The sequence below is a fragment of the Gossypium raimondii genome, chromosome 13, assembly GCF_025698545.1.
Source record: "Gossypium raimondii isolate GPD5lz chromosome 13, ASM2569854v1, whole genome shotgun sequence".
Taxonomy (NCBI): domain Eukaryota; kingdom Viridiplantae; phylum Streptophyta; class Magnoliopsida; order Malvales; family Malvaceae; genus Gossypium; species Gossypium raimondii.
This window is the reverse complement of record NC_068577.1, coordinates 53746063-53879189: the sequence shown is the minus strand read 5'-3', so window position 1 is coordinate 53879189 and position 133127 is coordinate 53746063. Positions and strand designations below refer to the sequence as shown.

Genomic DNA, 133127 nt, shown 5'->3' with positions numbered 1-133127 from the left:
TGGCATCTTTTTACCAAAAAAAAAGACTCAGACTTTTCATACATATCTTGGAGGATTTTTAATAGCAATTTGTAACAGCCCGTTTTTAGTAAAATCAAAACAGTGGTTTCAGGACTACAAATCTGAGTCAGTAAGAAAAATTATTTTAATATTATTTCATGATTTGCATTATGATAGGAATATCATATAGGAATTTTGTTAAGAAAATTTTTACCGATTTCATGTTTAATTGAGAAAAGGACCAAATTGCATAAAATGCAAAAGTTGAATTCTAGTAGCTAAAAGGATCAAATAGCTATGGAATTCAAAATTTGATGTCCTTATATGGCAAATAGACTATTAAGAGGAGTTAGTAGATAAGTTTGATGATTCATCCATGGAAAATTAGAAAAAGAAAAGGATCAAATTAGAAAGATGAAAAATAAAGATAATAAATAATAAAATAATGGAAATATCATCATTTTATTACCATCTTTCCCAAATAAAATATGGAAACCCTAGCCATGGAGAATTGAAGAATGAGAAAACTTATTTGGCCTAATTAGATCCAGATAGACAAATACGAAATTAGATCGAGGAAAAGAGAAAGTCTCAGATTAGTAGACAACAAATCAATGAACACTTGTCAAGGAAATTTCATGTAACTAAATTATGTATATTTATATGTTTTAAGTGAATGTTGTATATGTGAATTGTGTAATTGTTATTTGTATGAAATTGGCTACATATTCGACAAAGTCCTATAAATGTCAAGTCTCGTTTGAATAAATGAAATTCGATAGATACATGATTTTCTGTATTGGTTGTGGTCCTGTATATGTTACGGACACACCATAGCTCAAAAGAGCGTCCCGTTATTAGCCCTCTCGAGCTTCCCGTTATTTGGTTCTTGCGAACTTCCCGATAATAGCTCTTCGGAACATCCCGATCGGTTGGGATCCTGCATGTGTTGTGGACACACCGCAGCTCTTATGAGCATCCCATTATATGGCTCTTCGTGAGCTTCCCGATTAAAGGCTCTTTGTGAGCTTCCCGAAATGGCTCGCTTAAACTTCCTGATATATGGCTATCCTGAGCTTCCCGTTAATGGCTCTTTGACCCATTATTGGCTCGTATGAGCTTCCTGATTATGACTCTTATGAGCTTCCCGTTATACAGCCCGGATAAGCTTCTCGTTATATGGCTCAAGAGAGTGCTTCCCGATTATATACTTTAACGAGCACTCCCGAACATGAATTGACGGATTACAGTTTATACACTTCAAGTGTACTACCTGTGTATCCATCGATATTTCTAATAAATTCAATGAGTAAAGTTTCGACATAGAATAATCTGAACTTGAGATGAATTATTATGAAAATGTACATGTTATATGGATATATGATGTGGAAAGCTTATGTATATGAAAATTGTTACATGATGATCTCATCATTGTTTCTTGATGTTCACATGAAATACATGACTAACATGTTTCTTGAAGTTATATGTGTTTAGGAAAATTGCCAAATTTCTTTAGATGAATTATACATGCTTACTTTAAATATAAATGATTGGTAAGTTAATTTCCTTCTATACAAACTTACTAAGCATTAAGTGCTTACTCTGTTTTATTTCCTCTGTTTTATAGTACTCGGAAGCTAGTAAAGGATGGAAGCTGGTCGGAGCAACATCACACTATCCTTCAGCTCACTTCGTTATAAACAACAAAATTTCTTTTGGATATAGTGGCATGTATAGGCTAAGTTTGGCCAAATGATAACATATATGTGGGTTGCTTGTGATTTGCCATTGGTATGGCTTAAGTGAACATATTTTTATTTAAATATATATGTGTGTCGTTTTATCATGTTTGATATATGTTTGGTATAAGTAAGCAAATATAAGTTTTGATCATCATGGTGAATGAGAATGCTAATATATATGTGACAAAATGACTTGTTTAAAACTTGATTTGAGTGATTGGTATTGCCTTGTGAATGTATTTATGTGTTGATATAGGTGTGAGACAAGTTGGGTGAGAAAAGTGACCTTGGAAAGGCCTATTTTCGTCCACACAGGCAGAGACACAGGTGTGTATCTCAGCTGTGTGTGACACACGGCCTGACACATGGGCGTGTGTCTTGACTGTGTGTCCCCTGCATCTTAAAATTTCAAAATAGAATGCTCAGGATTTTTCATGTGGCCTAACACATGGGTGTGTGTCTTGGCCGTGTGACCCCTGCACCTACACACGGCATATCATACGGGCGTGTGACCCAAGTCAATAACCTCCCTAACTTGGACACAGGCTGGGACACGACCGTGTGCCCTATTTCGAATGCCCACACGACCTAAGACATGGGCGTGTTTCTTGGCCATGTGACTCACACGGCCTGGCCATACGAGCGTGTGTCCCCTGCACCTTTGGAAAAATTTGAAATTTCGCGAAAAATTCTCTAAGTACCCGATTTAGTCCCGACTTGATTCTAATGCATGTTTTGAGTCTTGAGGGCTCATATAAGAGACTTTATGAATAATATCTGACAACAATGTTAAATAATATCAAATATTTGTATTTGATCTGTTTATTCTGGTAATGCTCCGTAACCCTGTTCCAGCAACGAATACGGGTTAGAGGTGTTACATAATATATTAAATTGGACCATGTTGAATTTAAATCAATTAAGGACCCTTTTGAAGACTTCTAATGTTATCAAGTTTTCTTAAATAAAGAGATCAAACTTCCAAAAAAAAAAGAAAACCACATCTCTTTATATTTGTTTCTTTTCTTTAAGTAAAGAGATCTAATTTTCTTTTCCTTAAATAAAGTAATCCAATTTCCAGAAAAAGACCACACCTAAAAGATCTTTGAATATTTGTTTCTTTACTGAAGACAAAGCTTATTATTATAACTAAGCATGAAGATAGAGAGCACGTATTTTGTTCATTGTGAGACTTATAGTAAATTCATCGCAAACAAACTATTCTTCATGTTCAATTTATGACTAAGCTTTCAAGGAAGAAAGTTTTAATGTGGAGAGTGATCTAGTTGATGTTTTGGAGTGAGGGCACAATTTATAACTAGGTGATTGATAGTATTACTTTTTGGGGAAATCCTTGTAGATGTAAGATGTTCTCCCAAACTATTCAAGCAACCTCTGTGTTCATTTCTAAATTTACTTTCCTAGTTGTTAAACTCAATTGCAACTGGATGTGCAATTAACAAACAAATTCAATGAACCCTCAAACAAACCACCAAATTTGTAATTATGGGGTTTCTAATTAATTAAGGTTTAAAAAAATTAGAGTGATCCTATGTTAGTAATCATAAAACATAGGAAGAGAGGTTTCAGTACTAAGTATAAAAAGGTATTGATGCTTGGTTATATTGTGAAAAGAGTTGTGTCTACAGCAGTTATAACAACAATAATGAAGCTTTGCCAAGTCGTGCTCAGATAACCAATCTACTAATATCAGCATAGTACAAAGAATAATGATTCACGTTCAATCCTAACACTTTTCAGTTGCCGTCTCACCTTTACACATCTAAATGTAGTTTTTATTACCTACTAAGCCATAAAGTCATTCAAAGATGACGAGACACTCACAAATGCGATTATTCTTTCAAACAAATAGTAGTAATTTACTCAATTCTCTCTATGTCTTAAACTCCATAATTTATAACAATTAAATATCCAACTTAGTAATATCAATTAGCACTCTTACCATCCTTATCTTTAATTTCAAATTCTCATCATATCTATTTATTGGAAATGGTTACCTTATCTTTAAATCCACCTTTATTTGCAACGATATATAAAGACTTCTTTTTGTCGATTGAATCTTAGCTCGATTGGCATAGGCATTATTGCTAGCACAGGAGGACGTGGATTCAAGTATGCTGAAGCGCATTATCCTCCTATTTAAGGGTTGGGAAGGGACTATGAGTAGTTCTAGGCATTGTATAAAAAATAGCAGATATAATCAGAACATATAATGAGATTGTTAAAAAAAACTATAAAGACTTTTCACGCCTTATATACTTACTCTGTAAGAGATAAATTTTTCATGAGTTTTTTACAAGCTATCCTACTTACTATTTTGTTGCATAATACATCACATATGGTAATACAAAGATTTAACGAAAAATTGACAAGTATAATCATATTGTGCCTATATGCTTTGATTGTCGTTGACACAAATCAAAACACAACTTTTTCACGATTCTAAATCCTAACAGGTATTGTAAAGATATACCTTAAAAGAAGTGAATTAGGAAAATTCTTAGCAAATGAGATTCAGATAGAGACCGTTAAAATACAAATTTTAACTCAATATGCTAACAATGTTTCTTTAAAAACGAAAGGATTAATAATGTTAATTATTTGAATTAACTAAAGACGTCGTAAAACTTTTACGAAACAAAGAAGAGCCCAAACCCGAGGGATATTTGGGCCAACATAATCCTTTTAATGTATTTGTATTGTGGGCTTTGTTTTGTTTGGAATTTTGGAAGGTGTCTCCAATTTTTTTTGATAAATGAAAGCCCATTTTATTTGTCGGCATCAACAGTATTGTTGTTGGGCTTCGAGAACTTGATTCTTTTTCGTAAATATTCGCTTCTTTTTTCTTTTCAGAATTTTGATGGTATAGATTTTAAATTAAACTCCATCATTTTCAATTTAATCCGATCCAAGCTAAAACTTAGCTTGAATTCGGAATAATATGAACTAGTAATTTCAAGGGATCATAATCCGAAATAACCCAAGCAGGTCTCGGGATCAGTGAAGAAATTAGGGGATGAGGGTTCTGGCTGCCCTAAAATGAATTTTTTTAATAAAGGTAAAATTCTACTTTGGCCCCCTCTAAAATATAAAATTTTAATTTAATTCTTTAAAAAGTATAAAGATATAGTGTATTAAAATAGTGGAATTGTATTTTTTCTATCGTAAAAATTACAATTTAACTTTGGCCCCTAAATAATTTTTCTGGTTTCGCCTCTGCTTGGGACGTGATAAAATTAAAATAAATTGAAGGAGTCAAAGCAAAGTATGTATATATATGTTCAAAATTGAAATTACTTAAATTGATTAAGATAAAAAATGAAAATTTTCTATTTATTTAAAGAGATTAAATTAAAAGAGGTCCTAAAAGGTAATTATACCATTCAATATAAAAGAAAATTTTAAAACTCAAAATTAATTCCATCCAAAAGTTAAATCAAATACATGTCGTGGAGAAAGGATTATATAAAACTGGATAGCATGTTATTTGTATCCTTTTAATAATCTAATGCTATTTCAACATTTTTATCCTGAATTTCAGCACATCATGTTGGATTGAAATTCAGGATAAAAATCCTAAAATAGCATTAGATTATTGAAAAGGAATACAAATGACATGTTATCCTAATTTTATACAATTATTTCTCGAAGAGATGTTAGCTTCGAGGAAGGAGTTATCCAAATTTAAACCCGAGCTAATTGGAAACAAATCATTTACCCTTACAATGACTAATTAGTGGGTAGATATTGAATAAACAAGAAATATGAAAATTGAAAGGGTTCACCATAGGAGAGAAATTTTTAACCAAAGTCTGCATGTAACAAATTCCCCCCAAAGGAACCCAATGCTTTCAACCTCTGCTTTTGTGTTTTATATATATATATATATATATATATATATATATATATATATATATATATTAACTTCTTGGAACATTTACAAAAATTAGGCATGCAGACGTGATTCCCTCTGCCATTTTCCTTTACTGGGAAATAGAGAGGTCCATTTTCCAGTGATTGTAGCTTGATTCCATAGCCAAATTTCAAAACGTACAAACAATCAGTTATGGGAATAACGAGCCAATTTTCCCAGTACTGGGAAACAGAGAGGCCAACACAGCTCAACTGCATTTTTCAGATGCAGATTTCCATTTCCAAGGATCAACCCAATTTTCTTTCTTTTTTTTTTTTTTACTCAAAAAAAGCTATAATGATCTCTTTTTTTTTTATTCACCAACATGAACTCTATCTATCAAGTGACAATGGTGGATTCATCCAATAAAAGTTACACTGAAATATATATGAATGATATTGTATTGCATTGCATGGCCAACATATATATATATATAGCACCAACCAAAAATCTGTTCCTCTTTGGCTACTGTGTTGCATTTACATGAACCGATCACCATTGTTTTCACCTGCATTACTTCTTTCAAAAACTGAGGTTAGAATGCTGAAATTATATTACACCAACAAGACATCCATTGTTCATCATATATATATATATATAATATATATACCTTTTACGTTTGCTTTTCGAGACGGTGGATGTCGACGGATTGCTGTTCCAGTTCCTTTTCCTCTGATTAATGAACCAATTGTTTATCTGCTTCAATTGTAAACCTGTTTCTTGAACCAATCTCGCCTTATCTTCCTCCTGAAAATTTTAAGCAAATTGATAAAAGAAATTAACCACTATTTAAGTGGAAAAACCCTATAAGTTTTGAGTCAGATTGCATTTTGCAATCTCTACTTAAAAAATAGGTAAATTAGCTCTTATAGATTAGATTAAAGAGCAAATTGATTTTTTTATTAAATTTTTATCCATTTGTGTTGTTAAAACTGATATTGGCGACATAATAATTAGACGATACATATGACATGTCAGGTGTATCTCATGCTAGAGATAAATTTTTAACAAAAGAATCAGTTTATTTTATGATGTAACGTAGAAGGATTAAAGTGTCCATTTTTAAGTAGAGGGAGCAAAATGTAATTAAACTCCTTGTATAAGGGACTTTATGATACTTTTACTAGGTAAGCGAGCTTGAACTTAGTTACTTACAGTAGGGTATGGCCACTTGGAATGTGATTGCCACCATGCTTTTAACACCGATGTTGTGTCACCTGGTAGCTTTCCAGCCCTTCTTTTCCGCAAAATTTCTTCTCTTATGTCAACAATCTTCTCCTTGTAACCCTGTAAGGAGTGTATATATATATGGTTATATATAAGTCATTAAGTTGATTCCTAAATGTTAAAAAGTTGATTAAATTACCTGTTTGAGTTCATGTTTGAGTTCATGTCTCACACGCTCCATCAAAGATTTTTCACTATCTGTTAAGATCAGAGGGCCGAATCCCATTGAATCTGGACCTTCTAAACTTCCATCAAACAAGTTGGCATCACTGTCTACTTGGTCATCGTCATCATCAGACATTGTTGCACCCGTGCCTTCACCCGGAGAAACACCTGTTTATGTGTGTGTTGAAGCAGCACGGGTTATGACATAACCATGGTTCAATTTCCCCAAATATGAGAGAAAATCAATGTCTATCATTGTACCTGTTAAGCTTTGTAATGATTGTTCAATTTCCCAGCAAGCCATAACTGCTTCCATTGCGTGAACTCGAACATGTTGTTGCAATTGTTCTTTGAAAGAACATAGCAACAGAACATAATGTGTCTGCATTAACCAAGGAACATTAGAATTGGCTACAATTGAACTGTAAACATATGATTTCATTGCTACTAATCTAGTAATAATAAATTCAGACAAGAATATACCAGAAAATTATAATAGGAAGATTTGTAGTAGTACTAGTAGTAGGCTAGTAGTATAAGTAGCATACCAAGAACTGATCGAGCTCTTTGTCGTCGGCAACCACGCCCTGGGACCCACCACTGAGGGAGGAGTACTTAGCCACCACATGCTGTGACTGAGCCAGCTGAGCGTCGATCCTCGGGAGCTGATCCACAGGCGTAGCGACCCTAAGGCACGCCACGTGTGCAGACAAGAGTTGCTCGCACAAAGGGTGAGCTAGTATGTCCGCCTTGTATCTTGCATTCTGCCAATTCACGACCCCATCCCCACCGCCCCCTCCGCTTTCCACCACAACACCTTCGCTCTTGTTGTTGTTCATAATACCGTTGTTGTTGCCGCTGCCGCCCGATTCCATGGCGACCATGGATTCCCCTCCGCCTCCTCTCGCAGCTTCCGCGGCGGCACCTACGTCGTCTATGACGTCGCTGTGGTTGCGATGAAGAAGGGAAGACGACGTACGGGAGAGCCACTGGTTCGGAGCTTGGGAACCCGTGGTGGAATCAGAAGCAGCTCTCGTAGTATGAAGGTTAAGAAAGTTAGGCTCGGAGAACTGGGAAGAGTGTGGTTGCGCCGGTTGAGGCTGCTGTGAACGGAGGAGGGCGGTGTTCAACCAATTTGGACCGTTGGTTTCCGACAGTTGACTCGCCTGCTGGTGGTGGTGCTCGGTAAGGTGATGGAGAGGAAGGTCCTGATGATGATCAGAAAGGTGATTATTATGGTGAAACGCCATGACTACCCCCTTCACCTTTATCCCTTTTTTCTTCCTGTAAAAACGTCTTCGAAAGCTATATATGATGATGATTACTGTTCCATGGTCTGATATAGAGAAGGAGATTACAACAAAGGACAGCGAAATCCAAGGACACGATTGAAAAGATTGTTTTTTTCCCCCTTTTTTTCTTACAATCCTAACTTAAAGACACGGTATTTGAATTTGTAGAGAGAGAAAGAACGTGAGAGAGCATAAACAAAGGTGAGAACTTTGAGGATATATGCTGCAAGAGAGAGAAGAGGGAGGAGAAAAGTGGTTTTCGGGTAAAGAAATCTGCTTACTATGAAAATGGTGAAGGTTTAAGGGATAGAGAGAGAGATGGAGAAGTGGGGAGGGAGGGGGGACCATTTTGCATTATTTTTATTTATGATGATATTTTCTTATTATTATTTCGCTACAATTTTCCTATGCGATGTTAGTATTTTACATATTTTGCTACTATGTGTTATTGAGATAAATTAAATCACTATTCATGATAATATTTTATCAGAAACAATCGTTCTATAGTTTTATACGCTTGGTTTCGATATTAAAATTAGGATGGGCAATTAATAAATTTATTTTCTTAATTTCGTTATTTATTTCTATTTTTAAAATATTTTCACAACCTCTTATTTTAATACATTTGAAGTCTGTTAATAAATACTTTGAACAATCTTATTATTGACTTATTCCAAAGAAGTAGAGAAGTAGTAAGGTTAATCATTAATTATCCCTTTTGTTTGACAATTAAGAACCTGTTTTTCCACTAAAAACTAAATTATTTTGTGTGTAGAATCAAGTGTTTACATGGTTGAAAACTATTACACAACTTCTTTTGTGTGTTTTAGTGACAAAGATTAATAAATTAGTCAGTTGTAATAATATATTATTTTTATAAGGAACAAGATCTGTCAAGGATTAACTTACGATTATTCTACAATAATATTTAATTAAACATATAAAATTTTAGTAAATTAAATAAAATACCATTATATTTTTTGATCAAATTAATCTTATTTTTACAATTTAATTTAATTTTATTAATTAATAATTAATAATAAAAGTTACATTTTAATGAAATAAAAGGTTTTATTATGAAAATTATTTTAAAATAGAGCATTTACCATGAATGAATAGTAAAGCTAATGATAGTAAGCTTCAACAGTATTGTTGCCCTAGCTGCAGTAGCGTTGAAAACTTTTGAAATAGTATTTTGCTTAATATATGGAAACCAACCTAAATTAATTACAAATAGTTTCTAAGCTTTAATTCATTTTTAAAAGTAAGTTTCTTTTCTTTTCTTTTTCTGCTTTTATTCTCAATTTGCAAATTTTACTTTGCATATTCTTTTTTTTTTTTGCTCTCTTTTTTGAAAATAGGTCACATATATTCTTTTGTTATAAATGTTCTTTAAATATATTTTAATTAAAGAACACTAATATATATGTTATTTTTCAAATATTTTTAATAATAAAAATTATGATTTATTTAATAAGAATGATTTTTGTAAAATAATATTAAATTTTCAATTTAATATAAACCAAACATTATAAAATAATTAAAAAAAAGATTGTGTTGAATTATAAAATGGAAAAGCAGGCTATATAAAATAATTATTTTTACTAAAAGGGAAAGAAATTTGCATAGCGTAGCATGCATGTAAAAGTGCATACAACGGCGACGTACACATATCATCGTATCTGGAAAAGAGTAGCTAGTTTTGTTGTTGCAATAAATAGTGATTTGTTCATAAATAGTATCCCTAAAACTGGGAGCGTGCACTCCACGTCGCGCTATATTGTGTGACATAAACAACAGTTTTGATTTGTACCGAAAAAGAGAAAAACAACAGTTTTGATTCACAAAACCGCAACGCAGTTTCAGTTAGGTTCGGTCTGGTGTAGCCGTGAAGGAGAAGAGAAAAGGAAAGAAGGGGAGGACGGGGGGTGGGGACCATAAACGACGTCGCTTATCTACAAGGGCACTCGCGGGACAACGACACGGGAGACACTCGTCGAGCGAAATGGAGGTTTGGACCACAAAGTGGTCCCCTCACGCCCAAAGCACGCGCCAATGTTTAGAAAGGGGAATCAAAGCCGCCCACGTGGAGCGATGAGGGACCATCGGAATTCTCAACACGACGGATCCAATATTTTAATCATTAAAACCTTCAACTGCCTTTCTTCTACGACAGACGCCGGCTAAATCAATCAAACTGTAGATGATCCCGAGGAAGCTGTGGGGCCCACTTTGGTCGAAGTTATTCAAATTTTAAAAAAAGAAAAGAAAAGAGGAGTGGGTCCATGAAAAAGAAGGTCAATGTGCGTTGATGGCAAAACAGAGTAGCTATAAGGAGGAGGTTGGTCCCCCTACCTACATACTTTCCTCTGTCTTAAACTAACAGATTGTAATTAATAAATTAGATTGTTTTTCTGGAACGACGAACAGTAATATAGTAGAAGTCGAAGGATTTTTCTTTATTATCAAGTGGAGACCCAAATTGTATCCAATTAAAATGTAAAGCATAGTAGAAGGATCAAAAATGTAATTTGACTATTATAAGATAATAATGCCCCAAAAAAGAAAGGGTAAACTATAAAAATAGTCACTTTTATGTATCTCAGATTACATTTTAATCACTTATGTTTGAAATGTTATGTTTTAGCCACTTATGTTATTGTTTTATTACGAAGTAGTCACTTTGCCACTAAGCTTTGTTACCTCCCTAACGACAACCCTACGTGGTAGTCCAAATGAGTTTTAAATGCCAACTTGGATGTTCAATTGGGTTGAGAATAGTTCTTCCAGTTCAAGGTGTAATTAATTTAAAATTTTTAATTAATTAAATTTACTTAATTAAAAACATATTCTCGTCCCAGTTGGACACCCAAGTTGAAATTTAAAATCCATTTGAACTGCCACGTAGGTTTGCCTTTAGGGAGTTAACGGAGCTTAATGGCAGAGCGACCACTTTGTAACAAAACGATAACGTAAGTGACTAAAACGTAACATTTCAAACATAAATAACTAAAATGTAATCCGAGGCAAACAAAAATGACTATTTTTATAGTTTACCTAAAAATAAAAAAGAAGCACTCATGTGCCGGATAAGAAGGTCCTAAATTATAAAAATAGATGGCCAAATTAAATAAAATTAAAATGTAAAGGTTGAATACCAAATATAATCATAGTAGGGGGATTAAAATTAGTATTTGACCATTACAAGAGAATGAATGAGAAAAAGGCCGTACACGTTTAAGGCGTAAGGAACAAAAAAGCAAGAAGAAAAAGAGACACTACACGTGTTTAGTAAAACATTAGGACACCACTTTTATATATACTAGATTTGATTTATTATTTTTTAAAATTTATAACTACAATTAAAATATAAATATAAATATATGTTCGGCTAACTATTACACCGTAAAATTACAACACAAATAGATTAAGAACTGACACAATCTGGATTAAAATTAAATAACTGAACTAAAACCTACACATGGTGAAACTCGAAGAGTTACATATGTAATTGTATATAATAAATTTCGGACTTTGATACTTAAGATCTCGGGGTGCCACATTTACCAACTCCGTCAATACTTCATTGGCATAAATAATTTTGATTTGATAATTAAAACTTAATTGACAATATTGTAAAAAGTTTTGTTAAATGAGATTATGTAACATTCTCGAAATTTTTTTGTAAACATGATAAATGGTTTTAAGGTTTGCCAACCGTGTGAAAGTCATGCAAGCAAAAAAGTGACGAAACAAGGGGGGTTGGCAGAGGCCCCTACCCGTCCTAAAATGGAAATATTTTCATTTAAACTCCTTTATAATGTATAAAATTTTAAATTGATAAAGGTAAAATTTCACTTTTACCCTTAAAAATGATTAAGTTTTAATTTAATCATTTAAAATTTATAAATATATAAATTATTAAAATGATGAAATTATATTTTTATTATCGTATGTAATATTTATCACATCAACAAATGATTTGATTTAAAAAATGTGGCATAATTCACTGCAACCAAATTCCTCTAATAGTATATTATCGATTAAATATCAATTATTAAATAAAAGGTCAAAACTAAATTCTTAATATTAAAAGTGAATTAAGTTTTAAATGTCCAAATAATAAAAAAATGAAAAAATTAAACCCATTAATATTTCAATAAAGAAAATAAAAGAGACTAATTAATAATTTGGGTAAACTATAGAATAAATTATTTAATTATTAGCGTGTTTTTGTTTTGATTATTGAATTTAAAATTTTTTGTTTTTGTTTCTTTTTTTATCACACTTCGTTAAATCATTAATAAAAATGATGGTGTGATCTTTTTTTCTAATTGGTATAATTACACAATTTTTTTTTTTTGGTGAATGAAAAAGACATTGCAATAACACTACTTAGAAAAACAACTAAGCTATCATTCCAACTCTACTGCTTAGAAGCAGTTCCAGTATTTCGGTGCTTGCTATCTAGAACCACCACAACTTTATTAGGCTCGGTATCAATCTGGGAATTTATTAAAGCCACCATAGAGTTCATCAAATCTGAAAGAGAGACCTTGGTGTTTTTAACAGTCTTAAAACGCTCACCACGATCCTTAATGGTTTTATTAAGAACTCGACATTTCTTAATAACAATGCCTTTCCCAGCTGTCCCATGCAATTTTGAGATTGAAATACCAGATTCGCAATTCACCAGGTCACCAACCTTCAAAGAATCATTATCATTAATCCCAATATGATCCCTAAAAACCACTGCTTCGTAGGATCAAGCACATCTTATCAGTTTAATCTTAATTCTGAATAATTCAACAGATTTAGCCTTTTATATTTACAAATTTCATCAAACTGTAACATGGGAAGGCAAATAATTATGTAGGATTTGCCTTCCCATGTTGCAAATTGATGAAATTTGTAGATATAAAAAGGTTACATTTATTGAATTATTTAGAGTTAGAATTAAATGGATAAAATGTGTAGGTATGGAAGACTAAATGTGAAATTATACCAATTAACATCGTCGTTTCTAACAAAAATAAAAAAAATTATAATTGAATGACCAAAAAAAATAAGATAAGAAATGAGGGACCTAATAAATTGAAAGTATGGAGGGTTGTGCTAGCCTGTTTTGATAGGTGGGTAATGACCTGTCGTCAGGCAATCGGCAGAGGCATACAAAAGGTTAAAGGGAAAATGTGGGATTGCTTACGTAAGGTTTTTAGGAAATGTTTGATCCATCTTTCTCAGCTTTCCTTCCGGTCCCCCCCATTTTATTTATTATTTCAAATAAAGAAATGGAAATCATAGAGTATGGATAATAATCCAGGCGATTAGATTGGAGGACCCAACTTGCTTTTAACTCCACCAACATATCTCAACAGTTGAGTGAATGGTTAATTAGCCAACACTTGTCCACCCTACATCTCACAAATATTATTATTTAAACTCCACATTAATTATATATATATATATATATATTATAATGGATGTTTACGGCAGGTCCCTCTATTATAGAGATCAGATCAAATTAGTCTTTAGTATTTTTTTAATAGATCAATTTAGTCATTATATTATTAAAAAGAGTCAAATAGGTCTCAATTCCAACAAACTTAACATTTTATGTTAACAAAATTAATCTTTCAAATACGTTTGTTTGGAATTGAACTACAAATAAATAATAATTTCCATGTTTTTATAAACTGTAATTTTGTTATAATTTGGTCTTATTTGTTTCTTTTAATAACACATGGATTAAACTGATACACTTAATGAGAGAGGGAGTAATTTGATTCAATCCATATAATATAGGGACTTGGTAGGTGCTTTCACCTAACATATATTCTCCAAAATTTCAATTAAACCATTTCAACCAAAGTGTTATTTAATTTTTATCAATTTTTTATAAATATACTTTGGGTAAACTACACCATTAGCCACTAAACTATGGGTAAGTTTTTGTTTTGATCAATTAACTAAAAAAAGTTACAATTTGGTCCATAAACTATTCAAAAGTTTTCGTTTAAGCCACTTACCTATTCAAAAAAATTTTAATTTAAGTCATTAGATTGTTAATTTAAAAAAAATAGTTCACCAGTGAGCTCTGGTCAGTATCCATTGAAGAGTAGAAAAACATATCTCAGATCCAAGTAGATTTGACTACCAGTGTTAGAGATTAGAGAAAAAAGCTGTTTGAATTTCGGTTTGTAGATTCGTGACGTCAAAAGTTGTTTTGTAAAAAAAAATTGAACTGTAAAAGAGCAGGGAAAAGAGAGATTTCAATTGGTGCAGATAGTGCGAATAGAGAAAGCCATATAGCACCTATTTTAACAGCCCAATGGCTTTAATGAAAATATTTGAATAGTTTAGTGACCAAATTGTAACTTTTTTTTTAGTTAAGTGACTAAAACGAAAACTTACCCATATACTTTTTATATTTTTTTTCACCCACATTATGGTATGTGACTCCTATAATATAGTGTGTGAGAATTTGACGGATCAAATTGAGTTAATTTAAATTTCAAAATTGTTATATCTTATTCCGACCAGATTTAGAGTTAAACCCATTTCAGATTCAGCTTATTATTTTAAATTCGAGTTTTCAATTCAAACTATTTTAAAGTATTAATTTTTATAATCAAATCAAATTTCATAAAAAATAAATTCAAAGAAGGAGCTAAATTTTGTAATGCAATTCAAAATTGATAGGTGTAATTTCAATTACATGAAACCCAGACCACACGTTTCGGAGGAGCCCTAAGTGTGTCCCTATTTAGTATACCATTTCCAGAACCAATAAAAGCAATACTAATACAACAATTAACTTAGGTTTAGACTAATCCTTTTTCTTTTTAATTATAAAGACTGTTACATTGCGTAGGTCCAACTTTTTCTCCTTGGTGGAGCTTCTAACGGTGAAACTTGTTCTCCTTTATGGAACCATTTATATATAAATATACATGTATGTATTTTTGCAACACACCCCATATTTTTTTATATCAACAAATATTATGCATTTTATATGCATAATCCCATTACATTTTAAACTTTAAAATATTCTATTTGAATCATTAAATAAATAGTATCATATTAGTTAATCCTTCTATTATTCTGATTGTCTGGTTGGATATTAATGCCGTGTGTATTAGTATTCTAATGTCTTTTTTTGGCATCTTTCATGTTCGTTTTATTAACTGTTTTTTTAATAATATTGTCTTCAAAATTTAAACTTGTGTTTTTTTTTTTGGGAGTGCAATGCCTTTTATTATGCTAGTTAACAACACTTAATTAGTTATGAAAATTAACCCAATACCTATTACATCACTTTAGGGTGTGTTTGGTTGAGTGGAAAAGCGAGAAGAAAATAAATTTTGAGTGCGCTCGGTAGGGAAGAGAAGTGAGAGAAAATAAAATATAAGAGATGGTCATTTTCTATCTTAATGCATAAAAAACAATCTTTCTAAATTGGAATAATTAGATGAGAGGAAATGATAGATATGTGTGTGTTAATTCAAAATTATGCATTTTTCAAACATTTTATTTTATTTCCTTTCATTTTTCAACTCTATCCAACACACTTATGGAAAGAAGATTTATATTTTCTATTTTTCTATTTTTCTATCCCTTTATTTTTCATCTTTCCAGTTTTCTTTCCACCCTATCAAGCAAAGCTTTAGGGTGTGTTTGGTTGAGTGGAAAAATGGAAAGAAAATAAATCTTAAGTGTGCTTGGTAGGTAAGAGAAGTGAGAGGAAATAAAATAGAAAATATAATCATTTTACATCCTAATGCATAAAAATCAATCATTCTAAATTGGAACGATTTATAGTGGTTTGCGATTCACTAACTTTAAATTGATAGCTTTTAGTGACAAAGAATAACATTTACAATCCTAATTTTTTACTTAAGGTAAGATAGAAACCTCTTCCCCCTCACTTTCAATGCTAAACTAAAATTAGGGATGACAATTCGAATTACTAATTTGGATATTCGATCCGAAATTTACGGATTTGAATCTTGTAGATTCGAATAATATTCGGATTCGGGTATTCAAATTACTATCCGCTGCAGATTCGTTATTCAAATAATGTATTCAAATAATGTATTCGTGTGAGGAGGGTTCGTGAGAAGAATTTCTTCTTCCTTCGAGATGATTATTTAATTATTTTTTTCTTAAATATTAAAAGTTATTTGCTAGTTGATCTTTTTATGTAAACTGGAAGCTAATGATTCTTGGAATAAATAGAGGGTGTTCCATCTCCTGGTAAGTCTGGTAACTCTGCATGTTAAGAATAAGGATACTATGAAGTATATAAATTGTAAGTTATGAATAAAAAGCCTTGCATGGGGATTATCTGTAGATGAAATGTTAGCAATCTGACTGTAAATGAGTTTTAATGGTGAATTAATGTTCTTTAAATAGTTGCTACTGCTGGTTTGAACTAGATGTCTGAGTCTGGAACTGAGTCGTTTGTTATCATGGGGGTCTCGTGCCTTGTAGTAAAGTTGTGTGTAATTCTTTTGAATGATCTGGAGTATTTCTCATCAATATAAGTAAGTATTAGGTAGAATCATGATATGATTCGATTTTTTTATCTGATTTAACAAGTTCAATGTGGGAACCCGCCGAAAGTATGAACATTAAGTGGTATTCGTCAAGTATAATGCTTGTGATAAACTGTTTTAGAATAAATGTTAAAAGTTGTCTGAAGAAAAAAAGGAGAAAGGAAGTATTGTCTGTTAAGATCTAGAGTTAACCATGCAGTTAGATGAATGATGATATGTTAGGAATGATAAGTGGCATATATGAATGTAATTATATAACTAATAAGGTGAAGGTATCTGCCAAAGACAGATATGGGGAAATCCAAATATTCAAGATGAAGAATATATCAAGAAAGGTTAAAAGGTATGTGGTGTTCAAAACTCACTAAGTTCCTCTAAACATACTAGTGTTATGTTTATGTTTCAGGTATTGTCGTTTAAAAGAGTTTGCTAGGAGGGACAACGCCAGGAACGCGCCAGAGATGTGTGTAAGGGGATACATTGCATACAGTGGATGTTTCGGAAAAACTGGCGTTTAGTAAGACTACACCATAAGAGTGTATCTTTTGTAAGCCTATGTGTTGTAATAATTTGTAACAAGTTTGATGTAATTAGTAATTTTTAAATACTTTCCTTTGTTCTTTAATATGGAGTCTTTCAATAAAATAATAAGAAAAATGTTTTAAGTAAGGTACAATTGTTAATTGTTTACAAATTTTGTTAAGTGATTTACAAGGTAACACCCGAGATCTGGACCTGGTGAATCGGGTTGGGTTGAGGGTGTTACATGACCTCTTAAGGTATCTATGCTTTAGGTACGATACTGATATTTGAGTGATGGCATTAACACGTAAGGGCTAGGTACCGATACTTTATCCCTCTAAAAAGGCTTGTAGATATTGACATGAGGGGTATCAATACATAATAATCGAATATCAATACTTAGCCTCTAAAATACTTTAAAAACATTTTAAAACTTTCAAACGATTCGAGATCAACTAAAAAATGTTTGGTATAAGCCAAGTCAGTTGAAAACATGTTTTTGAGTATTTGTAACACTTGAAAATATTTTCTAAGATATTTCTTTTATTTTCCAACAAAAATGAATAATATGAAAACTTTATCTTAAATGTTTTATATAAAAAAGTTATAAATTAAAGCTAACATAAAATTCTAATAAGATAAATGTTGTTGAAAATGTCTCTACTAAAGTAGGACAAAACTTCAGTTAAGAAATATTTAGGACTCTTTATTTGACTTGTAATGTTGGCTCGAGTTAAGATATGCATAAAAATTAATTTACGCTCAAACTTTGAACACTAGATACTTATGGATGGATATTAGCTAAAAATATCACTCATCAATTTTCCCGAATTAAATACTCAACTCATTTTTTACTCCACTCTTTTTCACTCACCATCACATCTCTCCAACCCGAAATTTCAAAAGAAACGAGCTAAAAGAAACATTCCAAGTAAAGACACAATGAAGCACTCCCTTTTGATTTTTCAATAACATCGTAAGTTTGTAGCTCCATTAAGAATGTAGATGTTGGCCACGAATTTTAAAGCTACTCCAGACTTAGGACAAGGATCGAACCCTCAACCACTAATTACGATAAGAGAGATACTTACCATCTTATCTAACTCCCGTGATTGATATTGATATAAAATAAATCTAGGAGTATTGGCGGCCTAACATATTGACAAGTTGATATTTGATTTTTCCAACATAATATTTTGGATTTTATATCTTCAAACCTTTCACCAAAAACCTAATTTTTCAAGTAATGGGACCAAATAGAACTAAGGAAAGGTTGGCTTTATTTTCACAACTTTAACGCAAGGTGGTGAAAGAATAGGCAAACAGTTCAAATCACGAACTTTTCTTATGCGAAGTTTTAGGCTATTTTACCAAAATAGTCTAAAAAATATTATATTTACAAAAATAATTCAGGTTTAAAAATAATCACCAAAATAACCTAAAAGGAACAGTAAAATTGGGTTGTGGCCTGTCAATGGCCGAAACCCACTCGTATTTTGCACCCATGATTGCCTAATAATTGTGTCAGATTTAAAAAAATTAATTTTTTGGGTTTTGGCCTGTCAATGGCCGAAACCCATGTATTTTTTTAAATTGTATAATACTGATATACGAAAAAGGAGAAAAAAAAGAAAAAGGAAAAAAAAATTTTACAAGGCAGCACCTAACAGTAATAAAAATTTTTTTACTTTTTTTTGTGTTAAAATCAGGTATCAGTATACGAAAAAAGTAAAAAAAAAAATTTTGGGTGCTGGCCTCCCAATGGCCGGCACCCAATACAATTAAAATTTTTTTCTTTTTTTTTGTGTCAGAATCAGATATTAGTATACAAAAAAAATTAAAAACTGGCCGGCACCCAGTACAATTTAAAAAAAAAATTCTTTTTTTGTGTTAGAATCGATATCAAGATATCTGAAAAAAAAAATAATTTGGTCTTGGCTTCACAATGGCCAATACCAACAAGAAATAAATTTTTTTACTTTCTTTTTTCGTGTTAAAATCATGTATCAATATATGAAAAAAGAAAAAAAAATTTGGGTGTTGGCCTGTCAATAGCCGGCACCAAGTACAATTTTTAAATTTTTTTTCTTTTTTTTCATGTCAGAATCAGATATCAGTATACGAAAAAAGTAAAAAAAAAATTTTTTTGGGTGCAGGCCTACACCACCTTGTAATGGTCAGCATTAAACTCTATATATAGTGAGTGGTTGGGTTATTATAGTGTAAATGGAATGAGAAAAATTTTGAGAGAGGCATAAAAATGATAGTGTTTTGTAGTATATCAGGAAATAAGTTTTTTTGGATCGGACAAACTCCATACAGTATCCGATCCAAAAAAACTCATTTCTTGATATACTACAAAACACTATCATTTTTATGCCTCTCAAAATTTTTCTCATTCCATTTACATTATAATAACCCAAACCACTCATTATATATAGAGTTTAATGCCATTATTATAAGGTGGTGCCGCCATTGATAAAGCAAAAAAAAAATATTTTTACTTTTTTCAGATAATCGATATCTCGATTCGATACGAAAAAAAGAATTTTTTTTAAATTGTACTTGGTGCCGGCCATTGACAGGCCAGCACCCAAAATTATTTTTTTTTTACTTTTTTCGTATACTGATACTTGATTTTAATAAGAAAAAAAGTAAATTTTTTTATTAGTGTTGGGTGCCGGCCATTGCAGGCCAGCACCAATTTTTTTTTTCCTTTTTCTTTTTTCTCCTTTTTCGTATATCAGTGTTATACAATATTAAAAAAATACATGGGTTCCGACCATTGACAGACCAAAACTCAAAAAATTAATTTTTTTTAAGTCTGACACAATTATTAGGCAATCATGGGTGTAAAATACGAGTAGGTTCTAGCTATTGATAGGCCACAACCCAATTTTACTGTTCTTTTTAGGTTATTTTGGTGATTATTTTTAAACTTGAGTTATTTTTATAAATATAATATTTTTTTAGACTACTTTGGTAAAATAGCCATGTTTGATATTGATATAAAAAAAATCTAGGAGTATTAGCAGCCTAACATATTGACAGGTTGATATTTGATTGTTCCAACATAATATTTTGGATTTTATATCTTCAAACCTAATTTTTCAAGTAATGGGAACTAAGCAAAGGTTGGCTTTCTTTTCACAACTTTAACGCAAGGTGGTGAAAGAATAGACAAACAGTTCAAATCATGAACTTTTCTTATGCGAAGTTTTACAAACATTGAATTTGTCAAAAAAGAACGAAAAAAAATCTCAAAAATCTTATTTTTTTCTTTAAAGCATAAAAAAAAGGGGTGAAAGGAAGAAAGAAAGGACATGGAACTGTCAAATTCCGTTACACGTGACAAAGGGTTATATTGCTTAACCCCACCAAACCTGATGTGATTCGCCTTATCCAATAATGATGAAGAAACGTTTATGTTTCGTGTTGGAGACTTATTTTGCACTCATTCAATAATGGGGTATCTAATTTGGGACAATTATAGAGATGGGAATTTTGGGTTCTATAAAAAATAAAGTTGGGTTCTTGTTCTTTCAAGAAAAAAAAATGCCCATTGTGAAACATTATGGAGTAAAACAGCTGTCTTGGTTATAAAAAAAATAGTTTTTTTTGTCGATTGAGTTTTATTTTGATTAGTATGAACATTATTATCAATGTAAAAAAATATGAGTTCAAGTGTGCTAAAACATATTATCCTGCTATTTTACCAAAATAATCCAAAAAAAATTTATATTTACAAAAACAACCTAGGTTTAAAAACAAATACCAAAATAACCTAAAAAGAACAGTAAAATTGGGTTGTGGTCTGTCAATGGCCGGAACCCACTCTTATTTTGCACCCATGATTGCCTAATAATTGTGTCAGACTTAAAAAAATAATTTTTTAGGTTTTGGCCAGAACCCATGTATTTTTTTAAATTGTATAATACTGATATACGAAAAAGGAGAAAAAAGAAAAAGGAAAAAAAAAATTTTGGGTGCCGACAGGCCGGCACCGAACAGTAATAATTTTTTTTACTTTTTTTCGTGTTAAAAGCAGGTATCAGTATACAAAAAAAGTAAAAAAAACAATTTTTTTTGGGTGCTGGCCTGTCAATGGCTGACACCCAGTTTTCGTGTCAGAATCATATATTAGTATACGAAAAAATTAAAAAAAATTTTGGGTGCTGGCCTGTCAATGGCTTGCACCCAACAGTAATAAATTTTTTTACTTTTTTTTTCGTGTTAAAATTAGGTATCAGTATACGAAAAAATTTTAAAATTTTTTTGGTTCTTTGGCTTTGTCAAAGGCCTACTAAGTACAATTAAATTTTTTTGTGTCGAGAATCGGATATCGAGATACAAAAAAGTAAAAAAATTTTGGGTCTTTGGCACATCAATGGTACACCACCTTGTAATAATTCGGCATTAAACTCTCTATATAGTGAGTGGTTTGGGTTATTATAGTGTAAATGGAATGAGAAAAATTTTGAGAGGCATAAAAATGATAGTGTTTTGTAGTATATCAGGAAATGAGTTTTTTTGGATCGGATAGTGTATGGAGTTTTTCCGATCCAAAAAAACTCATTTCCTGATATACTACAAAACATTATTATTTTTATGCCTCTCAAAATTTTTTTCATTCCATTTACACTATAATAACCAAACCACTCACTATATATAGAGTTTAATGCTGACCATTACAAGGTGGTGCCGGCCATTGACAGGCCAGCACCTAAAAAAAATATTTTTGTACTTTTTTCGTATACTGATATCTGATTCTGACACGGAATTTTTTTTAAATTGTACGTGGTGCCGACCATTGACAGGTCAGCATCCAAAGTTTTTTTTTTTTACTTTTTTCGTATATTGATACCTAATTTTAACATGAAAAAAAGTAAACTTTTTTTATTACTGTTGGGTGCCGGCCATTGACAGGCCAGCACCTAAAATTTTTTTTTAAAATTTTTTTGTATACTGATATCTGATTCTGACACGAAAATAAGAATTTTTTTTAAATTGTACTGGGTGCTGCATTTTTTTTAAAAATTTTTCGTATACTGATATCTAATTCTGACACGAAAAAAAAGAATTTTTTTTAAAAATTGTACTGGGTGCAGGCCATTGACAGGCCAGCACCCAAAAATTTTTTGTTTTTACTTTTTTCGTATACTGATACCTGATTTTAACACGAAAAAAAAGTATAATTTTTTTATTACTGTTGAGTGCCGGCCATTGACAGGCCTGCACTCAAAATTTTCTTTTTCCTTTTTCTTTTTTCTCCTTTTTTGTATATCTGTATTATACAATTTAAAAAAAAATACATGGGTTCCGGCCATTGAAAGGCCAAAACCCAAAAAATTAATTTTTTTAAGTCTGACACAATTATTAGGCAATCATGGGTGCAAAATACGAGTGAGTTCTGACCATTGACAGGCCACAACCCAATTTTACTGTTCTTTTTAGGTTATTTTGGTGATTGTTTTTAAACTTGAGTTATTTTTGTAAATATAATATTTTTTGGACTATTTTGGTAAAATAGCCACATTATCCTCCTATTTATGGGTTGAGGAGGGGCTATGAGTAGTAGGTTTAGGTATTGTGTCAAAAAGAGTATATATGATCAGAACCTATAATAAAATTATTCGAGTAAAAATATTATATAGGTAATTATACTGTGAGTCAGATTATATTTTGCTCCCTTTACTTAAAAAATGAATAGATTAGTCCTCCATTAAAGAGTAAACTGGTTCTTTCAGTTAAAATTTTTATCCCTTTTTATTGTTAAAAATTGGTGTGGCTGTCGAAATAACCAAATAGTTACACATAGTGTGCCACATGTATCTCATGTTGACGTACATAGATAAATTTTTAACAATAGAAATGGATGACATTTTTAACAAAAGGACCGGTTTGCTCTTTAATCTAACGTATATGTACTAATTTACTCTTTTTTTTATTTAGAACAAAATGTAATCTAATTTTAGTATAATGTTCTCAATAATATTTTTATCAAATGTTGTGTGTACAAAGATTGATGGGAGAGGGAGGAGATTGTGTTGTGGTGCATGGCTTTTTTTTTTTTTTTGCCATTGCATATTGCCCCCACACCCTCACTATGTCACCTTCAAAGTTAGGCATTGTTTCTTGATGGACCACAATGCCACTTGCAAGTTGATGTTTTGATCTATTAACATCAACGCCACCTTCTATTCCAAATTAATGGAAAAGAGGGAAAAAAAATCCCACATTTTCTTAGCTACTGAAAATCATTATGGGATCTTCTTTTAAATGGACCTATAATAAAAGTTGTAAAGGTCCTTTTTTTTTTCTCGACATATTCAACAAATACATAATGAATATTGGTATATGGAGAAAAAAAATGGAGTTTTGATCGTCAAAACATCACTTTGGGACAGCTTTTTACTGTTCAAACTATCCCATCTTCGTATGATCAACTAACTATTTAGGTGTACGATTCTTGTAATAATCTACAGATTGTTGGTAGTGAACTAGTGATTAATGAATTATATAGCTTTGGTCAAATTGTGGTTTTGGTCCCTCTATTATTCTTGAATTTTTTTATTTAGTTTTTTTATACTTTTATTTGTGTACTCGACTCTTTACTTTTATAATATCATCAATTAGTTCAAATAGTTAATATTATTAACTACTAAATATGAATATTTGTTAAACACATCGATTCCAATGCAAAAAAGGTGATATTAAGTTGAAAGTATTGTTTTAAAGAAAAAGTCCGCATCGATGTTTAAACCATTTTTTACACTAATTAGACATTTCAAAAAGTAAAAAGAGCAAATTATCAAATTAAAATACATTATGTCAAGGCCCTTGTGCCCCAATTCGAGTTTATATCTCTTCTGTTTAACGAAATTGATTGAGAAATATTTAAAAAAAATACATGGACTAAATTGTAAGTTTAAATATAATAGAGTGACCAGAATAAGAATTGGACCGAAACTTCCCCCAGTAACCGGTGACAAAATGACTTTTTCTTTCACTTATCTTAAAATCTCAGTAATTTTTTCTTAAAATATCCAAATTTCTCATCAATGCTTGCAAAGGGGTAAAGGGCAAATGGCAAAGCATGGTAATGAAGTGAGAAATGGAAGATAATTTGGGGCGGGGGGTTAGGGATAGGGATAGGGAGCAGAAACATATTGAATGAAGCAGCAACTATCCCCACAAACAAACATAAGTGACAATGATAGATGATGAAAAATAAATGAATCGAAGGACATAAACATTTTAAAGGTTACACGACCATGGCTTCCATGATGTATATATATATATTTACACGTTTCTTGTTATGTAATGTCACATCGATCATTTTCTTGCTCAAGGAAACTCACTGTTCCATGGTGGATACAAATTACTATGGGTGAAAAAGCTGATATAAATCTTTCTATTCATTGATGTTCATACATACGCTTCACCCATGTTTGGAAAGACATTGAAACTTCAAAGCTTGACCATTTAGGATAAGCTGATTGATAGCATTATTGATGATGAATTGATATAGCAGCTTATGTAGTAGTCTTCACGACATGATGGTTTCGTTTTTCTTATGTCAAGTCTTGGTCATAATTTTTGTTAGACACCCCCCCAAACAAGACAGTCAAAGCTCTCGTCATAGGTTTCTCTTTCTTCTCTTATTCTTAAACTGGTATGCATGTGATGCTTGACTGCATTTTTAGGGATGAAAATGGAGTAAATGAAAAACATGAAACTTTTAGGTCTTAAGATGCTATGCACCCATGGTTGAAGTTGGGCCAAATCCATATAAAACCAACAGTTTTGTGGCGTTTATACTCTTTTAAGGTTTAAGCACATGGGCTGACCCAAGCAGGGATGAACATACAAATACAAGGATGATGTCAAAATCAAGCACATGCAATTCAAGAGTCACCGCCAATTATCGATTCAATTTCTTTCAAATTTATTAAAATTAGGAAAAGAAAAAGCACAATAAAAATTGGACTAAATTATCAATAAATGCCGAAAATTTTCAAATTTACCAGTTTTTTTTAGAAAATTTACAGGAATAGGTGGATTTTATGAATATTTCACCATTTCCCAGTTCAATCTGGATATGACAACGATTAGTTTTCCTCTAGGAATTACTTCATCTATCTCTAGTTTCTCAAATATTAGTTGTTGTTTGCTCTACCTTCCCTAAATGCTTCCTTCTGTGGTTACCTCCTCGTCTCTTCTTTTCCTTTTTCCCTTTAGCCTTGTCATTATTCTCTTTTTTGAAAATAAAGATGGTATCTAACGACATTTTCTTTTTCTTCAGCCTCCAATCGTCGAGATGCAATGGGGTTAGATCGTCTGCTTGTGGGAGCTTTCTCACACTTTTGTTGGAGATTCTCTTCTCCTCTCCCTACCGAGGCTCGCTCTTTTAGTTTCCAACCGAGCCTTTGATGTGTTGTTTTCTCTAAGTATCATCTTCCACCTAGTGAGCCACCGGATGGAATGTGATAGAGCTTCAATGTCAATGAACCTGTTGGGTTGTGGTAGTATGGCCAACCTGTTGGAGGTGAGCATGATTGGCGGATGCTCCAAACCCGTTATGGTTTGGATGCTTTTTCCTATTAATGGGTTTAGGTTTTTGGAATTAAATTAAATTTTTTTATAGTAGCTAGAATATAACTTTTAGCTCACAATTTTATCATTTTTAAAATGTAATTTTATCATTTATTAATTTATAATTTTTTAAATTTTAGAGAAATAAATACACAAAATTTTCATTTTAGGGATCCTAGGCCTTTGCTTGCCTCTCGGCCCCTAAATCTACATACTTCAAACCATTTATTTTTTTATATGAAAGTTATCACTATCTAATTAATTATGAAATAAAACATAATTTAAAAATTAGATAATTTATGAATTTAATTTTTTTTCCATACATTAATCTCACAAAACATCCAAATCCACATGAAATAAAACAAAGGCAAACCCCAAACCTCTTTCAATTCTACACTAATCCACACCTATGAGAATATTTACCAAATTGTCCTACAAAAATATGGTCCTTTTCTCCATCCATATGCTACATAGCTTAGTCACACTATTATACTTGAAACTAAAATTACTATGTTTAGCTAATTGAGAAAATTTACCTAAGTGAAGCTATAGAACAAGTGGAGTTATCCAAGGCTTGCTCAACAATGTTAGCTTTGCTTTTTTTCTTTTTTTTTTCTTTTGTGGCATTGTATGAAATAATAATCTACTAAATACACCCACGTGATACAAACCAAATTACCCATTTAAATGTGATTCCAACACACACAAAATTGCCTAAACAAATATGTTGAAAGATTTTCCCTTTTGCTGTAAATTCTAAAGAACATCATAAGCTTTTCTATTGCCTGTTCTCTTATGGAGCGATTGGTGTATTTGCTTAAGTCATTGCCTCAAACATAACAAAACCATTCATGAGGACAAAAGGGTGGTAAAATCAACAGTCCAAAATATACTAAAATCGTTTTGTGGAACAAAAACTATTATTATAATCATGTGAATTGAATTGGGTCAGTTTGAAATTTCCAATTCCTACTAATTCAACAATCATATCACATGGCAATAAAGCTAATTGTACTTAAAAAAAATTGACCCTTGAACCCCTTATTTTCATGTCAAAATTCTAAAATCCAATTCGATTAACTCGAATCCAAATTCAATTCCATTGAATTTGAACCTGAAATAACACCAGTTTAAAGTGATCACTGAACTATTAATAAGTTTACGTTTTGATCACTCAATTTTTAAAAGTTACAAAATAGTCACTAAATTAATTGAAAGCTCTCTTTCCATTTCTCTTCTACAATTCATTTTTTTTCATGAAACGGCTTTTAACATCACAAATCCGCGAACTAAAATAAAAACAACCTTCTTTTACGATCTCTAACACTAACCATCAGATCGGCTTAAATTTAGGGTATGCTTTTCTACTCGTCGATGGATACTAATCTACCGTACTAATCATCAAATCGTCTTTTGGAGCTCACTAGCCAGACTTCTATAAATAAGAACTTAGCAACCCAGTAACTTAAATAAAGACTTTTGAATAATTCAATGACCGTTTTGTAACTTTTTGAAATTGAATAACCAAAACGTAAACTTACTAATAGTTTAATGACTAATGTTGTAATTTATCCAAATTACCTTATATCAATCTTGAAAAATCCAATGCTCAAACCTCAACGACCGGAACCCAAGATAAGCCCAACTTAAGCCTTTCATGTATGTTACTAATTTTTTCTTTTCTGTTCTTCGTGAGAACTAAATGAAATGCTCCATCTCTGCAGGAAAACTAGAATATGGCTGGAAACATTTGAAACGGTGGAAGATACGGCCCGTGCCTACGATGAAGCTGCTAGGCTTATGTGTGGATCATGGCGGCTAAAACCAACTTCCCTTACAATCCAACTGCACTTCAATCATCATCATCATCATCAAAGCTTCTTTCAGCAACTTATACAACTAAACTACACAAATGTTACATGGCTTCATTTAAAATGACCAAACAACAATAAGGGCAGGGGACACAAAACAAGGCGCCAACTCCACATGTTGACAGCAACAATGGCATTGCTGCAGGGACAGACAATGGAAAGGGAGTTGTTAGTGTAGTTGAAAAAAGACCATTGCTGCCAGTTCAAGACACGGAAGCCAATTGGGTAGTCAAGAAAGCTAAAGTTGAAACCACCCAGCAGTTTAAACCTCTTGAGAGGATCACATTGAACAAATGATTGAGGAACTGCTTCACTATAGTTCCATTGAACTATTCAATTTCAATGTTTAATACATTGGATGTCAACTGGTCTTTACATTTGTTTCCATGCTAATGGTATTGATTCGCTAATTTAACCCATTCTTAGCAACTACATGCTATTTTTTTCCAAATTTCCAAGTGTTGGAGAACCTCTGTTTAGGTCGTAGTGTCTACCAGGTGACCCATTTGATGATGCATGTATTTACCTTGATGTTTTTGTAACTTTTCAAAGGGGTAACTATCATTAACATACCTCGGTTAGAATTAGAAATGTAGTCAAAACCAATCATGGTAATCCCACCAAGTGTGCTTGCATTGGGTCAATTGAGCCATACCAAAAAACAATTCAAAAAGGCTAAATTCCTTTTTTTCAGGACCAGAAAAAGTTTTGGTGACAGACACCCTTGAAAAAGGCCAAAATATTTTCAACCAGTTATGATTCTGGTGCATGAAAAAATAAAACCCCTTCAAAATTGCTTAACAAGAAAGAAGCAAAGACTTTTGTTTGTAAGGCCTATAACTTTTGCAGACAAGACTTGATTCAAACAGCTGCTCTGGAATTAGGTTCATGGTGCAATGCATGGCAATGTCTCTGCTCTCTCACTCATGGATGATCATGTTAGGGCCAACATCCACATGGCTAAGGTCCTAGTCACACCCTTGACCCAGTAATAAGAAAAATGTTATTGGACCATCTAATGAAAAGTAGTCTTTCTGGCCTTGGATCAATTAGAGCAGCTAAGGGCTCTGAGCTTTGCCTTTAAGATTTATAGATGTTAATGTTGAGCTCAGCCTTCTCATATATTGAACATTACTTGAGTTCACACGGCATATAAGGCACCTTTTGCCCCTTTTTTTTCCCTTATTGTTCCTTCAGTTTTTGCTTTATCCATTTCCAGACGCATTTTGAGCTTGCATGCACCTTGGAAAGTATATATCTATGATAAACGACTAATAAAGCACTGAAAAAAAAACAAAAACAAAAAGTATATATATAAGCCTATTACAATATGAAAGAGTCATTGGTGATTTATCTTTTCTTAACACATGCAATAATACTCAAAAAAACAAGGCTGTGGGAATTTTTCTCATAAGCCTATTACAAACTAGTTGGATGTTGTTTATTTACCCAATTATATTTTGTAAATAGTTGCATATACTTTACATTGTACCCCTAGCCCTTGAAATTTAAAAGCTTAAACCTCTCACATCTCACAATCTCAAGCCAACAAAAATACAAAGTCCGACCAATGCCACCACCATCAGTCCACCACCGCAGGCAACAGCAACAACCACTTTGCCCTGTCGGCACTACCGCAGCAAACCTATGTTAAAACTAACATTGCTACAAGTCTCTACCACACAAGTCTCGGCCTTTTTTCCCTCACTTGGTCTCGCCCTTCCTCGGCTACGGCCACTCTCTCCACCTCACCCTTTCTCTCACTGCTTTACCTCTTCTCCTCTTTCTCTCCCGGCCTCCCTTTCCTCCTCCACTCTCCATTTTTATCTCCATATCAAATCCTTTATTTTTTGGAAGAAGTACGGATGTAAAATGTTGTAAAATATGAACATCACATTTATAATAAAGGTAATTACATGTTATTATTTACTATCATGATAGGTTAGCTCAAATTAAAAGTAGTCTAATTTGGTTAGAATTTTATTGGGCTTTAATTATTAAATAAAGTATGGGTCAAATATATAAAATTCGAATTAATGATAGGCTAATTAGGAATTAGAACTAATATGCCAAGGTTATAAATATTAGGGTTATTGTCCCCAAATTATACACAAGATATCTTTTCTAATATCCCATCATTAGGAAAGAGAGAGCAAATATTTTCTGAATTTATTGTGTGCTAATTTGGAAGATTAAATCCCCAAGACCCGGTAAAACCTCAAAGAATTCATGGATTCAAGTACGCTTTTGCATCTAGTTTTGTTCTTGATTTAATCTTGATGATTTAACATGATAGATCCTGGTTTATTAAGTTTTATTTCAGATTTATTTTACAAATCTAACAAGTGGCATCTGAGCCTCGTCATATCGAATGATTGAGAATGAATTAATTTTATATAGATTTGATGTTATTAAATCTTTTGGATTTATGAAATTTTAGGGTTATTGTTTTTATGAATTTTGGCTAAAGACGTTTTACTTTGGCTACTCACTATTGTGTTGCACATTGTGCAAGTTGAATGTGAATTAATATGGGCGATTCTTATTACTTTTCTTTTCACAAAGTTACTTTGCAAATTTGAGCAGAATTGCATGCTTAGTTGGATGATTTGCTGGATTCACATAATTTGGGTTGTTTCGAGTTTATCAATATATTTTTAAATAGAATTATTTATTTATTTTTAGTATATATAGTTGAGTTTGATACAAATTGTATATTTTGGTATAAATATATATGACTATCTTTTAATTTGATTGAAAGATGAAATTAAGGTAAATATTTTGAAACAAATAAATTCAGATTTTGACTTTTAATTAAGGATGTCTAATATTTTAAATAAATTAGTTGAAACAAAATGCCGCCAAAGTGACCTCTTTTGTGTAGATTAGTTTATTTGAAATATTAAGATGATTATATGTTTTTGTGATTTATGTGTTTATTGATTGACCCAAAGGTAAGTTAATATTTGGCAGAATTTCAATGACATCTGTGGTGATAAATGTGTGACAATTATAAGGTATTTTATGTGAGTAATAAGTTAGTCCAAAGATTAATTAATTGTTTGACATAATTTATTGTCAATGTTTGATTGCTACAACAAGAGTATCGCTTACTGTTACTATTACTGTCCAAAGACTTGATATTAATGTGGTGTTTGGTATCTTGAGATGGGATTAGCCATTATCTTGAATTTATTGTTTACTTATGAATATTGATTTAAGCTTGTTTTTATTTGTTCTATATTCAGCTAATTCATCTTTTGCTACCACAATATCAGCTAATATAAATTATATACCCATGCTTAATGAGACTAATTTTAAGTAATGGAAAATGCACTTAATTACAGTGCTTGGTTGTATGGACATAGACCTTACACTAAGGGAAGAACAACCTGCACCTCTCACTGCGGAAAGCACCCTTGATGTTAAGAGGGATTTTGAGAGGTGAGATCATTCAAATCGCATGAGTCTAATGATCACGAAACACAACATTCCAGATGTAACAACCCTAACCCGTATCTGTCGCCAGAACGGGTTACGAAGCATTACTGAAATATACAGATCAAGTAAACAAATATTTCATTTTTTATGACTTTGACAACTTTTGTGTTTACCTCATTAACTAGATGTCAATCACTATTAGAATCAGATGGAATCAGAGGTTTAGATTGGTTAAACCGAGAATTTACCACAATCATACTCAATTTAATGATCAGTGTTGATAAATAATGTCATATTGACACACTCTTTACTTTAACAAAATTTCTTTTTTACAAGAATCAAACTTAAAGAAACTTAAAATCTACATTTAACCATACTTAACAGTTAACACCCTAAACTCAATTTTGAAATCTAAGCTCGGGAGAAGCTGAGCTCTTGTTTTGAAAAGAGAACAATGCATGGCAACGATGTTTACAACACAAAAGCTAGATTCGGAGGCAAAAACAGGGAGATCTCCATTGATTGTAAGGTAAACGAGGATGCAAAGTTGTGTTTTAGAGTGGATAAAAAAAGGTTTTTGCAAATAAAGGGACTTAAATGGAAACTTAGAGGCCATGAGAGGATTGAAGTAGTTGATGGGGTATGGATACAGGTCTCGTGGGACGTATATAACTGACTGTTTAATCAAGGTTTGAACAAAGGGCAAGCAGTGTTCATGTTCAAGTTCGAAAATGAAGGCTTTGAAAATCTTAAATGGGACGTGAGTAAAGAAGTGGTGAGTCATTAAAGGAGAACAAGGGGGAGATTTGGAGGCAGAAAAGTCGGTGTAGGTTTAGCATGAAAGGGATAGAGTGGAGAAAAATGAGGAAAAGCTTGGTGAGGAGTGGTGGAAGCTCGTCGTCTTCATCAGTATCTATGTCTCCAGCTTGTTCAGGAGGTAGCTCTTTGGTAATGGGGTGGGCAAGCGTGGAGGAGAGTGAGTTAAGTAATGCTCCAACTGGCTTCTCTTCGCTTGTACATGCCTAAAGAAACTGAAGATAATCTTGTTAATTATTCTATTTCTCGTTAACCCATTTGTTCTTCAACATGGAACAATAAGAAAGGGTTAAAATATATATTATTAAATGGATAAATTTTTTTAAAAAACTAATAGTAAGAGGATTAATTTGATTCAATTCTTGTAATATAAAGACTTCTCAAATACATTCATCAATAATAAAAATTAATGACTTGATCGGTTTAACTATCAATCCAGTGCTCTAAACATAGAAAGGAGAAGAATAGATGTGATGATCACTAAACTAACTATAATTACGACAAAGACAAGCGCACCTATCGAACAATAGTATAGCTATGGTGAGTAGGGAATATCGTATCCATGAGGACTAAAAGTACTAGTAATTACCGTTTTCCTATTATTTAGCCGATAAATTGAAATGATTGTTTTTAATTTAAATTTACTAACCTAATTTAACTACGAACGCCACAGAGAATGAAATGGGAAAATAATTGAAGATAACCAATGAAAAAGACAATACTCGGGAAAGAATCCACCTAGACTTCACCTATTATTTTGAATCTGAATTAAACGATTTATTCACTTGTATCTTGATCCATAGAAATCCTTAAATTATGTTAATATCTCTTTCGAGAGTAAGAACAACTGATTCTAGATTGATTAATTCAAATCTCTTTCTAATTAAAACCCTTATTGTCACATTAACTCGATCTATGGATTCCCCTATTAGATTTGACTCTAATCCGGTAGATTTATGTTGTCCTATTTCTAGGATTGCATGGAAATTCACTCAATTATGTTAGATCTACTTTTAAACAGAGACTTTTAATCCACTGAAATAAGCACATTAAACATGAATTAATATCCTAAAAATATTAAAACACGAAATAAGCATACATAATTCAGAACAAGAATCAAGTATTTATCGCGTAAAAACATAAATTAAATAATAAGATTCATCATAGGTTTCATCCTCCCTAGGTATCTAGGGAATTTAGTTCATAATCCTGAATAGAAGCTGTACAAGCCCAAATATGCCCGATCCAAATAAATATACATCAGGGCCAACTAAACCTAAGATGGCCCAAACATTAAAATTTCAGAAACCCTAAGTAGCCTCCCTCTCTAGCTAGCCGCAGTCAAGCCTCGCTGCTCCTCTTGGCGCTCCTCACGCACGCCACACCTCCGCAAATGTCGCTCCTCAAGCACGTACCTGCAACAAGCGAAAGAGAAGAGCAAAAAATCGGGCCAACAAACAACCAAATAGATTTATTTGGATTTATTTTTATTTTCCATTTTCGGCTATAAAAGACCAATATTTTCAGTGTAAAAAAGGATACAAAAGATAGGGGCAAAATACACAGAGAAATTTCTAAAATACAAAGGTTAATCGGGGTTCTCTTTTTTGTATATTTTCTATTATTTTTATTAATTTTATTTTGTAAACAAAAAATCAAAAAGGAGAGGGAAAACTCACCTAATCGCCGGAGCCGACGTGCCGTCGCGGTGACCCCTCTCCGTCGCAATCGGATGCTGGGGTGTCGTCGGAGGCTGTGGGATGGCTTGAGTGGCGGCGGCAGCATAAAAAAGGGAGAAACCCTAGCAGAGGGTTTCTCTGCTATTTAGAATGGAAAAGAAAATGAATTTTAAAAGGAAATTTTTTATTTTATAACAAGACCAAAACGACGCCGTATGGGGGCCATGACTCGGGCGGTGACCCGACCCGGTCCCAGGATCCGCGCACTTTTTTCAAATGGGCCAATTTCCCATTTGGTCCTCTGTTTTATGAGGGGTGTTTAAATCAGTCTTTTATTTCTTTAAAATTTGGCTGTATGTTTTAGTACTGTTTCAATTTGGTCCATGTTCTTTGCATAGCGTTTGGGAAGTTTGGGTAAATTACCCTTTCGATCCTCCTACTGTTGCACGCATCTTAATTTGGTTTTTTTAATTTCCATCTTTAAATTTGGCTTCAAAAATTCGTTTATTTTCAATTTAATCCTTAATTTGTTGTTTTAGTTTTTTATTAATCATGTTATATTTATTATTATTATTATTATTATTATTATTATTATTATTATTACTATTATTACTACACATATACATTCGCATATTTAATATATATATATATATATATATTAAGCTTTCATACATGCATTCATATATTTCATTCGTTTTTTAAATTTCTTTTTATATAGTTTTTTTATTTTCTTATTTTCTCATGCTTTATATTTTTTACATCTTGACACATTTTTATTTTTTAAACATATATACATAATTTTATATTTTTATTTTATTGATTTTCACATGTACATATTTTATTTATATTTTACTTATTATTATTTTATTTTCACCATTCTCATATTTTATAATACATAGGCATTTTCTTATTCTTGCTCATATACATGTTTTTAGAGATTACTAAATTTCGTCTTTTTATATGTACCCTTATATATATGTGTTTTAGCATATGCATACACTTATCTGCTGAATTTGCTTATATGTTGTATTTGTATACGTATATATACTTTGTAAATATGTATATAATTCAGTATTAAAGTGTTTGTTTTATCGTGTATATTAACGTCTTGTCATTTCTTTAAACAAATATTTGGTTTTGACAATACATCAAAGTCATTTTCTCTTAATCCAATTTTTTTTTGAATAAAAGTAATATTCAAAGTTCGGGATTTTCAAGGAAAATTGAGCCCTAACGTATTGGGTTCTGATTTTCTTTGATGATCTTAAATAGCCGAGGATATTCTTTATTCAAAATGCATGAGAATAAAAATCATTTTTGGGAACTTAACTTGTTGTGTCCTAACGTATTGGGTGTGGCATGTTACCTTCTCAAAATGAAGATTTTCACATAAAATAAAGTGATATTCAAAGTTCGGGGATTATGAAGAATTGTACCCTAACGTATTGGGACTCGATTTAGTTACATGACTTGAGCAATTGATTATCCTTTTTCAAATTTCATCATTTGAGTTGATTTTAAAATCTTTTTAACCTTCAACACTAAGACATTAAATGATCAATTTGGTACCGATTTTGGGCGTCACGAGGGTGCTAACCCTTCCTCGTGCGTAACCGACTCGAACTCGTTTTCTCAAAATTGTGAGACCAAAATAATTTTAAGGTGACCCGATCACACCTTAATAAAGGATCGGTGGCGACTCAGCTTTTGTTTTTAAAGTCGACAACTAAAATTTTGTTTTCAAAAAATCGGTTTCGACAGCTTGGCGACTCCACTGGGGACCCTAGAGAGTCGAGCCATAAATTGGTTATTTGTTTGTCTTGTGATCGAAAAATCAAATTTTGTTTTAAAATCATGTTTTCCCCTCGCATTCATTATGATATGTTTGCATGATTGGTCCGAGTCGACTAATTTATATTTGCATTTTGCATTTAATAAGTTGGTCAATTTTTCCCCTTTAAGTGGGAGCAAGAAACTAGTCCTTCGTGAGGTTTTCACCTCCGTGCAGGGTAGTGGACCGCTTCCGGGATACATCCGTACCTATGTCTTCGTGAGATTTTCATCTCCGTGCAGCCATAGGGAAATGTATCCCCCTGAACTGAACTCGATCCACATGAGCCTATAATGGGTGAGGATCGAGGAATTTGCTGGTTCGGGTACCCTTACTCTAGAAACTGAGCCTCATATAGTGAGATTTAGGAACTTGCCCTAGGTAGAGCTATACCAAACCCTAGTGGATTCCTGAATAAATGTTCTTGCTATTTCATGTTTGTATTGGATTATATCTTTTTGGTGTGATACTGACTTGGGTTTATTTTGTTTTGATTGTATGACATCATGATTGCATTGCATTTGCATCTTAGAAAATAGATGTTGATTTGAGTTCGATTACTAGATTAGAAAACTTGTGATGGAATACGGGTTTCTTGATAAGGTGGAAGATAATACGGTGGTTCGAAGAAAACATGGCACGAAAAGCCTAATAAGAGGAGTATACGACTTTGTTGCATGACCTGAGGATCCAAATTGTCAAAGTTTATTCAAAAGTCATCAAAGGTCCCAATCTCATAAAGAAGCTAATGAACGTGAATGAGCAAGGATTTACGACCTAGATCAAACAAAAAGAAGATCAAATTCGTGAGATGTATCTTAATATCTGAAGGGTCGATGTCTTCACTTGGAGTATGAGGGTAAAGCCGTATATATATGTCCGCTTTATGTAAAGAGATTTGTTTTCCAGTAAAGTTTTCTAGTAAAAAAATTGAACATGAATCAACGTCTCTTTTCGCATTCATTTCATGCATTTGCATTTCATTACATCATATGCATTAAACACAGTTAAAGGATCCTAATTAACTAAAATCATTGCTCAGTTAACCTGGAAACCAACCAACCAACCAAACACCGTTACGGTACTCGAGCAAAGATTAAGGACATAGATCAGATATTGAAAAAACTCGAACAGTGTCAGAGGGAGATGCAAGACCGACTTCAGCTACAGCTGCAGGAGCGGTTAGATAAGATGCAACAGGATATGTTTGAGAAGATGTGAGAATCCCAAGATGATATGATGGCGGAGCTAACCAAACTGTTGATTGGAGGAGGTGATAAGGGAAAGGGTCCCATGGTTGATGGCGAAGAGGGTTACGAGAATGAATCACTCTACCCTCCAGGCTTTACTCCTCCACAAGTGCGAACTCATGCTGAATATCCGCACAAATCTACTGTCACAATCAGGCCTCAGCAGTTCCAGGCCGGTGCTTCAAACTTCTAGGCTGGATCGGGCTCTAATCCCGGAAACCACCATGCTAATTTCGCCATTCCTGACTTTGATGAGGTGGCTGAAAAAGAAAGAATAAAGGAAGAGTTACCGAAATAGTTAGAGGAAAGGTACAGGTGGCTCGAGGAGAAGTTCAAAGCGATGGAGGTCACTGAAAGCTATCGAGGGATTAATGTTAAAGAGCTGAGTTTAGTTCCGGATTTGGTACTCCCTCATAAGTTTAAGATGCCAGAATTTAAAAAGTACAATGGGACAAGTTGCCCAGAAGCATATATCACTATGTTCTGTAGGAGAATGGCTGGATACGTTAACAATGACCAGCTATTAATACACTGTTTCCAAGATAGCCTAGCAGGGGCAGCATCTAAATGGTACAATCAGCTGAGCCGTACCACAATTGGTTCATGGAAGGACTTGGCACAAGCATTCATGAAACAGTATAGTCATGTGATAGACATGGCTCCTGATAGAATTACCCTTCGAAACATGGAGAAGAAGCCGAGCGAAAGCTTTAGGTAGTACGCACAAAGATGGAGGGAAGTCGCAGTACAAGTTCAACCACTGCTCTTAGAGAAAGAGATGACGATGTTTTTTTATAAATACATTGAAAGCCCCATTCATTACACATATGTTAGGAAGTGCCACAAAAAGCTTTTTTGACATAGTCATGAATGGTGAAATGATTGAAAGCGCCATAAGAAGCGGGAAAATTGATGCAGAGGAGAGTAGCAAGAGGTCAATCTCAAGGAAAAGAGAAGATGGGGTGAACAACACGAGTTACTCTAAATCAGTTATTGTAAGTCAGCCAAGAAAGGTGGCTACTAACCAACAAGGTTTATTAAGACAAGAATCTAGAGTGAAACCAGGTACTGAGAAGCTCCAGTTCACACCAATTCTGACGTCATATAAGGATCTATATGAAAGCTTGTTTGATGCGCATGTTGTTGCTCCTCATCACTTAAAACCTCCACAACCTCCGTATCTTAAGTGGTATGATGCGAACGCGCAATGTGACTACCACGCGGGAATTACGGGGCACTCAATAGAGAATTGCATTACCTTCAAAAAGCTAGTTGAAAAATTCATCAACATGGGTATTGTCAAGTTGGGTGACTCATCAAGTGCAGAAAATCCGTTACCCAATCATGATTGAGGATGGAGGGACTGCAATGTATGAAGAAGTGGTGAGAAGCTTGCACATCGATGCCATATATGCAAACACAATTAAAAGGGTCCTTGTTAGATATTCGTCTTAGAGATGTTTTAAATAATGGGACTGCAGAGGAAACCCCTATAAGTATTTAGAGTCTGTTAGAGTAATGTTCAAAACACACTTGTTGCTTTCAGCCTAGAAGCAATAGGAATTTCTTTGTGAAATAGGCTCACGTCTTAACATTATTATTTTAATGAAATATATTATTACAATCATCTTTGAGCAAATGTTCTTTCATTCTTTACGATTTTTTCCATTCTTTCAGATTTTTTCTGCCAAATTATTCATTCATTCGTTCATATTATTCATACATTCTTTTGTATATTCTTTGGTACCCACCATGGGTCCCCAAATATCAATGACATGAGTGACGCTGCTACAGACTCAGAATCTCCTTTTGGGTGAGACATGTGTTTAGAGGGATCTCACAACTTTGAAGGTGACATGGATTGTAGCTTATCCAAACTTATTGAGGATGGTAGAGGATAGACAGATCCTACCTCACAAAGAATCATTAAAAGTTGTGTGCTTGGTGAAGATTGGAATTGATATAACTTCAAAGACAAAGCATGACATTGTTGAGTTACTTCAAGAATTCAAAGATGTCTACGCATGGTCATACCAGGATATGTCCAGTTAAGATCACATTACAATCGAACAACAAAGACTATATCAAAATTTGCAGTATGTCAAGATTAATATCATGAATGATGCAGTGAAAATTCTACCGGAGCAGTGTCTCTCTCTTTAGTTCATCACGGTTTTCTCTATTGAAGTTGAAATTCTTTCTCTCCGGGTATTGGCTGAGCAAGTTGGATGAAGCAGAACAGATCCAATCACAATATGATCAATGAACTTGATAGAAGGAAGAAGACTAAAAGCTATTCATCAGGGTCAGATGTACCAAGAAATGAATGATGCGAGCCTACAGCAAAAGGTTTGTCCCAAAGAATTCCACGATGGTAACCTAATGCTGAAGAAGATCCTCACTCTACAAAAAATATAACGGATGCCAAATTGGGAAGAACCTTATGTTATAGAGAAGGTCTTTTCCAAATGAGCTTTGATTTTGAACGAGATGGGTGATAAACCTGCAAAGTCCCATAAACTCAGATTCAGTCAGGAAATACCCCGCTTAAAGAAAGAGAGGACGAAGGTAAAAACCCGCAAAGGGCAGTTTGAGTCCCAACAAAAAAAGAAAAAGTGATGTGGAAAATGAAGAGATGAAAATGAAAAATGAAAAAGTAAAACCGGAGAGGCTAAGGTGAAAACCCGCAAAGGGCGCTTTAGACCAAAGGGGATTTGAGTTGAAAACCCGAAAAGGCTGGCTCAAATGTTGATCAAAATGGCGCTTGAAAATTTCAGAGCAGCTCAAATACTGATCAGAATGGGGGCATGCAATGGTATTGCTATACCTGAATCAACAGGAAAGGGTAGGCGACATCTTGAGGCATCGTCAAAGTACTCATAAACACATGTTAAACTCAGAATAACCTTCAGAAAGTCTGTACAGAGAGGTTCAAGCTGCGATATCTAGGGCACCTAATCCTTATACTATTTTTGTTATTCTTGGAACACTTCATTCATTTCTAAGATACGCATTCCTAAATCAATTTCTTTGTTATCCATCTTTGTTATCCTCGACAATTTATTCATCTCGAGCTATGCTCAGAACCAACTCTATTCTTATCCATGATCTTTTTGCAAGCATGTTGCATTAGAATAATGATCAATAGACTAATAAAACTTTCACAAGAGAAGTTTTACTTATTACTCTAGAAGTTTCTAAATAATACGGTTACCAGAAACATGGCTATTATTTAGAATACATCAAGCTTAAAGGTTGAATATCTAAGAGGGAGAGTCTAAATTAAGACTATCCCTTCACATTTTGTCGTTAAAAACATTGACTGAACAAAGGGACAAGAATGTCATGTTGATGACAAAGCTTAAATAAACCAGCAAGCAACGATCATCAGGCAATAGGAAGAGGTTGCCTCGGAGAAGAGAGCCTTCATTTGCGCATGAGCCTTTGGTACGACACCTTGGGAATGGTGTAAGGGACCAGAAAGATTTAAATCATGTATTCTTGAATAACGATAGGAGAGGATTGAAGGAAAGCTAGTCAAGCAAGAAGGCGTTGTAGCATGTCAGTGTTAAAGCCTTAATAAACTTCGAGAAATGACAACCTAAGCGTGATCATTCTCGAAAAAATAAAATTCTGCATTCATTCAAATGTCATTCACACATGTCTAGTTAGGAGCATTTGATTCATTTTGATCATGCCATCCAAATCATTAGGCATAATTAAGTTCATTATACAGGTCATGTTCTCTAGAAAACAGATGAGTGAAAATAGCAGATCTTGCCTTCCTGTATTGAAAGCGAAGCAGATCGAAGATGGCAGATTTTACCTCCCTGTGGTTACAGTGGAGTACATTGAAGCTAGTAATTCTACTTTCCTGGGCAACAGTGGAATAGATCGAAGATTTCAGATCTTATCTCCCTAAGCAGTAGTGGAGCAGATCGAAGATGGCGGATTTTACCTTCCTGTGGTTACAGTGGAGTACATTGAAGCCAGTAATTCTACTTTCCTAGACAACAATGGAATAGATTGAAGATTTCAGATATTATCTCCCTAAGCAATAGTGGAGCAGATCGAAGATGGCGGATTTTACCTCCCTGTGGTTACAGTGGAGTACATTGAAGCCATTAATTCTACTTCCCTGGACAACAGTGGGATAGATTGAAGATTTGAGGTCTTATCTCCCTCGGTTGCAGTGGACCAGGTTGATGGCGGATTTTACCTCCCTGAGGTTACAGTGGAGTACATTGAAGCCAGTAATTCTATCTCCATGGGCACCAGTGGAATAGATTGAAGATACCAGATCTTATCTCCCTAAGCAGTAGTGGAGCAGATCGAAGATGGCGGATTTTACCTCCCTGAGGTTACAGTGGAGTACATTGAAGCCAGTAATTCTATCTCCCTGGGCAGCAGTGGAATAGATTGAAGATTACAGATCTTATCTCCCTAAGCAGTAGTGGAGCAGATCAATGATGGCGGATTTTACCTCCCTGAGGTTACAGTGGAGTACATTGAAGCCAGTAATTCTATCTCTCTGGGCAACAGTGGAATAGATTGAAGATTACAAATCTTATCTCCCTAAGTAGTAGTGGAGCAGATCAAAGATGGTGGATTTTACCTCCCTGAGGTTACAGTGGAGTACATTGAAGCCAGTAACTCTATCTCCATGGGCAACAGTGGAATAGATTGAAGATTACAGATCTTATCTCCCTAAGCAGTAGTGGAGCAGATCGAAGATGGCGGATTTTACCTCCCTGAAGTTATAGTGGAGTACATTGAAGCCAGTAATTCTATTTCCCTAGGCAGCAGTGGAATAGATTGAAGATTACAGTTCTTATCTCCCTAGGCAGCGAAGTAGATCAAAGTTGCAGTGGGGCAGACTAAGGAAGCAAGTCTTATCCTCCTGAAGTTGCAGTGGGGCAGACTGAAGATGGCGAATCTTATCTCCCTGAAGTTGTAGTGGAGCAGGTTAAAGCCAATAATCCTATCTCCCTGAAGTTGCAGTGGAACGGATTAAAACCACAGATCTTATCTCTCTGAAGTTGCAGTGGAGCGGATTAAAACCACGGATCGCATCCAGTATTATTATTATTATTATTATTATTACTATTATTACTATTATTACTACACATATACATTCGCATATTTAATATATATATATATATTAAGCTTTCATACATGCATTCATATATTTCATTCGTTTTTAAATTTCTTTTTATATAGTTTTTTTATTTTCTTATTTTCTCATGCTTTATATTTTTTACATCTTGACACATTTTATTTTTAAACATATATACATAATTTTATATTTTTATTTTATTGATTTTCACATGTACATATTTTATTTATATTTTACTTATTATTATTTTATTTTCACCATTCTCATATTTTATAATACATAGGCATTTTCTTATTCTTGCTCATATACATGTTTTAGAGATTACTAAATTTCGTCTTTTTATATGTACCCTTATATATATGTGTTTTAGCATATGCATACACTTATCTGCGAATTTGCTTATATGTTGTATTTGTATACGTATATATACTTTGTAAATATGTATATAATTCGTATTAAAGTGTTTGTTTTATCGTGTATATTAACGTCTTGTCATTTCTTTAAACAAATATTTGGTTTTGACAATACATCAAAGTCATTTTCTCTTAATCCAATTTTTTTTTGAATAAAAGTAATATTCAAAGTTCGGGACTTTCAAGGAAAATTGAGCCCTAACGTATTGGGTTCTGATTTTCTTTGATGATCTTAAATAGCCGAGGATATTCTTTATTCAAAATGCATGAGAATAAAAATCATTTTTGGGAACTTAACTTGTTGTGTCCTAACGTATTGGGTGTGACATGTTACCTTCTCAAAATGAAGATTTTCACATAAAATAAAGTGATATTCAAAGTTCGGGGATTATGAAGAATTGTACCCTAACGTATTGGGACTCGATTTAGTTACATGACTTGAGCAATTGATTATCCTTTTTCAAATTTCATCATTTGAGTTGATTTTAAAATCTTTTTAACCTTCAACACTAAGACATTAAATGATCAATTTGGTACCGATTTTGGGCGTCACGAGGGTGCTAACCCTTCCTTGTGCGTAACCGACTCCCGAACTCATTTTCTCAAAATTCGTAGACCAAAATAATTTTTAAGGTGACCCGATCACACCTTAATAAAGGATCGGTGGCGACTCCAGTTTTGTTTTTTAAAGTCGACAACTAAAATTTTTATTTTCAAAAAAACGGTTTCGACAGCTTGGCGACTCCACTGGGGACCCTAGAGAGTCGAGCCATAAATTGGTTATTTGTTTGTCTTGTGATCGAAAAATCAAATTTTCTTTTAAAATCATGATTTCCCCTCGCATTCATTATGATATGTTTGCATGATTGGCCCGAGTCGACTAATTTATATTTGCATTTTGCATTTCATAAGTTGGTCAGTTTTTCCCCTTTAAGTGGGAGCAAGAAACTAGTCCTTCGTGAGGTTTTCACGTCCGTGCAGGGTAGTGGACCGCTTCCGGGATACATCCGTACCTATGTCTTCGTTAGATTTTCATCTCCGTGCAGCCATAGGGAAATGTATCCCCCTGAACTGAACTCGATCCACATGAGCCTATAATGGGTGAGGATCGAGGAATTTGCTGGTTCGGGTACCCTTACTCTAGAAACTGAGCCTCATATAGTGAGATTTAGGAACTTGGCCTAGGTAGAGCTATACCAAATCCTAGTGGATTCCTGAATAAATGTTCTTACTATTTCATGTTTGTATTGGATTATATCTTTTTGGTGTGATACTGACTTGGGTTTATTTTGTTTTGATTGTATGACATCATGATTGCATTGCATTTGCATCTTAGAAAATAGATGTTAATTTGAGTTCGATTACTAGATTAGAAAGCTTGTTATGGAATACGGGTTTCTTGATAAGGTGGAAGATAATACGGTGGTCCGAAGAAAACATGGCACGAAAAGCCTAATAAGAGGAGTATACGACTTTGTTGCATGACCTGAGGATCCAAATTGTCAAAGTTTATTCAAAAGTCATCAAAGGTCCCAATCTCATAAAGAGATTTGTTTTCCAGTAAAGTTTTCTAGTAAAAAAATTGAACATGAATCAACGTCTCTTTTCGTATTCATTTCATGCATTTGCATTTCATTACATCATATGCATTAAACACAGTTAAAGGATCCTAATTAACTAAAATCATTGCTCAGTTAACCTGGAAACCAACCAACCAACCAAACACCGTTACGGTACTCGAGCAAAGATTAAGGACATAGATCAGAGATTGAAAAACTCGAGCGATTATCGAGGGAGATGCAAGACCGACTTATTTCAAATGCGGAGGCGGTTAGATAAGATGCAACAGGATATGTCTGAGAAGATGTGAGAATCCCAAGATGATATGATGGCGGAGCTAACCAAACTGTTGACTGGAGGAGGTGATAAGGGAAAGGGTCCCATGGCTGATGGTGAAGAGGGTTACGAGAATGAATCACTCTACCCTCCAGGCTTTACTCCTCCACAAGTGCGAACTCATGCTGAATATCCGCACAAATCTACTGTCACAATCAGGCCTCAGCAGTTCTAGGCCGGTGCTTCAAACTTTCAGGCTGGATCAGGCTCTAATCCCGAAAACCACCATGCTAATTTTGCCATTCCTGACTTTGATGAGGTGGCTGAAAAAGAAAGAATAAAGGAAGAGTTACCGAAATAGTTAGAGGAAAGGTACAGGTGGCTCGATGAGAAGTTCAAAGCGATGGAGGTCGCTGAAAGCTATCGAGGGATTGATGTTAAAGAGCTGAGTTTAGTTTCGGATTTGGTACTCCCTCATAAGTTTAGGATGCCAGAATTTAAAAAGTACAATGGGACAAGTTGCCCAGAAGCATATATCACTATGTTCTGCAGGAGAATGGCTGGATACGTTAACAATGACCAGCTATTAATACACTGTTTCCAAGATAGCCTAGCAGGGGCAGCATCTAAATGGTACAATCAGCTGAGCCGTACCACAATTGGTTCATGGAAGGACTTGGCACAAGCATTCATGAAACAGTATAATCATGTGATAGACATGGCTCCTGATAGAATTACCCTTCGAAACATGGAGAAGAAGCCGAGCGAAAGCTTTAGGTAGTACGCACAAAGATGGAGGGAAGTCGCAGTCCAAGTTCAACCACTGCTCTTAGAGAAAGAAATGACGATGTTTTTTTATAAATACATTGAAAGCCCCGTTCATTACACATATGTTAGGAAGTGCCACAAAAAGCTTTTCTGACATAGTCATGAATGGTGAAATGATTGAAAGCGCCATAAGAAGCGGGAAAATTGATGCAGAGGAGAGTAACAAGAGGTCAATCTCAAGGAAAAGAGAAGATGGGGTGAACAACACGAGTTACTCTAAATCAGTTATTGTGAGTCAGCCAAGAAAGGTGGCTACTAACCAACAAGGTTTATTAAGACAAGAATCTAGAGTGAAACCAGGTACTGAGAAGCTCCAGTTCACACCAATTCCGACGTCATATGAGGATCTATATCAAAGCTTGTTTGATGCGCATGTTGTTGCTCCTCATCACTTAAAACCTCCACAACCTCCGTATCTTAAGTGGTATGATGCGAACGCGCAATGTGACTACCACGCGGGAATTACGGGGCACTCAATAGAGAATTGCATTACCTTCAAAAAGCTAGTTGAAAAATTCATCAACATGGGTATTGTCAAGTTGGGTGACTCATCAAGTGCAGAAAATCCGTTACCCAATCATGATTGAGGATGGAGGGACTGCAATGTATGAAGAAGTGGTGAGAAGCTTGCACATCGATGCCATATATGCAAACACAATTAAAAGGGCCCTTGTCAGATATTCGTCTTAGAGATGTTTTAAATAATGGGACTGCAGAGGAAACCCCTATAAGTATTTAGAGTCTGTTAGAGTAATGTTCAAAACACACTTATTGCTTTCAGCCTAGAAGCAATAGGAATTTCTTTGTGAAATAGGCTCACGTATTAACATTATTATTTTAATGAAATATATTATTACAATCATCCTTGAGCAAATATTCTTTCATTCTTTAAGATTTTTTCCATTCTTTTAGATGTTTTCTGCCAAATTATTCATTCATTCATTCATATTATTCATACATTCTTTTGTATATTCTTTGGTACCCACCATGGGTCCCCAAATATCAATGACATGAGTGACACTGCTACAGACTCAGAATCTCCTTTTGGGTGAGACATGTGTTTAGAGGGATCTCACAACTTTGAAGGTGACATGGATTGTAGCTTATCTCCAGACTTATTGAGGATGGTAGAGGATAGACAGATCCTACCTCACAAAGAATCATTAAAAGTTGTGAGCTTGGTGAAGATTGGAATTGATATAACTTCAAAGACAAAGCATGACATTGTTGAGTTACTTCAAGAATTCAAAGATGTCTACGCATGGTCATACCAGGATATGTCCAGGTTAAGCACTGTCATTACAATCTGAACAACAGCACTATATCAAAATTTGCAGTATGTCAAGATTAATATCATGAATGATGCAGTGAAAATTCTACCGGAGCAGTGTCTCTCTCTTTAGTTCATCACGGTTTTCTCTATTGAAGTTGAAATTCTTTCTCTCCGGGTATTGGCTGAGCAAGTTGGATGAAGCAGAACAGATCCAATCACAATATGAACAATTGAACTTGATAGAAGGAAGAATACTAAAAGCTATTCATCAGGGACAGATGTACCAAGAAATGAATAATGCGAGCCTACAGCAAAAGGTTTGTCCCAAAGAATTCCACGATGGTAACCTAATGCTGAAGAAGATCCTCACTCTACAAAAAATATAACGGATGCCAAATTGGGAAGAACCTTATGTTATAGAGAAGGTCTTTTCCAAATGAGCTTTGATTTTGAACGAGATGGGTGATAAACCTGCAAAGTCCCATAAACTCAGATTCAGTCAGGAAATACTCCGCTTAAAGAAAGAGAGGACGAAGGTAAAAACCCGCAAAGGGCAGTTTGAGTCCCAACAAAAAAAGAAAAAGTGATGTGGAAAATGAAAAGATGAAAATGAAAAATGAAAAAGTAAAACCGGAGAGGCTAAGGTGAAAACCCGCAAAGGGCGCTTTAGACCAAAGGGGATTTGAGTTGAAAACCCATAAAGGCTGGCTCAAATGTTGATCAAAATGGCGCTTGAAAATTTCAGAGCAGCTCAAATACTGATCAGAATGGGGGCATGCAATGGTATTGCTATACCTGAATCAACAGGAAAGGGTAAGCGACATCTTGAGGCATCGTCAAAGTACTCATAAACACATGTTAAACTCAGAATAACCTTCAGAAAGTCTGTACAGAGAGGTTCAAGCTGCGATATCTAGGGCACCTAATCCTTATACTATTTTTGTTATTCTTGGAACACTTCATTCATTTCCAAGATACGCATTCCTAAATCAATTTCTTTGTTATCCATCTTTGTTATCCTCGACAATTTATTCATCTCGAGCTATGCTTAGAACCAACTCTATTCTTATCCATGATCTTTTTGCAAGTATGTTGCATTAGAATAATGATCAATAGACTAATAAAACTTTCACAAGAGAAGTTTTGCTTATTACTCTAGAAGTTTCTAAATAATACGGTTACCAGAAACATGGCTATTATTTAGAATACATCAATCTTAAAGGTTGAATATCTAAGAGGGAGAATCTAAATTAAGACTATCCCTTCACATTTTATCGTTAAAAACATTGACTGAACAAAGGGACAAGAAGGTCATGTTGATGACAAAGCTTAAATAAACAGCAAGCGACGATCATCAGGCAATAGGAAGAGGTTGCCTCGGAGAAAAGAGCCTTCATTTGCGCATGAGCCTTTGGTACGACACCTTGGGAATGGTGTAAGGGACCAAAAAGATTTAAATCATGTATTCTTGAATAACGATAGGAGAGGATTGAAGGAAAGCTAGTCAAGCAAGAAGGCGTTGTAGCATGTCAGTGTTAAAGCCTTAATAAACTTCGAGAAATGACAACCTAAGCAGGATCATTCTCGAAAAAATAAAATTCTACATTCATTCAAATGTCATTCACACATGTCTAGTTAGGAGCATTTGATTCATTTTGATCATGCCATCCAAATCATTAGGCATAATTAAGTTCATTATACAGGTCATGTTCTCTAGAGAACAGATCAATGAAAATAGCAGATCTTGCCTTTCTGCATTGAAAGCGAAGCAGATCGAAGATGGCAGATTTTACCTCCCTGTGGTTACAGTGGAGTACATTGAAGCCAGTAATTCTACTTCCCTGGGCAACAGTGGAATAGATTGAAGATTTCAGATCTTATCTCCCTAAGCAGTATTGGAGCAGATTGAAGATGGCGGATTTTACCTCCCTGTGGTTACAGTGGAGTACATTGAAGCCAGTAATTCTACTTTCCTAGACAACAATGGAATAGATTGAAGATTTGGATCTTATCTCCTAAGCGATGAGTGGAGCAGATCGAAGATGGCGGATTTTACCTCCACGTGGTTACAAAGGAGTACATTGAAGCCGATAATTCTACTTCCCTCGACAACGATGGAATAGATTGAAGATTTGAGGTCTTATCTCCTCGGTTGCGATGGACCGAGTTGATGGCGGATTTTACCTCCCTGATGTTACAGTGGAGTACATTGAAGCCAATAATTCTATCTCCATGGGCACCAGTGGAATAGATTGAAGATACCAGATCTTATCTCCTAAGCGATGAGTGGAGCAGATCGAAGATGGCGGATTTTACCTCCACGAGGTTACAAGGAGTACATTGAAGCGATAATTCTATCTCCACAGGCGTGATGGAATAGATTGAAGATTACAGATCTTATCTCCTAAGCGATGAGTGGAGCGAGATCAATGATGGCGGATTTTACCTCTCTGAGGTTACAGTGGAGTACATTGAAGCCGGTAATTCTATCTCTCCGGGCAACAGTGGAATAGATTGAAGATTACAAATCTTATCTCCCTAAGTAGTAGTGGAGCAGATCAAAGATGGTGGATTTTACCTCCCTGAGGTTACAGTGGAGTACATTGAAGCCAGTAACTCTACCTCCATGGGCAACAGTGGAATAGATTGAAGATTACAGATCTTATCTCCCTAAGCAGTAGTGGAGCAGATCGAAGATGGCGGATTTTACCTCCCTGAAGTTATAGTGGAGTACATTGAAGCCAGTAATTCTATCTCCCTAGGCAGCAGTGGAATAGATTGAAGATTACAGATCTTATCTCCCTAGGCAGTGAGTAGATCAAAGTTGCAGTGGGGCAGACTAAGGAAGCAAGTCTTATCCTCCTGAAGTTGCAGTGGGGCAGACTGAAGATGGCGAATCTTATCTCCCTGAAGTTGTAGTGGAGCAGGTTAAAGCCAATAATCCTATCTCCCTGAAGTTGCAGTGGAGCGGATTAAAACCACAGATCTTATCTCTCTGAAGTTGCAGAGGGCGGATCGCATCCAGTCTTATCTCCCTGAAGTTGCAGTGAAGCAGACAGAAGAAACCAATCCTATCTCCTTGAAGTTGCAATGGAGTGGATTAGAACCACAGATCTCATCTATCGGAGGTTGCAGTAGAGTAGATCGCATCCGATTTATCTTTAAGGCGTAGCAGAACAAGTAGAAGCTATAAGTCTTATCTCCCTGAAGTTGCTGTGGAGCAGATTAAAGATACCAAATTTTGTTCTTGTAAGAAGCTACAATGTATGAATCATATCTCCCTGACATTGCAATGGAGTAGATTGAAACGCTAGTTCCTGTACCTCTGAAGATGCAGTAGGAAGGAATGAGACTACTTGAAGAAGAAAAGCACTGAAGAAGTCGAAGCTCAGTAAGACCGCGCACAAGTGGGCTTTTAGTCTTTGCTCTGTTCCCGTTACACGACAACAAACAAAGAGGGGCAGCTGTACAAGCCCAAATATGCCCGGCCCAAATAAATATACATCAGGCCCAACTAAACCTAAGATGGCCCAAACATTAAAATTTCAGAAACCCTAAGTAGCCTCCCCTCTCTAGCCGCCGCAAGCCGCAACTGCTGCCTCTTCGCGCTCCTCTACGCACACCACACCTCCGCAAATGTCGCTCCTCAAGCACGTACCTGCAACAAGCGAAAGAGAAGAGCAAAAAATCGGGCCAACAAACAACCAAATAGATTTATTTGGATTTATTTTTCTTTTCCATTTTCGGCTATAAAAGACCAATATTTTCAGTGTAAAAAAGGATACAAAAGATAGGGGCAAAATACACAGAGAAATTTCTAAAATACAAAGGTTAATCGGGTTTCTCTTTTTTGTATATTTTCTATTATTTTTATTATTTTTATTTTGTAAACAAAAAATCAAAAAGGAGAGGAAAAACTCACCTAATCGCGGGAGCCAACGTGCCGTCGCGGTGACCCCTCTCCATCGCAATTGGATGCTGGGGTGTCGTCGGAGGCTGTGGGATGTCTTGAGTGGCGGCGGCGGCATAAAAAAGGGAGAAACCCTAGCAGAGGGTTTCTCTGCTATTTAGAATGGAAAAGAAAATGAATTTTGAAAGGAAATTTTTTTATTTTACAACAAGACCAAAACGACGCCGTATGGGGGCCATGACCCGGGCAGTGACCCGACCCGGTCCCAGGATCAGCGCACTTTTTTTAAATGGGCCAATTTCCGATTTGGTCCTCTGTTTTATGAGGGGTGTTTAAATCAGTCTTTTATTTCTTTAAAATTTGGCCGTATGTTTTAGTACTGTTTCAATTTGGTCCATGTTGCTGCGCAACGTTTGGGAAGTTTGGGTAAATTACCCTTTCGATCCTCCTACTGTTGCACGCATCTTAATTTGGTTTTTTTAATTTCTATCTTTAAAATTGGCTTCAAAAATTCGTTTATTTTCAATTTAATCATTAATTTGTTGTTTTAGTTTTTTTATTAATCATGTTATATTTATTATTATTATTATTATTATTATTATTATTATTATTATTACTACATATACATTCGCATATTTAATATATATATATATATATATTAAGCTTTCATACATGCATTCATATATTTCATTCGTTTTTTAAATTTCTTTTATATAGTTTTTTTATTTTCTTATTTTCTCATGCTTTATATTTTTTACATACTTACATATTTTTATTTTTAAACATATATACATAATTTTATATTTTATTTTATTGATTTTCACATGTACATATTTTATTTATATTTTACTTATTATTATTTTATTTTCACCATTCTCATATTTTATAATACATAGGCATTTTTCTTATCCTTGCTCATATACATGTTTTTAGAGATTACTAAATTTCGTCTTTTATATGTACCTTATATATATGTGTTTTAGCATATGCATACACTTATCTGCTAATTTGCTTATATGTTGTATTTGTATACGTATATATACTTTGTAAATATGTATATAATTCGTATTAAAGTGTTTGTTTTATCGTGTATATTAACGTCTTGTCATTTCTTTAAACAAATATTTGGTTTTGACAATACATCAAAGTCATTTTCTCTTAATCCAAATTTTTTTTTTGAATAAAAGTAATATTCAAAGTTCAGGATTTTCAAGGAAAATGGAGCCCTAACGTATTGGGTTCTGATTTTCTTTGATGATCTTAAATAGCCGAGGATATTCTTTATTCAAAATGCATGAGTATAAAAATCATTTTTGGGAACTTAACTTGTTGTGTCCTTACGTATTGGGTGTGGCATGTTACCTTCTCAAAATGAAGATTTTCACATAAAATAAAGTGATATTCAAAGTTTGGGGATTATGAAGAATTGTACCCTAACGTATTGGGACTCGATTTCTTTACATGACTTGAGCAATTGATTATCCTTTTTCAAATTTCATCATTTGAGTTGATTTTAAAATCTTTTTAACCTTCGACACTAAGACATTAAATGATCAATTTGGTACCGATTTTAGGCGTCACGAGGGTGCTAACCCTTCCTCGTGCGTAACCGACTCCCGAACTCGTTTTCTCAAAATTCGTAGACCAAAATAATTTTTAAGGTGACCCGATCACACCTTAATAAAGGATCGGTGGCGACTCCAGTTTTGTTTTTTAAAGTCGACAACTAAAATTTTTGTTTTCAAAAAAACGGTTTCGACAGAAACATCTCAAAGTTAGGATAACAACAAAGCATAAAGAAACTCAATAAAACTTTGAAGGAAATTAAATGGAGATTTTCGATCTTGAAGGAGATTTGCTTCCGAGTTGATTCCGATGGCATTCTTCGAGTGTTCTCTTCAATCTTCTTTGAGTGCCCCCTTAAGTCTTCTTCTTTAAGTGCCTTAAAATTAAGTTTTTTTGCGTATTGTGGGAAGTAGGGTGCGATATCGATACGGGCTGACACATGGGCATGTGGCCAGTTTGTGTTGCTCACACGAGTATGTGGCCAGGCCGTATGGAAATGCCGAGGCCGTGTGGATCCTGAAAACAACTCTATTTGTTTGATTTTGGCTCGTTTTTCGCTCCTTTCGCTCTCAAATGCTCTCCTAAGTATAGAAACATGAATTTAAAGGATTATGAGCATCAAATTCTCTAATTTACATCATTAATCATCCAAAAATTCATTAAAAATGAGATTAAAATATGTTACTTTTACAGCTTATCAAGATGCACATGAGAGATGGGTGTAGGGTGAACTCTTTTTCCAGTGGGTTACGTTAAATTTTGTGTGTTGATGAGGGATATAGTCAATCTAAAACAACACTAGAGGTGGTGAGAAAATGACTTAACGTTGTCAAGGTTAACTGTTTGACCATGCGATTATTATTGAAACCCAATCAATCAATCCAATTTTCTCTATTTTTGACCATTTATTTTTCTTTTGAAATATCCTAGAGATGAGAATTCGACTCCTCAAAATGTACTTGACCCGACTTGTACTATAATGTCAACTACATTTACATCTCTTTGTTTTCTAAAATGAGTATAAAGGTCCTCTTAGAAAATTAGAAAAATAGTTACTTTTATAATAATTGAAAAAATTACAAAGTATAATATTGATTTAAAATATAACATCATACTAAACAATTACACTTAATTGATGAATAGAGTAAGAAAAGAATTGTGTGGATTAAATTATACAATATTTATATGAAAGAGGAATCATTATTGATAGGGTTGATTTACGTTATCGATCAGTAAATCCTTGAAACTTACGGTGAAATCCCAACCATTCATTTTTTATTTAATATTAGAAATTCTAACCTATAATTTATATATTTTATAATTAATAGAATTTTAAAAATTAATTTAATATTTTATTAGTATTCAAAAACTTTAAACAATTTAGCAATTACTTAGAAAAAATAAAAAGAAGAAGATTTGAGGAAACAACTTGGTGAAGAATGGGCTTTCTACATTGGACCTACTTCGGGGGCTGATCTTTGTTGGTTCAAAGATGGGACAATGTAAAGATTTGGATATTTATAAATATCCTACTTTTTTTTATATATATATTGGAACATTAAAGATTTAGATAATATTAAAAATCAAATCTTTTAATTAAAGAATGTGCATTATTCACTTTATTTTTAAAATTCTTATTTTAAACTTTTGGTACTAGATTCATAAATTTAAATTTTAGCATAATAACTTATTTAACCCTTCAACTTTATAAAAAATCATTTTAGCTCTTTATTTAATTTATTTGTGTTGTTTGTCAAATTACCTAAAAATATTTATGCCATGCCAGAAGTTAATTAATTTTTTAAATTTTCAATTTCTCACAACAATTATAAAATTATTTTTAAAAATTTAAAATTATAAAAAATAGTTTTAATTATTTTAAAATTAATTAATTATTAACGCGACATATGAGTGAATTATCACCTCAATAAAGTCAACAGATATTATATTTTCCATCTATTTTTGGGATAACTTGACAAACAATACAAATTCAAAAGCTAAAATAACATTTTATAAAATTGGAAGACCAAATAAATCATTATGCCTTAACATTTTAATACTATCACACCCAAAGTGATTTTTAAAAAGTCAAAGCTGCTAATTGAACTTTTAACTCAATTGATATCATTATTATTGCAACAATTAGTAGGATGTGAATTTTAACATATTTATTTGCACGGGAGTAGCTAGTAGGGGCCCAGTACCCCTAAAATGAATTTTTTAGTTAGGTCCTTTAAAAATTTTAAATTAGTAAAAATAAAATTACATTTTGACCCTTAGAAATGATAAAAATTTAATTTAATCATTTAAAAATTATAAAGATATAAATTAATAAAATGATAAAATTATATTTTAGCATAATAAAATTACAATTTAATTTCCACCCTAAACAAAATTAACTTCCTCATGAAATATTGTGGGTTTTTACAAAATAATATAAAAATAAAAATTACCAAAATGTTATAACTTTTTTATTTACCAAAAAATATATAATTTTTTTAATTACCAAAATATATAAAAAAACAAAAAAACAAAAAAAAACCTGAACTGATTTGACAACTCCCTGGGTGGAGGGAAGCAGGTTGGCGACACCAAACAAGGGATCCCTGTTGGAGGCACCAGTGGAGGGATCCCTGTTGGCGGCACCACCCTTGAATTTAAGGGTGGTCGATTGGTGGGGGGAAGAAGGAGAGGGGAAGAAGAAGAAAGAAAGGAAGAAAGAAAAAGAAGGAAAAGGAAAGGAGAGGAAAGAAAGAAAAAGAAGGAAAGAAAAGGAAAGGGGAGGAAAGAAAGAAAAATAAGGAAAGAAAAGGAAAGGAGAAGAGAAAAAAAAAAAAGAAAGAAGAAGAAGAGGGAAGGAAGGAAAAAAAAGAAAATAAGGTAATTTTTATTATTAATTTAAGATTTTTGTAATATTTGTGTGTTAAAAAATAATGTTAAGTACATTTTACCTATTTTATTAATTTATTTAGGATATATAATTTTTGAGATATATTTAGTGTCGAAACCGTTTTTTGAAAACAAAAATTTTAGTTTTCGACTTAAAAATAAAAACTGGAGTCGCCACCGATCCTTTATTGAGGTGTGATCGGCCCACCTTAAAAATAATTTTGGTCTGCGAAATTTGAGAAAACAGGTTCGGGGGTCAGTTACGCACGAGGAAGGATTAACACCCTCGTAACGCCCAAAATTGGTACCAAATTAATTTTTTTAATGCCTTGGTGTCGAAAATTTGAAAAGATTTTAAAATGAAACTTTTTTATTTCATGAATGAGTTAAAATAATAAGACATTCTTATTTCAAAGAAATAAAACACCACACCCAGTGAGTTAGGGCACAATGTTTTTAAATCTTCAAAATACCCGAATATTACCTTTTGTTTCTGAAAATTCTTATTTCGAGAAGTCAAAATATCAGGACCAGTAAGTTTGGACCCAACATTTTAAATCCCCGAGAATAAGCTTTTATTTGAAATTTGAGAATTTATTGCAAAACGAATACTTGGCTTTCTAAATTCATCGAAAAATAATCGCGATCCAGTAAGTTAGGACACGACCTTCCTCGAGAATCATGAATGCAAAATATTTTGAAAATTTATAAAATATGATGATTTCAATGCTTTGATGAAATCAAAATATGTAAAAAAAACATGATAAAATGTTAACACATATATAAAACACATATATAAGTATATATATAAAAATAATATGTATAGCGAACTTATAATAATCTCCAAAAATATATACGTATATTTCATAAAACATGTATATGTACAAAAATAGGAAAAATGCATATGTATTGTAAAATATGAGTGTACATATATATATATATATATATATATATATATATTTATAAAAACTATGAAAACAAAAAACAAATATATAAATTATGCACGTATTAAAATATGTATATGTATGTGTACATATATGAATGCAAACAACTAGAAGAACAAACTAATATATGAAAAAAGATAGATATAAAAGTATGTGGATATGCATTTAAAAAAAAAGAAATGTATAAGTATATATATATAATGTAAAATATATGAGTAAAAAAATAAAAAGGACGTATGTAAAATGCATGCATTTTAGGAGTATATATATTATATAAAGAATTATGCATATATGTACTATATAAAAAATCGTATATGAATATAGAAATAGTAATAAATAAAAATAAAATTTGAAAAGAAAATAAAAAATTACGGAAAAAAGAGAATAAATAAAAAATGAAATTAAAATGAGCAGGACCAATCATAGCGCGCATTATATGAGGGGCCCAAATGGAAATAATCCGCCTCCTAAAACGCTGCACATAATGGGGACCGATTTGAAACAAGGTAAAAACATTTGGGCCAAATTAAAAAGAAATAATTGACTTAATAAAACATGGCGCAAAGGGAAATAACTTATTGCGCAATTCTCCCATTGAAGATTGATATGCGCGGACCCCCAAACTAAACAGTGCATCATTGCTCAGTTTTTTAAAAAAAAATTAGGGAAACATTTGGCCTTTCCTTTTGAAGCAGAAACTGCTTCTTTTGGGGTTTTCTTAACCCTTTGGCCGCCGTTCAGCCCACGTCCCAATTTCGTCGGAGGGGACACCAGCTCGACGACTCCGGCGAAAGGTAAGTCTCCCTTTTTCTTTCTTTTTCGTATTTTAAAGAAAAGAAATAAAAGATAATAATGAAATAACAACAAAATAGAACGAAAGAACAAAACTTTCTTTCCCTTTTTCATTACATGCGCAGAAACAAAATAAAAAAATAACTAAAACACTTCTAATAATCACCTTAAAAACTGATCTTTGCTCTATTATACATATTTTTTCCTCTGTATTTTTTCCGTATCTTTTTTACCCAATCCCCCCCTTTTTACACAATATCAATGGCTTTTTATAGCTCGAAATAAAAAACTAAATCGAATCTATCTGCTATTTTCTCTCTATTGGACTCATTGAGTTCGTTTTGCAGGAAATCGAGGAGAGTTTGGCGCGCGTGGAGAGGGGTCGGCCCCGAGTCGTGCGGCGCTTGGAGAGGCCGCTGGAGGCGAGGGCTGTTGCGACGCTGAGGGCTTGTTGCGGCGCTCCCTATTGCTTAGGGCTAGGATTCCTTTCTCTTTTGTTTTTTTTTTTTTGTGTGTTTTGGGCTGATGTCTGTGTTGGGCTTAGGTTGGTTTTGTTATTGGGCCACTTATTTGTTGGGCCTTAGACGAGTTTAGGCCTGCTATTAAAAAACTGAAATTGCCTGCTTTGTTTTTTTGTTTGGGCCCGGGCAATTTGGGCTTGTACATTTAGCATGAAAAAATTCATGGTATGTACATTATATGTTGATTAGGAATTTTTTTTATGAAATTGACTTAGGATGTTGAAATTAGTTTTGTTAGGAAAATAACATTAAAAGTAAAATGATAAAGAAATATATTTAAGAAAACATAAAATACTGAAAAGAAAAATGAAAATTATATATTCACGAAAGTAAGAAAATGCGAAAAAATTATATCTTTAATAAATTTTAAACATAATGCACTGAAAAAGTATAAAATTATAAAATTTAAAATGACGATATTTTTAAAATAATAAAATGCGGAGAGAAAATACGAACAAATGGCCAAAATAATAGTATATTACTAACTTTTAAAAATTGAGAAATAGTTAATACAAATATTTTAAAAAATGTAATGAAATAATATAAAGTAATAAAATAAAAAATATTTTTATTGAAAGTAATAAAAATCGGAAAAAATACGAGCAAATGGCGGATAAGGATTTTTTCTTACACCAAATAAAAACCCGTTTTAGCATTTTTTATTTTGGTAAATAAAAAATATATAATATTTTGGTATTTTTTAATATTTTATTATTTTTGTAATGTTTTATTATGGGTTTTATAAAAATAATATAAAAATAAAAATTACCAAAATATTATAACTTTTTTATTTACCAAAATATATATAATTTTTTTATTTACCAAAATATGTCAAAAACAGTAAAAACAAAAAAAAAAGAAAAAACACACACTAAATTTATAAATTAATTTTACACTAAATACACTAAATAATACGAGTAAATGGCGGGGATAATGGTTTTTTACACTAAATTAATTTTAAAACACACTAAATTAATAAATTTAAAATATTATGTAAAATTATAAAATTAGAAATGAAGATATTTTTTAAAGTAATAAAATGCGGAGAAAAAAATACGAACAAATGGCCGAAGTAAGAGTTTTTTGCTAACTTTTTTTCAACTTGCAGGCATCGCAATGGCTTCATTGATTAGCAGCAAAAGCCACATATCTGATGCGGTTAATAACGCGGTATGAGTTATTATTTATTAATCACAGGTTCTATTTATTTAAAAAGGATAGACGTACAAAGAAATAATGTTATCGTAAAATTTTTTCTGTAACTTAACACTATCAGGACTTGTACCGAGTTTTAAGGGGCCGTGTGAGTGTTTTGAAGAATACTCCGGATGCACGGTTGATGCCGTACTTAGAGCTAGCCGGATTTGGGTCCAGTAGTACGATCCGTTACCGCCTTGCGCTTTGATTTATTATCTGCGCTAGTGGAGCGGTGGCGCCCGGAGACCCACACTTTTCATTTTTCGTGCGGGGAGTGCACGGTGACCTTGGAGGATGTAGCGTTGCAGCTTGGGCTCCCAATTGACGGGAGTCCCGTAACGGGATTATCTGCATTTACCGATCCGGATACACTTTGCTATCAGCTTCTAGGAGACTTACCAGGGGACGGTGAGTCATATTTTTCGGGCGTACAATTTACATGGCTGAAAGCCAAGTATGGACAATTATCAGCGACAGCCACTGAAGGCGAGTTGATATGCGCTGCTCGAACGTACATCATGCATATCGTAGGGGGAGAAATCATGCCTGATGCAAGCAACGACAAGGTGCATTTGATGTACTTGCCCCTGTTAGTTGACTTGTCCAATGCCACGGCTCCATTGTGCCCAACCATTGTCGGAAAGATGTGTTTGTCTGTCCTTCCATGTCACTCTCAAGTCGGATCATTTTTTGCCGGAACATATGTGACTCTAACTCGTACGCTGCATACGTATTAAGAAAAATAAGTTCTAGTAACTCGATAACATGAAACATTACAACTTATATTGAAAATATAAGGTTATCATTTACCCATTGCCACGACTTGTCTCTTCCAGTTTGCATTCTTGTAATCTTTGTGGAAGTTAGCCGCAATGTCACGGATGCAGTAAACGGATCTCCACGGCACACCGGAATCCCTGATTGCTGCAATTAAACCCTTCCCTCTATCGGAGATGATGCAAATGTTATCGTTGCTAATAACATACCTCCGCAGGTTTGTGAGGAAGAATTCCCAAGACTCCATGTTCTCTTTATCTACGATAGCAAATGCTATCGGGAGCATGTTTCTGTTGTCGTCTTGAGCAACCGCAATAAGTAGGATCTGTGTATATTTTCTATACAGCCAGGTCCCATCTACTTGCACAAGTGGCTTGCAGTGGGGAAATGCCCGCACACATGGATCGAACGTCCAGAACATCCGATGGAAAATCCTTTTTACTGACTGTAACTGGCCGTCCAGGCCGTAATATGGTCTTCCCTGCAACTTAATCACAGTCCCCGGTACATACTCCTGCATAGCAGCTATCCAACCTTGAAGCTCGTTATACGATGAATCGTAATCTCCATACAGTTGCTCCATCGCCATCTATTTAGCAATTCATGCCTTCCGATATGAGACTCGATACTGGAATCGTGCTTGCATTTCGGCAATCAGTACCGAAACTTTAATGATCGGCATGTCCTTCACCATTGGCATTATACACGTACAGATTGTTTTTGAATCAAGTTTTCCATGATCTTCTGTCATACGTGTTGATGTGCATGTATGAGGACCAACAAATTTTCGTATCTCCCACATCTGAGAACTTTTAATGAATGTAGCTCGCACCCGCCAATTGCAGCCTTCCGCTGCCTTCCAACACTCCCCAACATATATTGTCAGAGTAGACACTGTGACTTTATAATCAACTAATATATTCATGCTGTACCGTTTGATGGCATATACGCACTCTTCTTTACAATGAATCTCGCCTATGCATAACTCCTGATCATCAGATGTTACGGCCACCGTGACGATGAACTATTTCGTGGTACTCGGGAACTCGGCTACATCTGCTGCGTCGGGTCTATGAGCGACATGTGTGGCTCGGGATTATTGTGTATCAAAATATGCCGATTCGCTCCCCGATCGAAGAAGCGTTAATGTCTTCATCGTCGATATCATCAGGTACATCGTCCACATCGGGATCACCGTCACTATCGACCTCTTCATCCCAATGATCGCCACCACCTTCTTCTTCGCAACCACATTCTTTTTCACCACCAACCATATCAACATCGGGTGTAATATTCAGGTCGATACCGATCCCACCCATAGTTGATTCACTATCAACGTATGATATTGGAGCCACCATCCGCGGTTCTTCAGCCCCGTCTTCTTCATCAGATGCATTTTGCTCTATACCGACTAACTCAGCCAATAAGTAAATCGGTGCATTCTTGTCGCTCCCATTCCCACAGTAGAGATCGACCATTGTCTCAACGTCTTAAATCGTCGCAAGTTCCATTTCACTAATTTGACCGGATTTGTCGGCCGGAAACTTGTAGAAAATTTTTACTATCCTTCTCCCACAACGTCTTAAAATTTTTGCATTAATCCTTGCCTTCATTTCATCAAACGAGACATTTCTATTAAATCTCATTGCTATTTGTTGCTGACATTCAAATACACATCCAACACTTGTTGTCAAGATGACTCCGTTGAAATAAACGCATACAAAAAACTTAGCATCCATCTTTAATATTTAATCTGCCAAAAAATAAACAAAATCTCGTAAAACATCTCGCACGAATAATAAATAACTTAAATAAAAAAATTAATGTTTCAATATTCAATTTTGTACATGAAAGCCATTTAACCACTAATCCTAATAACTAACACAATAATAATATTAATAATTTTATATACAAAATAATACTAACTAAAATTATTAATAACTAACTATAAAAATAATACTAGTTTTTACTAACAATAATACTAAGTAACATCTTATTAATAATAATAATAATAATAATAATAATAATAATACTATAAAATTTTTATTTTTTGTAATATTTTGATAATAAAACCCTAACTAAAACTATCAATTTGAGTTTTATTGATTTTAATCTTAATAACTAAACTAAAACAAAAAAAATACAAATTATACAAAACAATAACAATAACATAATCAATTAATTTTTTTAAAAATACCTTATTTTTCTCTTCTCTTTCTCTCTTTTTCTCTTTTTTTTCGCAGCACCTCTTTTTTTTTTTTTCTTTTTCTTCTGATTTTTATTGTTTCAGCTAGACAGAGTTCGTGTTTATAACACAAGTAGTGCCGCCAATCTGGTTGGTAGGACTGGTGCCGCCAACAGGGATCCCTCCACTGGTGCCGCCAACCTGCTTCCCTTGTTTGGTGCCACCAACCTGCTTCCCTCCACCCAGGGAGTTATCAAATCAGTTCAGTTTTTTTTTGTTTTTTTTATTTTTTTGATATATTTTGATAAATAAAAAAAATTATATATATTTTAGTAAATAAAAAAATTATAATATTTTGGTAATTTTTTATTTTTTATATTATTTTTATAAAAAACCCAAATATTGTATATATAAAAAAGTAATTTGATTTGGAGTTCAAACAAGTGGGACCATTGTGGAATCAAGCTAACAGTGACCAAAGGTCCCCACCGCACCAAGTAGTACAAGGTCAGACCATAATCATTCATTCACATTTAGAACGTTAGCCGAAACACTATTTAATGGGCCATATTCGTTACACTTTCAATAGTTTCTGCCTCTCCATTACCAAACATCCAACACTTCTCTAACACAACACGCTTTTGACACTTACATCATTTGGCAACCAGCACAGACCACGATGAGAACGACCAAAATAGATATTTCCCATCCACAGTTAGCCCATCAAACAACAGCAGCTCAAAACATGGGGGGAGAGGGGCAGTAAGACCTATCTGCATTTGTGAACCCTTAAAAATACCAACGGTCGGACTTTTTTAAACCTTCAAGCTCAAACTCGAGGTCGAAGATGTGTGAATCAAAGATGACTGTGATGATGATCGAAGACGTCGTTTTTGTCTACCGGTTGTTGTTGTTGTAGAGTCAGGAGGACAAGTCAATGAAGGGGGTAGAGGGGTAGTGGAAGAAGGTATATATCTATTCGAATGGCTTCTCAACTTCTTCTTCTCTACCTCTTGACCAATACTTTCGGATCTAACTTGGCGAACCTTCGTCTCGTTCAACCCTGCTGGGAGAACACAGTTGCAAAGGAAACCTATAGCATTCGCCACAGCCAACATCATCAATAGTTTATATAGAGCAATCAAAATTAGTGTTAATGAATTGCACCAATACTTGTTTCTCACTGAAAGAATGATACTGAAGATGAACCAAGGGGGTTGGCATCCAAGTTACCCTGAGTGAGTTCTCACCGAGATTACATATCCGGCATAAACATGGCCAGCTAATATACGTGTTGTTATTTTGTATTCAACAAATATTTTGGTATCAAGAGATTTGAACAAAAAATCGGAATAGTAGTACAATAAACCAGAGTATACATTCTGAAAACTGCAAAAGATTGAAGAAGTTTAAGCATGTAGGCGTGGTTTAGAGCATGGTGTTCATGCAACAGGCCGAGAGCATCACTCTACAAAGCTCCTACTATAGGAGTTTCTCAGTGGATATGCAAACAGTTACTTTACGTCTTATGATGAACGGTTTTAGTCATTTCCTAAATGCATGAAACTAACGTAATTAGGATAAAATGCAGAAGAAAGCAAACCCGAAATGCTGTATCACTTTCTCTTCTATTGCATACATCAATCTTCATAAAAACCAATCTATCACCTATGAACTAAGATTTTAAACGGAAGTAAGATAATGCCACAAGCAAGAGATGGTCGATTTGTTTTCTTACCCAATCTAGCAAGACGATTAACCCAACGCGGAATCGGCTTCCCTACCAACTGAATACACACATCATTGCAGAAATGGTTGCAGTTCTTGGTGATGAGATGGTACGAATTCCCCGAGTACTCTTTAGCAAGTTTCTCCATGAACGCGCGGACATCTTTCGGACCTAAATCTGTCCTTCCAATCAAAATAGATTTCCTAAATGTGAAACCAGGACATTGCTTTGGTTCCACTTCAAAAATTCCAGTCGTTGAATGCTCATGCGCTCCAAAACCATATTCAACCCCATGAACTGTATATAGCAAGAACCAACCATAGTCAAAACCCTACATCTACGAAAAATAAATTTTTACCAACTTCATGGATGCCATGTAAATGCTATAATATCCATCGAAGTTCATCTTTTCAAGGGACTTGAATTCTATTTAGCAGCCAACAGTCAGCTTAGTTAGTAACTTAGTATTACTAAACAGTAACACATTCAACAACAGCTTCCTTTTATATATAAATTTTTCAAAATTCTCCCTTAATTCACTGATTACAGAATTACAAAAGCAGCAAGTCAAACAATTTTCTCATCAACCAAACAGACAGGCCATTAAAATCCCGTTATACCAGTAATTAAAAGGAAAATCTAACGACAACCCATTCTTCCTTTCTCTTTTTTTTTCCCGTTAACTTTTTAGCAACACCAAAAAGAAAGAGAGGAAACTTTACCAAATTTAAAGAAGAAAAAAAGAAGCTTTACCTTGAACACCAGAATGATAGATCCCAAGGCCAAACCAATAAGCGTATCCATTAATCGCAGTCAAATCATATACATTCAAGTAAACCGGAACAGACCCGACTTTCTTTTTCCGGGGCATCAACACCATTCTACAAAGCATTTTTCCCCCTTCTTTTGAAATTACCCAGATCGCGCTATACAAAAAAGAAACGAGGGGTAAGCTTCCCGAGGATGGGTGTAAGAGAGAATTAAGAGAAATAATAAGGGTAAACTGGGAAATCTGATAAAAATATTCTTCCTTTTTCCGGTTAGAAAAGAAGGAAAATATATATACTTTAATAGAAAGGAAGAATCTTTAACTTTGGATGTACCGAGAGAGAGCCGAAAGGCGAGCGCACCGTCATCTTAAGTATTCTCCTCGGCGATTTTTTTTAAATAAATAATTAATTAATTAAAAGCTTTAAGTTTATATATATATATATATAAAATTTCCATTAGCTTAAAATTCAAGGAAAGTAACAGATGGGGCCCCGACAGTTTCCCGTAATTACTCCAACTGCCGCTTTTTACTTTTTTTTTTTTAATTCTGCTTTACAAAAGCCGTGCCGTGTCTGAATGTATGTGTTAAAAAATGTTAATGGGATTGTTGAACCGGGTTTGAACCGGATAGTATAAATTTATTATTGGTAAAAAATTATTATTGTATTTTTACGTGATTTTTGTTGTGTGATTAGCTAATAATAATAAAATAAATTATACCATGACAATAATTAATAATATTATCAATTTAAATTTATTACTTATATTATACAATATATAAAGTAATTAAATTGTATAAATTAAAGTAGAAAGATTAAATTATAAATTTTGAGGTTAAAATTATAGTTAAGTCTCGTATGTATTTTATTTTGTGTTTTTTTAAAGGTTTAAGATCTTTGATATAATATATGAGATAAGTTAATGGGATAAATTTTAAGAGGAAAATTGTTAACTTATAAAACTGAAATCATACACGGAGTTTAAATATTGTCACTCAATCCTCATTCTATGTCAAAAAACATATTAAAAATCGAGTCAATGATCAATGGTCAAATCAATTAAATTATCGATTTTTTATTTATCTTATTGATCCACCAAATCAACAATAATTAAATAAATTAAAAATCTTGGTTCAACCGTGTGTTTTGTCCTGATTTTAATTTCATTAACTAACGTCGATTTTTTTAGATTCAATTAGATATTACTTGTAACTATTTATTTTCCAATTCAACCAATTGATTCAGTTTAATTCTAACATCGTATTTATTTAATTCGACATTATTTAAGTCGTATTTTACATAGATTTTATAGTATAAATTTTGAAAATTTTATATATTATATAATATTTTAATTTTCCGAGGTGCAGTTGAAAAAGAAAATTCAAAATTCAAAAAGAAAACCATAGAACTTAGGAATGGAGTATTGAAGTTAACATCGTCATCTTTTCAGCACGCCTCCTTTTGTCTCCTTCATATGATATTGGCGACAGGTTTGCAACTTCTAAAACGTGTGGGATTCAAGGTTTTTTTAGATATTTTGCAAGCACCAAGGTTGTATTTTATATGTTTATGAGAAATTATTTTATGAATACCTTCCATCGTATTATTTATAGTCTATTTCTAATTATTTAATAATATTTCAGTAACTTTTTCATATGATTGATACAATTTTGGTAATTTTTTTACTCTGAACTTCGAATCTAGAACTTTAAACTTGAACATTGAACCCAGACTCTAAATTCGGAACCCTAAACCTTAATCCCAAAACTTTAAACTTGGGGTTCGTGATTTAGGATTTGGGTTTGAGATTCAAGGTTTGAGTTCGGGGTGTGAGGTTTAGGGTTCAAATTCAGAAGATTCGAGTTTGGGGTTTAGGGTTGAAGGTTTGGAATTTAGGGTTCGGATTCGAGATCAGGATTCAAGGTTTGAGTTTCGGGGTTGAGAGCAAAAAAAAGTACCAAAATTATATGTCAATGACATGAAAAGAAAATTGTTGAAAAGTCGTGGAAAAAAAACTATAGATGATGTGGTAAGAAAGGTCCATAAAATAATTTTTTCTTTTTATTACAATTATTTTAATCTTTATTTTTTAAAATATTTTCTTTGTTAATTCAAATTTTCATTTAATCCTTCAAGTTAATAATTAAATTAAATTTATCATTTAATGTTTGGGCTAATAATTGAATCAACAGGAGGGTGATATATTGTTTTTGGTAGAAATTGGAGCTATTTTAAGCTAAACCCAATCACAACACACTCTCTCTAATTTTGCAAAAGGAGTAGAATAAAAAAAGACTGCGTTAGGCTTGAGGCGGCACCACCTTCAGCCTAGTTAATTTAGCCATATATATAGTAGTCTTGCAACACATGCATCACAGTTTCCTTTGTATCCCCACATATACACAATTGGCATACTTTGATATTTTCGACCATAACTTGTCCAGTCTTTGCCAATTATCAGGAGTAACAAAATTGTATGCATCAAATGCCCCTTGCCAACCATCTCTTTATACATTAGTCCGGTCCATCGGAAGCATTCGAAGGTAGAGTTTCAGAGACCTGGTCAAGAACACTAGCGAGATTACTCCATTTCCAATTTCTCACTATCTATCCATCTATCCAAATAGTTGGTGACAAGGGTTTTAAACAAGCCAATCTCAAAAATCTAAAGTATCAATAAAAAATTTATTTGTCACTTCATCACCCAATGCACTCCTTCAAGCTATCCCATACATTCATTAAAGATCTCCATATAAATGAGTAGCTTGTCTTATCGATATTTGATGGGCATGCCTCCGAAACAATATACTTATTTTGTAGGACCTTTACCCAAAAGGCCTCAACTTTACAGATTGATTGGAAACCAATCTTCATTGTAAAAGCCTTGCCACTAGCATGGCAAATCTCTCCCCATTTTACTAACACCATTCAACCAACCCTACATGAAATTTCTTGCTGTTTTTTCAAATCTCCTTTTACACCCTAACAGGCAATAAAATTGATTGTTTAAAGTAGTTTAGAAGGGAGTGTTATTGTATTTGGCGAGTTCATATAATTATTGGAATCAACAAATGTCACTAAGTAGTTAAATGTTAGGGATTAGAGAAAGGAGTTAAGGTTTTTACGAAACTACACTCTAGCTCTTTTTAATTGTGGTGATATTGACAAGGCATGAGACATACATAGATGATTATATTAGCCGCTTGAATCAATCAACAATCGTTGCTGTGCATCTTTTCTTAAGTTGTATGTGTGATATACATGTTATAATAAATCCACTATGTACCTCACTATTTTTCAAATTTTGTCACATAGGTACTAAAACAGAAACCAAATAAAAGGAAAATGAATTGTAGGAATTAAATTCAATTGAATCCGTAACGTTAATATATAAAATTATCCAGTTTAAGTAATACAACAGAAAACAAAATATATCATTGATCATATGATGGTGCATTAAACCTCCACAAAAATATATCATTGCTACATCCTCTAGTATTATTGTTGTTTTGTCATATGAGAGATGAAATATATGGGCCTCAGGTCACCATCTTTAAATCAAAGTAGATATAAATGACGATATAAACATAACTTTCTTAATTCAGCTAGTGTGATAGAAACCGGCTTTCAAGAGAGTACTCTAATATTGTTGCATCCTAGACATCGTGTCCTCTTTCAAATCTTAATAAGCAAGCAATCACTATGATACGCTTTGAAACTATAATTCCGAGACACTTAGGCATGTTGGTTGGCTATAGTAGAAAGTTTTAATGTCTAGGTTTTAAAATTAAGTTTTTAATAGAGTTTTTAAATAGAACTCGACACTTACAAGTATCAAAATCAATTTAAATGTTATTCTTTTATCGTTATATTATTATTCTTTATATTTTAAATATTTCACGAAAAAACCTTAATACTCATAAATGTCAAAATGTTATAATAATCATTTTATAATAATTATTTTGATTCAAACTAGACATGATAAATTTGACAATCTTAACATCTTCGCTAAACTCTCCATTCATAAATATTGAAATATCTTTAAAAAATTATCGATGAAAAATAATATCGAAAATCATTATATTTAAGTAAAAAAAACAGCTGTTTTCCAGGAAATTGTTGGGAGAACGTGGTTAAATAGTGACAAAATCGTGAATGTGCAGTGGAGGACAGAGTGAGAAAAGATGTTAAGTAAGGAGTAATAGTAATGATTTGGGGTGCATGCAACTGGGATGGAGACAAACACAAACAAATAATTGTAGGTCCAATTATTATTATTATTAGGTTTAGGGTTTAGCATAGCAGAGGGAGTAGGGTGGGAAATCAAGCAATGTTTGCCTAGGAAATGAAACGCAAATTTAGGTCCTTTCCAATTTATCTATTTTCGGTGTTCTGCTACTGTCTGACTCACAAGCATGCATGCTTCTTCTTCTTGTTGTTGAATGATGGGGTCATTCACACTTACTACTTTAGCCCCCAACTCAAAGCACTGCCACTCCCTGCCATAACCTCTATCAATTATTAGTTTATTTGACAGTTTAAAACTTATAATATTTTAGATTTAAATTTTATTGTATAAATTTTTATTGATTTTATATATAAAAAACTTTTATAATAATATAATTTATTTTTGTAAATATTTTAAAAATAAATTATTTAGTTTAGAATTGTTTACCAAATTAATATAAAATAACAATTTTAATAAATTTAACACTAAATTGTCATTATTCATGGCAATTTGAGAATCTCGAGATAATTTTTAGCTTAAAATGGTCATTATTTGTGGCTATTTGTGATCCTAATATGTCACGAGCTTGACAAAATAGAGATTCTTTGTCACCTCAAAATCTCAAATGTGCCCCAATATGTACTTTAGCAAAATTCTCAATTTGGTACCTAAAGTTTTTAAATATCCAATATGGCCTACGTACTTGGTGTAGGGGAACCAAAACTTACTAGGATGAGTATTCAACTAGCTAACAAATCAATTAAGTATCATAGGGGCATTATTTAGGATATGCTTGTTAAAGTAGATAAATTTATATTCCCTGTTGACTTTGTGATACATGGATGAGGATGCTGAGGTACCTTTGATTTTAGGCCAACCTTTTTTAGTCACTGCTGGAGCTGTTATTGATATTGGTAATGATAAACTTGTGCTAAGGGTAGGTGATGAAGAGGTTACTCTTCAAACACATGATGTTATGCGAGCTTCTAATGAGCAAGATGATACTTGTTATTCTATTGATTCTATTGATCATGCAGTTCAACATTTTTTTACAGGAAATTGCTCACAAAGGCACGTCGAAACTGTGTCTTGCTCAAGGTGAAAGATTTCAGAAGACAGGTGAAAAGAGAATGTTGCAACTAGATAAATGGCGAGCAAATGCTTATGAAAACTCAAGAATGTACAAGGAAGAAACGAAGCGACACCATGATGCTTATTTAAAGAAGACAAAGCAATTCATAGCTAGAGATAGAGTGCTGCTATACAATTCAGGACTACAAATGTTCCATGGAAAGCTTAAGTCAAGATGGTCAGGACCATTTTTGGTAAAATACGTGTTTCTGTAATGGCCCAAATTTGCCCGGCCCAATACAGATATTAAAACCCAAATAAAAAATATATATAATTAAAGTCCAAATGTCCAGTTATACAAACCCAATTACAATGGCCCAAATACCTCGGCCCAATTACATTGAAGCCCAAAACAAAAAGAATCACAAACAGAAACCCTAGGGTTTCTGAGATCTTCAGCCGCCTCCTTCTCCCCACGCCTCCACGCGCTGCGCCGTGCCACGTCATCGTACGACCATTCCTACAACAAACAAAAGACGAACAAAGCAGCAGAGTCAGATCCTCGCGCGTGCTGCGCCTCCGCGCTAGGTCCACGTGCGCCTTCTCCAGGCTGGCCACGTCCCTGACACCGTACGGCCGTACCTGCAGCAAACGTAAACGAAAAACGCAGCAAAGAAAAGGAGAAAATTGTATTCTTTTTTATTTTATTTTTGTTTTAGATTTTCGGCCTATAAAACAAAAGGCAAAAAGGCCTTTGTAAGTGGGGGGTGGATACAAAAAAACACATGCATATTGTATACAAAAAAATATTCAGAGAAATCGAAAGAAAAAAGTTCGAAAGGTGATCGAAAGTTTCCTTTGCATCTAGTTTTCTTTTCCTTTTTTTTTTCTTTCAGTTCTTTGTTCCTATGAGTATTTGGTTCTTTATTTGAGTAGAAAAGGAATAAAAGAAAGAGATTTAGGGAGTGTAAACATACCTGGTAGCCGAGTTCCTGCTCTCTTCGCAGTCATCGGAGTTGAAGCGAGGTTCGAGGGCTCCTGGACGACGAGTCGATAGAACGGCGCAGAGATCGGTTGTTTCTCTTTAGGTTTTTTTTAAGAATGAAATGGGGGCTAATGCTTTAGGGTTTGGTCTAAAAGCAGTGAAAGAAACGTCACCGTTTGATACCAATCTGATGGTTTCAAAACGGTGTCGTATGACGCTAGCATCCGCGTGGTGACCCGACCCGAGGGAAGGATCCGCGCATTTTGTTTGACGGTCTATTTACTCGCACAATCCCTCCACTTGTCAAGCGCACTTCAATCCAATCCTTTTATCTCTTTTTAAATTTAATCTCTCATTTTATTTTTGTTTCATTTTAATCCACATTAAAGCGCTGCATTTTGGGCAAGCGATTATTTCCTTTTTTGGTCCCTAATATTACGCGCGTGTTTTAATACAACCTTTGGACATTTCGAATTGCTTTTTTTTCCTTTAAATTTGGTTTTACTTTCGATTTAGTCCCCTTTTTGCCTTTTTTATTATTAAATTATTTTATTATCCTGGTTATCATCATTATTAGTAGTATTATTATTTATATTCGTTTATATATTTATCTACATATTTTTATGTATATACATTGTTATATAACATTATTCTAGGTGTTAACATTTATATACGATATTATTTTATACATATATACAATCTATATTAAACCATTTTGATTATATACATGTATATAACATATTATTGATTTTATATTATATCTTTTATTTATTTATACATACATATTTTTTTAAAAGAAAAAACAAAAATCTACTTTAATATATTTTGCTTATTTCAACTTTTGTATATTATTATGTATATATTGTCATTTATATTATTATTAAAATTTTCCTTCCACATGTATTATTTTTTTTGTATATTTGAATGATTGATTTAATGTTGATTTTTTATAATGTATTTTGAATGATTTAATGTTGATTTTTTTATAATGTATTTTGAATGTTAATATATGTATATGATTTAATGTATTTACTACAGCAGAACAGGTTTTTAGCGGCGTTTTTTTAGGCCCTTAGCGGCGCTTTTTAACGCCACTAAAGCCATTTGCGGCGCTTGAAGAAGCGCCACAAAAAATGCCGCTAACGACAACGTCGCTAACTTTTGCGGCGCTTACAGAAAAGAACGCCGCTAAAGATCATGTTCTTTAGCGGCACTTATGAAAAAACACCGCTAAAGATCATGTTCTTTAGCGACGCTTAGGAAAAAACGCCGCTAAAGATCATGTTCTTTAGCGGCGCTTTGGAAGAAAACGCCGCTAAAAGTAATGTTCTATAGCGGCGCTTGTTCAAAAACGCCGCTAACAGTAGTGTTCTTTAGCAGCGCTTATTTCACAAACAACACTATTTGATATGACTTTTAGCGGCGCTTTTTTAAAAAACGCCACTAATTTTGGGATTTTTTTAAAATAAAATTTTCTATTTTTTTCAGCCCTCCTGCAACAACAAATCAAAAGCAACCAAATCTAACCTAACCAAAAACAATAAATTTATATAATATTTCAAATTAAATGGCTAAAATAATATTAATTGATATAAATAAAAGTGAATTCATACTTTTTTTTTACAAAAACGTTAAAAGTTAAAATAATAAAAAGATTTCTGCAATATACATTATGACGGCGGAAGTTGCGACTGCTGAAACATCTTCATCATAATCTGAAGCTGCTATTGAAGTTCGTCGTACTTTTTGCTCTCTCTGCTTCTCGATGCCGAATCTTTTGAAGTCGTGGTGTAGTTCTTCATATTTCTTTTGAACCTCTCGCTTCTATCGCCGCTTCTCTCATTCTGCCTCTCGCTTCTCTCGCTGTAGCCTCTGCTTCCCTCACTGCCGCCTCTGCTTTAAGTTGTTGCTAAAGTTCTTCATATTTCCTTTGAACCTCAAATGTGGTCGCTTGCATCTGAGCCATCTGGTCTTTTAACCTCTGAACTTCAGCTTGAGATTGACTCCCCAAAGCCATATATTGGTGCGAGCTGGATCCAAAATATTGGGTTGGGCTGATAAAAGTTCCTTGAAATCGAACTCGACCATACTTTTCATGACCCAAAACTTCAGTAATAATTCGGTTATCAATGTCTTCAAGATGAACAGAACTATCACTAGAAGCAATCGCTTCGTACTCCGTCTTTTTTTCCTTTAGTTTTTCCTAATAAATAAATCACATAGTTAGGAACGCAATATATATTAAAAAAAACAAATGCAATATAACAATAGTCGCATTACAAGCAATGAATTAAACCATTAACAAGTCAAATCGTATTAAGTAAACGTACCATAATTTCACCAGCTTCAGGAGTCATAGCAGATCCATCTTTCTTCTTATGTGTAATTTCAAAAAGTTGAAGGCGTCCAACTTTTTGACCGGACGACCGTTCCTACAATATAGTAGTAAAAATATTATTTAATAGAAAGTTATACATATTTGAGAATATTAAAAAATTAAAAATACCTCTGTCTCAGCTACACATGCAAAACTTCTCGATCTTACTGTGTGAGTGAATTTTTGTTGTCACTTACCGCTTTTTCCAACTCGTTCACGATCCTCGTTATAAAATTTTAGTATGTAAATAGTAAATACTATAAACCAAAATAATTACAATAGTTTGGAAGTACGTCGTACCTCGCCTTTTTGAGAATGCCAAAATCTAACCGCATCTTCCCATTGGTACCTCAACATACCCGGCGGGACATTTTGTAATTTCTCATCGAGGGTTGTTTTTGTCTTATAATAATTTTTCTTCAAAGTACTTTTATTTTCTCTCTATATTTTTCCCAATGCCTTCTTTACATAAGCATTCGGGACCTCTAAAGCAAACCTCGCCTACAAAAAACACAAGTTAATAAAGTAAATATAAATGAAACTATTTCCCAAGCATTACAGATGACATTAACATTTTGTTACCTTAATATTATCGAGGGCTTGGTTTTTGTTGCTATCAGGCATTTAACGCCATGACTCGTAGTTGATAGGCAACATATTCGCATTTCGTGCTAAAATGCTCATGTATCCTGCTAAAAGTCGAGCTTCTGATCCAACAGGCTAACCAAAACTGTTTCTGCATACCTTGACACGCTCGATTGGATCTAACTCGTATATCTCTCTAAGTAGCGTACGTCTTCGACCTCTGCGTGTCCCACCATTTTCAGCTACAAATGGTATATTATAATATAAGAATTTGAAAAATAAATCAATTATAAGTCAACACGCATGTAATTAATGTAAGTTACTTTGAACTTCCGTAGGATCCTCAGGTGTAATCGGAACATTCGAAGATCCAATTGCTGTCTGTTGTTCAGTACTATTTGTGCCTGTCGAGTTTGGATCATTTTGAACAATGCTTTCCCTTATAATTTTTCTTCTAGGCATTTTATCTGCAATACACATAAAATGTAATTAAACTTAATAACTAATTACAACAATAACAACACATATAAAATAGTTGAAATATATAATAAGACCAAGATTTAATACTAATTTAAGTTACATTTAATTAAACAATCGTAAAATCTTACTACATCATTATTCGTAAATATCTTCATTCGTATCCTGACGAACCCATTGAAATTGTGCACTAGTACCAGGGATATTATCGTTTAAGTTTTGTTCTGGAAATGGCAAAGTTTCGATCCGTCGTCGATGTTATCTCTACTTCCACCGCCCATGTCAAACAAGTCTCTAGGGATGTTACGGTACAACGTACCAACCCTCATCGCTTGGATCTTTTGAGTAAAAACTTGTTTGACTTGACTTGAGAATACATACTGGCTCATCTATCGCTTGTTGTCCTGTGAATCAATTGGTCAAAGTTCACCATTGTAAAACCAAATTGATCTTGCTTGATTCCACGAAATGTATTAACATCACCCAATCACCTCGAAATAAGACAACTTTCCATTTGCCGTAGTAATCCAACTCAATTATGTCGAGAAGATGTCCAAATATTCCACATTTCCTCGACAGATTATTGTCCCTAGCACTAGCATAACTTGTAATTGCGAATTAACAACTATTCCACAATTTTGCGTTCTCCTCAACCTCTCGCGATATTTTGTATGAAATCTGAATCCGTTGATGAGGAACGCACTATATGTAAGTTATGTAAGTTATTTAATTTATGTAAGTTATGTAAGTTATTTAATTTATGTAATTTATGTAAGTTATGTAAGTTATATACTAAATTTTGTAAGTTATCTAAAATTAAACTTAAAAATAAATTAAAAGTTTGAATTTTTTTCCATGATTCAAATTAAATAAAAGAAAACAAAACAAACTAAATTTCGTGATTAAAATAGCAACTAAAGGAAAAAAATTGTTTTGGAGGAAAACATATAAATATTTGCAAACTATACGTGCTTTTAACCAAATGTTTATATTATTTAGACATAAATAACCTTCATTTTCGAAATAATTTACTTGCTATATGGAATAATATGTATACAACAATTAACCATATTTGATATCAATGAAAGTGAAATGTGAAAAGAAAGTGGATTAATTTGTTATTGAATGTAACGTATAGTTCAAATTTGAATAATTTTAAAATAAAAATTTTAATCCAATTCCCAAGACAATTTATTAAATTGCTTCTATTTTGCTGAACATATATAGCAATCGTTGATGGATGATAACAAAAAACATAAGTCAGAAAAGTACATGGCAATTGTAAAATAAGTAAAATGAAACATAAGCTAAAGGAAAACAACCAAAACCAATTACATGTATACAAAACCAGAGCCCCAAAAGAAACATTTTTCAAAAATCATCTTGCTATTTCCATGTAATATTCACAAAAAGTCAGACCTTTTTAGTTTATAGATTTACTGACCACTATATTACAGTTTTAATATTCTAAAAATACAAGAACTAAACTTGATCAAATACAAGAACTAAATATGTGCAGTGACTAATAATGTAACTTATGCACAGTATAAAGAAGTTACTTCAACAACAAATGTTATCATTAATCTAGACAATAAAAGCAAAAGAATCAAAAAAAAAGATTGAATCTCAAAGTTCAGCCTAATAAAGAGGCTCAAAGAAGATTTATACCAAAAATATTACTTTGCTCAGAATGTAATTTGAACTTACAAATATTACTTTGCTCAGAATGTAATTTGAACTTACAAATTTTGAACAGTGCTGTAATGTTCCGTTCCTTGCCACTATTGGATTTTTGTAATAGTATGTATAGTAGCCCTGCCATAGCAAACATTAATAGATGTGAATCAATAGGTTTTGAGAATGAATCTCAACATCAATAACCTACCCCTCATCTTGAGCTATTTTCGACAGAAAAGAAATAAATGATTAAACAAGGTAGTAACGTACTAAGTTTACAGAGAAGAATTCTTCTCTTAAAACCATTTTCACTGTCTGATCGAAATGGTTAAGGTTATGCAAAATTATTACCTAAAAATGTTCTTACTTTCTTAACCCTAATTTGAATTTACCGTATTAATACCTAAAAATGTTCTTACTTTCTTAACCCTAATTTGAATTTTCTTATTTCAATGGCTACTTGTCACTTCAGTGGCTATTTCTCAACTAAATACGACGACCCTCATCAGTCGGTTGGGTAGAATAAAAACTGAAATTTATGTTTAAAAATTAAACTCTACGAAAAAAAAGAATTATGTGAAAACTGAAATATCTGAAAACTACTGCATTACACGAATAAATATAGATGAAAATGCTGAAATATGTGAAAAATGAAAACCCTTGAACTACTGTCAAGAGAGAACAAACCTCTAAGTCGGCGATTTCAAGGTCCGATTTCGAAACTCGTTGAAATTGATTTTCGGGTGAACTTAGGGATTTCAGGGGGAATTCTCTAAAAATCTTAAAGTTTGGGGAACTAATTAGGGCTGCTGGGGAAATGAATGTCGAAAGTCTGCTGGGGAAGAAGGGGGAAATAAAAATCAGAGTAAGAGGAAAACGGAGGGGAGCAAAACGACGACGTTTTGCTAAATCAAATAAACCCTTGTGGCGTTTAACTAGACGCGCCGCTAAATCCATGGCAATTGCGGCGTTTAAAAACAAACTCCACTAAAAACCCACAAAAACGGTAACGTTTGCATTAATACAACACAAGGAATTGCAGCGTTTTTGACATTACGTCTCTAAATCCTGCACATTTACGATGTTTCACCAAAAACACCACTAAAGAAGCTATCAACACGGCGCCGTTTTGCTGAAAACAGATTCAGGGTAAGGGCAAAACAGAGGACAAAAAAATGACGATGTTTTAGTAATAGAAATAAACTATTGCGGCGTTTATTAGCAACGCCGCTAAATTCCTACCTATTGCGGCGTTTAATCCAAAACGCCACTAGAGAACCTCCAAAACGGCTGCGTTTGGGTTAATAGAAAATGACGTTTGCATTAATACAACACAAGGAATTGCGGCGTTTTTGACATTGCGCCTCTAAATCCTGCACATTTACGGCGTTTCACCAAAAACGCCACTAATGAAGCCATTAACACGGCGCCGTTTAGATAAAAATAGAATTAGAACAAGGGACAAAATTTAGGAGAGCAAAACGATGGCGTTTTACTCTCTGCAATAAATGTTTGCGGCGTTTAACTAAAAATGCCGCTGAAAACACACAAAACACAGCCGTTTTGATAAACACGGTGCCGTTTTCATTAAAATATCTTATTTTTTTGCGGTGTTTTCTGTATTGTGCCGCTATAGGTCCACATATTGCTGCGTTTCCCAAAAAACGCCACTAAATAAACCTATTGAACGGCACCGTTTTTATGAAAACATAATTCCTTTAGTATGAAATTTGTTTCTATATTTGAAAGGTTTAATTATTTCTTAAATAAATTTAAATTAAATTTGTTCATTCCACGCTATATATTTAATATGTAAAATTTTAATTATAATTGTGTACATGAAAATAATTTTAAATAATATCAAAACTCGAGCTAGATATATGTCTTCCTGCTGAAGAATATTATGTAATTTTTTGTATTAAATTAAGAAGGCAAAGCTTATGATGTTACGATAGAATCGAAAAAATTAGAAGGATCAAAACAATCTGAAACAGAAGTTCGTGAATATTGGTTAATAGAAAGGATCGATATATATATAATTCTATTCCCTTGACTGATCTTGATTTTAGTTCAACTAGTATTCGTGTCTCCGCCTGTCTTTAAACAAGAGCACGAACATATGACATTGTAAGAACCCTACAATTAGTAAGGGTGAAAAACGCTTCATTAAAAAACACTAATTAATCAAAACCCCCAAACACTAAACCCCAAAATTATACACCCTAAACACTAATCCCAATTACCCCTAAACTTTAAACCCCAGCACTTAAACCCTAAACTGTAAAACATAATCACTAAACCCATAATCCATAAACCTTAAATTGTAACTCTTAAATCTTAAACCATAAACCTTAAAGCATAACCCTTAAACCCTAAACTGCAAAAACCAAACCCTAAATATATCCCCATAACCCCTTAAAGCATAAACCCTAAATCCCCCTAACCCCTAAATCATAACACCTAACCCTTAAACCACAAAACCCTAAACCTTAATTCCCAAACCTTAAATCCATACCCCGACCTACTCATTAAACTCTAAACCATATACTATAATGATAATTAATTCAATATTTTTAAATTAATACTACCTCTTTTACGATTATATAAGAAATTATTTAATATATAAACTAAAAAAATCAGTAATGTATCCAGAAAACTATAAAAATATTTTAAATAAATTTAAATCCCTGAGCATTAGCGGCGCTTTATTAAAAACGCCGCTAAACCCCCTAAAAGCTAAGAAAACGGTGTCGTTGGGTTTAATTTTATTTGCGGCGCTTTTATGCCTTAGCATTAGCGGCACATTATTGAAAACGCCACTAAACCCCCCGAAAGCTCAGAAAATGACGTCGTTGGGCTTAGCTTTTTTGCGGCGCTTTATCCAAAACGCCGCTAAAACCACAGCATTAGCGACGCTTTACTAAAAACGCCGCTAAACCCCTGAAAGCTAAGAAAACGGTGTCGTTGGGTTCAATTTTTTTTTGCGGCGCTTTCATAAAACCGCCGCTAAAGCCCTAGCATTAGCGGCGCATTATTGAAAACGCCGCTAAACCCCCCGGAAGCTCAGAAAACGGCATCGTTAGGCTTAGTTTTTTGCGGCGCTTAACCAAAAACACCGCTAAATCCCCAGCATTAGCAGCGCGTTATTGAAAATGCCGCTAAACCCCCCGAAAGCTCAGAAAACGGCGTCGTTGGGCTTAGTTTTTTGCGGCGCTTGATCAAAAACGTCGCTAAAGCCCTCAGCATTAGCGGCGCTTTACTAAAAACGCCGCTAAACCCCCCGAAAGCTCAAAAAACGGCGTCGTTGGGCTTATTTTTTGCGGCGCTTTGTCAAAACCGCTAATTCTTATTTTCAGCGGCGTTTTCTATTCAGCGCCGCTAATGATCGATCTTTAGCGGCGTTTGTTATTAAAACGCTGCTAAAGACGCCGCTAAAAGCCTATTTTGGTGTAGTGTTAATTAAGGCTATTGTTATGTTGTTTATTTGTATTTATCTATTGATTGTTTGTATTCATTGGTGTATATTTAAATTTACGAATTATCGATTCACATTGTATATTAATGTTTTATTGCATTATATCTGCTTAAAAAGGTTACGTTTATTATTTAAATATCAAAAACACTTTTATTCAAAAAGCCTTAAAAACAACGCAACACTCGGAATTTGTGATTCTCGAAAAGATTGTGTCCTAACTCACTGGATTTTAATCTTCCTCGGGATCTAAGAAACCAAATATCTTTTTTTAATTAACACACAAATAAAAAGCTCATTCTCGAGAATTCAATATGTTGTGTCCTAACGCATTGGATATGACATGTTGTTTTCTCGAGACGAGGATTTCTAACAAATGAAAATAAAGGAAATATTCGATATTTAGGAATTTTGTGAAATCAAACCCTAACTTACTGGGTTTTGATTTTTTCATTTGACCCAAATAATCGGATATCCTTCTCAAATGCATAGATTTTAAAAGTCAAAAGATAAATTTAATTTAGAGGATTTAAAATGTTGCACTCTAACTTACTGAGTGTGTCAATTTATTTCTTTGAAATAAGTGAGTCTCATCATCCAATTTATTTTATTCAAATTTTCTTTTCCAAGGATTTTATTTTAAAATCTTTCCAAATTCTCGACACTAAGACATTAAACAATCAATTCGGTACAAATTTTGGGCGTTACGAGGGTGCTAACTCTTCCTCGTACATAACCGACTCTTGAACCTCTTTTCTCAAAATTCGTAGACCTAAAATCGTTTTCAAGGTGATCCGATCACACCTTCAATAAAGGTCGGTGGCGATTCCTATTTTATTTTTTTAAAGTCGATCCCCATTTTTTTTTAAAATTTAAAAATAGTTTCGACAGCTTCCATCTGGACAAGTTAAGGTAACACATCCTAAATATGACACATTTAAGGTAAATAGTCATCGTCTCAAACTCTATCTTGGTAGTGATATTGATAATGGGAAAAAGGAGTTCCAACTCCAAGATCTCAATTGATCATGTTTTCCATAGGGAAGTCGAGCCCGAGCGTTTATCTTTTTGTATTTTATTTTATTTATTGCATGTGTTGCATATTTAAATTTTATGTTGATTTTTTTTCATTTTAGTTATTTGTTTAAAAAAACGAGGTTACTTAAACCACATGGGCTGATCCGTGTGAATAATGGGAGGTGATATTACTTTGAACCACACGGTTCTTGAAAGGCACACAGGCTGAATACATGACCATGTGAACCACACGGGTTGAAGACACGGTCGTGTGAATACTAGAACATAATTTTATCTTAGAGAAAGGCACACGAGCTAAAGACACGACCATGTGATTCATACAGGCCAACGACACGGCCATGTAGATACTACTGACCATTTCTTTCATTCACTAGATCCTTTTTTGTTTTTCTTTTTATTTTGTTTTCTTTTGATTGTTGCAAGGATAACTTTACTTAACTTCGGATCTCTGATGCTTCAAGATTTCACACTCTCCATCCATTAATCCCAATTCAGGGCAGTTTCAGTTCTTTCCTCATTGTATTATTTTATTTTGTTTATTGTGATTATCTTTGTTCATATATTTAGGGCAATATACATCTTAAGTGTGGGGAGAATTTTATACTTCCATTCGACTTAGTCATTGAATTTTTGCATGTTTTAAAGTAAATTTCTTAATTTTTGCATGAAAGTTATATTTTCTAAATTTAGAGTTTTTATTAATTCTACTTTGTAATAATTTGTAGATTTTTATGTATTTTTTATTTATACTTTAACGCATGAGAGAGTCAAGCATGATGATTATTTTAGGTTTTCTCCTTGAACTTAATACTTGTCTTGAATTATAACTTTACAAGTTTTGACATCAAAACCATATTTTGTAAAGCTTTTAAGCCTTTAGAGCATCCATCCTTTTATGCTCATGTTAATTTTTTTGGTTTAGAGTGTGTTAACTAGGTTTGTTATTTTAGAACTTACTTTTGTTATCATGTCAATACCGCATTAATGATTTGATATATTGAGATGATAGAGACATTTAGGATTTGACCCACTTATAGCCTTTAAATATCATACTCGTTTTATTGCCCACTAGTAACTCCTTTGAGCCTAATCCCTTTTTGTTAATATATCACCTACTCATTTTAACCCTTAAAACCTCATTAACCTTTGAATTGCCTTTTTATTGATTTCCTTTAGTCAAGATTAGATTTTGATAAGTTGCCTAACCATGTTCGATCATTAATATTGTTGAATTTTTCTTAAAAAAAAACTTTGGGCTATCTTGTTCAATTTTGAGATCACTCTTTATGTTATAGCTCCATTGTCTTGTTTGTTGAGCTTAAATCGTCACTACTATATCTTGTATAAAGGATCACTTCAATTGTTTGTTTATTATTCATGTCAATTGTTTGTAATTCAGCATATTATTCTTTTGGTTTGATAACTCATCAATTCAACTCTCGACTGTAATCATCTTGTATACCCTTACATACCCTTAATCTAAACCCCATTACAACCCTTGTAAAGACCTTTTGATCTTTGTTTAATCTCATATTTGTAGTGGTGGAGATTTGATTATTAAGTAAGTTTATGGTAATAACTTTCCCCGTTTGACTATTGAGTGCATAGTAATTAACCTTTAAACACTTTGAGTGCTTTGAGTGAATTTTAGTGAGGATGTTAAACCTTGTTGAGTTTATATTTCAACTAATTATTAAGGTAGGGGAGACTCCTATGTTTTATGCATTAAAATTTTTGCTTGGATTGCTTATGTTCTTTATTGTCATTTTAGTTTAAATCTTTAATGCATGTTAATTTATTAATTATCTTAAGACATGATTAGTGTAAATAATATGTGAAGGAAAGTTAATTTGAATTTGAGTTGAGAACTTTACTTGAGGACAAACAAATGCTTAAGTGTGGAGATATTTGATAAGTGTCAAAAGTAACATATTTTAGCCTCATTCTTAGTGCATTTTTGGGTGATTATGTCACATTAATTGTGAATTATATACTCCTAATCCTTTATATTCATGTTTTGATGCTTAATAGAACACTTGAGAGCAATAGGAGTGAAAAACAGGTGGAAATTAGAATATTGAAGTAGTTTAGAAGTTGAACACATGCAGCAAAGTTTCACACAAGCAAACCACACGACCATGTGACCCACACGGGCGTGTGGATTTCAGGAACCATGTGCGCTAACAACTGGAAGTGACAATTTCTAGGTTTTTTTGGCACTTTAAGAAGGTATAAATAAGAACATAAAAGAGGAGGAAAGCAGTTGTCAAAGGATAGCACGAAAATACCTAAAGAACACCATTGAAGTCAATTTTCAAGTGATTTTCCATCAAGATTTTCAAGTTAATTTAGATAGTTTAATCTAATATTAATTAAGCCATTGAATTATTAGGTTAAACAATAGAAAGGTGATAATTACTAATAATTTGTAGTTCTCAAAGGAACGATATATGTGCTCACCATAGCTATACTATTAATTGATAGATGCACTTGCCTTAGTTAATTTATTAGTTAGTTTAGTGGATATCATGGAAGATTAAGCCATGTGTCATTTTCCAAAAAATGTTAGTATTTTTTTGTCTTCAAAAAGAAAATGGTAAAATTATTATCACGCCTTTAAGTTTGAAGTGGTTGACATTTTTCCTACAAAAAATTGTCACATGTTAATATTTTAGTGGTCCATGTGTACTACTACATCACACTTTAACGCCATTAGACCCAAATACCTTTTTGGAAGAGGAAGTAAAGTACAAGGGCATATTAGACATTTAGAAACTTTAGGTACCACATTGAAAATTTTGCTAAAGTATAAGGGGCAAATATGCTATTATCCCCAAAAATATAAAAATTCGTTAAAAAGATAATGTTGTAGTAAATAATTTGGGATTCATGTTATTTTGACAAATAATTATTATTTTTATAATAACTTTTACTTTTAAGATCATTTTTCAATTAAATTAGTGTCGATTGACTTATAATACTATTTCATTTAGAGATTTTAAGTATAATATAGATAGATATTAACTAACATGTTGGGAATTCATGACGGAGAGAATATATAGTTTAATATGAGATTAACACAAAATTATATATACATAATATGGTTGAATTGTTTGGTTTAATTGTATGATATATAAAAAAAGACAAAATTAGTAATATTTTGAGAGCTACAAACCCATCTAGCAAATGTTAAGAGCCATAACTTTTGTAAGAATGAACCTACAAACTCTTCTTGCAAACAATTCTACAAGGACTACATCTTTTGTAAGAATGGTTCAAATGTTAAAAGGACTACATGCATTGTAATCTCTTTCTTGTTTCTCTATCAAAGTTGATATAATAGGAAAATTAAGAAGAAAGATCTAATTTGTCATTCTTCTATTGGAAAGAGATAAGGATAATGTGAAAATACAGTCCCTTCTTTTACAACATAAACGTAGGTCAAATCGTACTTAACTATGTAATGAGTTTTAAAGAGGTTTATGAGTAGATATGAATGAAGCAATGGGCTAAGGTCTTTCATGGAAGGATTCAAGTTAAAAATGGGCCCAGTTTCTTCCAAGGTTTTAGGAAGATTAGCCCAATAAAAGTTGAATACTTTGTATAATAAGTCTGAATTAAAGAATTGAAAAAGGAGAAGGACTGCTGTGGCAAGAAAGAATTAAATAGAAACACATGTAAGTTAAAAGTTAAAGGGTGATGCAAGCAAATTGGTTTTACGGGATTTTAATTAAATTTAATAATATAAAACCAGATCTTGCTTAGATTGAGGGATCAATTAGCGAAAGTGACACAGTGTACGGTGCACACTCAGACAAATCATACCCGCCTGTGTCAGTAAAACTAGGTTACCTCCATCACTCACACATCACTTATGCTACATTATTTTATATTTCATATATTTAGGTATCCAAAGTCTTCATCTAAATCCACAATTCATCCACCAATAACCAATACTCATTTTCACATATTTTAATTTAATTTCCCCTTCTCTGAAAACCCATCATGATGTGTTTGATGATACCAATTTCGAGAAATATGTCCGAGAAAATGTATAAAAATTAATTTATTTATTTTTAAAAATGGAGAATAAAATGTAATCTCATTCTTGTACTTATAAATATCAAATTAAGTGATTCGTATGTGTAAACTCAAAAGCTTTTCTATCATCATCAAAATATACATAACAATTACTTGCAATCAAATTAAAGAGTAAACAAAATCTTGATCAGAAAATATATATTATATGTTCTTAATTGAAAATAAAACTGAATTAGAGCTTGAGAGATAGGTCAACCTTATGTATCTGATCTTCCTGGTTAACATTCAGACTGGTACCACTTGACCGCCAACAATTACCAATCACTTCATCAGCTTGAGAACCACCCATCATCGTCCTCATTACGTTGAACTTACCGGCCGGACTTACAATATTTGTTGTATGGGGATTCTCCATTGATAACTTTCCGATTGCCGGTTGTTGTTCAATAGGAGGTCTTGACCAACTATGACGTCCATAAAAACCAGTCGATGAAGAAACATGAGAAGGTTTATGGATCATGGAATGTACCTGTATTCCCAGAGATCTATTATATGCACCGTTTAAGGGAAGAGAAGCCAAGCTAGAATAGTGATTATGATGATGATGGTGATGAAAATAAGGATGCCCAAAAGCTGCTATATGAGCTCCCATCCTTTGACCTCTTTTAGCTAAAGTCCTCTCTCGTTTGTGTGCATTTTGGTGCCCACCAAGAGCTTGTGAACTGTAGAATTTTCTTTGACAATAGTTGCAGGAGAAAACTCTTTGCTCCCCGTCGGTTGGTTGTGTGGTAGTACTGTCGGATGAACCAGTACTGTTCTTCAAGGAATCGATAAGATTAAGCTCTTCTTGATTGAACACACGATCACAATCACTTGTAGCTAGATTTAGATCTAGTTGGAGACTGGGTTTAGCCTCTTGTTCTTGATCATCTGGTGTTGAAAGGATACATGAAGAACTCTCAGAAGGACTAGGTTCTTTCCTTAGATATTCCATAGGAAAGGGAAGACAATTTCTTTTCTTCTTTTCTTTGGGTCTAAAAACTCAAACTCAACTTTGTTGCTAGACGATGAAATGTTTTGTTGATAGCATAAAAAAGATAAAAAGAATAAAATCTTTTTTTTTTTTGGAACCAAATGCTTTTGTATTATAATAATAATAATAATATTCCAATATATGGGAATATTAAATAAGGCCTGATGCACTAATATCCTACAGTATGACTATATCATAAAAAAAAAAAAAAATTGGGGTTTTAGCCTTTAGGTTTCTTTGTCACTCAGTTGAAAGCTAGCTTTATTGGAACTCAACCATGTACTTTGTTGCTACCCATATTTCATAACAGATATAATGTAATAAGTATCGTGAAGATTTTTGTATTAAAAATTAGTCTTTAAGTTTTGTCCGATCCTCCTATTAAAAGTTTTATCCATGTTAATTATTATAAATTGATCTAAATTCGTTAATATAAAGTACACATAACATATCATACATAACTATTTTATTATTCCGTAAAAATGATCAATTTACTTTTTGATATGTAGAAGGATTAATTTATATAACCATTTTGACTAGTAGCCATTGTTATCTAAGGGATGCACATTATTTCAGGTACCAAATCTGCCTGCAAAACCATAGGCTTTCATGCAGGAAATTTTTTTTTTCCTTGGTTTGATATTGGTCAAGGGGGTGCCCCAATTATGGGGAGACAAAACTGACCTCTTTGTAATATAGACGACACCAATTCTCTCTTGTATCCTATGTACTTAAAACTCCATCAAGAAGAGCCACCATGTCCCCATGCCAGTTACTTTGAGCGTGCACCTCTCACCTTTTGTGGGGGCTTTACCCTTTTTCTTTTTTCTAATTTCTTGGAAGTTTTTGCCCCACTCTCTCTTTTTCATATTTTATTACTATTGTTATCGAAACAAACGCACAAACACAGATGGTTACATATAGAAAATTGTTGCCATGATTTGATAGGACACTAATCGGTGCATTGGTGGGGGAATGGGCATCGCAATATGGGTTTGGTTTAAGGACATAAATTATATATATCTTGGTGGCAATGAAATCATAGGGTCTTTTTCATTATTATAAAGTCAAGAAAACTGAGTTGAAAACACACATATTCTAAAATCCCAAGCTGTTCATAGTTGCCACTAGATTGAATTAATGATACATGTATCTATCAGCAAGCTATATAATGATATTCTATCCATTAAATATGTGAAAACGAGTCATGCCATCAGTTTTTTAAAAATTTAAAAGTGATATTTACAGATCGTTCATCAAATAAAATTATTGATGAATCTCAAATTTTGATGTTTGTTAATCAACCCATGTACATAATAACCAATTTGTGGAAAGCACAATTATAAGTATCATGGAGAACATTATACTAGGAATCAGATTGCATTTTACCCTTTCTACTAAAAAATAGCAAAGTAGTCCCTATATGTTAGAGCAAAAAGCAAGCTAGTTCTCCTATCATGTACTTTTGCATTAGGTACACGTGATATATTAGATGTAATCGTCTGGTTATTCTATAAGCTACACTAATTTTTAACAGGAAAAATTAATTTATTTTTTACTTTAGTGTACATAAAGTAACTTATAAATTTTTTGAGTAAAAATGATAACATTTACTTTTTACTCTCAATAATTCATTGTTTTCACAAAAGCAAATGCAAAGGTTCATATGTTAGTTTCCCCTTTTAGTAGCAAATTAGGGGAGTTTTGGATTCATTGGAATTTTGCACGTATAAAACATTTTCGACCACATTCTAAACTCTTCTAAAGCCATAACTTTTATAGCAAGTAGAAGAATTTGAAACAAACTTCTTTGAATGGGCATAAAATGTCAAAGGCCACTCAGGGGGTGACAAATATATGAACATTGCAAAGAATTTTCCCCAATTTCGAAGGGAGTCATCTCATCTTACATGTCAAAAAATAAAACTTCATTTGTCGTATATGGAAGAAATTTAAGTGTGGGTGGTGGGGGGTCAAGTGACATATGGCCGACAAAGAAATGGTGAAGGCTGATGTGGAGCCCCCTCATGCTATGATAGTGCCATCTTATAGTATTTATTAGTTCAATATGAACAAATCTTAAAAGGATTAACCCTTGAGATAAGCATAATCTTAGCTTTAAACTTAGACTATTATTATTATTATCACAAAGCAAATGTCATTTTAGCCAACTAAACATCAACCAATCTTAACCCTACAAGAAGGGGTCAGCTTTGACAGAAAATGAGAAATTGGGGGCACGAAAGTGGATTTAGGTATTTCACTTTCATTGGTTTATGTAAATACAAAACAGCCCACATGATGAAATTTTTTAGGCAAATTAGTTGTCTAATCAAATTCAACCGGATCTCCTTTTAAGATTTCTCTGTCTGGCTTTTCATATTAACATATTTTTTCTTTCAACAACTTATAAAATTAACATCACTTCCACCCATCAAATATCTAAAGAGATAATCAAACTTCTTTTGAAGAGGACAACATGATCCTTCTTTGTGTTCACTCAATTCTATGTTTTTTTTTTTTGTGAGCTGTTGAATCACATTGATCTCAATTAAATTTAAAATTAAATCGAAACTTTAAACTCTAAAAAACATCAAACTCCTTATCACTCGATCTAACAGACGTTGAACACATGTAAGTTACTTATAAATCTTCTTTAATAGGGTAACCATAAAGAGTTACGTACAATTCACTTTTTTTTATGAAAAATGACTGTATAGTGTATAAAATTTTGATAATTCCATTAAAGAGTGAAATGGAGACCAAAGAAGCAAAATTCTTCACTTTATGACAAGAGAATGTGTACATATATAACAGGCTGTTTTTAGTGGAGAACAAGACTTTTGAAAGAGAAGTGGTCATATATTTTATGTTTTCAACTGTTGTACGTGAAGCTGAAAACATATTATATGTGCAAAAAGAAGAAGAAGAAGCTTGTAGGTAGTATATAAGTAAAGCTAAATTATTGCCCATAGGCATCCATTATTGAGATATATTCCATATAAATATGCACTAGTGGGAATGAATGTGGGGTTCCCTTCTCATTGGGGGGCAGATCTGAAATAGGGTATAAATATTTTTTTAGAAAATGTACTCGGCACATTAGTTTGGTAATAGGATCCAAATCCACTAATTTGGGTCAACTAAAAGCTCTCAAGTGTTGGGCCAAACGTTAATTACCAAATCCATTTATATTCTGTACTGTTAATGCCCTTAACTTTTAAATTGGGCTAAAATTGGTAATTATTCTCGTATTAAGGTTTGATCTTTTTTTCATCCAAGTTAGGCCATGAACATGACAATTATTTCTACATTGGGGTTTAAGTTTTTTTTTTGTCCAAGGTAGTACTTGATATTTTCTTAAAAATCTTAAAATCCAGACCCCAATGTGGGAATAATTGTCAAGTTCAGGGACTAATTTAGACAAAAAAGTTCAAGCTCCAATGTAGGAACACTTGCCTAGTTTAGGCTCTAGTGTGAAAGCAATTGCCAAGTTTGGAGCCTAACTTGGACCAAATTTTTTTTCTAGCCCCAACGTGAAAATAATTACCAAATTCAAGCCCCAAACAATAATTTAACCTTTTTAAATTCTAAACTTTAATTGTCAAGTTCTTTACTAAACTATTTAAATATCGGATTTACTTTTTAAAACATAAAAAATAATAAGAACAAATCTAAACAAGCTTTGGTTACCCATTTATTAATATGGATTGTTTTTAATAAATCTTGAGGCTCATATTTCAAGTTGATCTTAGTCAACTATGTCTAATAGTAATACCATACATAAGCTCAACTTGAAACTAACTTGGCCTATAGACACTATTAGCACCAAGGTTGTCCAACATTAAAAACTCGATGATTGGTCAGGCAAGACTTTGGGACAACTTGGGTGATTTTAGTTGTTGACAGTTTTTACTTGAGCTTTTCTCATATGTGATTACCATAAGCAAATGGACTTCTAGGACATGTTTCATGGACGTATTTTATTTTGCCTCAAGTCATGATAGAAATTGGAGTCTTGCGGAAGTTGTGATTGACTCAACTTGGTGGATAAGACTTGTGCTTTCATTTCATCCTTATCCTAGTAAATTTATCTGTTGATTTTAAGGATTAATCATAGTTTATATTGGGATAAGATTAATACAGATTTTTATGACAATACAATTGTGTTTATCTCGAACTGTGTTGATCAACTAAAGCTATCATATTAAGCCTATAAATAGGTAGCTGGTACGCATGTGAGGATGATTTGAAGGAGTGTTGTGTTGATTTGCTAAAGTTATTCTTGTCTTTTTTTTTTATCTGTATTTTCGCACTCTATTGTTAAGCTTTGTAAGTGAGGTTTTGGGTTAGTGGTTGTAACAAGTTGAGACTAATTATTTGGATTGCAATTATTTCTTTGCATAAGGGAAGATTGGGTTTCAGTCAATAGGTGATTGGATCAATTGTGGAATGAAACCATTCACTAAATGAGATTCCGTAGAATAGATTGTTTCCGAACTACATTAACAAATGATTATGTGCAAAATCTTTTCTTACTTTCTATGTTTTCATTTCTGTTTCGTTACCTGTTCAAACTCGTGTCTAAACATCAGTGGCTAATTAATGTGTTATTTCAAACACCTCTCGTCTTTATTTAATGGTAAATTAGAAGTCTTCATAACTATGAATGCCTAAGTTTAAAAATCTCCTGTCAACTATTTCTAAAATTATTCAAATTTAAGTTTTCATATATTATTGCTACTTGTAAACACTATATTGTAATGTATTATTTAGATTATATTTGTAATTACAATTAAAAAAATACTCTAAAACACTCCATCCTAACAAAGGTTCATGGGAATGAAACCTGGGAATATAATGAATGGGAAGGAGAAGGTATATATCCTACCTCTCTAGGCTACAAGAAACAATAGTAGTAATTTTTATATATATATACGTTGATAGATCAAATCGATTGGATCGAAAATTAGTTAAGGTATTGATTCGAAAAGAGATTTTGAATCAATTAATTTAGAAATTGTACGGATTGATTGAACCAAATAAAAGATTAATTGAACCAAAAAAATTGAATTAGATTTTTATTTTTTATTTTTTTAAGTTTTTTTAATTTCTAATAATTTTTAATTAGACCCGTAGAATTTAAAAAACATTGAAGTTGACCATAAAGTCGATTCTTCTGTCACTAAATGCAAACATCTGAAGTCAATATCGGTACAAAAACATATACCACTGGAATCAAACAGGCAATTCATTAGCTTCTTTGTCTTTCTCAACAAGACTTTGCATCGAAAACGAACAAACATATACTGTGGCGTTCTGGTGTTGGTTCTGGCGTTATCTTTTATGTGTATCTGATAGATTTCGATTCAGGCACAACTGTGGCTACTGTTGTCGTTTATAAATTTGTCTGGTTTCTCCTTTATCTGTTCCTCCAATGAACCTAGTTTAACCTCTACCTTACAGTTAAAAACACAAACCTCGAAAAGCCAACAGCAATGCCACTTAGAATGTCGATATTTCCATAGTTGTTGCATCCTTCAAATCCCTGCCACAGTACCCTCATTTCTACTTACCTGAAATCCTACATCATGGCTAGCCTCAAGTCTACATGTGTTTTGTTTCTGGCTATGTTTTGCATATCTGTAACAAAATCCGAACCATATTTTTCACCAGGGCCAGCCCCTGAAATTTTCCCACCACTACCCGTATCTTACGTGCCAACTCCAGCTCCAGGCCCTACTTCTTACCCACCTGTGCCAGCAGTTTCGCCATCTCCACGAGGAATCAAAGCTGCTTATTGGCCATCGTTTGAATCCTTTCCAGTTTCCTCCATTGACACTTCATTTTTCACCCATATTTACTACGCCTTTCTCTTACCCGAACCCAACTTTTTCAAACTTAACGTCACCTCATTGGACCAACAAAAGTTACCCGAATTCATGTCCGGGTTAAGCGCCAAAAACCCACCCGTCAAGACCATACTCTCCATAGGAGGCGGTGGGAACGACCCGAATGTGTTCGCTGGAATGGCGAGTACCAAATGCACGCGCGCGGTTTTCATTAATTCAACCATCGAAGTAGCTCGGAATTACCAGTTCGACGGTATTGACTTGGACTGGGAGTTTCCTGAAACCGTCGACGACATGGCCAACCTCGCTTTGTTGTTCGAGGAATGGAGCGAAGCACTTCAAAACGAAGCCGAAACCAGCTGGAAACCACGTTTGCTTTTGACTGCTGCCGTATATTACTCATCGGAGTTCACTACTTACGGCGTGCCTCGATCGTATCCGGCTCGTGCTATGGCCAAATATTTAGATTGGATGAATCCAATGTGCTTCGATTATCATGGGAAATGGGATAACTTCACTGGAATGCATTCAGCACTTTTCGATCCCAATACTAGTGCTAGCAGTAGCCACGGAATCGGGTCTTGGATTCGGGCTGGGGTGCCGCCGGGAAAACTGGTTATGGGGCTGGCATCATATGGGCATACATGGAAGCTCCAGGATCCGAATATTAATGGGATAGGAGCACCGGCAACCGGCGTAGGGCCGGGAGATGACCCGGGGTTGTTTGATTATTATGCTATATTGGATTTTAACAAGGAGAATAATGCTACGGTGAAGTACGATAGGACAACGGTGTCGTATTACTCTTACGTTGGGGACACGTGGATTGGGTACGATGATGTTAAGTCCATTAAGTGGAAGGTCTGGTTTGCAAGGGTTAAAGGCTTAGCTGGGTATTTCTTTTGGGCTGTTGGTTATGATAAAGAGTGGGCTCTCTCGAGACAAGGTGACAATATTCTCCTTCTAGCTTGAGATTAATTTAAGTATTACAAAAAAGAAAATTAATTTTAACTTAAAATGATTTGAAATTGTTATGACTAAAAACAAGAATCTCGAATTTTAAACTCAAAACAACTCAAACCAAAAATTGATCCAAACACAAACTAAAATGATTCGAAAATTTTAAATTTAGAATTTAATTCAACCTAAATTAATTTAATTTGATGAAATATTAATTTTTTTCTTCTTCTTTTTACTATGTTTTTTTTATTTTATTTGTTGGCAATGAACAGCTCTAATGGCATGGGAGTACTAGTTGGAAGCTGAGGAGGAGCAGAGATTACTTCTTTTTTTGCTTTCATTTTAATGAAATTAAGATTCATTCTCAACAATTAGCAAACATCATGGGTTGGGTTTTTTTTTTCTTTCCTTTTTTGATTGTTGACATAATTCTCACCATTAAATAACATCTTCTCTTTGTTTCAAAGTTCACGGCACACGAGACTAGAATTTAAGACGATTTTTTTGTTTCAAATCTGCCTAGGTTAACTCTAGAAAGATGAGAATCCTCACAAAAATTCTCTAAGGCACCGAAATATAACAAAAGCAACTCAAAGCAAATGAGCAACGAAAGAATTGAAAAGGCAGGAGAGGCAATGCACACAATATGTTCGATTAAATGCTCTCAAATATAATATTGTTTAACTCAAGAATAAGTAAAGTATAATAGGACAATGTATTTGAGTAAATGCTCTCAAATATAATTTTCTTTTAACTCAATGGGATGAATACAAATGAGAGGGAAGACCTCTATTTATAGTTGAGCTCCCAAAATCCAACGGTATTGTTTACCTTATATCGACGGTCGAGATTAAGCCAATTTATAATTGAGATTCTTAAGGAAATGACACAATCCGCTAAGATTACAAAATCAAATCTTCTAATATTACACATATTCTGAGATAAGTTTTTATATCTACCATGGCAACCCTAGTTTTCCTTAATGTTTCATTAGGCCACTAAAGTTTCAAGTAGATGGACTTCTCCACATATTGCACGAATCGGATTAGCTCAAGTGGATTAAATGAGCCTCATTTAATCAATTGATCTCCATGGGACGCTTTTTGTGCATTAATTACGAGCATTAATCAATATGAAATTTATAAAGTAATATTCTTCCTTTATACAAACATCATCACTTTTAAATAAATTTGAGAAATGTTATTCCAAATTTGCTTGCACTAAAAAAATGATAAATTTTCTTTGTAGACCTTTCAAAATTTAAGAGATTATAAATTAATATAAAAAGAAATTTATACTTAGACCTTCAAAACTTTTATGATTCATCTTTGACTTCTGAATTTTTTTCCGACTTCTTCTCTATGTTGTTAAACATTTTGAATCGGTTCGATTAAAAAATTATTAAAAATTTTAAAAAAAATCGATTCAATCATCCAATTCAATCGATTCATACCAATTTCCAAATCAATCAATTTAAAGTCCTCTTCAAATTAATACCTGGACCGATTCTCAATTTAATCGGTCCGACCCACCAAACAACATTGTTAAGCAACTTTTATGATGTGAATATGATGATCCAACCTTTCACCAAAACAATCACGAAAATTGTATGGGTCAACTCAAACTGACAAGGCCGTGAATTGTGAGTCTCACGCATACCATCAATCACCTTTCTTAACCCCAACGTTAAATGAGATTGTTTCAAGTTCAAGAACCCTAATTCCATTGTATCCATAAGCCCAAATTAGTATATTAGCTATATGACCATTTTTGCTGATTAGTACTGCAGTTTTGGTTATTTCTTTTATGAAGGCAGTTTTTCGGTTTTTTAGATTTTAGAATTTTTTGATCTGCTCCTCATAATTCAGTTCGGTTTTTATATTTTTTTATATTTTTAAGCTTATTTTGATAAAATGAGCTTTGTTTTATAACTTTTAAATGTTATTTGATAAAATTTCATGATTTTTTGCATAAACATTTCAAAAAAGAAAAATTTTCTCAATAAATTTTAAATTATTTTCACTATTTTTAATATAAAATATTTATTTTTATATCATAAAAATTAAAATCTAATTATATATTAAAAAAAAATTCGATTCGGTTTTGGGTAATCGAGGTTTTTGAATTTGCATTTCATAAACCATCCAAATACCTCTTTTCGAATTGGTTTTCAGTTTGGTTGATAAGTCTCAAAAGTAACACATTTTAACCTCATTCTTAGTGCATTTGTGGATGATTATGTGGTGTTAATTGTGAATTATATACTCCAAGTTCTTTAAATTCATGTTTTGAAGTTTAATAGAGCACTTTGGAGCAATATGAGCGAAAAACGAGTGAAAATCAAAACATTGGAGCAGTCTAGAAGTTACACACGGGCAACAGAGTTTCACACGATCAGGACACACAATCGTGTGAGCCATACGAGCGTGTGTCCAAAGTGTGTAACTTTCGGGAATCGTGTACGATGATAGTAGGAACTTCTGAGTTTTAAGTTTTTGACACTTTAAGAACGCATATATAAGGAAATAACAAGGGGAGATGGCAACCATTTTAATTTAGCATGAAAATTACCCAAAAGAACACCATTGAAGCTAATTTCTAAACAGTTCTCCATCAATATTCAAGATTCCAAGCTGATTTTCGATGAAGTTATCGTGTGTTTCTTTTCTTTTAATGGTTATATTGTATTTTCGGTGTTTATTCTTGCATGTATAAACTAATTTTCTAAATACTTAGGGGAGATAAACCCTAGGATGGGTTGTATTATTTGGTTTTTATCTTATGCAATAAAACTTTAGTCTCTTTGTTTCCAATTATGAATTCTTAATTGTTCTTGGGTTAATATTTCTAGAGTTTTAATACATGTTTGATGTGCATGAGTTTGAGGTTAAATAGACCCCTTCTTGTGATTAGATCTTACATAGTCGAATGGAGTTGCATGCAATCTTAGAAATATGACAACATAAATTTACCGGATTAGAGTCAAATCTAATAGGGAATCCATAGAGCGAATTGATGTGATAATATGGGTTTTAATTAGAAAGAAATTTCAATTAATTAACCTAGAGTTAATTGCTTTTATGCTTGAAAGAGATATTAGTATAAGTTAGGGATTTCTACGGATTAAGGAAACTAAGGAAATGAATTGCATAAAGTAGATTGAGAATTTTAGATGAATTCTAGGTGGATTCTTACCTAGGTATTGTTTGGTCAATCTGTAACAACCCAAAAGTCAGTAGAGTCGAAAATGGTGGTTTCGAGATGATGTTTTCCAATTATAGAATTTGTGAATATTATTTATTAATATATACGAGGGTATTACAATATTATACTGAGGTTTGGTCTAATAATTTTAATTATCTGAAAAGTTTAACAAGGTACAGGTGTATCGGTTCTAAAGTTGGTGGTTTTGGAAATTGCTTTTATGCTTGAAAGAGATATTAGTATAAGTTAGGGATTTCTACGGATTAAGGAAACTAAGGAAATGAATTGCATAAAGTAGATTGAGAATTTTAGATGAATTCTAGGTGGATTCTTACCTAGGTATTGTTTGGTCAATCTGTAACAACCCAAAAGTCAGTAGAGTCGAAAATGGTGGTTTCGAAATGATGTTTTCCAATTATAGAATTTGTGAATATTATTTATTAATATATACGAGGGTATTACAATATTATACTGAGGTTTGGTCTAATAATTTTAATTATCTAAAAAGTTTAACAAGGTACAGGTGTATCGGTTCTAAAGTTGGTGGTTTTGGAAATTGAGGTATCAGGACCTCATTTCCGTAAACCGGGCTCGTAAATATTTTTATTAAATATTTACGGAGTTATATTAGAAGTGAATTAAATTTTGGTAGGATAATTTTTTTGAATTAGAGCTTAATTAAAGTTCAGGGGCTAAATTATAAAAGTAGTGAAAGTTCAATTACTACGTGTTTTTATTAATTAGAAATGGAATAAGGACTAAAGTAGTAATTCTACCACTTTATAAATAGAGTGGACGGTGGTGGGGTTTCATAATGTTTTTATGTTATAAATTTAATTAATAAGTATATTATAATATATAATTGATAAAATAATAATAACATTAATATAAAACATAATTAGTGGGAAGAGAATGTTTTCATTCTCTCTTCATGCAAGCCGAACCTTAAGGGAGAAGAAGAAATATTCGGCTAAGGTTTTTAAACATTTCAATCTTCAATTGTTTAGTCAATTTAGTCAATTTTCTTGTAATTTTTATGTTATCGGAATCTCGGTAGTTTAGGTTAACTGACCCATATAGTATTTCTCGATACTGTTAAATTTTGTGAATGTTTCCATTGGTAAATAGTTGAAGTTCTAGGGCTTAAATTGATAAATATTAAGTTTAGTGTAAACAATAACTAAATTGTAAAGTAAATTGTTGATTTTGAGCAATAGGGACCAAATTGTGAAAATTTCAAAATTAAGGGGTAAAATTAAAAATAGAGAGCTGAATTTAGCTTAGATTAAAATTAGTATAAAAATTTGAGGTTAAATATGGATATTAAAATTAGTCTTGGTTTAGGGACTAAATTGGGGATTAAGCAAATCGTAGTGTAACATTTGAAATTTAATGAAAATTGAGTTGCGTATTATTAATCTATTGTAATTATTTTATTCCGTAGCGAACCTCGTCCTGGAATCCTCGAGTAAGAAAGTGAAAGATAAGGTTAACGTCGAGTAGCTCGGAATAAATGGTTTGTGTTTCTATAATTCGAACTATTTATATTATTACATTTGTACATTGCATTGCATGGTAGGTTATAAGGTAAGCTACAAAATCGATTTGGTGAGATATAATGGAGAGGTTGGATTGATTATTTGTGTTATGGATTAAATTGATTAAATGTGGAAATTATGAATATTATTTGATATGTGAAAGTGATTTTGATGTAGAAATGAAATATATGGTTATTTTATTGAGTATGAAATAAAACTGAGATAACTCATATTAAAACTCTTATGAAACTATGAAAGTTACATATTTTTTTGCATATCTTTTATTGCGTTTTAATCTTATATTTGAATATTGTTAGAGTATGCCAAAGATTAATCATGAGATGGTTCTAATAACATACTTGATTTATCATGTTTATTAATATAATGCGTTACCATTATTATTTCAGTTTCTTTTCTGTGTGTATAAATAAACTGTTTTATAATAATGTCCTGAGAGTAATATGATTATTCTTAAAAGGTCCTTAGTCAAGTGTTATTGCTGGATAGGACAACAATAATGCATTAAGACTAACATGTAGTTGATTGATGATAAAGAGTTGTCATTGATATGGAATGTCAAAATCGATGCATGAATATGTGTGTTAGAGAACAACATATTGGACTGACCCGTTATGAGTATGTTTCTTGAATTATTATGTAATTGTCACAATATTACTCATAGTGATTAATATATATATGTCCTCAGACTTGAGATCATCATAATCCCAACATCATGAGTTGTATATTTTGATACAATCAAACGTACACCGTAACTGGTTGCTCTATAAAGGCTGATATTGGATATACCACGATCTATGTAGAGGGATATGGTTGATCGATATAGGATAAGTCCCTCGTACATAATGGGAGTAATATCTTAGGCCACTTAATTGAGTGAGACTAGAAATGCATGGCCATGCTCAAATAAGCTGATATGAGATGTCATACTTATTTGTATATCATAGTCTACTTAAGATATCAAGGAACATGGAATGGACTATGCAAGTGTGACTATTCCATGACTTGTGTCCAATCCAGAGATAAATGACTTAAGGATTATTACATGAAAGGTTAATCATAAAAGGTTATGTTGAATCATGATTTCTTGTGACTTAGGTAGTAATGATGCATTGCTAGGTGCCATTCATTGTTTGTAACATTGGAATTGTTTTAGTATTACTGCTAACATTACAAGAACCCATAGGGCCACACCCTATATTTGAAATGAACGGAATAAAATATAGTTGGTATTGTGTTTGGTTGTCGATTGAATTAAATTAATTATAGAATTAATTTAATTGGACAATCAAATATCGAACACATTATGTACAAGGTTGTTGTACACATAATGAGAACATGATTTTGGTTAGTATATAAATTCAAATAAATATATAGTTTACCGAAATCATTATTATAATTAATGTAATTATAATTTTCAGTTTAAAACATAGTTATATTTATTTAATTTTTAGAAACCCTAAAAATAGATATAAAAATCCCATTTTTTCTTTGCTTGGGGTCTAGTAGCCGTCAAAGCAATTTTTTTTTTAAAAACAGTTTTGGGGATTCCTTCCATTCATTGTCAATTGGGTGGATTACGTAGAGGCCGGAGTCACGATAGATTGCGGCTTGGTTCGATAGTAGATCAGATTACTCGTTGTTGAGGCGTTGCTGTCTACTCAGAATAAATATTCGGTAATTTCGAAACCTTTATTTTACCCCTATTCGTTCCTCACACATCCATGGTTAGGATCACCGAATGTTTTATTTTTTCGCTGCGCCGTAGGGGTGCCGGCGTTCCAACAAATATTTCATATTATATTTATATATTTAGATTATAGAAATACTACTGAGTTATACTTAACGTGTGGTTTTGTTTTCCGTGCGCAGATTAGGTACCTTCAGCTTATTGTCGACTCAGCATCCAACAACAATCCCAAGCTCAAGTGTGTTGATGTTTTATTTTGTAATGGCATGTGCCTAGGGGGTCCTTTGTTGATGTTGTTTATGATGTGATGATATTATGGTTTCTTAGTGAAATGATGGATAATTGTATATATATATGGTTGTAGTTGTAGCAATGTTGGTATATAGCTTAGTCTAATGTTTGGCATGTGTTTAGCTTAAAATTTGGTAACCTAAGGAGCTAAAGGTTAGTTCAATTAAGGCAAATTTGGTATGAATGGAAGCTTTAAATGGTTGATGCTTTGTTGATATGTTTGAACATATAAAATGTGGTACCAATGAGGGTACATTGGTTAAGCATATTAGATGATTGATTTGACATATTTTGAGTACATTTAATTGTGTTTTGGATAGGTTAATTGGATGGTATTTAAGTTGTTTAGTATCCAAGTAATCACAATTCGATAAACTTGAGTTTTAAGGTACATTTAGGTGCACACAGTCTGGGACACGGTCTCTCACACGGCCGTGTGACACACACGGGCTGCGACATGTGGTAAATCAGTATAAGTGTAGTTCCCCACGGGCTGCAACATGGCAGTGTGACCCAAGTTAGTGAGTTACACGGGCTGGGACATGGTCGTGTGTCCCCTATTTCTAGGTGTTTTTGTGATTTCACCCTAAACTTCTAGAATTACTTCAAATTAGTCTCTGCCTGTTTTTAGACTATTTTTTAGGGTCCCGTAAACGCGTATTAAGGACTGTAAGAATAACTTTTAGTCTGATTTGGAATGATATAGCATGACTCATTATTCGATTGTATAAGACACTATTATGGAAATATTAAATTAGCATGTATTGCTCATTGTATGATGTAATGTAAATAGTCAACTTGCAGTTTTACTTATGATGAAATTAAATGTTGTGATTGGTTAGTAACGCTCGTGACCCTAATTTGACGACGAAGAGGGGTTAGGGGTGTTACATAATCAGTTGATATTTAATTACTTTTGCATTTTATTCCCGGGTGCAATTGTTAGTTATTTTAGAAAGGCGATAATTACTAGTAATTGTAGTCCTCGAGGGAACGATATTTGTGCTCACCATAACTATACTATTAATCGATAAGTGCACTTGTCTTAGTCAACTTAGTAGTTAGTTTAATGGACATTATTGGTCAGTTTTTTTTTACTCAGCCCTAATTTGTAGATATGGTTTTTATCAGGGGCAAAACAATGGGGGGTAGCAGGGGCCTCGGCCCCTCTAAAATAGAAAATTTTTCATTTATGCCCTTTGAAATTTTTTTTAAATTAGTAAAGGTAAAATTACACTTTTCCCCCTAAAAATGTTGATTTAATCCTTTAAAAATTATAAAAATAAAGACTATTACAATGGTGAAATTGCATTTTACTATCATAAAATTACAATTTAATTTCATGTTAAAACTCTTATGAAATTATGAAAGTTACATATTTTTGTGCATATCTTTTATTGCGTTTTAATCTTATATTTGAATATTGTTAGAATATTCCCAAAGATCAATCATGAGATGGTTCTAATAACATACTTGATTTATCATGTTTATTAATATATATGCTACCATTATTATTTCAGTTTCTTTTACGTGTGTATAAATAAACTATTTTATAATAATGTCCTGAGAGTAATATGATTATTCTTAAAAGGTCGTTAGTCAAGTATTATTGTTGGATAGGACAACAATAATGCATTAAGACTAACATGTAGTTGGTTGATGATAAAGAGTTGTCATTGATATGGAATGTCAAAATCGATGCATGAATATGTGTGTTAGAGAACAACATATTGGACTGACCCGTTATGAGTATGTTTCTTGGATTATTATGTAATTGTCACAATATTACTCATAGTGATTAATATATATATGTCCTCAGACTTGAGATCATCATAATCCCAACATCATGAGTTGTATATTTTGATACAGTCAAACGTACACCGTAACTGGTTGTTCTATAAAGGCTGATATTGGATATACCACGATCTATGTAGAGGGATATGGTTGATCGATATAGGATAAGTCCCTCGTACATAATGGGAGTAATATCTTAGGCCACTTGATTGAGTGGGACTAGAAATGCATGGTCATGCTCAAATAAGCTGATATGAGATGTCATACTTATTTGTATATCATAGTCTACTTAAGATATCAAGGAACATGGAATGGACTATGCAAGTGTGACTATTCCATGACTTGTGTCCAATCTAGAGATAAAAGACTTAAGGATTATTGCATGAAAGGTTAATCATAAAAGGTTATGTCGAATCATGATTTCTTGTGACTTAGGTAGCAATGATGCATTGTTAGGTGCCACTCATTGTTTGTAACATTGGAATCGTTCTAGTATTACTGCTAACATTACAAGAACCTCCAGGGTCACACCCTATATTTGAAATGAACGGAATAAAACATAGTTGGTATTGTGTTTGGTTGTCGCTTGAATTAAATTAATTATAGAATTAATTTAATTGGATAATCAAATATCGAACACATTATGTACAAGTTTGTTGTACGCATAATGAGAACATGATTTTGGTTAGTATATAAATTCAAATAAATATATAGTTTACCGAAATCATTATTATAATTAATGTAATTATAATTTTCGGTTTAAAACGTAGTTATATTTATTTAATTTCTAGAAACCCTAAAAATAGATATAAAAATCCCATTTTTTCTTTGCTTGGGGTCTAGCAGCCGTCAAAGTAAAAAAAAATTTAAAACAGTTTTGGGGATTTCTTCCGTTCATTGTCAACTGGGTGGATTACGTAGGGGCCGGAGTCACGATAGATTGCGGCTTGGTTCGATAGTAGATCAGATTACTCATTGCTGAGGCGTTGTTGTCTACTCAGAATAAAGATTCGGTAATTTCCAAACCTTTATTTTACCCCGATTCATTCCTCACACATGGATCCATGGTTAGGATCGTCGAATGTTTTATTTTTTCGCTGTGCCGTAGGGGTGCCGGCGTTCCAACAAATATTTCATATTATATTTATATATTTAGATTATAGAAATACTACTGAGTTATACTCAATGTGAGGTTTTGTTTTTTGTGCGCAGGTTAGGTACCTTCAGCTTATTGTCGACTCAGCATCCAACAACAATCCCGAGCTCAAGTGATGTGATGTTTTATTTTGTAATGGCATGTGCCTAAGGGGTCCTTTGTTGATGTTGTTTATGATGTGATGATATTATGGTTTCTTAGTGAAATGATGGATAATTGTATATATATGGTTGTAGTTGTAGCAATGTTGGTATATAGCTTAGTCTAATGTTTGGTATGTGTTTAGCTTAAAATTTGGTAACCGAAAGAGCTAAAGGTTAGTTCAATTAAGGCAAATTTGGTATGAATGGAAGTTTTAAATGGTTGATGCTTTGTTGATATGTTTGAACATATAAAATGTGGTACCAATGAGGGTACATTGGTTAGGCATATTAGATGATTGATTTGACATATTTTGAGTACGTTTAATTGTGTTTTGGATAGGTTAATTGGATGGTATTTAAGTTGTTTAGTATCCAAGTAATCACAATTTGATAAACTTGAGTTTTAAGGTACATTTAGGTGCACACAGTCTGGGACACGGTCTCTCACACGGTCGTGTGACACACACGGGCTGCGACATGTGGTAAATCAGTATAAGTGTAGTTCCCCACGTGCTACAACATGGCAGTGTGACCCAAGTTAGTGAGTTACACGGGTTGGGACACGAGCTGGGACACGGTCGTGTGTCCCCTATTTCTAGGTGTTTTGTGATTTCACCCTAAACTTCTAGAATTATTTCAAATTAGTCTCTGTCTATTTTTAGACTATTTTTTAAGGTCCCGTAAACTCGTATTAAGGACTGTAAGAATAACTTTTAGTCTGATTTGGAATGATATAGCATGACTCATTATTCGATTGTATAAGACACTATTATGGAAATATTAAATTAGCATGTATTGCTCATTGTATGATGTAATGTAAATAGTCAACTTGCAGTTTTACTTATGATGAAATTAAATGTTGTGATTGGTTAGTAACGTTCGTGACCCTAATTTGACGACGAAGAGAGGTTAGGGGTGTTACACAATCAGTTGATATTTAATTACTTTTGCATTTTATTCCCCGGTGCAATTGTTAGTTATTTTAGATAGTTTATTTTAATTTTTATTAATCACTTGAATTGTTAGTTTAAATAATAGAAAGGTGATAATTACCAGTAATTGTAGTCCTCGAGGGAACAATATTTGTGCTCACCATAACTATACTATTAATCGATAAGTGCACTTGTCTTAGTCAACTTAGTAGTTAGTTTAATGGACATCATTGGTCGGTGTTTTTTTTACTCAGCCCTAATTTTTAGATATGGTTTTTATCAGGGGCAAAACAATTGGGGGTGGCAGGGGCCTTGGCCCCTCTAAAATAGAAAATTTTTCATTTAGGCCCTTTGAATTTTTTTTTAAAATTAGTAAAGGTAAAATTACACTTTGCCCCCTAAAAATTTTGATTTAATCCTTTAAAAATTATAAAAATAAAGATTATTAAAATGGTAAAATTGCATTTTTACTATCGTAAAAATTACAATTTAATTTCAACCCCTAAAAAAAATTCTGATTTCGTCCCTGATTTTTATACGTTCGGATTAATTCAAAATTCTAATTATTGAAAATTCAGGTGATTTCAAATTATTTATTTTGATAATTTTAAGTCATGAAGATTTCAAATCCAAGTGAAATTGAAATATTATCTTCTCCATAATCAAATTGAAAGGAAGTTTCAAATTTAGAGGCGTAGGTCTTTGGTGGCTTAGAATGTGGCTGGTACAGGTTTCACCTTTCCTCTCTTCTCACTCTAACCAGTGAATTAAAAAAGGAAAAAAAATCAAGGCAGCCATGTTTAATGAAGTGGCAAAAGATTCAACCAAAATATAATAGTGAGAAAGAAGATTGTAAGAAGCCCACTCAACATGTTCTTATTTAATATTATGGCCATATATATCCCTAGTGGGAGACAATTTTGGCTAAACCCTAAAACTTGTGCATATACATTATATTTAAACCATATTATCAACTATATTTAAAACCTTTCTACTTTAAATCAAGCCAAAGCAAAACTCATGTGACCCCATAAAGCAAGGAATCTCAAAGATTTTGTACCCAGCATGAATCTTCAAGATAAACATACATTATTATTTTATATATACATGTATCAGCATGGCATGGACTATTTTATTATATAGTTTTTTGATGTAGAGAGAGAAACACAGGCTTGCAGTTATCATGCAAAGTGCAAACCCAATTTCAATAATATATTAATATATACTGATAAGGGATAGTCAAATAATGGAGCATTGGGTAATCAATAAACAGAACTCATGGGATATATCTCCTTTTTATTGTTTTGTAAAGTTATGTGTTGATCAATGATGAGTGCAAGATGAGGCAAGTGCAGTTAACCAAGCTGAGATGGTTGGTTGTTGGTCATGTTGTGTGCTTTGACAGAATATATCTGTATGAATTATTAGATGGGTTTGCAAGTTTTTAAGCATATAATTAATCACCAAAAACCAGACCAAAAAGAGAGAAGACTATGGCATTTCTCTTCCATTCTGGAACCCACATTTTATAATATAATGTATATAGTCATGTCCACTAAAATGACTTAGTGGGCATTCATGAGGGAACTGATTTGCTACCTCCTTCTTTTTACTCATTATTCAACTTTCTCCCACCAAACTTTTCTAAAAAGTTGTTGCCCTCTCTCTTTTATGTGTGTATGTGGAGATCATTCTTCTTTTTCTTTTCTTACTAAATTGATTTCATAAAACTAGTAATGTAGATATTTTGTTGAAAAAGGGTGCTCCAATTTCTCACATGGTTTTTTTAATTATGCCAAAAGTAAAAGAAACAAAAATCTGTTTAATAGTTGTATTAAAATATGAATTCGTTGAATCCCATGTTATGGCCTAATGGTCAAGGGTACTCACTACCTCAGGTGTGGCATAAGTTTGAGTCGTGCTAGTTGTATTGGTTGTTCAGGTTTTGTCCTGTTATTGTAATTCACAAAAAAAAAACCACAAATTCGTTACCATTATATCTATATTCATTATTAAATAAATTTTAACCCACATTATAAATATGACAAAATTTAATTGTATTTATGATATAATAACTTTTGATACATCAATAATTTGTATTATGAATTTTGACATATTTATATGTATTCTTGTATTTGTATTATTATATCTAAAATGATAAAATATTTATTAATTAAAGAAAATATGGTAGAAGTGAACAATTTCATTATAGGCTTTGGTCTCTTTTTGATATAATGCCTAAAACTACTTATAGTCCCTCCCCAACCCATAAATAGAAAGATAATACACTTCAACGCACTTGAACCCACGTCCTCCTGTAATGGCAACAATACCCATGTCAATTAAGCTAAGACTCAATCGACCATATACTTAAATTTTGATCCACCTATTTTAAATCTACTCCAAGTGAGATCTAGGTTCGTTATAGGTTCATTTACAGTTTTTCTGAACAATCTTTACCACTTCACTTATATATATTTTTTTGAACAATCTTATTATAGGTTCTAATTATATATGTTATTTTTGAAATAATGTCTAGAACTATCTATAACCCCTCCCCAACCCACAAATTAGAGGATAATATGTTTCAAAGCACTTGAACCCATATTTTCTTGCATTATCAACAACACCCACAAAAGATGTATATATAAGTCCTTCTCAAGAGTTTGACTCCTTTTGACTCATTTTATGACAATTATCAAGAAGGAGAGAAAAAAAGGGGGGTTATTTTTAGGCTTTTTAGGCCCTAAAATTAAAGGACTTTTAACTTTTAAGGCCTTAAAAGAAGAACACTTTATAAAAATACAAAACCATAAAAAGAAAGATTTATTAGATTAATAATTAGGATTAAACCAAAAAAAGATGAAAAGTTGAAAAATATGACAGCCTTATACTTCGGCAAGAGAGTTTTATTTTTATTTTGGAAGACTTTATTTTTTGGGTTCACAAAGCATGCTTTGGCATGTTCCATACTTCCTGCCATTGTGGTCCCCCTTCACCACAAACCAAACCAAACCAAACTAAAATAGAATCATTAATAATGGTTTTTTTTAAATAAAATTTGATATTTAAGATCAATGCTCAATAATGGGTTAATTCCACTACACATCCTTAAATTATGAACCTTATTTTAAATACATCTCTAAACTATTGATATTATATTAATCAAGTCTTTTCTTTTTGAAACTGTTACTTTAACTATTAAATGACACGTAAAGTCTTATATGACGTAATTTAAAATGAAAATTTTAAAAAGTAAAATGTTGTATATAATTTTAAATTAAAAACTAATTTTTTAAAAAAAGAGTGAACGATAGTAAAAGTTTTGAAAACTTCAAAACCGAGATTTTCACAACATCCACTTTTACAATATTCATTCTAAATTATGTCACATAAGATCTAACGTCTCATTTAATTGTTAAATTTATGATTTTAGTAACAGAGGACATTATTAATATAACATTAATAGTTTGAGAATGTAATTAAAATGTTTTAAACTTTAAGGACTAATTTAACATGAAGGGCATAGTTTAGGGATATTTGGTCCAATGAATTGTTAAACCAAAATCTTTTATATATCTCTACTTAGCAGAAAAATGACGTCGTTTACGAGTTTTATATTATTTTCGCATCATAAATCTCGAGATTTTTGTTCTGATATGAAGAATTGATTTTGTACTGTGATTAGATTCATTTGTGTTATATATATATATTATTTCTGTACTAATTTATAAATGTAATAAAAATAAATTATTAATTAAAATCTGAAATATTAATAGGAAAGATATTAATTGTGTTATAAATTATTATTTTTTGAATAATCTCATCATAAATTGTAATCATATGAATTACTTATAATCACTCTCCAACCCAACTCATAAATAGGGAGATAATGCGCTTCAGCGTATTCGAACCCACATCCTTCTACATTAACAACAATACCCATATTAATCGAGGAGACACAATCAACCTCATAATTTGTGTTTGGATATTCTTATATTTGTATTATTTTTATTTTGTATCAAAATGGAAAGAAAACGTATTTTGTATATATATAGTAGAAGATTACTTAATCATAATCTTAGATTTCAATTATCAAATCATTATCAATTTCTTATGGCAACTTTTTAAAAGATTGAATTAATAAATCAGCGACAAAATATCACATAAATAAAATTAAGGCATAATACTATGTATCTAACATTTATTTATTTTTTTCACTTTAATCCTAATTTTTTTTACTACTTTAATATTAAAGTTGTCCATGATTCGGGTCCTAATAAAACTTTAGACTCGATTGATAGGTCTGGGTCCGAAAAATGGGCCTAAATTTTTACCCATGCCCAGCTTGACTAAAAATGCTAATTTTGTTTTTTACTTTTTATATGCTAATTTTAAATAATATAATACACTAAACATACTAAAAATATTAAAATAGTAGTAACATAATAGCAAAATGCTAGTAAAACAGTGGTAAAAAGTGGGAAAATAACAGCAAAACAGTAGTTGATTTTTTTATTGCAAATTCGGGCCAAGGTCTAGCAAAAAAAACCTTACCCGAGACCCTACCCATTTTCTAAACGGGCCTTATTTTTTGTCCAAATCTATTTTTTGAACCGGCCTTCAGGCTAGACCGAATGGTCCGATCCATAGATAACTCTATTTAACATTTAATTTTTAAATTTTAGTCTTTTTCTAGATGAAAAAGTTGTCTAAACTACAAAAATTTTAACACCACTGATGTAACATCTCACGTATAACTAAAATTTCAAATATATATTATTAAAGAATTCAATAATTTTAAATATAAATATAAAAATAAACTAGTAATGAAGTACACGGAGAATATCATATCACGTATTAATATCATTAAAATTTTAAGGATTAAATGCCAAAGTGGTAAAAATAATCAAGATCAAAATGATAAAATAAGTAAACATAAAGAATTAAATTTATAATTATACTAATTTTTAAAAATTAAATAAAATAAATAATTGAGGAGGGCTTTTTAATTTCTTCGAAAATAAAAACCCAATTAGCCCTTAAAATGCAAAAGTCGTTGAAAATGAATTTCAGTAAAACGTGTGAATCCCGATTTTCACAGTCAATTTCCAGATTCCATATTCTCTTTTCTTCACACACTCCCTCCTAAAAACACAGAGATTAAGACCCAGTATACAGATTACAGTCTGTTTTTAAATATTAAAGGCAGTATTTTTTTTCTCTTTTGAACAATCACTTGCTCTTTCTGTCTCTCTAAATTCACCCCTTAATTACAATCTAAAACTTCTCCCTCTCTTTCTGCCTTTTTGTCTCAAATTTCTTTCATTCTAGTTTAGTTTCTGGCTTTAATCTTAAGCCACGAAATATAGTTTCTGATATTGCAAAAAAAAAAAACAACTTTAAAAAAATGACGGTAGAGCAGATAGTCAGTGAAGGCAAGGATCAGTTTCCAATTGGCATGCGAGTTTTGGCCGTTGACGATGACCCGACTTGCCTTTTACTGCTCGGAACTCTTCTTCGTCGATGCCAGTACCATGGTTCGTCTTTTTGCCTTAAATCTCTATTTATAGAAATGGGTTGTTGATTTTTATTGTTTTGCAGTTGCGTCGGTATTAGTGGGTTTCCAGTGAAATCTTTGTGAGCTTCATTCATCACATTTGCATTGTAAAAATCTAAAGGAAGATCTCATTTTTCCGGTTTCTCTTCGATTCTACGGATAGTTCTTAGATTCGGGGTTTTTCTTTTTTCATGATTTGGTGATTTCGTGCTCCAAAAAGATCATGTCTTTGCATACATTTTTTTTCCCATTTTGGATTCTTTGCTTTCCTTCAATCCTAGTTCATTGTTTTTAATTTTGCTACACTGATTCAGTGTAATATGCATTTTTGGATTTTGAATCTTTAAAAACATTAATAAAAGTGGTTCATTTAATGTGTGTATTTTGCAGTTACCACAACAAGCCAAGCTAAAACAGCATTGAAGATGTTAAGAGAAAACAAGAACAAGTTTGACTTGGTTATCAGCGATGTTCACATGCCCGACATGGATGGTTTTAAGTTACTTGAGCATGTGGGGCTTGAGATGGACCTGCCTGTCATAAGTAAGCTAGTAATAATGCTCTGCTTTTTTGGCTTCTTTTAATTACTTTTGACATTTTTATCAACATTTTAGACTAACTGCCATGCATAAATTGTAGACTTTGAAAGGGGTTTTAATGCAACTTCTATCATTTCGGTTATCCCATGCAAAAATGGACAAAAAATTTCTGGGCATTTGGATTCCGGATCGGATATTTTAACTAATGATATGATTAAATGCCTTCAGTGTTGTCTGCAAATGGTGATACGAAGCTTGTGATGAAAGGGATTACTCATGGTGCTTGTGATTATTTGCTGAAACCTGTTCGGATCGAGGAGCTGCAAAATATATGGCAACATGTAGTGAGGAGAAAGAAAAAAGACCGGTGTAATTCCGGCAGCAAAGACAAGCCTCATCCAGACAGTGGCGAGGCTGCGGGGATAGGGAATGTTGATAACAATGGGAAGTTAAACAAAAAGCGGAAAGACCAGAATGAAGACGAGGACGACGAGCGTGACGAGAATGGCCATGATAACGAGGACCCATCAGCCCAAAAGAAACCTCGTGTTGTTTGGTCAGTGGAGTTGCATCGCAAGTTTGTTGCGGCGGTTAATCAGTTGGGCATTGACAGTATGTTCTTAACTTCTCAGCTTTTGGCTACATTGTGGCATTAATATTATTACTATTGTTCTTTTGACTCCCATGTCTATCCCTCACTTTCAAAATATTATCAATTTACCTGTCGACCACTGCATTTTCGGCTTCTACTTATAACATTTATTATCGATGTTTCACCGCTCTGTTCAGTTCTAGTTGCAGTGAATCTGCTCGTCAATGAAGCAATGAATCTGCAGTGAATCTGTTCGGTTTTAACTTTTTCAAGTTGTTGCAATGCAGAGGCTGTACCTAAAAAGATCCTAGAATTGATGAATGTTGAAAAGCTTACCAGAGAAAATGTCGCCAGCCATCTGCAGGTAATAACCCGGACCTTTTCTGCCATAGTTAGTTACTATGATCCGAAACTTGTCAGGAAGCTAACTTTCATTTTTTTTCGGTTACAGAAATTTAGGCTTTACCTGAAAAGAATCAGCTGTGTGGCAAACCAGCAAGCAAACATGGCGGCAGCTTTAGGCACTGCAGATTCTGCCTATTTACGGATGGGGTCTCTGAATGGACTTGGAAATTTCCATACCTTGGCTGGATCTGATCAGCTTCACAATGCTGCCTTTAGATCTTTCCCACCTAGTGGGGTGCTTGGAAGATTGAACACACCTGCTGGGTTAGGCATACGTAGCCTTCCATCTCCAGGAACTATTCAATTAGGCCACGTGCAAAATTCGGGTAATCCCACAAATGATCTTAGCAAGTTGCAATCTTTCGTTCCTGGAAACCATAATACCAACATTCTACAAGGTATGCCAATGTCACTAGAACTTGATCGACTGCAACATAACAAGAGTGTTGGCCACATAGGAGAGCTGCCAACTACTGATAGTACGACTGTTTTCCCTGGTTCTGGTAGTTTAGTAGATGCAAGAATAACTGGATTTTCCAACAATCCACTTCTTGGTGTTACAAGCAACTCCTTGATGTTAGAAGGAAGCTCTCAGCAAGCCACTTCGCATACTAGTGTTTCTGCAATAGGCTTCCAAAATGGGAATGCTTTATCCGACTTTACTTCGATAGCTCCTGCTTCCAACCAATTGCAGGATTCAAAAGCAGACTCACAAGGCCAAGCATCCCCGATCAACTGTAATGCAGGGCAAATAATCAGAAGTGCTCCTCAAGAATGGAATGCCCCCAGAAAAGATGCCCCTTACCAATCACATGCTTTGATAAACTCTTCGATCCCTATTAACAGTGCCATGATTCAGTTGGGACAGTGCTTGGACCGAAATAACTCGATTTTCCACAGAACGACAGACTTGGATTCGGTTGGACCATTGAACTTTGTTGATCCCTTATCTATCAAGCACAGTGAAGGTGACAACTACATTATGGAGCCATCAGTTATCGAAAAGGAAGGGTATCTTATGTTCCAACCAAGGCCACATGGAAGTCATGTTCCTGATAACACCGGCTCCTTGAAAGATCTGGCAAGTGCAATGATGAAACAGGTAAGGCTAGTTGTTTCTTCTTTAGTCAATATTTAGATTCTATTTCTCCGTTTCAGCCATCGAATTAACTCACAAATGGCAGACTTCGTACAAGTTATCATCTTTCATATGAAGCAATGCTAGAAAGGACATGCCGAATCATGCTCCACCAAATTTAGTGGAATGCCATTAGGGTTTAGTAGCATTCATAGCCTAGAGTGTCCAAATTTTTCACCAAGTGTCTAACTAGCATGCTAGAACAGGACAGTGTTATTTTCTGGTCTTATTAGGTTCCGACCAATTTGTCCGTTTTGTTGCAGGAAGACGATTTCGGATGCAATGGTTATTCTCTAAGGACTTCCATATGAAGATAAGAATGTAGCCTCTGTACTAACAGCAAAAGAAGGATCTGCTTTACAAAGCATTGCTCCTCTTTGGTAGTTTTGCCTCATGTGAACTGAAAACAAAATCTCTCTATGATAATCTTTATTTTATGCCATGATTTTGTTGTCAAATCCTTGCACTTTTTATTCTGTCCTAATAACATCTCTTAAGAGCTCTCAGTGCAACTTCTCCTGCTAAGCCCTGTGAAATATTTGTATAATGAATAAAAATATTAGTTTTTAATTAATGGGTCCAACTACGCATTATAATGTTTGCCTTGTATACTACATTCTTTACTCCATGTTTTATGCTAACCATATTTCATTATTAAAAACTAGGTTCTGATTCTTCAGGACCCCATTCTACCTTAAAATATGCTATATTTTCCTGTATTCATCACAAATTTTGCATTTTATTTCTTGAGATGTAAAAATGTTAATATTATTAAATTTGTTGGTACGATATTTTGAAATAAAAAAAATCGACTTGATAATCATGTAACAAAAAAATGACGTTGCAATGAACTTAAATTTAAATAGTTTTAATATTTGAATCTAAATTTTGAAATCTGAAAAGTAAGATAACTAAATAACTAGAAATAAAAATATAATGATTAAATTTTAAATTTATGAAGAGTAGTGGGACTTTCAAATTAAAAATATGAGCTTTGTTTCTTCAAGAAAAGCTTAAAGTACTTGTGTTCAAGCTTTCAATTGATATAGCTTTGAATAAAAGATAAAAGTTTAATATATTATTTGATACTTGAGTTTGACACTTTTTTTAATATATGATTTTTTGCTTTAATGTCGTATTTTATTTGATAAAAGTTATATATTTGCTTAACTGTTGAGTATTTAATTTGGATTTCAAAATTGATTTAATAATTTTTTAATAGAATAATTTTAGTATTAATTATGAATTTGTTAAATACAATCTGATGATTGATTTTTTTTGTTTAGAATTTTGTGTTGATTTAATAAAAGTTAATTACTAATATTATTAATTAATTATGAATTTTCATCAAATCAACCGTAAAATAAAAATTAAACACTAAAAAGTTAATACTATTTACCTTGGCCTACAAAAATGTATAACTTTTTGCCAAATATATTAATCACTTTAGATGAAAAAAATAAGACAAATTACACCACAAGTCACCCAACTATTGTCTCCTTTCTTTTTTAGTCACCCAACCATTGACTCTTTTATTTTTTGATCGCGCAACTATCAATTTTTATATTTTGATAGTTGAGTGACCAAAAAAGAAAAAGGACAATAATTGGATACTTAAAAAAATAATAAAAAGTTTCAAACTCGAGTATCAAATTATATATTAAAAAAGAGTTCAATATTACACATTTCGAATATTATTATGTATAGTATGAGAACAATAGCACATCCTCCTTATTTAGTAATAGTAGTCCTAAAGTAATGATCACCCTTAACCTCCACAAAGGAAGTTGATTTTAATTTAAAGCAGGAAACTGTAGGGACTTATTGCAAATTGGTAAGGAAGTAATGAGAGAAAGCATTCAAGAATTGAGGTGGCAAACCGATCCTCACATCGATGCCTCTCAAATCATTGGGATTCTGCATGAAATATGCGACCTGAGGGATTGGAGAGAGTAATGGAGATACATAAGCTGCTTCTCCATGTAGGAAATCAATGGTGTGGAATGGCATCCGTGTCCAATCAGAGACTAGGGTTAGCTCATTGATTGGTGGGAGACTGCCCTGAGCAGCTCCTCCATCTAATGCCTTGTTATATGCAATCACGTAGTCGTTGGTAATCGAGTTCTTGGCTTGCTTTATCTTCTCTATGGTAGCTTCATGGCTACTACCTTCCAGTTGTTCGGCTGTTAAGGCTATGGAAGCTAGTACAAATGCGTTGCCACTGAAACCTTTTGGCAATGGCGGCACCATCTTGTTCCTTACGTCCACTGCGAATTGCAAGCAAACCATTGCTCCTTTCCTTACTCCTAATGCTTTAGTCCTTGCCTGGAGTGTAAATCATTTCAGTTACTCTAAATATGTATATGTATGTATGTCTTCATGTGGAGAGCGCTATGAGCTCAAGTGGTACCCTAGCTCTCTCAAGATCCTCTATGGAGGTCTAGCTTTGTTTTGAGCTTGTTTTTCAAGTATAGAAGACAATACTAAACATATTCACGTACCCTGATAAAAGCATTATTAGGAGCTAAATTGTATTTTACTCTCTTTATTAAAAAAGTGAGTAAATTAATCTCTGTACATTAAATTAAAAAGTAAACCGGTCTTTTTTGTTAAAAATTTTATTCATTTTTATTGTTAAAAAACTGGTGTGGCTAATAGAATAACCAAACAATTACATGGGAAGTGCCACATGTACCTCATTTTGACCTACATAGACCAGTTTTTAACAGTAAAAATGGATGAAATTTCAAACAGTAGGACCTATTTGCTCTTTCATTTAATGTATAGGGACTAACTTGTCCATTTTCTGAATAGAGAGGACAAAATACAATCTAACTCTTAATATAAAAACTTTCATAATACTTTTACCGCGGATGTACCCTCTATCTTTTTATAAACATAAATGATATTGATATAGACGAGCAACATCAACAATATAATTTTTAATCACTCGAATGCTAGAAATGATCCTTCAGTTGAAAACTGAGATTAAACATTGTTTTACCTTCCATAAGTGAGCTGCAATGAGTTCAAAGGAAGAACATGAAAAGCTACCCCTGCTTTCACCACCAAAGACCTTGATTTTTAAGCTTTCTATCATTGCACCACTAAGGTGGAATGTTTTGAGAACAAGATTGGAGTTCCCTGTGTTGGAAAAGTTGCTGCCTCCAAACTTCATATCTGGACCAGCGAGAGCTTGTTTTATCAACTGATGTAGATGATCTATGGCTGCTGCACCCCTTGTTGGCGCCGAGCTCCCACTTTCGGGCAATTTTGTGAGCTGCTGCTGACCATGCTGAGTACCCACCAACAATGGCCCCCTCTCATGCACAGGTTTGTAAATCTGCAAAGTGCTTCTCTTTTCTTTCAAAATTGCAGAATTTGAAGCCCATGCACGCAGAAAATCATAGGTGGCTGGTCCATCAAACAACGAGTGGCTTGCACCGATACTGATTGAGTAACCTCCACACCCAAACTTCGTGACCTACATCATACAATGAAAGTTGCATATGTCTATTCAATAACAGGGTAGGATTCAACCAATTTAGTGCACAGCGGATAAAGAACGGAACAAAAGCCGGGCTAAATCCGAAAAGAAACTGACAAAACAGGCCCTAGGAAAATTAATGATCTCACCTGAGCAACAATTAAAGGCATCTGCGAGAAGTTCCCATGAAAGACAGGCTTGTAAGCCAATCGCTCAAAGAATTCCTTGTATTGAGAAAGATCACCAAGTTGAATGATCTTCGCAGTGGTGACTGCCTCAGCTAGAACTGCACCACCATTATTGCACCAAAGATTAAGCTTACCATCAGCTTGGTTCAAGCTCAACCTACCTGCAGCTGGATACCATATAGAAAGTGTCTCTTCCAACCCAGATTTCAAGCTGTTGAAGATGGAACCCAGAGCCAAGTTCTGGTAAGCAAAACAAGGTTTGTAAAAGAAAACCACGTACATTAACATCGGACACTGCCTGTCCAAATTGGAAAGATGGAGAATCTGTTGTGGATGATGCAACAAGGGTTTTGGGTGTACGGTAACTGTCTTGGTAACCACAACAGTTGGATAATTCTCATGATCATCATGTTTTTTAGTAGCCATGAATGTTTTTTTTTTTCCCTTTGTTGCTCTCTCTAAATTTGTTGTGAGAAATATAAGAGAAATGACATGAACATTTATAAAGGCAAAGAGCTTAGGTTTCCAAGTAGCCAACCCTATGTTTCTTTATGGATTTATTTATGACTTTATTATAAAGAATGTAGAATATTAATGGTTTGTAATCCTAGCCTTTGATTAATTAATGTTTTGTATGTTGATGTGATGGTGCTGTATTTAATATTTGTGTATGAAAATGCCGACTGTATTATCTGGTTTGCACTACCAAGGGATTTACTGTGCCTGTATATGCCCCAAACTCTCACGAGAACATCAAATCATGGGACCCAATCAACCCTTTTTTTTCGAGCCTAGCAAGAATCTAATCATAAAAAAAAATTAGGGTTTCTGGTTATCATTTTTTATTCATTTCCTGCAGTATTCTTTTCAAAGTTAGTAGGCTTTGATTGAACTCTAAAGCAAATAAGAAAAAAAAAAAGGTTCAATAATAATAAACAATGACCAAAACCAATAATTAAGTAAAATTTATAAGCACATATACACTGAAACGTAATAATATTGAGTTGTTTTGTAGTTATATTATAATCAAGTACTGTATATATAATCATATGTGAATCATTGTACAGAACAAAACCCAGCAGGAATTAACCACATTCAGTGCTTTTGATGGATTATTAGAAGTTAAGTGAGATTCTATTCACTTGTATTACATGTGTATATATAAACAGGTTGGCATGTTGCTGTATGCATGTATATATATAATATATATATGTACGTATGTAAGTATGTATGAATAGTAAAGCAAGAGCAAGCGTGTATAAGAAGAGCAAAGGTGTCTGTTGTTGTCTCCACTTTCCCAGCACTTAGCCTGATTTCCAGGGTTTCTTACATATTCTTCTTCTTTTTTTCTTCTCTTTATTTTCCTACTTTTCTCATCCACTTTTTTTTTCTCCTTTACAAATCCTAATTTGTTTGCACAAACAAATATGAAATATCCTTCTTTCGGCAGATCACCTGCAATTTCCCTATCTCTCTTTATATATATAGTGTGTGAACAGTAGAGGATACTTGAAAGGACTGTATTCTTTTGTACAGAGTGTATCCCTTCCAGCCTTACATATACAGATATGCTTGCATGCATGTCTACAAAGTAATAAGTAGTAGTAAACAGTATTTCATTGTGGATGTGCAGCGACATGCATGGTTTGATCCAGTTTTTTACTGATTTAAAACTTGGCATTAATGTTACCCTTTGTCTTGTATAAGCTTCATGGGCCTTAAACACTTTCCTTTTAAAAGCTTCAAAATAAGTTTGCCTTTGCCATGCTATATTTGAAAGATACCCTACCTTGAACCATTTAGGAAAACAGAAAAAAACTCGCAGTCTCCTTTTGTTGGGTCTAAATAATTTAATTAGTTGCAGAAAACAAAACATTAATTAATACGAAAAGTTGGGTAGGCGAGGAAATTAAGCATAAGAATTAAGAAATGAAGATATTCTTTTTTTTGGCCTTGTTTGAAAGATAAAGAACCATGAAATCGTGTTCACCAATGAATATTATGCTCTCTTGAATGGTCAACATTCGAAGCCAAAATTTTTATTTTTTATTTTTTATTTTTTTATGGATGCTGGTAGTCAAATTGTAAATAAAAAGTTTGGGATATTAAAATTGAATAATTAATTCAATAAATTAATTTGTTTATTCATGTTTTATATCGGTAGTACTTAAACTTAGGATTTTCAAATTACCAAAGCTTCAACTTTATTATTAATTCGAATTCTCATTGTTTATACTTATAGATATTATTGTTGATATAGGGAGTAGAAGTGGTTCAAAATAGTTCACTTAAAAAATGGAGAGCGGTAAGATAATTAGGTTGATCGGAATATGAATGATGGTAAAGGTTGGAGAGGAGATGAGAGTAGAGAGTCTAGTTAGAAGTGAAGGAGTCTTGGTCTCTTTTCCCGAGGTCTAAAAGTTTTTAAAGGGATTTTCTCAGATAGTTCATGAGGCTTCATGTGTCACTCTCATATTAGTTCCAGATTTCTTACAAGTTAATTGGTCTACTCACGTCTTAGCATCATAGGTTGTCCTGGATAGGTGCTAATATTCGAGTTATCATGTCTGGGGAATGAATATACATGACGTGTGAATGACTGTCATCATTTCCATGTTAGGTATGTGGGATGGTTCAGATTCACAAGGTCCTAAACTTGCGAGATCTAAGGTTCACAAGTGTCTCAACTTGCAAGGTGAGGACTCGCAAGATATAGGTATAACAATTGCCCCCAATCGAAGAGGAGGTTATAAAGTGACATTCATTAATACTTTAGGCTTCTGTGCCCTATCATTTGAGGTAGTGGGAATTTCTTTGAACGTAACGAAATGAGTTGTACTATTCGAAGGCATCTAATGGTGCGAGTTATATCTTCTATAGGGAGCATGGGCATATGAACTGAGAAAAATTTTTAGTACATCAAGAATTCAAAATTTTAAAAACATCTATGAACCAAATGTTTTTGTTTCCTTAGGGAGCTTGGCTTTGGTAGTTTGGGAATTTTGGGGTGTTGGAGAAGTTTGGATCATAGGGAAGTTGTTGGGATACGTCATTTGTGGCTAATTCAGAGGATCGGAAGTGATTACCAATTATTGATAGGAGGAGATAATAGTGATTTGAGATCGTTCATCCGAGGGGAGGAGGGTTGTAAGATAATTAGGTTGATTAGAATGTGAATATTAGGAAAGAGTTGGAGAAGAAAGGAGAGAGTTGAGAGTCTAGCTAGAGGAGAGGGAGTCTAGGTTCTTTTACTAGGGGACCAAAAGCCTTTAAAAGGGGTTCTATAGAATAATTCAGCTTTGTATTGGTTTCAAACTCCCTACTCATTAGTCAATCTATTGATGTCTTATTGTCATAGGTTGTCCTAGATAGGTCTTAATCATGTCTAGATTGTAATGTATGGATATTCATATCATGTGAATGACAGTCTCCCTTTCAATGTCAATTATATGATCTCGATGGTTCGCGTTCACAAAATTTTGAACACACAAATATCTCATCATGCAAGATAGTCCTCTTTAAGTAAAGGCTTGAGAAGCCACAAGCATGCGAGGTGAGCTCGCAAGCTACAAATACAGCGATTATACATAAACATGATTGCAAGTAACAATTAACAAACACTTTTTGTTAACTAATTTACTTACTGTGAAGCAAAAGATGATTGCAATTTTCTCATTAGGGGTATTTCAAGCTGATTGAAGTTGAATTTGTTGTATGTTACCTCTACCGCCAAAAGCAAATCATAAATATTGTGTTATGTTTATTATTATCATAACAATCTTATAATTCTTGCCAAATCTTATTTGTGAATAACATCTTTGTTTGCTTTCAATTTCATCTCTATTTTTTCTTGAATTTCTAGAACCAAATTTCTGGATTTTCTTTTATCGTAAATGAACATTTAAAATTTTAAACAAAATATAGCCAAATTAATCTTTATACAACACTAGACTTTAAACTTGCTTAAAGCACGAAAGAATTTGTGTAGAAGGTAACTATTAAAAGAAAATCAAGTTTTGGGTAAGGAATATTATAGCCTCTCAATAAATCATCTATTATATCACATTTTAATTTAATCATCCAAAACAATGACCCCTGCTTCAGATTTCTCTGCACTTTCCCTTTCATTTTCACTAGATATAGCCTCGGATTGAGTCCTGGCGCCGTATTCTTTCCCTGTTTCTTCCATCATCACATCATTTCCAGTAGTCTGCGTCTGAGATGAATCTGCTGCTTTTTCCATTGGATCCAAACTCGAATCTTGATCCTCTATTTTGCTGCTGTCTTTAAGTGGATCAGAACTGGTTAAATCTATATCAGTTACTTCTACGATAGCAGGTTTCTCAGGCTCAGATTCTCTTTGTGAGTCCTCCATCTCGATTTCGGTCACAATGGCAGGCTGTTGGTTAGGTGGTGAAATGGACCTTGCTGCACAGCTCTGTGACCCTGCAGCAGTACTGACTACAGGCTGCTCTGCAGGTGAAAGAATTCGAGATATGTCCCCACAAATTTCTTCCAACGTATGGAGGTTCTTCTTTAGATTGAGGCTTGACTGAACTGCTTCATGAACATTGTCCTCCAATATCTTGCAAATCTGCATCAAATTGGAAAAAACCAAGAACGCCTGTTAATTAAAAACATGGCCTCGGCCTCACTGCTACAACCTCCATTTCTAGGATGCTGAACAAGGAGTAAACAACATCCTAATAGTGTCATCCTGTATGTTCAAACCCCTTCAAACACAATGGTGTACCTTATTGTAATGCTGAGGCAGTTCCAATCGATCTGCATGGTTGTTGCAAGCAGCTGCTGAAATTTCTTCTGAAGCTGTAAAAGGATAATTCTTTTCATTACAAAAGCAAACTTGGGAACAGTAAAAGATCATACCACCAATCACAGGAATTCTTTAACCAACAAAAAGAAAGCTTAAAGGTGAAGGGAAGACAATACAGGACTAGCTCTCTTTCTTTTATCTATCCTCCTTTTAGATTATTAACCATGTGTAATTGTTCTTACTCAGACTACAGATGATTATCTGTTAATCCGGATAGGAAACTACCTATAGTTAAAAGGGGGGGCGGGGGGGGGGGTGGAATCTCTCCTTCACTCATCTTTATATGACAATGGTAATCATATATGTGAACAGGTAAAGAGCTATAGTAAACCAATTTTTTGATTCAAGAAATTATAACTAACCAATTACTTCTATTGGCGGTAAGCATTCAGAATCTTGTGAAGGGGTCTCTGTTGTCCTTGCATTTGGCATGTCTGCGACCCTTTTTCCATTCTCTTGCTGTTCACTTGCCACCTCATTTGTTTTCATCTCACCCTAAGAGAAAATTTAAGGATAAGAGCAAACAGTAAGTCCACAAGCATCAATAAAATTCATGTAATTTCAATGTTCATGCAAAAATTTTAAAACAAAATAGGGTAACAATAATGGAGTAATAATTAAGAATGATGCTTAGGCTCATAAAATGTGTAGGAATTCAGGCTCTTGAAGTGGGAAAAAATTTTGCTGGATGAACACAGTTCATCAAACTGTCCCCATAAAAAAAAAAAAAGCAACCTATTTCTGTTTACTTGATCATATTCGTTCATTATTTACTTGCTTTTTCACTGTAGATGGATGTCATTACATGTAATAAGATGATCTTTTCTTCACCATTATTAAAAGGAAGTCAAAAAGCATAGCACTATAAGCCAAAGTTCCTAAAAATTGCTTGAGCCAGAACTTCTGTTAGCAGTAGTTCAACTTACATAAAACTCTTTCTGATACTCTGCATTGAGGCCCTTTTCCAAGAGAAGCACCCTTTTCTTGACATATTCAACCTGCCTTCTCTGCATATCTCTAAAATGATACAATATAGAAGGATCATGGTATACTCGCGCTTGGTTCACAGCATCAGCAACTCCCTGGGCTACCTCACCTCCCACGTCATTACCAGAGCCATTTCCCTGAGTCTGGGTTCCTGTTGGTTCTATATTGGTTGTATTAGCACCATTTTGCACCTGAGAACCAGCTTGCCCAGGAATAGGAAGATTTATGATGGGAAGATTCAACTCTTGACAGATCACCTCCTGAATCCTCAAGTCTTTATCATCAACAATAGCTTGCCACCTTCCATATCCATGCCTAACAGTAAAATGAGTTGACATAGGCGACAGTATTAATGTAAAGTGCAACTCAAATTTCAACTCATGACATTATAACAATTGCATTAGAGTAAATAAAACAAGACTAGACAATATCATGCATAAATCTGGTTCAACACTAGTGGCTCTCATAAATTTTATGCAAATTATCACTCCATAATTTGTGCATATGTCCTTTATAACCTCTGTGTAAGGTATGATACCAACAGGCAGAAGCAACTAGCATAGGAACATATCAGACGGGCACCAGCACATAATGGAACTAATTTAGGTCCCACTGTAACTCATTACACGGACATAGAAATATCAAGACTTAATGTACATAGCACATGCTTTACTTCTTTTTACATCTAAGACTCCCCAATAATAAACCACACAAAAAGCAGTCTGATGCACAGAGCCACAATGGAGTTAAATTGGTTTAAAAACAAGTATGTTAGGGGTGCAATTCAAGTTGCACCATGAGATCATCACTTCAAGGGTACAAAAAGCTTCAGAACATGATTTATTTACAGAAAAGGATGGGGTTCCAACAATGCACCTCAACAGTTAAGAAGACATTTGAGAAAGATTGACTGTAAAACGTCACTTTCCTCGTCAACCAATCTAATATTTCATTGTTGACTACAAAAAATGAAAATGCATCAGAAATATAACCGCAACATACAGTAGCTGCAGTTAATGTCCAAGAACTTCAGAGATACATACTTTAAAACCGCGCGCAGTAACAACAAATCATGTTCCTCTTTCCAAAATTTCCCGCCCTTTAGTGTTGGGTAACGCATCATAATATCATCAGTAAAAAGCCGGGTGCCAGGCTTTTCTGATGCATCCTTCACCTGTTTTTCAAAATAACATCAAAAATTTTATCTCATCATGAAAGTCAACATTTCTCCAAGGAACATGATTTTTCACTCTTGAAATTTATAACAAAGAAAAAAGTGAAGATTCAAACTTTAAGAATCCAAATTGGCAACACTTACCTTCTTACTTACTAAAAGCAGGACAGCTATCCTAACTAGGACATCTTGAATTCTAAGACCTTCTTTAGGAACACCATCTACAACCAAAGACTGAATGTCAAACACCAAGGGAAGAAATAAAAAATTGAAAGTAAAGAAGAAGAAGAGCCATGCAGCACTGATCAATCACCGGAAAATGTCGGAGAATCGGTTATATCTTCAGCAATATGCGTCAGGAAAAGAGTACCATAACTGAAAAATAAGATAGAAGACGAGGACTATAAGTCACTATTTTGTACGTTCATGCTCTCATGAAAGGAATAAAAAAAAGGGCAAATAGGATTAAGACAAGGAGATAAAAATGCTTATATGAGCAAGATAGAGTGAAATCTGTCAACCACTGCATTCTACAGAACGCCTGATTGATAGAAAGTAAAAACACTCCACATCTGTATTTTGTACAATCATATATGCACAAACAGTTCAAACCCAATAGCAAAAGAATTGATATGTGGTGCTCTCATGATCTCACAAGTCCGTAAAAGAAACATAGCCAAGAGAATAAGATTGACACAAGCAAAATGTAAGAAAGGAAACTAAATTGACAGATTGTAGGAACCGATCAATAGAAGTGACAAGCTTAAAGCAAACCAACTGATAAGAAGTTAAAAACCCCACTGCTGTATTTTTTTAATGCCCAGACCATTCAAACCCAATAGCAAATGAACATAAAATGCCACCACCTGTAAAATACTAGCTAAAACTGCAGTATAGCATGTTCAAAACATCTATATTATATGCAGATCTGGCAACACATAAACAAAGAAGAAGATGTCACTCTGCATACTCTTTTATTTCGTCATGACTCTTCTGTTTTAAGCGAGATGCAAACTCCTTCCAGTCAAAATCCCCGACCCCAAACCTGAAAAGACATTACTCCAAGCAAAACACCACAATGAGACTCAGAATAGTGAACCCATCAAAGCTTCAACTTGCAACCATAACCGTAAAGTAAAAAGGCTAGTAAATGACATTCACAAACCCAAAGAGAGGGAAGGGAGAAGTTCACAATTCATCAAATAGAACCCAAAACATTATTAGAGAATGACTGACCTCATCAATATCTGTACAAATGCGGCCCTTTGACTCTGATTGAAACCGAGCACCCTGAATGATTTTCCTTCACCTTCCATTAGAGGGAGGGGCTCCGTATTATCCACTACAAAAGTCGTTGGAAATCAGAAATTTGATCAAAATATAATAGATGAACTTTTCTTACTGACACATAAACATCTTATGAGGACAGGCAAAACATACCACGAATTCTCTTCCTGTAAGGCTTCCTCCCAGGTTGATTTACAGCTGAAGTATCAGCATCAGTTACTTCAGCTTCAAAGTCCTCACCATCAGAGCTTACATCTTCCAAACCAGCAAGGTCATCATCTTCAACAGAAACCATCTGAAGAAATTCAGAGAGCAGAAGTTAAATTCCTTAGCAAAAAATAGTAGAATATAAATCTTCCAAAGATACCACAAAGAAATCAATTTAGTATTACCATAACATTAAGAACCAGCACAAAAACATAATCAGGTTGGAGTTTAAGTCATTCAACTCCTGAGGCACCTTAAACACACCAACATCTGGCTCGATCAAATTTTGATGTATTGGTAGATACTAGAAACATACCTGCTTACGGCTTCTCTTTCCTTTTCCCAAAGCATTAAACTCCTCAACTTTATGAACTTCATATCTGTCTCGTAACAACTCCTCCCAGTAACTTGTTCTTTCAGAATTGCTCGTAGTATCTTTATTTTCAACAGCCACATTTTGAGTTTCTTCCTCTGCAACAGTTTCCGATTCCTTTATAACTTCATAATTAGCTACCTGCCACAAATAACAGCAGTTCTTTTCTGTAAGAAACCAAAGGCAGCAAAATATAGACAACAACAACTCAATGCAGTAAATCCAAGTGATTCAACAAACTAGCAACACCATCAATATATTGTGTCTATAGTTAGTAAAATTATCTGTATGGGCAATCCAACCAAGAAAAGTCAATTATCTAATGGTCAGACTTGCTCAAATCATTTTCCAATTCAGACATCATACCTACTAATGTTCTAAATGTTACTAGTTGAAAATGGCGAAAAAATAAAAGATCCATTCCCAATACATCCAAACCAAAGTGTACTCCAGTCATCTATGAACAAAGAACAAACAAAAGATCCAATGCTTGCATCAGCTCCTATTTTTACCATTGGAACAGATTTCCTTACCCCCCCCCCCCCCCAAAAAAAAATTTCATCTAAATGATTTCTCTCTTGCTCTAGCCAATGTCTAATTTGTTAAAAAGAAAGTGAAAGAAATAAAAAGCCTTCTGAATATGGTAGACTATGATCCCTAGGGGTACAAAATATAATTCCAAGTGAAAGAGTGTTCCATCAAAGTAAAATATCTTAGAGACTTTGGTGGCATCACTACTGATAAAAAAACAACCTCAAGAACCCAATCTGCTATCATTGCACTAAATATTATGTCAGTAGAGGTATTCTGCAAAATGAAGTGCCATGCAAGGCAGACTCTCGACAATTACTAAATTTTGGCACTCAAAACAAGTCAGGCCAATGCATGTAACCAGGGATGCACTGAGATAAACTCTTTCCTCCAAAAACTGTTTATTTTAGACATGCTAAATTTGGTATTTTAATGGTGTGAATTCCGAAAGCAATTCAATTATTAATACAATTTTAGACCAACGCATGCACCATTATTCAAGCCATGTTAATTGACAAACCAGTGAGAAGAAGGATGCATAGCCAATAAGCAATGACTAAATTACAAGTTAGGATATAAAGATAGAGATAACCTTGAAGGCCTTCAAAATTTCATCATCTGCTTCGTCATCCACTGAAGCATCTTCACTGTCAGCTTGTTCACGATCCAATAATCTATCAAAAGGGAGAAAGAATTGAACTTCAAAGCTGCAGAAGACATCAATCAAGTTGTAGGGAAAATAGAGATAAAAAGATCACCTATCGATAGCAGCATCATCATAATGAATTTGACCAGACTTCCCTGCTTCATCATTCTCATCAGCAAATAGTTCCTTTGAACCATATCTGATGATATCATCCAACTCTTCCTAAAGAAAACGACAACAAATTAATTTTTTAGCTACATGATTGTGTTTCCTTTTTTGGGGGGTGAAAAAGCAAGATGTGACAGTAAAACTGTACTTCTTAACCCATTTCTGAGTAAACCCCAAACAACTTGCTCTCATTCAATAGATAAGTATGAGAAATGGAAAATGCACAGAGGGTTGAAGTTTCCAGAAGTCACAGCACACTACCGGTTTATTGACACTGCACAGGCACTTAGCAAGGATAGCCAAAGAAAAATGCATTTACATCACTGGTAGGGATTGCACAAATGACAATCTCCTTCCATTGAGTATTAACATGGTGTCATTCTCCAACAATCTATTAAATTAGAATTCTTCAAATTATTCTTCAAATCCCTACTTTATTCAAATGTAATAATATATAACCACACTTGACGTACAGACTTTGCAAGATATATATGCCTCTAAACCATGTAATGTTTCTATCATCATGTGGATCCCGCATTATACCATAAACTTACAATACCTGATTAATATTTTGAGCTTTTAGCCTACCAACAACAAGATGCTCCAAAACCATCTTCTTCTTAGTCATCTGCATCATCCTTTCTTCTATGGATCTTCTTGTTATGAGTCGATAAATCATCACCTATAACACAGATGAGGCTCATTATCTAATTCTCAATCAAGGGTTGCCTTATATAAATCAAGGAATCAACTTTAACCTTGTTTGTTTGTCCAAGTCGATGAGCTCTAGCCATTGCTTGTAAATCAGCATGGGGATTCCAATCACTATAGAGCATGACATATATTTAAGTGAGACTTAGTGAAACAAAAATAAACCATTATGAAAGAAAGCATTTCCATCATATAAAACTCCAGCCACAAACAGAAAAAAAAAAAGGGAAAACAAAAGATGGAAAGCAAATATAAGAAGGTAATTGTTCAACCTATCATATATGATAACCGTATCAGCAGTTGCAAGATTTATACCCAAGCCACCAGCTCTAGTGGAAAGCAAAAAACAGAACCGGGAAGAATTTTTGGCATTAAACCGATCTATGCGTATTTGCCTCTCAGCCCCACCAACCTTTCCATCTATACGTTCATACTGCCACTTCTGAAAAGTAAAAAAAGGACAAGATAATTAGTAAAATTTCTCCATGAGTTGGAGAACCAACCATTTTAGAATAAAAAAGCATGCTAATGCAAATGATGTAAACAAGAACAGTATCATGTTGACACCTTGTAAGTACAGTAATCCTCCAGTAAGTCCAACATGTGCTGGAACTGTGAATATATAAGAACTCTATGACCCTGTTCTTTAAGCTTTACCATCATCTTGTCCAACAGTTGCAATTTCCCAGAGGATTCCAGGAGCTGTCTGTAAAGCCATAAAGAAATGGTAGAAGTTGAAAACATGGGCATTCAATAGATCAGGACATAAATTTAGATGACTAGAAGTCTAAAATAGATATTGCAAGTACATAAGAATACTTTCAGCGCAGATAAGATAAGCAATTCTTATCATAACAAAGAAAAGCAAATAAAGTAGCACAAAAGTACACATATAACTTTACTTGTAAGCTTCATTTGCATCTTCGATATCTGGTTCTACCCCTTCCAACATATAGGGATGACAACATAGCTTTCGCAACTCCATAACCACATTAATGAGAGATATCTAATCCAGGAACAAACATTAGCCAAGTAATAGGGCACTCGGCCAAGCCAACACAGTGGTGGGGGGACAGAAGAAATTTATTTCATAATGTGTGAACTTACTTGTGCACCACCACGTCGGGTAAGTATCTGATAGTTACGAGTCAAAATCGCCTTGTAATATTCTTTCTGCTTGCTACTTAAATCAACACGTAAAATAAGTTCTTTCTTGGGAGGAAGTTGCTTCATGACATCCTTCTTCAGCCCTGAATTTATAGGATAACTAGTTTTTCAGAAAGACCATAAGTTGAACCAGTAAATACACAAATATGGATCAAGGAACTATAGCTTTAGCAAGTCTGAGAAAAAATATATTATTTCCCAATAAAACCAAAGCCCACTGAATCAAAAGAAAAAGGAAACCAAAAGCAATATGGTCTGCATTGCTTTGCAGGAATAGGTGTTCAACAACAAACAAGTTGCACATAGGATATGGGGTAGTGAAATCAAAGCCAGTAGCAGTTAGACAAAATGTTGTTTATAAGGAGAAGTATGTAGCTAAACAAGCACAATAATACATATGGTCCTGAGTGGAAAGGTTTAAGATATATACTTCTAAGGAGATGTGGGGCCAACATGTCATGAAGTCTTGAAATCTGCATCTCCTGACTGATATCCTTAAATTGCTCCTGGAACTCCTCTAAACTTCCAAACTGCAAGTAGGTGAACAAAATAAAGCCTTGTAAATTCTTCCTGCAACCCTTCTTGATTAACAATCCATATTCTACAAAGCAAACATGATACTAACCTTTCCAGCATCAAGGAAGTGCATTAGCATGAAAAGTTCATCCAGATTGTTCTAAAACCAAACAAATATCCACGAGTAAGTCATAGATCACAGAAACACAAAGTTGTCTAGACACTTCCAGAGATGAGCAATTTCTTCCTAAACAAGCTTCCACTTTAGTTCAATAGAAACACAATATACTGGATGCATATTTTTAAGTACATCGGTTAGCACCAGTTCTTAAAAGAAGTGACATATGCTTCTTGTCTTTATTTCTCAACATCAAAATCTCAAATTTTGAAAATTTTCTCTGAGATGAAAGTTTAATGGACTACCTAAAAGGTAACCATAACAACTTTAAAAAGAGTAAACAATTAACTGAAAGACTTGGAAGGCGAATCTTCATCTTGAGACATCAGAAAGAAAGTATGTCACAAAACATGGGTTGAAAGGAACAACATGCAACATAATTGTGCCATTGCTGGAGAGCATATTCATAATTCACCGAAAAAGCATGGTAAAGTGTCATCCAAATCTAGGTAGCTGAACTTTTAATGATATTTGGTATAGTTTTCACCATCTCCAATGTTATACCAAAAACAAAGAATATACCTGAAGAGGCGTTCCAGTCAAAAGAGTGCGGTGGTTAGTGGTATACTGCTTCAGTGAAAGAAACAACTTTGAATCCTTGTTCTTGAGCCGATGACCTTCATCAACAATCTACACAATGGTGCAAGTATTAGCAAAAATCACCTAAGAACTATCAAACAGACTCGATGAGCAATGAAACTTACCATGCACTCCCACTTTATTGGCTTCAATGATGTTGTGTCCAAGTTAATCATCTCATATGATGTTAACAGGACATCAAATTTTATTCTATCTTGCTTGCTTTCACTTACAATTTGACCAGATTTCTTTTTCTTGATCTTCTTATGATTTTTTGGATGATAAAATTCATATTCCCTTATAATTGCACGAGCTTGGGAAGTGCCAACATACATGACCTGCATCATGTGAATCCCCAATCAAAATAGCATATATTGATAATCAAAACTAATAATTTGATATTTTTCATGTACATACAACATTCATTTGGGGAGCCCATGTAGCAAACTCCCTTTCCCAGTTCCGTAGTGTTGAAAGTGGTGCTACTACCAAATGAGGAGCAATGTTTTCTTCAAAAAGTGATGCTAAAAATGCAATGCTCTGGATGGTTTTACCTGCAACCAAACAAAAGCAAAGAATTAGCAACCCCATCATCAAGATATAAACTATTCAAACTTCTTCAAAAGCAACCTCTACTCAAACATGACTTACCAAGGCCCATCTCATCAGCAAGAATTACATGTGTTTGTTTGGACCAAGAAAAACGCAAGAAGTTCAACCCTTCAAGTTGGTAAGGATGCAGCGAGCCTAGAACTCCATGAAAATGCTGTTAGCAATTGATAATGACCAAATTATGCATAAGCATACTCAGAGGCTCCAGATTGCAGGAGAAAAAATCAGAATGTACCTCCAGAAAGAAATTCAGGACTATGTTCATATGGTTGAAATTCCTTTGACTTCTTGGACACAACAGCATCTTGAAGGCTGCTTTTTTGCTTACTAGCAGAAGATTTACGAGATCTGGATTGAATTTTATTAAATCTCTCAATTTCGGGTTCAAATGCAGATATATCTGATTCAAACTCCCAATAACATTCATCATAGGGAAGTTCTTTATACTTGACAAGGTACTCCTTCTCGTCGTCACCATCTCCCCTGAAGAATTTAGTATGCATATAAGAATTCTACATCAGCTACTGAACCAGTAACCAATGATGAAAAAAGAGCAGAAAAAAACAACCCAGATTTACTAACAGTAAAAAAAATCACTATCCACAACTCAGGCGATGTTGAATAAGTGAGAAAAATTATTGTATACCAGCATGTTCCAACGTTAAATAGAAGAGATAATCAAATTTTTTTCTGCAAGCTCATAGTAATTTTAAATTAATGTCATTTATACCCCCCACCATAATAAAAGAATACAAACTAAGTCCACAAACAAAAAACAAAAGAGAGAGACAGAGAAAACAGACCAGCAGAAAACTTTCAAAGTGAAACAATCATCCAAATAAAAATCAAATCATTAAAATCAAGGACATGCAACACAGATGAGTATGTCAGTGTGTCTATATATAATTATCATTGATGCAAGACGGTTTAAGATAGGTGAACCTGCAAGCAAGAATGCGATCAACTGTAGTCCACTCAGGTCTAATGGCAACAAAGTCATCTTCAGAGCTATTGTTTGATGCCACTTGTCGATGGAAATTGTTCACCTTAGTCCTTAAACGAGGATTGGACTTGAAAGCTTTTACAAATTCCTTCTCAGGTACCCTAACACAGCCAAGCAGATATACAGTCAATGTTTGCTGATAAATATACTAAATACAATAACCAGAACCTTACCAAGTACAATGCAAATATGATAATCCTTTCCACTTCACAAGATACTGTTTCACAAATATTTGCTTTGAACCCAGCTTGGAAGCATCATTATCATCAGCCACAGTAGGACGCATTTCACAATCCAATATCTTGTCAATATCGTTCAGAGGGCTAAACTGCAAGAGCAAAAAGGTCATTCTCAGCTGCCGTAAGCTATCAAAGTTATTCAATAAATGTATTGACTATATCATAGAGTACTATTGAAACGTACGCATTCAGGGCATCTCCAGTTGTCAGGAAGCGGAGCTTTTAATGGAGGAAGTAAACACTTTGGATGGTATGCATAAGTACATGTTGCACAACTAAAGAGATTCTCACCCTCTCCACAGGCTTGGCACGAGTTCTCTTTCTGTGATTTTAATCATTAAAAAGCAGTAAATTGAAAGTAAAACTAAATTGCCAACAACCATTTGAAACATCCCATAACAAAATTAAGAACAAAAACATAAAATCAAAGAATGTAACATGCCAACATTCACCTCTGCAATCGACCTTCAGCATTTGATAACATGAAGGCAGTTATACAAAGATTAAACACAATAACAGGAAAGGAAAAATAGGTATCTTATTTAGAGATAATGTTGTTTATAGGAAACATAGAAACCAATAATACAGAAGAGAAAAGAAAACATACCGCGTCAGTCCTGACTATCTTTTCCAAATTCCCCTCAGTTTTACCAGATTTTCCAGACACAAAATCGGCATCGTCATCTGATTCATCCAAATTGTAAACAGGCCTTCGATCTGATCTAATCCGAAGCCTCTCAACCAAGCTACTCATATTCTGCAGCAAAGATGCAATATATGTATTTTAAAAACCATAAAGTACCAAGACTAGTGTTTGCTTATATAACTTGTGAAAATAAAATTTATAAGAAGTAAACATCAATCCAGTCCAGTTCTAAAATAAATACAGACCGTATTCCAAACTAATATTAAGAAACAATGAACTTAAAGCAGAATCTTAAACAATTAATTATTGTGATTACTTTTCTTAAAACTTTTCATACCAAAATTAGCAATCACTTCCAGAAAGTGTATAAGAAAGGAAAGGTAGGTAAATTAACAAATTTATTTTTAAAAAAGGCAGTTACTAAGCACTTAAAAAGGAATGGATATAGCATTTAAGTCGGTAAAAGTAGGAGGCCCTTGTAGTAGGGATTGGATTGCATTTTTCCCCCTCTACACAAAAAATAGGCAAATTAGTCCTTATACAATAGATCAAAGCATCAATTGGTTATTCTGTTAAAAATTTCATCCATTTCTACAATTAAAAATTGGTCCTTGTATGTCAGCATGAGGTAACGTGGCATGCCACGTGTCACTATTTGGTTATTTTGTGAGCCATACCAATTTTTAACAGTAGAAATGAATGAATTTTTTAATAGAAAGGACCAGTTTGCTCTTTGATCTAATGTATAGAGACTAATTTTTCCATTTTTTTACTAGAAGGGGCAAAAAAGTGTGCCAGGTCAAATGCACCTCACCCAGAAAGGTCTACACAGCTTTTATTGTCTAGCAATGAACTGCAAGGCATAGCTGCAACTAGGTGCAAGCCTTGACAACAATGATACGAAGTGTTAGGAGATAAGGTAATGAAGATACACAATTTTGGAGCTTAACACAGCCACACGGTTAACAGTGAATAATAAAATAATCTAATAAATGGACTTTTCTGCTTCAAACACTACCAGAAGATGAGAAAGACAGTTCAAAAAGAAAACTGATTCAGATCAGGGCAAAACACCGCAAGAATTAATGAAACCACCAAGTAGTTTAACCTGAAACTGAAAGTGATACATCACCTCCAAAGAACTCATTGGATTAATGACGCAGTAAACAAAGCCAGAACAACAATGAAATTGGCTGTACCAGGAAGGAAAATAATCATTGTGAAAAATCAACTACAGAGATTAAATGAAAATGTCAAGATAGAAGAACGAAAATCTTGAATTTTTTATTGAAACATCCAATCACAATAACAAACAGAATCAACTAAAAAGATAGGGTTGAAATTTACCCTAGGCGCCCAGCCTTGATGCAAAAGACATATCCTATAAACTAAACCAGTTTCATGTCCGTATGTTAAACTGGTTTATAATTATCAACCAAACTTCACCTTGAGCATAACAGAGGAGGTCATACATTCACTTATATGAATGCATCTAAAAGACAAAAGTATCATGTTAGAAATACCAATTATCAACCCTAAAACTGAACTTTCAAGCTGACATGTAAACAGTAATACCAAAAATTAAACAAACATACCAAAGTGAAACAATTATTATTGAAAACAGAGAAAAAAATGCAATCTCCACTTGGCAGAGCTTCGAGGAAGTTAAAACTCAACCTCATTCATTCCCTAACATTCTCAGGTGCTTTGAATCTAAAGAACTGTTATATCAAACGTAAGAACAAATGTACAGGGAACAAAGCGAATTACCGAGGATTAAGGGATCTGAATTACCCTCAAGTATGTTGAAGCTCTATCGAAGCCGATAACCGTAGTTTCAACGAGATGGCGGAAAGACGGTGGAGAAGAAAAGAATCGCGAAGAAATAGAAATAAAAATAACCTGAAACTGTTCAAGGAAAAAAAAATTTAACAGGAACCGCCGGTTTTTATTGAGGCAATTACCCTGAAGTGCATGATAATATGGATTATTTGGAAGGGTACTATTGTCCTTTTAGCTATAATATACATATTGCAAATAATTTAATGACACTTGGTGAGCTGTATTTGGTAAGAAATATGTGACTAAAAAAACATCGTTGAGAAAGTTTTTCACTAAAACCAACCCTAATCCCTAAATTTTATATTTCATCCCTCTCGATTTCGAATGGCTAATCTATTAAAAAAAGCCCTTAAATTATTATATTTTCTTAAATAAGCCATTATATTATTTTTAATTAAATAACCCTTTAACCTATGATTTTTAAATTAATTTATATTTAATACATATATGAATTTAATGAGAATAGTTTATTAATAAAAATAAATTAATGTTTTAAAAGTCAAATAAAATAATATTTTAAATTTTCTTAAAAGCGCTTATATATATAACACTTAATTACTCTTTTGAAAATATAAAAAAATAAAAGAATTTTTTAAAAGTAAAAAGTTAATATTTTAAATTTTTTAAAAGTGCTTAGAAATACACTTAGTTACTCTTTTAAAAATTATGATTATTTTTAAATTTTATGTTAATGTTAAAGTGCATATAATTTCTATTGTATTAACGAGAAATTAAATAAGAGTCTAAAATTTTTAAAAAATTAAATTAATATTGAAATCAATGACTTTTATGAGTAATAAATCATATATTAGAGAATTATTTAACTTAAATATAGTTTAAGCACTTGTTTAAATAAATTGTAATAGTTTAAGGATTTTAGTATATAATGAAAATATACATATACATTTAATATTTTAAAATGAATAAAATGTGTGTTTTAAATGATTTTTAAATGGTATTTGGTTTATTAAAAAAAAGTTAAAATTTAAATTTTTTTTTTGAAAGGTAAATTCGTTAATTCATTAATGAATGAAAAATTAACAAATACTCGTTGTAAATAGTGAAGGAGAAGCTCTATCAACACAACAAAGGTTTTAGTCTTAGCATCAATAGAACATCATGACACATTAACAATTGGCTTTGTCACAACTCAAGCATGACATATCTGGAGTGACTGCAAGCATTTAATATGATAAGGAAATCAATCCCGGATGGTCCAAAGCGACGAACGAAAATCGAGCATTCACCAAACTAGAGAGGACGACAACAAAACCATCCCTAAAATCA

General features: G+C 33.4%; 9 protein-coding genes, 2 long non-coding RNA genes and 1 pseudogene across 17 annotated transcripts; 6 read left to right on the top strand and 6 right to left on the bottom strand.

The window, feature by feature from the left end:
• Positions 1-5966: 5966 nt before the first annotated feature.
• Positions 5967-8652, bottom strand: LOC105783229 (homeobox protein knotted-1-like 3). 3 transcript variants are annotated; one of them, XM_012608559.2, is made up of 6 exons: positions 7617-8652; positions 7330-7450; positions 7043-7236; positions 6832-6963; positions 6287-6423; positions 5967-6195 (listed from the first exon to the last, which is right to left on the bottom strand). In XM_012608559.2, the coding sequence occupies exons 1-6, from the start codon at positions 8316-8318 to the stop codon at positions 6156-6158; spliced, it is 1326 nt and encodes a 441-aa protein (XP_012464013.1). In that variant the 5' UTR covers positions 8319-8652; the 3' UTR covers positions 5967-6155. The 3 variants fall into 3 exon arrangements, with proteins under 3 accessions (XP_012464013.1, XP_012464014.1, XP_012464015.1); XM_012608560.2 differs by having other exon boundaries at positions 5967-6192; positions 7617-8651; XM_012608561.2 differs by having other exon boundaries at positions 5967-6184; positions 7617-8651.
• Positions 8653-25093: 16441 nt separating this feature from the next.
• Positions 25094-26208, top strand: LOC105781133 (uncharacterized). The gene is made up of 2 exons (XR_001129515.2): positions 25094-25643; positions 25746-26208. It is a non-coding gene; the product is annotated as an uncharacterized LOC105781133 (long non-coding RNA).
• Positions 26209-27742: 1534 nt separating this feature from the next.
• Positions 27743-28357, top strand: LOC128036226 (ethylene-responsive transcription factor ERF003-like; annotated as a pseudogene).
• A 3444-nt stretch (positions 28358-31801) lies between these two features.
• LOC105781705 (uncharacterized) lies at positions 31802-32373 on the top strand. Its single transcript, XM_012606221.1, has 2 exons — positions 31802-31987; positions 32137-32373. Exons 1-2 carry the CDS (start codon positions 31802-31804, stop codon positions 32371-32373), a joined length of 423 nt encoding a protein of 140 aa, XP_012461675.1.
• Positions 32374-56378: 24005 nt separating this feature from the next.
• On the top strand, positions 56379-57217 carry LOC128035896 (uncharacterized). The gene is made up of 2 exons (XR_008192437.1): positions 56379-56492; positions 56838-57217. It is a non-coding gene; the product is annotated as an uncharacterized LOC128035896 (long non-coding RNA).
• A 1218-nt stretch (positions 57218-58435) lies between these two features.
• Positions 58436-59928, bottom strand: LOC128036095 (uncharacterized). The gene is made up of 2 exons (XM_052626929.1): positions 59019-59928; positions 58436-58930 (listed from the first exon to the last, which is right to left on the bottom strand). The coding sequence occupies exons 1-2, from the start codon at positions 59572-59574 to the stop codon at positions 58749-58751; spliced, it is 738 nt and encodes a 245-aa protein (XP_052482889.1). The 5' UTR covers positions 59575-59928; the 3' UTR covers positions 58436-58748.
• A 1740-nt stretch (positions 59929-61668) lies between these two features.
• On the bottom strand, positions 61669-64047 carry LOC105774109 (deSI-like protein At4g17486). 3 transcript variants are annotated; one of them, XM_012596463.2, is made up of 4 exons: positions 64003-64047; positions 63653-63825; positions 62909-63196; positions 61669-62263 (listed from the first exon to the last, which is right to left on the bottom strand). In XM_012596463.2, exons 2-4 carry the CDS (start codon positions 63789-63791, stop codon positions 61986-61988), a joined length of 705 nt encoding a protein of 234 aa, XP_012451917.1. In that variant the 5' UTR covers positions 63792-63825; positions 64003-64047; the 3' UTR covers positions 61669-61985. The 3 variants fall into 3 exon arrangements, with proteins under 3 accessions (XP_012451917.1, XP_012451916.1, XP_012451915.1); XM_012596462.2 differs by having other exon boundaries at positions 63966-64039; XM_012596461.2 differs by having other exon boundaries at positions 63992-64012.
• Positions 64048-83721: 19674 nt separating this feature from the next.
• On the bottom strand, positions 83722-84704 carry LOC105771541 (zinc finger protein 3). The gene has a single exon (XM_012592987.2). It carries the CDS (start codon positions 84612-84614, stop codon positions 83853-83855), a length of 762 nt encoding a protein of 253 aa, XP_012448441.1. The 5' UTR covers positions 84615-84704; the 3' UTR covers positions 83722-83852.
• A 5200-nt stretch (positions 84705-89904) lies between these two features.
• On the top strand, positions 89905-91931 carry LOC105771624 (class V chitinase CHIT5a). Its single transcript, XM_012593052.2, has 2 exons — positions 89905-91451; positions 91738-91931. Exons 1-2 carry the CDS (start codon positions 90245-90247, stop codon positions 91758-91760), a joined length of 1230 nt encoding a protein of 409 aa, XP_012448506.1. The 5' UTR covers positions 89905-90244; the 3' UTR covers positions 91761-91931.
• A 15370-nt stretch (positions 91932-107301) lies between these two features.
• LOC105774016 (two-component response regulator ARR12) lies at positions 107302-111039 on the top strand. Its single transcript, XM_012596308.2, has 6 exons — positions 107302-107771; positions 108182-108334; positions 108559-108942; positions 109210-109286; positions 109374-110429; positions 110729-111039. Exons 1-6 carry the CDS (start codon positions 107642-107644, stop codon positions 110774-110776), a joined length of 1848 nt encoding a protein of 615 aa, XP_012451762.1. The 5' UTR covers positions 107302-107641; the 3' UTR covers positions 110777-111039.
• A 1049-nt stretch (positions 111040-112088) lies between these two features.
• On the bottom strand, positions 112089-114586 carry LOC105772265 (brassinosteroid-related acyltransferase 1). Its single transcript, XM_012593571.2, has 3 exons — positions 114102-114586; positions 113470-113949; positions 112089-112790 (listed from the first exon to the last, which is right to left on the bottom strand). The coding sequence occupies exons 1-3, from the start codon at positions 114564-114566 to the stop codon at positions 112287-112289; spliced, it is 1449 nt and encodes a 482-aa protein (XP_012449025.1). The 5' UTR covers positions 114567-114586; the 3' UTR covers positions 112089-112286.
• A 3475-nt stretch (positions 114587-118061) lies between these two features.
• LOC105773073 (CHD3-type chromatin-remodeling factor PICKLE) lies at positions 118062-131948 on the bottom strand. 3 transcript variants are annotated; one of them, XM_012594700.2, is made up of 31 exons: positions 131793-131948; positions 129960-130109; positions 129537-129674; positions 129287-129441; positions 129053-129214; positions 128346-128593; positions 128150-128245; positions 127916-128052; positions 127624-127836; positions 127442-127549; positions 126851-126901; positions 126656-126755; positions 126166-126308; positions 125961-126064; positions 125626-125764; positions 125331-125500; positions 125106-125172; positions 124907-125029; positions 124292-124401; positions 124126-124207; positions 122946-123143; positions 122576-122717; positions 122372-122477; positions 122106-122180; positions 121449-121510; positions 121280-121356; positions 121005-121135; positions 119901-120276; positions 119337-119469; positions 118894-118967; positions 118062-118734 (listed from the first exon to the last, which is right to left on the bottom strand). In XM_012594700.2, the coding sequence occupies exons 2-31, from the start codon at positions 130104-130106 to the stop codon at positions 118213-118215; spliced, it is 4389 nt and encodes a 1462-aa protein (XP_012450154.1). In that variant the 5' UTR covers positions 130107-130109; positions 131793-131948; the 3' UTR covers positions 118062-118212. The 3 variants fall into 3 exon arrangements, with proteins under 3 accessions (XP_012450154.1, XP_012450153.1, XP_012450155.1); XM_012594699.2 differs by having other exon boundaries at positions 131769-131935; XM_012594701.2 differs by lacking the exons at positions 129537-129674; positions 129960-130109; positions 131793-131948 and having other exon boundaries at positions 128150-128264; positions 129287-129436.
• Positions 131949-133127: the final 1179 nt, after the last annotated feature.

Coding starts and splice junctions, on each gene's coding strand:
- LOC105783229 (XM_012608559.2), bottom strand. CDS start 8,318: ATGGCGTTTCACCATAATAATCACCTTTCTGATCATCATCAGGACCTT. Junction 7,451..7,616: donor AAGAGCTCGATCAGTTCTTG/GTATGCTACTTA, acceptor TGGTTAATGCAG/ACACATTATGTTCTGTTGCT. Junction 6,196..6,286: donor TCGAAAAGCAAACGTAAAAG/GTATATATATTA, acceptor AGTTTTTGAAAG/AAGTAATGCAGGTGAAAACA.
- LOC105781705 (XM_012606221.1), top strand. CDS start 31,802: ATGCATGGCAACGATGTTTACAACACAAAAGCTAGATTCGGAGGCAAA. Junction 31,988..32,136: donor GGATTGAAGTAGTTGATGGG/GTATGGATACAG, acceptor GAGTCATTAAAG/GAGAACAAGGGGGAGATTTG.
- LOC128036095 (XM_052626929.1), bottom strand. CDS start 59,574: ATGGCGATGGAGCAACTGTATGGAGATTACGATTCATCGTATAACGAG. Junction 58,931..59,018: donor GAGACAAGTCGTGGCAATGG/GTAAATGATAAC, acceptor ATACGTATGCAG/CGTACGAGTTAGAGTCACAT.
- LOC105774109 (XM_012596463.2), bottom strand. CDS start 63,791: ATGCTTTGTAGAATGGTGTTGATGCCCCGGAAAAAGAAAGTCGGGTCT. Junction 63,197..63,652: donor CTATCATTCTGGTGTTCAAG/GTAAAGCTTCTT, acceptor TGCTATATACAG/TTCATGGGGTTGAATATGGT. Junction 62,264..62,908: donor TAATCGTCTTGCTAGATTGG/GTAAGAAAACAA, acceptor CGAATGCTATAG/GTTTCCTTTGCAACTGTGTT.
- LOC105771541 (XM_012592987.2), bottom strand. CDS start 84,614: ATGGAATATCTAAGGAAAGAACCTAGTCCTTCTGAGAGTTCTTCATGT.
- LOC105771624 (XM_012593052.2), top strand. CDS start 90,245: ATGGCTAGCCTCAAGTCTACATGTGTTTTGTTTCTGGCTATGTTTTGC. Junction 91,452..91,737: donor GTGGGCTCTCTCGAGACAAG/GTGACAATATTC, acceptor GGCAATGAACAG/CTCTAATGGCATGGGAGTAC.
- LOC105774016 (XM_012596308.2), top strand. CDS start 107,642: ATGACGGTAGAGCAGATAGTCAGTGAAGGCAAGGATCAGTTTCCAATT. Junction 107,772..108,181: donor TCGTCGATGCCAGTACCATG/GTTCGTCTTTTT, acceptor TGTATTTTGCAG/TTACCACAACAAGCCAAGCT. Junction 109,287..109,373: donor ATGTCGCCAGCCATCTGCAG/GTAATAACCCGG, acceptor TTTCGGTTACAG/AAATTTAGGCTTTACCTGAA.
- LOC105772265 (XM_012593571.2), bottom strand. CDS start 114,566: ATGGCTACTAAAAAACATGATGATCATGAGAATTATCCAACTGTTGTG. Junction 113,950..114,101: donor TGCCTTTAATTGTTGCTCAG/GTGAGATCATTA, acceptor TGTATGATGTAG/GTCACGAAGTTTGGGTGTGG. Junction 112,791..113,469: donor TTGCAGCTCACTTATGGAAG/GTAAAACAATGT, acceptor TTTACACTCCAG/GCAAGGACTAAAGCATTAGG.
- LOC105773073 (XM_012594700.2), bottom strand. CDS start 130,106: ATGAGTAGCTTGGTTGAGAGGCTTCGGATTAGATCAGATCGAAGGCCT. Junction 125,030..125,105: donor GACTTGGACAAACAAACAAG/GTTAAAGTTGAT, acceptor TCTGTGTTATAG/GTGATGATTTATCGACTCAT. Junction 122,718..122,945: donor GAAAGAGAAGCCGTAAGCAG/GTATGTTTCTAG, acceptor GAATTTCTTCAG/ATGGTTTCTGTTGAAGATGA.